A 140,944-nucleotide genomic window follows, 5' to 3' on the forward strand; every position below is an offset into this window, starting at 1 on the left:
AATGAAAAAAAATATGCCAACCAAAACTTATGAGATGCAGCAAAAGCAGCATTAAGAGGGAAATGTATAGTTGTCAATCTATACATGAAAGAAAAATACTGCAAACAGTGGATTAGTGTCCCCTGTGATTGTGGACTTGTATATTACTTCTTTTTTTTTTTTTTTTTGAGATGGAGTCTCACTCTGTTGCCAGACTGGAGTGCAATGGTGTGGTCTCAGCTCACTGCAACCTCTGCCTCTTGGGTTCAAGCAATTCTCCTGCCTCAGCCTCCTGACTATCTGAGACCACAGACTCACACCACCACACCCAGCTAATTTTTGTACTTTTTAGCAGAGACGGGGTTTCACCATGTTGGCCAGGATGGTCTTGATCTGTTGACCTCGTGACCCACCTGCCTCGGCTCCCAAGTGCTGGGATTACAGGTGTGAGCCACTGTGCCTGGCTGGACTTGTATATTACTTCTATAGTTATAAACTATAAACCATAGTTTATAGTTCTGTAAGTTTTATATAACTGAAATTTATGCTATTAGGTATTTACAAATTTATGAGCTTCCTATGGAATTGATCTTTTTATTACTTTGAAATGTGTATCTTTATGTCTTGTAATTCTACTTTAGATCTACTTTGTCTGATAGTAATATAGCCATATAATTTTTCCCTTGGTTAATATTTGCATGATCTATTTTCATCCTTTCACTTTTAGAATATGTCTGTCTACATAAAATGTTTCTTTTGTAAATAAAATATGGCTGTGTTTTATTTTTTATGTAATGGACAAATTCTGTATTATTTTATTTTTTACTCAGAATTCTTTTCTTCTTATGAGGCATAATTGACAAATAATAATTATATTAAAAAGAGAAGAAAGATCTAAAATCAACAACCTAACTGTACACCTCAAAGAACTAGAAAGAGAAGAGCAAATTAAACTCAAAGCTAGAAAAAAGGAAATAATAAAGAATCAGAGCTGAGATAAATGAAGTAGATAATAGAAAAACAAGGAAAATCAATGAAACCAAAGTTTTTCTTTGAAAACATCAACAAAAGTGACAAACTTTTAACTAGGTGGATTCAGAAAAAAAGAGAGAAGATTCAGTTTACTAAAATCAGAAATGAAATTAGAGACATTATTACCAATTTAACAGAAAGTAAAAAGTTTATAAAAGAATAGCATAAACAATTGTATACCAACAAACTGGATGACCTAGAATAGATGGGCATATTCATAGACATACACAATATACCAAAAATGACTCATAAAGCAGTAGAAAATCTGAATAGACTCCGAACTACTAAGGTCGAATCAGTAAGACCCTGGCCTTTTCTTCACCAGATGGTTTCACTGGTGAATTCTTCTTCTTCTTTTTTGAGACAGAGTCTTGCTCTGTCGCCCAGGCTGGAGTGCAGTGGCATGATCTTGGCTCACCACAACCTCCGTCTACTGGGTTCCAGTGATTCTCCTGCCTCACCCTCCTCAGTAGCTGGAGGGATTACAGGTGCGCACCACCATACCCAGCTAATTTTTGTATTTTTAGTAGAGATGGGGTTTCACTGTGTTGGCCAGGCTGGTCTCAAACTCCTGACCTCGTGACCCACCCGCCTTGGCCTCCCGAAGTGCTGGGATTACATGTGTGAGCCACCACGCCCATCTGCCATTATGAATATTGATGCAAAATGTTTAATACTAGCAAACCAAATTTAGCAGCTTATCAAAATAATTATATACTGTGACTAAGTGAGGTTTATTCTGTAAATGCAAGGACGGTTCAACATAGGAAAATCAACCAATGTAATATACTACATTAATTAATTAATAGAATGAAGTGGAAACCCCAAACGATCATCTCAGTCGATACAGAAAAAGTATTTGACAAAATCCAACACACTTTCATGATAAAGCAGTCAATAAACTAGGAATGGAAGGGAATTCCTTCAAAATAATAAAGGTTATATCTGAAAAACCCACAGCTAATATCATATACATATAATACATATACAATGGTGAATTTCTTAAAACTTTACCCCAAAGATCAGAAAGAAGATAAGGACTTCTCTTCAACACAGGAGTAGCCCTTGTAGTCACAGGAACTCGACCAAAAATAAATCCCATCTGAATTGGAAAGGAAGAAGTAAAATCATCTCTGTTCACAGAAGACAGGCTCTTACATGTGGCAAATTCTAAAGAATCCACAGTAACATGGTTACATCTCACTCCAGAATTCAGAGACATGGCAAGATACAAAATCAACACAGGAAAATCAGCGCATTATTACCCACTAGCAATGAACTTTCCAAAAGGATATTAAGAAAACAATTCTGGCTGGGCGTGGTGGCTCACGCCTGTAATCCCAGCACTTCGGGAGGCTGAGGCGGGCAGATCACCTGGGGTCGGGAGTTCGAGACCAGTTTGATCAACATGGAGAAACCCCATCCATCTCTACTAAAAATACAAAATTAGCCGGGCATGGTGGTGGGTGCCTATAATCCCAGCTACTCGAAGACTGAGGCAGGAGAATCCCTTGAACCCGGGAGGGGGAGGTTGCAATGAGCCGAGATCACATCACTGCTCTCCAGCCTGGGCAACAAGAGTGAAACTCCGTCTCAAAAAAATAAAAAATAAAAAATAAAAATTCACACAGGGCGCAGTGGCTCACACCTGTAATCCCAGCACTTTGGGAGGCCAAGGTAGGTGGATCACCTGAGGTCAGGAGTTCGAGACCAGCCTGACCAACATGGAGAAACCCTGTCTCTACAAAATTAGCCAGGCTTGGTGGCAGGTGCCTATAATCCCAGCTACTCGGGAGGTTGAGGCAGGAGAATCGCTTGAACCTGGGAGGTGGAGGTTGCGGTGAGCAGAGATTGCGCCACTGTACTCCAGCCTGAGCAACAAGAGTGAAACTCCATCTCAAAATAAAATAAAATAAAAAATAAAAATTCATGTAGTGACTTGATTATCTCTGTAAAGAAAAAAAAAAGGCAAAATTCATGTGGTTATCTCAAGGGACCCTGAATAGCCAAAACCGTCTTGAAAAAGAAGAACAAAGTTGGAGGACTTGAAACCGCCTTTGCGAAATGATGACTGAGACAGTGAAAGAGATTTAACTTAACCGACTCCATCTTGCTTCTAACCTCCAAGCTGTCCTTGTTCATTCCTCGGTGTAGGCTGAACTAACTTTGGGAGCAGCTTAGTTTATAGTTTAAACAAAGACAATAACAGCCCTTTCCTAAAGCAGACCTCCTTGCCTGGGGACTAGACTGCCTTTGTAGGGCTATCATTAGTCACAAGATTCGAAATTCTGGTTTAGGAGCCATGCAGCTGGAGGCTACACGATTCTGACCCTCCCTACATGGCTCCTAAGATCAGTGCTTGTGATATTCTGCAGACCCTGCACCTGATGGATTAGCTGGCACCACCCGGATCGATAACCTGGCTGGTCTGATCTCGTGAACCCCGACCCAGGAACTGACTCCGCAGGAAGACAGCTCTGACTCCCTGGGATTTCATCCCTGACCAGTGAGCACTCCGGTCCCTGGCTTCCCCACCCAGCAAGAGACTGATTTGAGTAATAATAAAAGTAATAACAAAACCCTGGTCTCCCACAAGCCGGGCTCTGCCTGAGTTACTCTTTCTCTGTTGCAAGTCCCCCGCCTTGTTGAATCGAATCGGCTCTGTCTAGGCAGCGGGCAAGGTGAACCCCTTGGGCGGTAACAGACTCACACTTCTTGATTTTTCACAACTTACTACAAAACTGAGGTAACAATCAGAACAGTGTGGTACTGGCATGAGGGCAGACACATAGACCGGTGACATAGAATAGAAAGCCCAGAAATAAACCCTGGCTGGACGAGAGTGCCAAGGGCACTCCATAGGGAAAGTACAGTCTTTTTAACAAACGGTGCTGGGAAAACTGGGTATCTATCTGCAAAAGAATAAAGGTGTATCCTTACCTTGCACCATATATAAAAATTACCTTTTTTTTTTTTTTTTGAGATGGAGTCTTGCTCTGTTGCCCAGTCTGGAGTGCAGTGGCGCAATCTCAGCTCACTGCAACCTCCACCTCCCGGGTTTGAGCGATTCTCCTGCCTCAGCCTCCCGAGTAGCTGGGACTACAGGTGCCTGCCACCACACCTGGCTAATTTTTGTATTTTTAGTAGAGATAGGGTTTTGCCATGTTGGCCAGGCTGGTCTCGAACTCCTGACCTCAGGTGATCCACCCAGCTTGGCCTCCCAAAGTGCTGGGATTACAGACATGAGCCACAGCATCTGGCCCAAAAATTAACTTAAATGATTAAATACCTAACCTTAAGAGCTAAAACTATAAAATTCTTAGAAGAAAAAACAGGGACTTTTTTTTTTTTTTTTTTTGAGACGGAGTCTTGCGCTGTGTCACCCAGGCTGGAGTGCAGTGGCGCAATCTCGGCTCACTGCAAGCTCCGCCTCCCAGGTTCACGCCATTCTCCTGCCTCAGCCTCCGAGTAGCTGGGACTACAGGCACCCACCACCACGCCCGGCTAGTTTTTTGTATTTTTAGTAGAGACGGGGTTTCACCATGTTAGCCAGGATGGTCTCGATCTCCTGACCTCGTGATCCACCCACCTCGGCCTCCCAAAGTGCTGGGATTACAGGCTTGAGCCACCGCGCCCGGCCCGACTTTTTTTTTTTTTATAAGCTCTCACTCTGTCACCCTGATTGGAGTGTCATTGCAGACTTGATCTCCCAGATTCAACTTATTTTTCCATCTCAGCCTCCTGAGTAGCTGGGACTGTCGGTGCAAGCCACTACGCCTGGCTAATTTTTGTGTTTTTTGTAGAGACAGGGTTTTGCCATGTTGCCCAGGCTGCTTTCCAACTCCTGGGCTCGAGCTATCCTCCTGCCTCAGTCTCCCAAAGTGTTGGGACTACAGGTTTGAGCCACCATGACCAGCCAGAAAATCTTTATAACATGATTTCTTGAATGTAACACTAAAAGCACATGAAACAACAACAAAACATGGATAAATTGGGTTTTATCAAAATGAAAAACATTGTGCATCAAAGGATATTGTCAAGAGAGTGAGAAAAAATGACCAGCAGGATGAGAGAAAAATATTTGTAAATCATATATCTGATAAAAGATTATATAAAAATATACAAAAAACAAAAAAATCTGATTTTAAAAATGGGCAAAGGGCTCAGCTCACTGCAAGTTCCACCTCTGGGTTCACGCCATTCTCCTGCCTCAGCCTCCTGGGTAGCTGGGACTACAGGCGCCGCCACCACGCCCAGCTAGTTTTTTGTAGTTTTAGTAGAGACGGGGTTTCACCATGTTAGCCAGGATGGTCTCGATCTCCTGACCTCGTGATCCGCCCGCCTCGGCCTCCCAAAGTGCTGGGATTACAGGTGTGAGCCACTGTGTCCCGCCTCTTTTCTTTTTTTTTGAGACGGAGTCTCGCTCTCTCGCCCAGACTGGAGTGCAGTGGCCTAACCTCGGCTCACTGTAAGCTCTGCCTCCCGGGTTCACACCATTCTCCTACCTCGGCCTCCCAAGTAGCTGGGACTACAGGGGTGTGCCACCACACCTGGCTCATCTGTGTGTGTGTCATTTTTTTCTTTTAAGATGGGGTTTTGCCATGTTATCTAGGCTGGTCTCAAACTCCTTGTTCAAATGATCCTCCCTTCTCAGTCTAGTGCTAGGATTACAGACATGAGTCACTGCACATGGCCTGTATTAAATTCTAAGACAGACAAAACTATAGTGAAAGAAAGCAACTGCCAGGAGCTGTGGTGTGGGGCAGGGGTCACTGACTACAGCAGCATGCAAGGGAATTTCTGGGGTAATGAAATGCATTTCAATGGTAGTGTTGTGTACATGACTATATATATTCGTCAAAATGCATTCATTTGTACACTTAAAATTACTATATTCTATTGTATGTAAATTAAACTCAATCAGACAATAAAGAATAAACTTTTGATCCTGACAAAACACCTACATACACACAAACTACCTCTGAAACAAACTGCTTTTTCAGAATTTCTAATTTAAATATTCAGAATTATGAATAATGACGATGAATTTTAACAATGCTTGTGTAATTCAATTCTGTTTGGATCACGCCTGAGAGGCATATTGGCTGCTGGACTGATGTGGACTTCCTTACCTCCTTTGCATATGAAAAAATAAGAGGTTGAGACAGAAACAAGATATGTAATTTGTGTACAATGAAACTTTCTACTGCCCAGGAAATGAGGCTTTCTATTGTCCAATGAATTGTGCCTGGCAGCACAATTCACTGCTTCACAATTGATCGTTCTTTTTACCCTCAGAGCATCCTTGAAATGATGGACTTGACCATGAGAGAAACACTGTAAATATTCCCAGATGCAAACTCACAGTACCAGCGTCACAGAACACCTGCAGCTGCAAGTAACTAAAAATCCAGCTCAATTTGACTTTAAATACAAGGGAATGTATTGACTCAGGTGGGTAGTTCAGAAGCAGGCCAGGCTTCAGGGTGAATCTGAGCACAGAAGCTCATGGATGCTACCAGGACTCAGTCTCTTCCCAATTTTCTGCTCTGCCTTCAGTGAAGTCAGAATCATTCTGAGTGTGGCAAAATCTCCAGGAACAATTTCTGAGGTTGCATTCTTCACCAAAGAGGGAGCATGAACAAGCACACTCTTGTTCCTAACAACCTAGCACAACTTGTATTTGACTCTAATTGGAACAACTCAGGCCCTTGCCCATCCCCAAGTCCATTAGGGGGACCAAGGGAGTGCTGTGTGGCACCTGGCATGAGCCTCAGTTAGGCACCCACTTTGGAACCAATAACTGTGAGATGGGGTGAGACAGTGCTGGTAAGGTTAAGTCAACCAGGACCCACCCCATGTTTCAAACCATGTGACTGAATAATTCAGGGCTCTGTTAGGAAGGAGAAAGGGGGATTCTTCTTGAATAGCACCCAACACTCAACTACAATTTAATTTGACAGGAACCTGGAGGCCCTGCCATAGAAATCTCTCACAGTTGCTTGGAATGAGAGCACTCAATTCAAAAATCCTGTGGCAGCAACCCTGTGGCCTTGAGGGCGCCACAGACTTGGTGTGGAGGGTGGGGAAGGGCTCGGTGTCTTCTGAAGATGAAGCAGAAGAATAGATGGCCCTGCCTTGGCAGAGTCGAAAATGTTTAACCCCAAGAGATGCCTACAGAGACAGCTGAGCCACACCACAGACTCCTAGAAGGGCTTGTGTTAGGGTTCCCAAGTGTCTAGGTAAGCTGAGGAGATGGTGAGGCAGACACAGAGGGTCAGTTCAAAGCACATTGGGAAGAGAGATGCCTACAGAGGCAGCTGATCCCAAGACCCCTCAGTCCACCCTGGCAGTCAAATGCTCCTCCCTGACATTGGAAAAAGAAACAATTCGTTTTCTTCAGACATTGAAACAGAACTTTTCTAAGCTTCAGGACACTGGGTAGTGCTGCTTATGCAAAGCGAGTATTTAGTGAAAGCCAGTTTACTGAGCAGGGAGATCCGCAGACTCTTTCTCCCTCTTGGCTCCCAGAATGCTGGGGTCAGCTTGCAGTCTGAGGAGATTGGCCAACTCTTTTTGGAGAGGATCTGCAGATACCAACACTTTCAGGGTTTCCTCAGGTCCAGGAGTGCCAGGCTCCTGTGCACTCTTCCTTTGGGGAAGCAAAGGAAGACTCCATCTGTGCTTTTGGCCCTGGTTTCAGATGTGGTGTCTCACACAGGAGTTCAGCTCATCTCAGAATAGTGGACCCAGTATTGTTTGTAAAGACCTACCAATAGCTCAATGTCCATGCACGGGGTGAGAGCACAGCGTCCAGAGAGAATTTCCCAGGGCCCAGAACTCGGGCTGGAGCCCACAGTGGAAAACCTCCACCCAACATCTGGGAGTGCTCTTGGGAACCAGCACTTTCCTGGGGCAGGAAGAGGTGACAAACCCGTGGCAACACCTGCCCACCACGACACCTGAGTCCACACCCGCCCACCACAACACCCGCCCACCACACCTGAGTCCACACCTGCCCACTACAACACCCGCCACAACACCCATCCACCCCAGCACCCCCCACCACAACACCGGCAGCAACACCTGCCCACCACACGTGGGGAGCCTCAGGCAATCACCACCGCAGGCCCTGGGGCCGCGCTGAGGGAAGCTGAGGCCTGAGCTCTCCATCCTGGCTCTCCGTGTGCTGATCTGAGCCCAGGAGAAGGTCATGGAGAGAAAAGGCCAGGTGTGCTCTTGGACAGTCCCTGAGACTCCCAGGAACGGGCATGCAGGGGAGGGGGCTGCAGGGCCGGGAGTGTGAGGAGGTCCCAGAGTCACACATCACGTCCAGAGGGGGTGAAGCTCCTGGGCCCGGCGCAACATTCCCCAGCCAGAGGGACCCCACTGGCCTCCTTTGAGCTGGTGCTTGGGGAGGAAAAAAAGATCAAAGGTAAGTTGTATTGATGGTTCCACCGTCATGCAGGGTTGGGGTAATGACCAAGCTGACCACCGGTTTAAGTGTTAGTTGCCTTCTGGGGATGGGAGCAGGTTAACTGAGTGCGTTTGAGGGACAGAAACAAACAGAACATTGATTTTTATAATCCACAAAGCCAAGACCACTAAATGAATGCCCAGCTGAAAACACGATGGGAATTTGAACAGCCTTCGGAAGGAACCCCCTGGTCTCTGTACTCACACCACGGTCAGGCTGTCTGCGTGTTGGTGAGGGAGCAAATATTCCTCCCAACTGGTTTTCTGCTACGTCTGAGCACTTTGAAGTTGCTGAGGTCCTTCGGTGTGGCCATGGCTCACAAAGGCCTCATCTGGTGGTGCTGGACGCAGCTGCAGCCACCTGTGCCTTTATTCCGGTTTCTGCTCAAACAGAGAGGGCGCAGCTGCAGACTGCCCCTCCCCAACTCTCTTCAGGCTGCTGCGGGAAGCTGGGGCGCTTCTGCTGGGACTGATGTGACGACCGTCCCACAGGTGCCTCCTCCGTCCACGTCCCACAGACCCGAGAGGCCTTGACTGGAGCAGGCCCTGCCCATACCTTGGTTTTGGACCTCACGCCTCCAGAGCTGTGGGGGAAGCTTCGATGGCTTTAAGCCCCTGGGTTTCTGGCAACTGACTACAGCAGGTGTGGGAAGCCAGCATCCTTCCACGCTTGGTGCAGAGGATTCAGAGACGTCCAGCTAGAATTGGCTTTTTACCAGGGTGCAATTGAATTGAGATATTGTTTAGTACAAAGTTTAATTTTAAACATTGTGATGGAGTACATCAATTTTTAAACCTGATTTTAGTAAACTCTTTGCCTAATAACAGGCCATGAAGAGTTCTTACGCTTTCTTCTAAAATGTTTATACTTTCGTAGTTTTCATTTAGGTCTATGATTACTTTCAGTTAAATATTCATAAGATGTGAGGTTTAGATCGAGGATGTTTGCACACGCCTGTCAACATGATTCATAACGGTTTGTTGGAAAGGCTCCTTCCCTCCATGAGCTCCTTCTGCATTTTTGGCGTATTTGTGTTCTGGACACTGTATTCTGTTTCAAGGATCTATACGTTTGCTACTCTGCAAATGCCGCCATCTGGATGACTGCAAATTTACAGTAAGTCTTTTTTTTTTTTTTTTTTTTTTTTTTGAGATGGAGTCTCGCTCTGTCACCCAGGCTGGAGTGCAGTGGCCGGATCTCGGCTCACTGCAAGCTCCGCCTCCCGGGTTCACGCCATTCTCCTGCCTCAGCCTCCCAAGTAGCTGGGACTACAGGCGCCCGCCACCACGCCCGGCTAGTTTTTTGTAATTTTTAGTAGAGACGGGGTTTCACCGTGTTAGCCAGGATGGTCTCGATCTCCTGACCTCGTGATCCGCCCGTCTCGGCCTCCCAAAGTGCTGGGATTACAGGCTTGAGCCACCGTGCCCGGCCTGCAGTAAGTCTTAATAAAGTAGTTTTAATTTTGTTTTCTCCAACTTTGTTCTTCTTCAGTATTAAGTTGCATATTCTCTGTCGTTTGCCTTTCCATATGAAGTTTAGAATCAACTCAGTTTAAACATTTTTGTGGGATTTTAATTGGAATTGCATTAATCTACAGGTCGATTTGGGGAGAGCTGATGTATTTACCATGTTGGGGCTTTCAATCTATGAACATGTTGTTTCTTCATTTATTTATACATACATGCAAAAACTGTCTTCATAGGCTTCTGGTAGTACATGGAGATCCTGTACATGTTTGGAAAGATTCACACCTAAATGCTTCATTGTTTGGACCTGTTATACAATGGCATTTAAAAAAAAAATTGAATCTCCAATTATGCATTGCTATTATGTAAAAATATGATTGGCTTTCTATGTAAATGTAGAAATATGGTTTGTTGATCATAAATTCTACTTTGCTAAATTCATTCATTATTTCTGGGAGTTATTTATTTAGTTTTTGTGTTTCTTGGGGTTTTCTGTGTGTAAAATCATGTCATCTACAACTAAGGACACCACTGTTTTCTCTCGAATCAATATGCATTTTATTTCTTTTTCTTGCCTTATTGTACTGACTGGGATTTTAAGTGTGATGTCCAATAGGATTGGAAAATCTGGGCATTCCTATCTTCTTCCAGATCTCGCTGAGAAAGCATGGGGCCCTCACTGTCGAGTGTGATGCCAGCTGTAGACCTTCTGCTGATGCCCTGTTCAGGTTGGAGAAGTTCTCTAATCTTTGTTGCTGAGTTTTTATCATAAATTGATATTCCTTTGTCAATTGCCTTTTGGCATCAATTGATATGATCATGTTGTTTTATTCTTTAGACTGTTAATATTATGTATTGTATTAGTTGATTTTACTTTTTTAGCTATCAAACCACCCTTGTATTCCTGGAATAAATAGCACCACTCGACTCTAGTGTGGTACTCTTTACTCTCCTGGTTTATTGTCAGATTCGATTTGGTAACATTTGAATGAGGACTGTTATGTCCATGTTCATGAAGAGTATTGATCTGTAGCTTTCTTTATTTGAATGCTCTTTGTCTGGATTTGGTATCCTGATGACTTGCTCTCATTAAATAATTTGGGAAGTCCTCCTCCTCTTCTATTTTTTGAAGACATTGTGTAGAACTAATGGCATTTCTTTGTGAAGTATTTATTAGAATTTCTTAGCAAAAAAATGGGCCTGAAGATTTCTTTGTTAGAAGGTTTGGGAATGCAAATAACCCTCTGAGGGTATTGCTTTCACATGGGTGAGTTTGTGTTTTCTGAAGAATCCATCCATTTTACCTGAGTGTTGAGCTCATGTGTGTGGAGTTGTCATATTATGCCCTGTTTATCCCTTAATGCCTGCAGCGTCTGTAACGATGACCCATCTTTCTTTTCCAATGTTGGTAAACTGTGTCTCCCTCCTCTCCTTTTTTATTCAATGGTATTGTTAGAAGTTCATCAGTTTTATTCAAATTTAGTCAAAGAATTAGGTTTGGTGTCATTCATTTCTCTATTGTATTTTAAAATAATTTTGTTGTTTTTTGATCTTACCTTTATTATTTCCCTACTCCTGCTTGGTTTTGATTCATTTTGGTTTCCTTTTTCTACCTTTTAAAAAGTGAAAACCTACATTATTGAGAATTTTCTATCTTTTTAGTATAATCTTTATTAACAGAGCAGTGTTACCATTCCTCGCTGTGGACTTTGTCTATTTCTCTTTTTGGGTTTTTTAATTTTTGTTTCAAGTATTTTAGAGTTCTGGCATTTTGTGAATTCACATTTAGGATTGTTGTTTTCTTGACCCTTTTGTCATTATTTATTTCTTCTCTTTATCCCTAGTGATTTTATTTGCTTCAAGGCCTATGTTGCCTGATACCAACATGGCTTATCCCACTGTCTTCTATGAGGGTGTGCCTGGCGTTTGCTTCATTTTTCATCTTTTGATTTTCATCCTGTCTCTGTCATTATATTTGGGGTGATTTAATTTTACACAGTGCATCACTCTCTAGGAAATAAAATGTACATCGTTAACTTTTCACACGTCACCTGGAATCCGTATTTGCTGGAATTTGTGAATCCATCTCCACGTAGGTCTCCTTCACCTGCCCCTCCAGTGACAGGAGAGTTACGAGCTAGGTCTGCACACTGCGTCTCCACGAGAAGACATTCTCATTTAAAACATGCCTTTCTCATGTTTTTCTCTGTTGTTAAGATTGGATAATTTCCGTTGATCTATATTCGAATCCGCAGACTCTTTGTTCCATTCTGATACTTCTTTACCGTCTTCTATAATCCCAGCCAGTGAGGATTTTTTCAAAAAGAACTTATTGCCCCTCCATTCTAAGATGTCCTTTTGGTTTATATTTACATCTTCTAGTTCCTTCCTGAGATTTTCTCCTTTCTCTCTTCGTTTCAAGATTGTTTGTGACTATGGGTGGAGTGATTGTATCATAGCTATTTGCATGTTTCTGTCAGCAGATCACAACGTCTCAGTCGTCTTGGCACGGGCCGGGCTGACTGGTTCCTGTGTGAGTTGAGATTTTCCTGGTTCTTCATATCCTAGTAAGGCTGAATTGCATTCTGGACACCATGAATATTATGTTTGGAGACTCTGCATCTTATTTTACTCCAGTGAAGAGCGTGGATTGTGTCTTGGTTTGTTTTAGTGAGCATTAACCCGATTAAATTCAGGCTGCAAGTTTCAACTAACATTTTGTGGTCCGGGTTTCCACAGCCAGTTCCTTTCGCAAAGCCTTCAGTGCTGTTTGCCTCTTCCCTGTGCGTGCACCACCAGGGTCTAGGCTGAGGTCTGCGTATGAGCTCAAATCCACATGTGAGCAGCTCAGGGCAGTCCAGGAGGCCACATGCCACTTATCAAGACTCTCCCTCTCTTGAATCTCCCTAAAATGTCTTTTCTCCCTGGGAACCCTCATTTTCATTCTCTCGCTAGGAAGCCGGCGATTTAGTTACCTCCTGAGCTGTGCAGTCTCACGGCTGAGCCAGGCCTGGGCCAAGTGCTGGGAAGATGAGGGAGAAAGAAGCAGTGGGGCTGGCTCCATCCTGCAGGAGCCCCATGTGGAGAGGAGGTTCCCCCGCGGGGCTGGGTCTGGCCCTCTGCCATTGTTGCCACAGCTGCTGCCACAGACCCAGGTGATTGCCGGGGACAGGGGGCAGGGGGCAGAGGGCAGAGTGTGGAGAGGGGTGGGGTATCTGCCCTTCCCCTTAGGTCCTCTCTCCATGACCCGCAGCTCAGTCTGCGTGGTCCTTCCTGGAGTGTCCTGCACATGGCCCCTGAGCGCTTGTGGACTCTGCTGCCTCCATGTGGGCAGGGGATGCAGGAGGGGCCCAGGAGGGGACGCAGGCACACCCACTGCCTGGTCATTGCTCTTCATGTTCTTTCCAGAGTCTGTGGCCGGGGGCTCCCTGGGAGAGGTGAGTGGCACATCTCCCCTCCTCAACCAGTAATGGCAGCCCCCTGAGCAGGGCCTTCCCAGCGAGGGCTCCAGAGGGCTCTGGCCGCAGACCTGCCACGGCTTGCTTCTATGTTCAGTCCTGACGTTCAGGAACTAACATCGCATAAATATTTATGCAAACTTCTGTCCACGGAGTCGTGCAGCTTCAACCACTGGGTACTTTTCGTGGAGTCCTAGTTCACACGCCCTAGTTTACTTTTCTACTATTTATACTTTTGTGGAACGTTAAAATTTGTTCTGTAACGTTTCTGTCTCCTAAAAATGTCTTTTAAAAATGAAATTTGATACATATGAAATACCGACGCTTCTTCAGTTATGTCGTAGTCTGTCCGCGTGGTCATGAGCTGGGTGGGTCAGCTTATGTGGTTCTGAGGAAAAACGTGGCTTAAGAGCTATAGCGATTTTCAGGACTTGGTTATGTAGAAGACGATTTCTGTTTCTACTTTGAATACAAATGTACATCAGTAGGAACGGGACGGGTCAGCCACCTCGTGGCACTATGTGTTAAACATTCTGAGACGTATTGTCCTGTGAAGAACTTGCAAAGGGATGGCTCGCTGACTGATGGTTCCTGACCATGTTTCGCTGCTTCAGAGACCATTCTGCTGCACTGGTCTTTCCTCGTGGGTGACAGCCAGGATTTCACCCCTGCGCAACCTACTGAAGCCCCACTCCTCTGACCTTAGAGCTGTCCACAGCCCAGGCTATGAGGCAGCTGCCGAGAGATCCCATGTACAGGTTGGAAGCACCTTTTTTCACGAAACTTACAGGACAGCTCCGGGAACTGAGGCCTACACGCCAATGGAGAAGTCAGGCTTTGTTTCACTTTCTTAAAAAAGAAGTCCAATTAGATTTATGAGTATGACCATGACCATGCAGAAATATAACTAATTTCTGAAAGTACTGCACACATGAGTGCTGGTTCTCGGATGCCAGTACGACGCCACCTGTGTGAGGCTATCAACATTAGGAAGACGAAAGACACTCCCAAAATACAGGTCAGAACAGGGGCAAGCACTGGAGGAGATCCGTGAAAGGCCACCCCCGCCCCAGAGCCTGGCAGGAAGCAGCTCGCCCAGGAGGGCCGGCCGGGTTCTGTGCCAGCTTCCCAGGGCTACTTAACAGTGTTCCAGAGACTGGGGACTTCCACAATAGAAACCTATTATTGTCTCGCGGTTCTGGAGGCCAGAAGTGAAGGGGTGGCCTGCCCCTCCACACCTGTGGGTGTTTCTCCTTAGGTGGAACGAGAGACTTGAGAAAAGAAATGAGACACACAGACAAAGTATAGAGAAAGAGAAAGTGGGCCCAGGGGACCGGTGCTCAGCTTACAGAGGACCCACACCGGCCTGGTCTCTGAGTTCCCTTAGTATTTATTGATAATTATCTTTACCATCTTAAAGATAAGGGAGTGGCAGGACAATAGGATCATTGTAGGGAGGAAATCGGCAGTAAGACATATGAACAAAAACCTCTGTGACATGAATGAGTTTAAAGGAAAATGCTGTGCCTTGAGATGCATATGCAAACATCTCCATAAACCTTTTCAGCCTATCACATGGGGAGAAACCCTGGACAATACCTAGCTTTCCTAGGCAGAGGTCCCTGCTTGTACGTGTCCCTGGGTAGTTGAAATTAAGAGAATGGTGATGACTTTTAACCAGCAAGCTGCCTTCAGGCACTTGTTTAACAAAGACACATCCTGCACAGCCCAAAATCCATTAAACCTTGAGTCACCGCAGCACATGTCTCTTGCAAGGACAAGGTTGGGGGTAGGGTCACAGATTAACAGCACCTCAAATACAGAACAAAATGGAGTCTCTTATGTCTACTTCTTTCTATATAGACACAGTAACAGGCTGATTTCTCTTTCTTTTCCCCACACAGAAGTCTCTGAGATCAAGGTGTAGCCACGTGTGGTGGTGCACGCCTCTAGTCCCAGGTGCTCAGGAGGCTGAGGCAGGAGAATCGCTTGAACCAGGGAGGCAGAGATTGCAGTGAGCCGAGATCATGCCACGCACTCCAGCCTAGGAGACAGAGTGAGACTCCGTCTCAAAAAGAAAGAAAAAGTTTCCAAGTAGTGTAAAGAAAAATGAAGCAGGCTGGACTCGGTGGCTTACGCCTGTAATCCCAACACTTTGGGAGACTGAAGTGGGAGGATTGCTTGAGCTCAGGAGTTCAAGACCAGCCTGGGCAACATGGCAAAACCCTGTCTCTAAAAAAAAAAAAAAAAAAAAATTCGCTGGGTATGGTGGCGTGCACCTGTAGTCCCAGCCACTGTGGAGGCTGAGGAGGGAGCATTGCTTGAGCCCGGGAGGTGAAGGTTGCAGTAAGCCAAGATCATGCCATTGCACTCCAGCCTGGATGACAGAGCCAGACCCTGAGAAAAAAAAAAAAAAGAAAGGAAAGAAGGGAGGCAGGGAGGGAGGGAGAGAGAAAAGAAAGAAAGAAAGAAAGAAAGAAAGAAAGAAAGAAAGAAAAGAAAAGAAAAGGAAAGGAAAGGAAAGGAAAGGAAAGGAAAGGAAAGGAAAGGAAAGGAAAGGAAAGGAAAGGAAAGGAAAGGAAAGGAAAGGAAAGGAAAGGAAGGGAAAGAAAGAAAGAAAGAAGAAAGAAAGGAAGGAAGAAAGAAAGAAAGAAAGAAAGGAAGGAAGGAAAGAAAGAAAGAGAGGGAGAGAGAGAGAAAGAAAGAAAGAGAAAGAAAGAAAGAAAAGAAAGAAAAGAAGGAAGGAAGGAAGGAAGGGAGGGAGACAGAGGAAGAAAGAAAGGAAGCAGAGATGGGGGCATGCAAGGGAGGGGGCTGGGGATGCAGTGGCGGGGCTGGGGACGCAGGGGCGGGGCTGGGGACACAAGCTTTCCTGAGCTCCCACAGTTTTCTGCCCTTCTCCTGTCTCACCGGCTGCAGACCCCTGGGGCTTGCGGTTGTTTTGCGCCACGCTAATATCTTGTTCTTCCCCACAGACAGAGGCCGATTGAGGCTTCTCTGTCCTCCACGGGGAACAGCATTGGCCTAAACCTGCAGACACCATTGCAAAGGGAAGTCAGCTCAGGCGAACCCGCTGGTGAAGAATGATTCCAGCGTGGGGACACGGAGGCCGACATTTCTTGCTGTGGGTGATTTAATGTTGGGCTTCATCTGTTCACTCCCCCAGTTGCAGCCTAGCCAGGGCGAGGGAGGGTGGACGGACTTATCCATCCCACAGGTGTTGCTCGTGGCTGGGTGACTTGCTTCTGCCATGAGATTTGCACGGACACGGCACAAGCAGAAGCCTGGAATGTGCGGGCACTGCCAGGCCTGCCCTCTAAGGCTCTTGATTTTCCCTATGAGATGTGCATGCCCCAGGGAACAGCGGCTCTGGCTGCAGGATGAGAGGCGTGTGGAGCACACATGGTTCCCATCCTCAGCCTGGAGTCAAGCCCAGACTAGATCAGCCTAAGCCCAGCCACGCCACGGGTGCAGGAGTGGAGAGCAAATGCTAACTGTCCATGACAGTGGCTTTCAAAGGGGCGTGTCGTGTGCCTCATCCCAGCAACAGTGATGGCATTTCTCTGTCAGTCAGTCGGTAAATGATTATTGACAAGCAGTGTGCTGAGAAGCTGGAGTGATTTGAGTAGATCTGGCCTCTCTTCTCATGGAGCTTCCTTTCTAGAGGGGAAGGCAGATGATGGATGAATAAATACATATGATTCTAACAGGTTGGTGCAGCAGTCATTAAAAATAATGACACACAAAAAAAAGGGAGGAGCCGCTGCCGCAGTTCGTTAATAGTAATGGCAAAAACCGCAATGACTTCTGTGCCAACCTAACACAGTAATCACCAGTGTGCAAAATGTGGCAGTGGGGGGGAGTTCCGAGTGCTGGGATAGCATCCGGCTTCCTGGAGTCAGGAGACGGGGGTTGGCAACCGAACCAAGGTTAAGTCCCAGTGAGGGGGTGGGCAGGGAGCGATATTTCAGTGGAGACTCCAAGGATGAATGGTATTTAGAGAGTAAACCCTGGCCAGGCGGTGGCTCACGCCTGTAATCCCAGCACTTTGGGAGGCCGAGGCGGGCAGATCATGAGGTCAGGAGATCGAGACCATCCTGGCTCACATGGTGAAACCCCATCTCTACTAAAAATACAAAAAAACTAGCCGGGCATGGTGGCGGCGCCTGTAGTCCCAGCTACTCGGGAGACTGAGGCAGGAGAATGGCGTGAACCCGGGAGGCGGAGCTTGCAGTGAACCGTGATCGCACCACTCACTCCAGCCTGGGCGACAGAGCCAGACTCCGTCTCAAAAAAAAAAAAAAAAAAAGAGAGTAAAGCCCGATGGTGAGAGGGGGAGTGTGTCTGGCACAGAGAAGAGCCTGTGCAAAGGCCGGTGGGGCGGGAGGACACCGTGTGTTCATCCACCCGAGGGGCGACCAGCAGGCTGGAGCTGAGCGAGTCGAGAGGAGGATGCGGAGCCCGGGAAAGGCACCCCAGGCAGAGGGCACACAGGGCAAAGGCCCAGAGTCAGGCCTGAGCCTGTGCGGTTTGAGGAACGGACAGAGGCCTGTCCGGTGGGAAGGGAAGGGCACAGGGGAGAGACCTTAGGCCACAGCAGAGGGCAGGGCAGAGGGCAGGGCTGTGCCGGGCACTGTGGGCTGTGGATGGGTGCTGGCGTGTAAGAGGGGAGACCAGAGGCCAGGGCAGAGGGCAGGGCTGTGCCGGGCACTGCGGGCTGTGGATGGGAGCTGGCATTTATGCTTGGGTGATGGGGAACATGTTAAAATATTTTAAGGAGGGGAGTAACATTTGGGATTAATGTATATTCTGGGAATCTCAACAAAGTGAATTCGTAGTTTGAATTTTCATAAGACTTCTGCACAGGCAGAGAGAAATAAGATCGCGTCTAGGGCCCTACAGCTGTGATCGTATTTTAAAAATTACTCAATTTTTAAACATGATTTCAAATGGTGTGTTTCTATCTCACATTGGACTTAAGTAGATTGCAAGGTTAATGGCAAGTAGAAAAGTTAACTCATGAACATAAAAGAGACATCGATTTGAAAACAAAACATTTATTCATTTACTTCTGCTGCAGTTTTCTTGACTGCTGAATTTCACGAGAAGGGATTGTTCAGGGAGGGTCACGGGGCTGAAGCCCTGGACAGGAGCTGGTGCTACTGCTGTTCACATCTGAGGGTGGTGGAGCTGGAGCCTTGGGGAGGAGCCAATGCTGCCTTTTAAGTCTATGAGAGTCATTGAGCTGGAGGTCCGGGGAGGCACTGGTGCTGCCACTGATGTCTTAGGTTGTGGAGCTGAAGACAGTGAAGGAGCCGGGGTGGCTGTCCCTCTGTGAGGGTCGTGGAGCTGGAGATCTGGGTGGGAGAGGAGTTCTAGTTTGAGGATCATTCAGCTGGAGACCTGGGAGGAGCTGGTGTTATTTTAATTGGAGGGTCGTGCAGCTGGAGACCTGGGGAGGAGCTGGTGTTTTTTAGTTTGAGGGTCGTTCAGCTGAAGACTCAGGGAGGAGCTGATGTTCCAGTTTGAGGGTCGTGCAACTGAAGACTCAGGGAGGAGCTGATGTTGTTCGCATTGAGGGTCTTTCAACTGGAGGCTCAGGGAGGAGCTGATGTTCTAGATTGTGGGTCATGGAGCTGGAGACTCGGAGAGGAGCTGATGTTCTAGATTGAGGTTCGTGCAGCTGAAGACCTGGGGAGGAGCTGATGTTCTAGATTGAGGGTCGTGCAGCTGGAGACCCGGGGAGGAGCTGATGTTCTAATTTGAGGTTCATGCAGCTGCAGACCAGGAGAGGAGCGGATGTTCTAGATTGAAGATTGTGCAGCAGGAGATTAGGAGAGGAGCTGATGTTCCAGTTTGAGGATCGTGCAACTGAAGACTCAGGGAGGAGCTGATGTTGTTTGCATTGAGGGTCTTTCAGCTGGAGACTCAGGGAAAAGCTGATGTTCTAGATTGAAGGTCATGGAGCTGGAGTCCCGGGGAGGAGCTGATGTTGTAGTTTCAGGGTCTTGCAGCTGCAGACCCAGAGAGGAGCTGATGTTCTAGATTGAGGTTCGTGCAGCTGAAGACCCTGGGAGGAGCTGATGTTCTAGTTTGAGGTTCGTGCAGCTGCAGACCCAGAGAGGAGCGGATGTTCTAGATTGAAGATTGTGCAGCTGGAGATTCAGGGAGGAGCTGATGTTCTAATTTGAAGGCCCTATAGCTGGAGACCAGTGGAGAAGCTGATGTTCTAGTTTGAGGATCGTGCAACTGAAGACTCAGGGAGGAGTTGATGTTGTTTGCATTGAGGGTGTTTCAACTGGAGATTCAGGGAGGAGCTGGTGTTCTAGATTGTGGGTCATGGAGCTGGAGACCTGGGGAGGAGCGGATGTTCTAGATTGAGGGTCATGCAGCTGAAGACCCGGGGAGGAGCTGATGTTCTAGTTTGAGGTTCGTGCAGCTGCAGACCCGGAGAGGAGCAGGTATTCTAGATTGAAGGTTGTGCAGGTGGAGATTAGGAGAGGAGCTGATGTTCCAGTTTGAGGGTTGTGCAACTGAAGACTTAGTGAGGAGCTGATGTTGTTTGCATTGAGGGTCTTTCAGCTAGAGACTCAGGGAAAAGCTGATGTTCTAGATTGAAGGTCATGGAGCTGGAGACCCGGGGAGGAGCTGATGTTGTAGTTTGAGGGTCTTGCAGCTGCAGACCCAGAGAGGAGCTGATGTTCTAGATTGAGGTTCGTGTAGCTGAAGACCCAGGGAGGAGCTGATGTTCTAATTTGAAGGCCCTATAGCTGGAGACCAGTGGAGAAGCTGATGTTCTAGTTTGAGGATCGTGCAACTGAAGACTCAGGGAGGAGTTGATGTTGTTCGCATTGAGGGTCTTTCAACTGGAGATTCAGGGAGGAGCTGATGTTCTAGATTGTGGGTCATGGAGCTGGAGACCTGGAGAGGAGCTGATGTTCTAGATGGAGGTTCGTGCAGCTGAAGACCCGGGGAGGAGCTGATGTTCTCGTTTGATGGCCCTACAGCTGGAAACCCGGAGAGAAGTTGATGTTCTAGATTGAGGGCCCTACAGCTGTAGACCTGGAGAGGAGGTGATGTTCTAGATTGAGGTTCATGCAGCTGAAGACTCAGGGAGGAGCTGATGTTGATCGCGTTGAGGGTCTTTCAGCTGGAGACTCAGGGAGGAGCTAATGTTCTAGATTGTAGGTCATGGAACCGGAGACCCAGAGAGGAGTTGATGTTCTAGTTTGAAAGTCTTGCAGCTGCAGACCCGGAGAGGAGCTGATGTTCTAGATTGAGGGTTGTGCAGCTGAAGATTCGGGGAGGAGCTGGTATTGTTCCCGTTGAGGGTCTTTCAGCTGGACACTCAGGGAGGAGCTGATTTTCTAGATTGAGGGTCATGGAGCTGGAGACCCAGAGAGGAGCTGATGTTTTTCTGATCAGTGGGTCATGGAGCTGGAGACACCAGGAGGAGCTGATGTTCAAGTTTGAGGCTCCTGCATCTGGAGACCTGGGGGGAGGGGCTAATGTTTTTATGATCAGAGGATCGTGGAGCTGGAGACACCGGGAGGATCTGTTTTCCTATTTTGAGGTTCGTGGAGCTGGAGACCTGGAGAGGAGCTGGTGCTGCTCTTCTTTAAGTCTGAGGGTCGTGAAGCTGGAGATCCGGGGATAAGCTGATGTTTTTCTAGTATGAGGTTTGTGGAGCTGGAGACCTAGGGGGAGCTATTGTTTTTCTAATTTGAGGGTCGTGCAGCCTACCCTCAAACATCCTCAAACTAGAACAACACTGGTCCGCCCGGATGTCCAGCTCCACAACCCTCAAGCTAGAAAAACACCAGCTTCTCCCTTGGTGTCCAGCTCTACGACCCTCAAACTAGAACAACAGTACCTCCTCCCTTGGTGTCCAGCTCTACGACCCTCAAACTAGAACAACACCAGATCCTCCCTGGGTGTCCATCTCCACGACCCTCAAAATAGATGAAAATCAGCTCCTTCCTGGGTGTCCAGCTGCACGAACCTCAAACTAGAAAAACCAAGTGAATTTTTTTGTTTGCTGCTGTTTTTCTAGTTTGAGCATCATGCAGCTGGAGACCCGAGGAGGAGCTGATGTTGCTCTAGATTGAGGGTCATGGAGCTTGGAGACCCAGAGAGGAACTGGTGTTTTTCTAGTTTGAGGGTCGTGCAACTGGAGACCTGGGAAGGAGCTGATGTTCTAATTTGAGAGCCGTGGAGCTGGAGACTTGGAGAGGAGCTGATGTTGTTCTAGTTTGACGGTTGTAGAGCTGGAGACCCAGGGGGGAGCTGATGTTTTTCTAGTTTGAGTGTCGTGCAGCTGAAGACCCGGGACAAAGCTGATGTTCTAGTTTGAGGGGCGTGCAGCTAGACACCCAGGGAGGAGCTGATATTCTCGTTTCAGGGCCCTGCAGCTGGAGACCTGGGGAGGAGGTGGTCCTGTGGTTCAAATCTGAGGGTCCCGGAGCTGGAATCTATGGGAGGAGCCAGTGCTGCCTCTGACGTCTTAGGTTGTGGCGCTGGAGACCTGCGGAGGAGCCGGAGTTGGTGTCTAGTGTGAGTTTCGTGCAGCTAGAGATCCAGGGAGGAGCTGATGGTGTTCTCGTTGAGGGTCATGGAGCTGGAAACCCAGGGAGGAGCTGGTCCTTCTGTTGTTTAAGTCTGAAGGTCATCGAGCTGGAGATCCGGGGAAGAGCTGGTGCTGCGGTTCAAGTCTGAGGGACCCGGAGCTTGAGCCCCTGGGAGGAGCCGGAGCTGCCACTGATGTCTTAGGTTGTAAAGCTGGAGACCCGCAGAGGAGCTGGTGTTTCTGCTCTAGTGTGAGGTTTGCGGAGCTGGAGATCCAGGGGTGAGTGGTGTTGGTCTAGTCTGAGGGTCATTCAGCCGGAGACCCGGGGAGGGGCTGGTGTGTTTCTTGTTGGAGGATCGTGGAGCTGGAGATTCACGGATGAGCTGGTGCTGCTGTTTTTTTAAGTCTGAGGGTCCCGGAGCTGGAGTCCCTGGGAGGTGTTTGTACTGCCACTGATGTCTTAGGTTTTGGAGCTGGAGACCTGCGGAGAAGCCGGGCTGGTGTTCTAGTTTGAGGTTCATGGAGCTGGAATCCTGGGCAGGAGCCAGTGATGCTGTTTAAGTCTGAAGTTCGTGGAGCTAAACATGGAGCCGATGTTGGGGAAGTAGAGAGAGAGAGAGAGTGTGTGTTACAGGACCCCACTTGAAACTGTACATGTAGCTGAATCCCAAGCAAGTTAAGCCTGGGAGCTTCTCAGTCCTTGTGATCAATACATTCCTTTTTATTTTACACAGTTTGGATTTGTTTTCTGTCTCACGAGACAGAAAGACCCTGATTAATACCCCCCGGAATTGAAAAGCTTAAAAAAACCTAAGTGATGTTGGTATAATAATAATAGAAGTAAAACTATGATTATCCTGACTGACAGAGACAAAATCACACACCACACAATATTTATCTTTTCAATCAGTAAAATAAAATATAAATTGAAAAATAGACCCATGCAAAGCTATAAAAAGTTATTTCTTGGAGAAGTGATGGATGACAGAGATTAATCTGAGAGTTACTATTAATGGAGAAACTTAGAACTTACCGTTTTTCCTGTGAGGTTTCGGTGCTGATACTGATGTTCTGTGAGTTCTGGCAGCTGAGTCTGTTCGCACAGCCTGGCGATGCAGCAGGTTCACAGAAGGGCCCTGTCCCAGCTGCTCCTGCTCCCCTGCTATGATGGTGCGGCCTCTGCTCTCTGACTGTGCCTTGAGGGGAGACCAGGCCCTTGATCACAAGCGTATCCATGGTGAGGTTCCGTGAATGGAACCTCATGGATGTTCCTTCCTGAGGTTCATCGGCCATCTTGCTATTTAATGCATCTTGTTTATAACTGTCTTCTAAATATTGAATAGAAATAAAGCATTTGTAAAATATGGGTGAGGTATAAAGAATATTGACACATTGGACAAAGAGGACCTCCACCAGGTTTAGGGAATAGAATCTGAAGAGACATAACTTTGGATGCTCCCTGGAGGCCCTGCCTGAGTCCCAGTCCCTTCCCTTCTCCTACAGAGGGAATCACTTCCTGCTTTCGTCTTTATTGTTCCCGTACTTTTCTTCACAGTACGTTTCTTTCACCGTGTATGCGTACATCCCTAAACACCTAAAAAATATGCAATTTAGTTTTTGAACTTTCTGTTTTCTTTTTGAGGCAGGGTCTTGCTCTGTTGCCTCGACTGTAGTTTTGAACTTTGATGTAAGGAAATTCTCCTGCATGGCTGCTCCTACACTGCGCGGCTCTGAGCATCTGCTCGATGCCTGTTTCTGTCCTCCATTCTCCCCGAGACCCACCCACACTGACGTGGTTCATTGTCATTGTGTGATCTCCCGTCTCCATTCTCTCCCTGAGACCCACCCACACTGACGTGGTTCATTTTCACTGCTGCGTGATCTCCCATCTCCATTCTCCCCCTGAGACCCACCCACACTGACGTGGTTCATTGTCATTGTGTGATCTCCCGTCTCCATTCTCCCCTGAGACCCACCCACACTGACGTGGTTCATTTTCATTGCTGCGTGCTCTCCCGTCGTCTGAGGGGAGTGTGGGAAATGTCTTCATGTCCCTGTGGGTGAGTGTTTGGCCAGGTTGGAGCCCTTAGGACTGTGTTTTGCTGGGAACATTCTTGGGCATTTCTTTTATACACACGTGCAAGTTTCTTCGGGTCAGTAGCTTTCAAGTTTTAAAATTTCATCCCAGGTAAGAAATGTAATTTTCCTCATAACCCCCAATACACACCCTTTTATATACAAGCGTAACAAAAATATATTTCATAACCATTCTTAGCAGTGCCTGGTGTTCCTGCTACTCTCCATTCTCCCCAACACTGGCATTGATTGGGTTGTGGGATTTCTGCCAGTCTGGTGGTGTCACGTGATCTCTCCCCCTGTTAGGCTGAGCCCCTCTTCGTGTTTTCATTAGCCGTTCCTCCACATCTCCTCTTCTGTGGAGGGCTGGTTCAGTTCTTTTGCCCAGTTTCTGTTTAGTTGTTTGAATTTTTGCCTTTTTCTTTTATTATTACTATTATTATGTTTTTGTGACAGTCTCACTCTGTCGCCCAGACTGGAGTGCAGTGGCGCGATCTCAGCTCACTGCAACCTCCACCTTCTGGGTTCAAGTGATTCTCCTGCCTCAGCCTCCCGAGTAGCTGGGATTACAGGTTCACGCCACAACACCCATCTAATTTTTGTATTTTTACTAGAGGTGGGGTTTCACCATGTTGGCCAGCCTGGTCTCAAACTCCTGACCTCAGAATATTTTCACTGGATATGCTATTCTAGGATGAAAGGTTTTTTTCCGTCAGCTCTTTAAATATGTCATGCCACTCTCTCCTGGCTTATAAGGTTTCCACTGAAAAGTCTGCTGCAAGATCTACTGGAGCTCCTTCTAAGTTTTGTTTCCTTTCTCTTTCTGCCTTCAGAATTATTTCTTTTTTTTTTTTTTTTTTTTAGTAGAGGTGGGGTTTCACCGTGTTAGCCAGGGTGGTCTCGATCTCCTGACCACGTGATCCGCCCGTCTCGGCCTCCCAAAGTGCTGGGATTACAGGCTTGAGCCACCGCGCCGGGCCAGAATTATTTCTTCACCCTTGACTTTTGGGAGTTTGATTATTAAATGCCTTTGAGGTCGTCTTCTTTGGGTTAAATCTACTTGGTATTATATAATCTTCTTGTATTTGAATATTGACAGGTTTGGGAGCTGTTACTATCTCTTTAAATAGATTTTCTATCCTGATCTCTCTCTTTACCTCCTCTAATGCTTAAATTTGTTCTTCTGAGGCTATTTTCTAGATCTTGTAGTTGTCCTTTATTGTTTTTATTTTATTTCTCACTTTATAGTTTTTTATTCTTTTTTCTTTTTCAAGAAAAAAGAAATTTTTCTTGCGTATTTTCAAATAACCTGCTTTCAACCTCACTAATTCTTTCTTCTGCTTGATCAGTTCTGCTGGTAAGAGATCTGATGCATTCTTCAGTATGTCAATTACATTTTTCAGGTCAAGAATTTCTGCTTGATTTTTAAAAATTATTTCAATCTCTTTGTTAAATGTATTTGATACGATTCTGAATTCCTTCTCTGTGTTGTCTTGCGTTTCATTGAGCTTCCTCAAAACAGCCATTTTGAATCTTTTCTCTGAAAGTTCACATACCTCTGTCACAGTGAGATTGGTCACTCATGTCTTCTTTCGTTCATTTTGTGTGGTCATGTTTTCATGGATGCTCTTGATGCTTGTGGATGTTGGTCTATGCCTGGGCATTAAAGAATTATTTATTGTAATCTCCACAGTCTGTGCTTGTGTGTACCCATCTTTCTTTGTTTGTTTCTTTTTTCTGAGACAGAGTCTCACTCTGCCACTCAGGCTGGAGTGCAATGGCATGATCATGGCTCACTGCAGCCTCAGCCTCCTGGGCTGAAGCAATCCCCTCACCTCAGCCTCCCAAGTAGCTGGGACTACAGGCACGTGCCACCATGTCCAACTGAGTTTTATATTTTTTGTAGACACAGGGTCTCAGTATGTTGCCCAGGCTGGTCTCGAGCTCATGGATTCAAGTGATCCTCCCTCCTTGGCTTCCCAAAGTGCTGGAATTATAGGCATGAGCCACCATGTTTGGGTCTGTTCTTCTTCTTCTTCTTCTTCTTTTTGATGGAGTTTTGCTCTTGTTGCCCAGGCTGGGGTGCAGCAGCATGATCTCAGTTTACGGCAACCTCCACCTCCTGGGTTCAAGTGATTCTCCTGCCTCAGCCTCCTGAATAGCTGGGATTACAGGCATGCACCACCACACCCAGCTAATTTTGTATTTTTAGTAGAGATGGGGTTTCTCCATGTTGGTCAGGCTGGTCTCGAACTCCCAACCTCAGGTGATCCACCCACCTTGGCTTCCCAAAGTGCTGGGATTACAGGCTTGAGCCACCGTGCCCGGCCTCCCATCCTTCTTGAGAAGGCTTTCCTGGTGTTCAAAGGGAATTGAGGGTTGTGATCTAAGTCTTTGGTCACTGCAGTCATATCTGCATTAGAGGCACCTCAAGCCCAGTAACACCATGACTCTGGCAGACTCATAGAGGCCCCACCTTGGTGGTCTCAAGAAAGATCTGGGAGAATTCCCTGCATTACCAGGTGGAGCCTCTTGTTCTTTTCCTTCACTTTCCCCCAAACAAACGGAGTCTCTCTCCATGCTGAGCTGTCTGGAGTTAGGGGAGGGCGACACAAGCACTCCCACGGCCACTAGCACTGGGACTGTGGCAAGATGAGCTGCAGACAAAACCCCTCAGACAGTGGATTAAAGAAGGAAGAGGCTTTATTTGGCCCAGAGCGTTGGCAGACTCACGTCTCAAGAACCGAGCTCCTGGAAGAAAGAGTTCCCGGCCCTTTTAAGGGCTTACAACTTGAAGGGTCCGCGTGGCAGGGTCGTGATCGATTAACACCTACAGATAGCACATGTGGTCGGAGTCGGGGGTTAATCTTTTAACTGCAGGCCTGGTCATCAGTGGCGCCGGCCGGCCTTCCCACTGACTTCAGTCCTGTTGATTTTCAGCTTTTACTTCCTCCTTCTCTTCAGAGACAGGAGACGGTAAGAGAAATGGCCTCTCTCCTCAGGACCATGCTGGGTCAGACCTGAAGCCAGCCCGGCCCTGGGTCTCCGCTACAGCCTGCGGCAACTGTGGCTTCACTCCCACTGAGGTTTGTTTAAGGCCCAGGTGCTCTTTGGTGAATGCAGCCAGGAGGTGAACGCAGCCAGGCTTGTCTCTTTCCTTTCAGGGCGGCGGGTTCCCTTCTGGCCCAGGGTGCGTCTAGAAACCAGGGTGAATCTCAAAATGCTTTCCAGGAGCTAGGGCCTAGAATTGGGAAGTTTTGGAATCTACTTGGTGCTTGATTTCACGGTGGGTGTGCTGACACCCGAGTTAAAAACAGAGTCCTTTTCACTCTTCCCTCTCCTTTCCTCAAGCATAGTCTCTCCCCATGGCCACTACCACCCCCGGCCCGTGGCAAGAACTGCTTCGCTACCACCGATATTTCTTCAAGCCCCAGGGGCTCTTTAGTCAGCAGGTGGCAAATGCGGCCAGGCTTGTGTCTTTCTCTTCAGGGTGGCAGATTCCCTTCCAGTCCAGAGCAGGTGCGGAAATGCCATCCAGGAACTAAGGCCCGGCATCTGGGACTTTAGGAGGCTGCCTGGTGCTTTATTTACTGTGGCTGAGCTGGTACCCCCATCGCAAGACAAAGTCCTCTTCACTCTTCTCTCGCTTTCCTCAAGGAGAAGGAGCCTCTCTCTGTGGCCACCGCAGCTGGAGATGTGCTGGGTCCCACTTAAAGCCAGGAAGGCTCTGAGTCTGACGCAGGGCCCGTGGCGAGCACTGCCTGGACTGCTGGTATTTATTTAAGGACCAAGGACTGTTTAGTCAGGAGGTGAAGAATGCTGCCGGGACGGGACCTTTCCTTCCAGGCCGCAGGTTTCCTTCTGGCCCGGCATGTGTCTGGAAATGTTGTCCAGGAGCTGGCGCCTAGGACAGGGAGCTTCAGGCCGCCGCTGGATGAGTTATTTTTCTGTGGCTGAGCTGGTACGAAGCGGAAAGACAGAGTCCTCTTTATCCTCCTCTCTCCGCTCATCCAGTAGAAGGAAGGAGTCTCTCCCAGCGCTGTGAGCTGCCAGCCTGGGGGTGGGTGAGGGTTGACGCAAGCACTCCCTGGGCTGCCCCCGCTGCTGTCTCACTAGGTCATGTGCACCCCAAGTCCACTGGCTCCAGGGCGTTTCCAGGAATTGCAATCCCTGTGGCCTAGGCTGCCTTTCAAGTTTATTTAGGACTCCAGAGCCCTTTAGCCGGCAGCGTGTGGTTTGCTAGAACTCAGGTTCACACCACTGGGACTGAGGATTTGGCTTTGCGAGGGCTGGTGTAAATGCCGTGCCTGTGAGTGCTGCCCTGTGTTGCTTTCCACTGTGACTGGGCAGCACCGACTACCAACGCGAAGCGCTGTCATCAGTGTGCTCTGCCTCCCCCAGCACACGGGTTCTCTCCGTGCCGTGGGATAGGAGATGGGTGATGTCAGCATTTCGAGACCGTCTTTCCTGTCCTCTCCAGCGCCTCTTTTCTTGAGATGATATGAAAACCAGATGCTGCAACTGTTCATCTGATTTTTGGTTCTTATGAAGGTGCTTTCTCACCTTGGGAGTTTTCCGTTTTGTGGTCCTGGGCGGGGGAGGCGGGGGAGGCGGGGGTGGGGGATGATTGCTGGAGGGTTCTACTTGAGCATCTCGCTCCACTTTCCTCTCACCACCTTTTCTTTTTTTTTTTGAGACGGAGTCTCGCTCTGTCGCCCAGGCTGGAGTGCAGTGGCCGGATCTCAGCTCACTGCAAGCTCCGCCTCCCGGGTTCCCGCCATTCTCCTGCCTCAGCCTCCCGAGTAGCTGGGACTACAGGCGCCGCCACCACGCCCGGCTAGTTGTTTTTTTTTTTGTATTTTTTAGTAGAGACGGGGTTTCACCGTATTAGCCAGGATGGTCTCGATCTCCTGACCTCGTGATCCGCCCGTCTCGGCCTCCCAAAGTGCTGGGATTACAGGCTTGAGCCACCGCGCCCGGCTACCACCTTTTCAACATTGTTCGGAAAGCCCTAGCCAATGCGATAAGATTAGAAAAAGAAAGAAAAGGTATAATGATCAGAAATAGGTGTAATTGGGCCGGGCGCGGCGGCTCATGCCTGTAATCCCAGCACTTTGGGAGGCCAAGGTGGGCGGATCACTTGAGATCAGGAGTTCGAAACCAGCCTGTCCAACATGGCGAAACCCCGTCTCTACTGAAATTACAAAAATTAGCCAGGTTTGGTGGTGGGCACCTGTAATCCCAGCTACTTGGGAGGCTGAGGCAGGAGAATCGCTTGAATCCGGGAGGTAGAGGTTGCAGTGAGCCAAGATTATGCCACTGCACTCCAGCCTGGGAGACAAAGGGAGACTCTGTCTCAATACATACATACATACATACATACATACATACATACATACATAAAGTAAATGCAGCAATGAAAAAGAATGAGTTCATGTCCTTTGCAGGGACGTGGATGAAGCTGGAAGCTATCATCCTCAGCAAACTAACCCAGGAACAGAAAACCATACACCACATGTTCTCACCCGTAAGTGGAAGTTGTACAATGAGAACACATGGACAGAGGGTGGGGGCTAAGGGGAGGGAGAGCATTAGGACAAATGCCTAATGCATGCAGGGCTTAAAACCTCGATGACGAGTTGATGGGTGCAGCAAACCACTCTGGCTCGTGTATACCTATGTAACAAACCTGCACGCTCTGCACATGTATCTCAGAACTTAAAGTAATTTTTTTTTATTTTTTTATTTTTTATTATTTTTTAAAGTAAATTTTTTTAAGACAGAAATAAGTACAATTATATTTATTTGCAAAGTTTATGATTGCTTCTGTATAATATCCCAAGAAATTTACAAAAAATCTTCTAGAACTAATAAATGAATTTGTCAAGGTCACGGGATACAACACTGCTATATTAAAATGATTTGTATTCTTGGTTGGGAGCCGTGGCTCATGCCTGTAATCCCAGAACTTTGGGAGACAGAGGTGGGAAGATTGCCTGAGCTCACAAGTTCAAGACCAGCCTTAACAATGTGGCAAAACCCTCTCTCTACAAAAAAATAAAAATAAAATCATTTGTATTATGTAATGGCATCAAATAATTATTAAAAAATAATTTACAATAGTGCTAAAGAACATGGAATGCTTAGGAAAAAATGTAACAAAAGATGTTAAAATTTTTAATGCTGAAAACTACAAAATGTTGCTGAGAGAAATTAAAGATTTCAATTAATATACCACATTTCTGAATTGGCAAACATATATCTGATTTATGAATTGGAAGATTCAGTATGATTGTCTTAATCTGTTTGGGCTGCTACAGCAATAGACATTAGGTGGCTTAAACAGCAAACGTTTATCTCTTGTGTTCCAGAGGCTGGTAAGTATAAGATTGAGGCAGCAGCAGATTTGGTATCTGGCGAGGGTTGGCTTCCCGGTTCACAGACAGCTGTCTTCTTATTGTGTCCTCACGTAGCAGAAGGAGTGAGGGAGCTCTCTGGGGTCTCTGTTGTAAGGGCACGAATCCCGTCTATGTGGGCTCTATCCTCATGACCTTATCATCTCCCAAAGTCCCCTCATCCAAATACCACCACATTGGGTATCAGGTTTCAACATATAAATTTGGGAGGCAGGCAAAGACATTCAATCCATAGCAATTGTTACGATGTCAGATTTTCCCACATTGATCTATAGCGTTAACACAACCCCCTAAGAAATTCAAGGCTTTTTTACATAAATTGACAATGTGATATTAAAATTTATATGGAAATATGGAGGACCCAGAGAAGCTTTCTTTTTTTTTTTTTTGAGATGGAGTCTTGCTGTGTCACCCAGACTGGAGTGCAGTGGTGTGATCCCAGCTCACTGCAAGCTCTGCCTCCCGAGTTCAAGAGATTCTCCCACCTCAGCCTCCCCAGTAGATGGGATTACAGGCACGTGCCACCACACCTGGCTAATTTTTGTATTTTTAGTAGAAACAGGGTTTTGTCATGTTGGCCAGACTGGTCTTGAACTCCTGACATCAGGTGATCCACCCACCTCAGCCTCCCAAAGTGCTGGGATTACAGGCATGAGGCACTGTGCTCGGTTGCAATTTTTTATTATTTGTTTATTTGTTTATTTTTGAGGTGGAGTCTTTCTCTGTTGCCCAGGCTGGAGTGCAGTGACACAATCTTGGCTCACGGGAACCTCTGCCTCCCGGGTTCAAGTGATTCTCCTGCCTCAGCCTCCCGAGTAGCTGGAATTACAGGCGTCTGACACCACACTCAGGTAATTTTTATGTTTAGTAGAGACGGAGTTTTCACCATGTTGGCCAGGCTGGCCTTGAACTCCTGACCTCAAGTGATCCACCCGCCTCAACCTCTCAAAAGTGTTGAGATTACAGGCGTGAGCCACCTCACCCAGCCAGAAGCAGTTTTTTTTTTTTTTTTTAAGAAAAGAACAATTCTTTCTCAGGCTTTTGGTAAAGACAAAGTGTAGTCTATATTACCAGCTTAGTATTTGATATGTCCTCTATTCGAGGACAATATATTAAATGGGTGTCTAGAGCAAGCAAATAGAATAGGTGTTTATTCTGTCCATTCCACTCATTAATCTGGGGTTGCAGTATCTGGTGCCTGGAGAAGGAGATGGAGAAGTAGGTGTAGAAGAAAAAAAAAAAAAAAAAAGGTTAGACTTCATCAAAATGAAAAACTTGCTTTTCAAAGGTACGATTTAAAAACTGAAAAGGCAAACCACAGATGGGAAGAAAATATTTGCAAATTATATATCTAATGATGTATATCCAGAATAGATGAAGATCTCTTATAACTCAACAGTGAGACAAGCAGAATGTTTAACAAGGGCAAAATATTTGAATAAAGACTTAACAAAAGATGCACAAATGAAAACTAAGCAGGTGGAAGATGTTCAACGCCATGAGTGGTCACAGGGAAGTGCAAGTGAAGGCACAGTGAGATGCCGGTACGTGCTCATTAAAAGGGCCTAAATTTAAGAGACAGACTATACTCAGTATTAGGGAGGATGTTGAGCAACTGGAATTTTACATGCTGCTGGTGGGAATATAAACTGTCGCTACTACTTTGGAATACAATTTGGTAGTTTCCTTAAAAGTTAAATAAATACCCAACATGTGACCAGCCGTTCTATCTGTAGGGTTATCCATGAGAAATGAAAGCTTGAATCCACACAAATGCCTGTGCTCAGAGGTTCATGGAAGCTTTATTTGTAATAGCTCAAAAGTGGGAACAATGAACTAATTCAGAAACAGAAAGTCACGAGGCGGGCAGATCACCTAAGGTCAGGAGTTCAAGACCAGCCTGGCCTACATGGCAAAACCCTGTCCCTACGAAAAATAAAAAAATTATCCGGGTGTGGTGGTGTGCACCTGTAATCTCAGCTACTCAGGAAGCTGAGGCGAGAGGATCGCTTGAATCTGGGAGGCGGAGGTTGCAGGGAGCTGAGATTGTACCACTGCACTCCAGCCTGGGTGACAGAGTGAGACTCAGTCAAAGAAAAGAAAGAAGGAGAGAAGAGGAAGAAGAAAGAAGAAAGGAGGAAGAGGAAGAGGAGGAGGAAGAGGAGGAGGAGGAAGAAGAGGAGGAGGAGGAAGAAGAGGAGGAGGAGGAAGAAGAGAGGAAGGGAAGCAGGGAGGAAGGGAGGGAGTCCAGTACTGCATGTTCTCACTTACAAGTGGGAGCTAAACCGTGGGTACATATGATCATACAGATGGAATGACGGACTCTGGAGACTCCAAAAGATGACAGGGTGGGAGGCAGGTGAGGGCTGGAAAACCACCTTTTGGGTAGAATGTTCGTTATTCAGGTGATGGGAGCGCTACAGCCCAGACGTCGCCACTCTGCAATGTGTGCACGTAAGAAGCCTACACTTGTACCCTCTAAATATACGTATTTTTAAACAGTGGAAACAACCCAGATAGCGATCAAAATGTATTGAATCTGTGCGATAGACTACGACTCAGCTATGAAAAGGAACTCTTGCTTCCATTTATATACAATGCTTGAAAATGCAAATTAATTGATAGTGACAGAAAATCGCTGGTTGCCTGGTGACAGGTAGCGGCCCTGGAGGATGTGAGCAGTGGTGGAAGGGAGAGACGCCCAAGATGCACAAAGAAACTTTCACAGATGATGGACATGTGACAGTGGGGATGGTGTCACAGCGTGCGCCCCTCTCGAATCCATCAGGTTATCTGGTGTCACAGTGTGCGCCCCTCTCGAATCCATCAGGTTATCTGGTGTCACAGTGTGCACCCCTCTCGAATCCATCAAGTTTTCTATTCTAAATTGTATAGTGTACACATCAATTATACCTCCATAAAACAGTAAAATTAAAAGTGTGCATATACACCATAGCATCTTGCTTTGTTTACTTAATTATAGATTTTGACTGATTCATAGCTATACAAGTAAATCCATTCTTTAAAAATACTGGAGATTAGACATTACATGGATATGCCATATATTTTTAAAAATCATTCCCCTTTTAAAGAACATCTAAGTAGGTTGAACTATTTTGCTACTGCATGTTATATTTAACAGAGTACCTCTGATTTGTGTGTATGTGTGTGTTTCTATTTATTTATCTATCTTTGTGCACAAGTAGAGGGTTTTTCCATAGGACAAATACCTAGAAATAGAGTTTCCTGACCAAACGGCTTATGTATTTAAAATTTTGTTAGGTCACTTTTAGGCTGACCTCCCAAGATGCTGGACCAACTTGTACTCCCATCGGCAGTGTATGAATACATTTCCATTTCTTTCCCCGGCTCATCAATGAATTGTGTCACCAAACAGAACAGAAGCTTGTTTTTCATTCGTGCTCCTCCCGGAGCTGGCAGGGGTTCTCGTCCACACTGTCAAGGGGGGTCTTTGATGACTGAACTTCCCACATTTTGTGACGGCAGCATCTAGAACATGCAGCACTCTCCATCATCGCGTGAGAAGAAGAGGCTGGAGAATCACCCAGAGCTCTTTATCGCCTCAGCTAAATAAGTGACACGTGTCCTGTCTCATGATTCATTGGCCAGAACTAGTCCCGTGGGCCTAACTGCAAGGGAGCTGGCAAACGTGGAGTAGCAGATGGAATATTTGGTATTTAAATGCCACTGCTTTAATACAGTGGTTAAGAGTAAAGTACTTGAAGTTATAAGGAGGTTTGTTCAAAAAATAATGACTTTGCAGACAGGCGTGGTGTCTCAAGCCTGTAATCCCAGCACTTTGGGAGGCTGAGGCAGGAGGATCACTTGAGGCCAGGAGTTCATGACCAGCCTGGCCAACATGGTGAAACCCCGTCTTTACTATAAAAACCAAAACAAATTAACCGGGTGTGGTGGCACATGCCTATAGTCCCAGCTACCCGGGAGGCTGAGTCAGGAGAATCGCTTGAACCTGGGAGGCAGAGGTTGCAGTGAGCTGAGATCGCGCCACTGCACTCCAGCCTGAGTGACAGAGTGAAATTCTTAAAAAAAAAAAAAAAAAAAGGACTTTGCCGTCATCTCCTTGTGTGTCCTTGGGCAACTTACTTAGGTTCTCATGGTTTCTTCTTTCTTTTTTTGAGACATGGTCTCACTCTGTCACCCAGGAGGAGTGCGGTGGCGTGATCACAACTCACTGCAGCCTCGACCTCCCGGGTTCAAGCAATCCTCCTACCTTAAGCCTCCTGAGAGCCAGGACTACAGGAATGCACCTCCACACCTGGCTAATTTTCTTTTTTATAGAGACGTGGTCCCACTATCTCTCCCAGGATAACTGGTCTCGAACTTCTGAACTCAAGATATCCTCCGCCTTGGCCTCCCAAAGTGTTAGGATTACAGGCATGAACCACTACACCCAGCCAGTTTCTTCTTTTATAAAATAAACAATTTAAGCTTCCTAGAAACAGCTCCTATAAGCCAGGCATGGCGGCTCACACCTGTCATCCCAGCACTTTGGGAGGCTGAGGCAGGCGGATCACTTGAGACTGGGAGTTCGAGACCAACCTGGCCAACATGGTGAAACCCCGTCTCTACTAAAAAAAAATACAAAAATTAGCCGGGTGTGGTGGTGCACCTGTAGTCTCAGCTACTAAGGAGGCTGAAACGGGAGAATTGCTTGAACCTGGGGGAGGTTGCAGTGAGCCAAGATCGCACCACCGCACTCCAGCCTGGGTGACAGAGCGAGACTCCATCTCAAAACATTTTTTAAAAAAGCAGCAGCTACAATATCTGACTTGCTCACTCCTGGATTTCCAGCCAGCCCAATACTTGGCGCGTAGAAGTCAGTCAGTATGTATTGAATGAGAAGTATCTACTTCAAAAAACTGTTATTTCAAGGATTAATTGAAATAATGCAGGTAAAAAGCATTATTATAATGCCTGATCTATATAACATTTTCAAATTGTAACTATTGTTTTTACTTGCTGTTCCTCCAATGTGTAGGATTCTCCTGTATCTTTGATTTTGTTTATGTACCTTCCTGCACCTGGAGGGAAGGAAATTGACAGTTATTCATCGTTTTATACTATGGCCAATACTAGGGCTGCCCACTTTTACTTTGCTGCATTAAAAAAAAAATTAAAGTATATTTTACATACAACAAAATGAACAGTTTTTTTTTTTTTTTTTTAAGTTCTGGGATACATGCGCAGAACACGCAGGTTTGTTACATTGGCAAACGTGTGCCATGGTGGTTTGCTGCACCCGTCAACCCGTCTCCCAGGTGTTAAACTCCGCGTGCCTTGGCTATTTGTCCCGATGCTCTCCCTCCCTTCGCCCCTTCCCCCCACAACAGATCTTAAAAGTAAACTTTATGAATTTTGAAAAATGTAACAGTAACTATCACTCAAATCAAGGTATTAGAGCTTGATCACAGTGTTTTCTGTTCTGTGGTTTTCTGTGGGGTTCTTGAATTCCTTGATGCTGAGTTGTGTCCTGGGTGACAGATGTGACCCCTCTGCCTGTGTGGCAAGCGCTTCCAGGTGTGCAGGAAGCGTTTTGCATACACTTGGTGAAAGGAGGACTTGTTAAGTGTCTGGGTACATAATTAACTTGCAGAATGCTTCCAGGTAAGGTGCAGGGCTGAAAGCTGAGCTCCCTTCCCAGCCCGCGAAACGCACCGGGATGAGGAGGTGGGTGGCGCCCAGCAGAGGAGCAGCATCAGAACCAACCGCACCAGCAGGTCCAACTCGATGCCCGAAGCTTTCCAGCGCGGCCTTCAAGGAAAGGAACAGAACATTCTGGAGATGAATGCAGTGGAGCAGAGGTTGTGTCCCTACCCCCACGAAAGTCAAAATGCTGAGAGTTCCTGTGGGAGAAGGGCAACTTCTTCTCCCTCTAGGAAACCAACGAGGAGCAGGAACAGGGAACAACAGAGCTGAATGTCAGCAATGCCGTCTATCACCGCACACAGGAGGCTTAGAGGCCCGAGGGTATCACCCCATCACTTACCAGGTGGCGTAAACTCTGGGAAAAACCCTTCACCAGTGAGGACCAGGCCCGAGGATGGCATCAGACTCTCAGTGCCAATTCAATGGCCTCAGGCTGCAGGAAAAGCGTCTATAAAGTAGGAAGCACAGCCGCCGTTAATAGCTCTGAGGAAAAACACCACTCTCAGGTGATCTCAGAGAAGCTGAGAATCTTGCCAGGTTCGGTGGTGCACGCCTGTAACCCCAGCTACGTGGGAGGCTGAGAAGGAGGGTGCCCGGGAGCGCTGGGCAGCTGTGCCCTACGTTGATTGGGTGTCTGCACTAAGTTCGGCACCAATACGGTGACCTCTCAGGACGGGGGGACCACCAGGTTGCCTAAAGTGGGTGAAATGGCCCAGGTCAGAAACGGAGCAGGTCAAAACTCCCTGTAGTGGGATCGCATCTGTGAGTAGCCACTGCACTCCAGCCTGGGCAACATAGTGAGACTCCGTTTCTAAAAAAAAAAAAAAAAAAATCATAATAAATTTAATCAATGTAAGAAAAAGAAGGTAAGAATCTCCCACAAACTCATAAACGCTGATGGTGAGAGTGAAAACTGATATATGCATTTGGAAAAAGAGTTTGGCATTGCAGACGATATCTGAAAATGCACAGCATGCCTATGACCTAAACTGGAAGAGAGGTCCGTCCATGTTCTCACAAGGAGACGTGCATACAAGATGTTCATCACAGAATTGTTTGTAATAGCAAAAAATTGGAAATGCTCAAAATGTCCATGAATGAGGATTGAGAAAATTTTATATTCATGCAATCCTGTGTATCTGGAGATTAAAATGAACTATATGTTTCAGCAAGGATAGATCTCAACATGCCAAATTAAAAATTCATTTGCACGATAGAACATTTAAAAAGAGTGTCATATATTCATAGTTATATATAACTGGATTTTAAATGAGAAGGACTCAGTGTGCAGGCAGAAAGCAGCGTTATTTTTTATTTTTTGAGACAGGGTCTCACTCTGTTACCCAGGCTGGAGTGCAGTGGCACAATCTTGGCTCTCTGCAGCCTCCACCTCCTGGGCTCAAGCGATTCTCCTGCCTCAGCCTCCCGAGTAGCTGGGATTACATATGCACCACCACGCCTGGCTAATTTTTGTATTTTTGGTAGAGATGGGGTTTCACCATGTTGGCCAGGCTGGTCTCAAACTCCTGAGGTCAAGTGATCCATCCTCCTCGCCCTCCCAAAGTGCTGGGTTTACAGGACAGGCCAGAGCCACCGCGCCCGGCCAGCATTATTTTTTTTTCACACCAGTGTGCTTTATTTTCTATGATAAATTTCCCTCTTTGACCTTAATGTATCTTGGATAGATCCCATAGCTTTTGTTGGCACTCACAATTATCAACAAAAAACTCTGTGGTCTTACTTTGTAGGTTTTTTTTTTTTTTTTCTTTTTTTGAGAAGGAGTCTTGTTCTGTCACCCGGGCTGGAGTGCAGTGGCCGGATCTCAGCTCATTGCAAGCTCCGCCTCCCGGGTTCACGCCATTCTCCTGCCTCAGCCTCCCGAATAGCTGGGACTACAGGCGCCCGCCACCTCGCCCGGCTAGTTTTTTTTTTTGTATTTTTTTAGTAGAGACGGGGTTTCACCGTGTTAGCCAGGATGGTCTCGATCTCCTGACCTCGTGATCCGCCTGCCTCGGCCTCCCAGAGTGCTGGGATTACAGGCTTAAGCCACCGTGCCCAGCCTACTTTGTAGGTTTTAAAATCCAGTGCAATAACAAAACTTCAATCTTGTTCCCACGGTGTCACTGGTCTTTTTAAACTTTTTTTTAAAGCTTTCGATTGGTTTTTAAATACCAATTGCATGAGGGTCTGGGAAACCAGGGGCTAAAGCAGGTTGCACTGTTTTCTCCCCCTGAACTTTTTGTTTGTTTGTTTGTTTTTGAGATGGAGTTTTCCTCTTATCGCCCAGGCTGGAGTGCAGTGGTGCGATCTTGGCTCACTGCAACCTCTGCCTCCTGGGTTCATGTGATTCTCCTACCTCAGCCTCCTGAGTAGCTGGGACTACAGGCGCCCGCCACCTCGCCTGGCTAGTTTTTTGTATTTTTTAGTAGAGATGGGGTTTCACTGTGTTAGCCAGGTTGGTCTCGAACTCCTGACCTCGTGATCCACCCGCCTTGGCCTCCCAAAGTGCTGGGATTAAAGGCGTGAGCCATCACGCCTGGCCTGAACTTTGTTTTTTAAACTTTTTTTTTTTTTTTAACTGTCTTTCTTTTTTAACTAAACGTCGTTGGTTTCTTTGTTATTTTCCCATCTTACTCCTTTACTCACTTCGCTGCCCCTGGCTCCATCCGAGATGTGGAAGAGGAGAGGAAAGGTGTGGCTTACCTAGTGCGGTTGTTGCATGGCTGTGTCGGTTCTCCCTGGGGGCAGCAGATGTCCAAATGCCAATGTCCTGTTAAGGAGGGCGTTTGCACGGTCTTCAGAAATCCTTTCTGGTGGAGATCTTTGACTACGGTGCCCTGGTGCAGTCAATGTCCCTCTTAAGTCCTCGGATCTGTCAGCCCTCCTGCCTCTGGGCCTCTGGGACAAGCCACCATTCAAGACAGCCAAGTCTGACTCCCTTTGCTCCTGCCCTCCTGTGGCCATTTCCTTGCTCTGCCATTCTGCTTCATGTATGAGCTGGGTACCAGTCCCTGCATCCCCCCAAATCTAGGGACCATGGGTTAAATTAGAAAACTATGTCTTTCTGGCCAGGCGCGGTGGCTCACGCCTGTAATCCCAGCACTTTGGGAGTCCGAGGCGGGTGGATCACCTGAGGTCAGGAGTTCAAGACCAGCCTGGCCAACATAGTGAAACCCCCGTCTCTACTAAAAATACAAAAAATTAGCTGGGCGTGGTGGTGCGTGCCTGTAATCCCAGCTAAAGGCAGGAGAATGGTGTGAACCTGGGAGGTGGAGCTTGCAATGAGCCGAGATTGCACCATTGCACTCCAGCCTGGGCGACAGAGCGAGACTCCATCTCAAAAACAAAACAAAACAAAAAACATTAAGTAAACATCATTCAGAGTAAACATCATGAGAGAGCCAGGGGAGTAGGGAAGCAGAGCTGGAATTGAGAGTTTGGGTTCTGTTGCTACCTTCTAAGATGGAACAAAAGTCTGGGTGTCCACTCAACATCAGTGCTCAGGCAGGCAGCCGCAGACGCAGGGAGCTCGGTACCTGGGGGCCTCATTAGCTCAGCTGTGGGAGGGGAGTTGGGGAGTGGCAGCGGGTGGAAATGATCTTACTCAGCTGGAGAGGCTAGCCAAAAAAGGAGCAGGTATGGGCTTGCCTGGAAGGCTATTTTAGCAGAAGGAAAACGAATAGTCAGCTAAAGACTGTGCAGTGTCTGCACCGCAAATGGGGAGATTTGAGCAAAGGAGAGGGCAGAAGAAAGGTGCAAGAGTGACACAGTACCTCACCATTTAAAGGCAAGCCTTGACCACAACATTTTCCTACACTTAGTATGGTGGGTTCCAGGGGAAGCCAGATTTCAGGGATTTAAAGAAGGAGTAGGTGAAGAATCAAAGGGGCCCATCCTTCATATGATTAGTCTCGACTCCTCCACTAGAAGTTTGTTTGTTTATTTATTTATTTATTTTTTAGACAGGGTCTTGCTCTGCTGCCCAGGGCCAGAGTACAGTGGTGTGATGATACCTCATTGCAGCCTTGAACTGCTGGCCTCAAGCAATCCTCTCACCTCAGCCTCCTGAGTAGCTGAGATGACAGGTGCACACCACCACAACTGTCTAATTTTTAAATTGTTTGTATGTAGAGAGCCTTGCCATGCTGCCCAGGCTGGTCTCGAACTCCTGGCCTCAAGCAGTCCTCCCAACTGGGCCTCCCAAAGTACTGGGATTATAGGTGTAAACCACAGTGCCTAGCCTCTTTTTTAAAAATTATTTTTTTTGGCCAGGCGCAGTGGCTCATGCCTGTAATCCCTTTGGGGATTACACTCCGGGAGGCCGAGGCGGGAGGATCACTTGAGCTTAGAAGTTGGAGACCAGCCTGGCCAACATGATGAAACCCAGTCTCTACTAAAACACAACAATTAGCCAGGCATGGTGGGTACCTGTAAGTCCAGCTACTGGGGAGGCTGAGGCAGGAGAATCACTTGAACCTGAGAGTCAGAGGTGGCAGTGAGCCGAGATCACACCACTGCACTCCAGTGTGGGTGACAGAACAAGACACTGTCTCAAAAACATTTTAATTTTTCTTAGAGACAGAGTGTCCCTCTGTCACTCAGGCTGCAGCGCGGAGCACAGCTCACTGCAGCCTTGAACTCCTACGTCAACTGATCCTGCTGCTTCTGCCTCCTGAGTGCTGGGACTCCAGGTGTGAGCCACCGTGCCGCGCTAGAAATTCCTTGATGGTGTATGGGGCCACATCTGGAATGACTGTGCCTGACACCAACAGATGACCAGGAACTGAGCTCACGGGTCCGTTACCAACCACGACTCTGGGTGCCACCAGGGGGCACCAGAGCCCAGGGCTCCACGAGGCTCTGTTTCGGAAAAGCCCATGATGACCTCAGCGTTTGTCATCTCTTGGCTCGTCTGGCTCTTGCTGTGGTTGGGCAGAGGGGGCAGGTGTGTGGGAGCGGCTGGCAGTGCCTCCTCTCAGTGGCCTAGTAAGGCTTTGAAAACTGAATTGCTCGGGGGCACGTGAGCACAGCCCCCTTGGCCGCTCCAGGGACCCCCGACTTGGGCAATAGGGTGAAGGCACAGTCTGTTCTCAGTGCCGGGAGGATGTGGCCGGGGTTAGCAGATACGCACCACGCCTGAGAATCCTTCAGAAATCCCTCTCTTCACCTCCGCCAGGAGGCAAGTGATCCCCTCCTGACTCAGAAATGGTGGTCCTTTGTCAAGTGCGACCGTCCTGATCCCAGCCCTCCCTTCCCTGGGCCTTAGCCCGGCCTCCTTCGAGGCAGTGAGGGTGTGCTTGGGAACAGACTGGCTCCTCCTCCCTGCCAGCGGTTGCCTTCAGCCAAGCACCTCCCACATCTGGTAGCAGGTTGGAATCTCTTAGGGAGCCTTTAAAAACTAAGATGCTGGCCAGGCATGGTGGCTCACGCCTGTACTCCCAGCATTTTGGGAAGCCAGGGTGGGTGGGTCATCTGAGGTCAGGAGTTCGAGACCAGCCTGACCAACATGGTGAAACTCTGTCGCTATTCAAAATACAAAAATTAGCCAGGTATGATGTGATGGCGGGCGCCTATAATCTCAGCTACTCGGGAGGCTGAGACAGGAGAACTGCTTGAACCCGGGAGACAGAGGTTGCAGTGAGCCAAGATCACACCACTGCACTCCAGCCTGGGTGACAGAGTGAGACTGTCTCAAAAACAAACAAACAAACAAAAGAACTAAGATGCTAAGGCTGGGCGGGGTGGCTCATGCCTGTAATCCCAGCACTTTGAGAAGGCTGAGGCGGGAGAACAGCTTGAGCCCAGGAGTTTGAGACCAGCCCAGGCAATGTCTTGAGATCCTGTCTCTACAAAAAAAACAAAAACAAAACAATAAAATGAAGATGCCAACCGCCATCCAAGTGGTCCTAGGGTGGTGCCTGGGCACCAGCATTTTGTTTTGTTTTGTTTTGCTTTGAGACAGTTCCAGAAGCCCTGAGCGAGTTGGTATATCGTTCTTCACCCATGCTCACCTCCCTGGCCTGAATCACAGCGTGTCTGACTTGTTCCAGTTGTAGCTGTGGGTCTCAATGTTTTGACTGTGACCTGCAGAAAGAAATGGACTTTACAACGATGAAACAAGAACACCACAGAAACAATGCCTTCACTACCTGGGGTGCACTCTGCACTCTCATTCATTCAGCAGATAGTTTTGGCACCTGCTTTTTGCCAGGCCTCGTTCTAGCTGTGTGTGTCTAGAAGAAAGCTGCTGTTGTTGGGAGGTTTCTATTCTAGGAGGAGGGCAAGGGGGTCAGAAAGTTAAAAGTAAGCCATGTATATAAAGGGCATGCTAAAAGTTATTTATTAAAATCTCTTTAAAAATTACATTTTGAGGGTGGGGTTCTGGGGTGCTGGTTATGTTCTGTTTCTTGATCTGGGTGCTGGGTGTATTACCTGCAAGAATGCAAGCTTTCTGCACTTCTCTGGAGGTATGTTGTATGTCAATAAAAAGTTCAAAAATTACATTCTGATATATATTTTTTCTTTTTTTTTTTGAGAGACAGAGTCTTGCTCTGTCACCCAGTCTGGAGTGCAATGGCATGATCCCAGCTCACTGCAACCTCCGCCTTCCAGGTTCAGGTGATTGTCCTGCCTCAGCCTCCCAAGTAGCTGCGATTACAGGTGTGCACCACCACGCCCAGCTAATTTTGTATTTTTAGTAGAGACGGGGTTTCACCATGTTGGTCAGGCTAGTCTCGAACTTCTGACCTCAGGTGATCTGCCGGCCTCGGCCTCCCAAAGTGCTGGGATTACAGGTGTGAGCCACCACATCCGGCCAAACATTCTCATATTTTTTATTCTATTATTATCCTCTTTCATGAAAAAAAAAAAGTCATTCAAAATCCACCATATTCAGTTTACCTCCCACTAAAAGTTTGCAACCGTAGTTTTTAAAACTGCTTTATTTAAAAACAAGCTGTGTGCAGTGGCTCATGCCTGTAATCCTAGCACTTTGGGAGGCTGAGATGAGTGGATTGCTTGAGGCCAGGAGTTCAAAACCAGCCTGGCCAACATGACGAAACCCCATTTCTACTAAAAATACAAAAAATTAGCTGGGCGTGGTGGCGGGCGCCTGTAATCCCAACTACTAGGGAGGCTGAGGCAGGAGAATCGCTTGAACCCGGGAGGCAGAGGTTGCAGTGAGCCGAGATTACACCACTGCACTCCAGCCTGGGCAACAAGCCTGAAACTCCATCTCAAAAAAAAATAAAAACAAACAAACTAGAAGCCCAATCCCTCAGCAGCAGCCACCCACTCTTGGCTTAGCAGCTGCCGGCAGGTGTGAGCCAGGCTGCCCGCTCCCCAGCAATGGCTTTCCTTGCCCTCTTGCTTACCCCACAGTGCAAAACCGCCCATGGTGGAGATTCTTAAGGGCACCACCCAAAGCCTCCCTTTGGCAGCCTGGCCCACCTCCGCTCCCAGCTAGACCTGACAAGCCCTTCTTGCCGAGTCATTCTGCTGTGGGCAGCTCTCCTGCAGTCCCAGATGTAGGAGGAGACTGGCTCAGGCACGTTAATTAGAGGGTTGGGGTTATCCCTGTGGCCACCTCCCAAATCTCCTGAGACTTATGTTTTTAGTCTGGGGCTCATTCCTCATGTCAGCTCCCTAGTGCCAGAGCAGTCTCCCTCGGTGTCTCTCTGGCCACCACGGTCAGCGTCACGGACACATCCCAGCATAGCCCCAGTGCTCAGCCCCATGGCGGGGACCGTCCAGGAGTTGGTGAGGAACAGGGTGGGAGGGAGGAAGGGAGCAGGAGACCTCACTCTTTCCTCTGAACCTAAAGCTCCAGATAACCCTACACTAGAGGTCATAGGGGACGTGACTCTGGCTTCTTGAGGGAAACTGGAGAGATGAGGGGCTGGGGAAATGGGGGGCTGGGCTGCCCTAGGAGCAGGACCAACCACGGTGGAGGCGCTTTGACCCCTAGCTTTGTTTGATTTGGAGCTTGATTTACTGGAGGGGAAGTTTGCTCTAAATCAGTTGTTTGCATCTATTGACCAATAAAATCTAGTTAGTCCTGATGCTTCCTGAAGCAGGGCTCCTGGATTTGGCGTTGCTATTTTGTGCCTCAGATTTTTTTTTTTTTTTTTTTTTTTCAAGAACTGGCTCTGTTGCCCAGGCAGGAGTGCAGTGGTGTGATCTTTATTCACTGCAACCTCCATCTCCCAGGTTCAAGTGATCCTCCCACCTCAGCCTCCCGAGTAGCTGGGATTACAGGTGCGTGCCACCATGCTCTGCTAATTTTTGTATTTTTTTGTAGAGACAGGGTTTTGCCATGTTGCCCAGGCTGGTCTTGAACTCATGAGCTCAAATGATTTGCCCTCCTCAGCCTCCAAAGTGCTGGGATTACAGGCGTGAGCCACCGCACTCGGCCTGTGACCTGGACTTTAGAGTCGGAAAATTGGATTTGAATCCTGGCTTCACCACTACCAGCTGTATGGTGCTGAACAAGTCACTTGGCCATGTAGAACCTCAGTTCTACCACGTGTAAAATGGGGACATTATGTTTCTTCTTGGATTGTTGTGGGGTTGGATGAGAAGAAGTGCAGAGTGCAGGGCCTTGCACAGTTGGGCTCCGTGAGCCTTAGCAATGGCCATGACTGAGGCAGTGTGAGGGAGACTGGGAAAAAACCTCCTCAGGTTCCTTCTCCCAAATCTATTGTCTGCCGCACTTTCTTTCCTGAAGCCAGGCAACAGGGGGGTGGTCCTGGCCCAGCCTCAGGGCTCCCTGGGGCAGGGCTGCCATTACTTGCAGTGTCAGATAATTCAGTAGAAAGTTGCCCGGCCCACCTCGCAGGCAAGGCACCGCCACCCAAATCCACCCAGACGGGGTCTCGCGTAGGTTTCCGGAAGCCACCTCTTTCTCATTGCCCTACTGCCCTCTGGCCATGGCCCTGGGGCCCACTGCTGGACAGTGTGAGTGCAGAAAGAGCCAGCCCGACAGTTCCCAACGTCTGAGCTTGCCATCTACAGCGAATTGTTTTGTTATTACACCCGTCTTCTAGATGAGGGACAGTAACAAGGGCTGAGTGGCCCTGAGCCCTGGGGTTCCAAGCGCCCGCTGCCCAGGGCCGCCTCCGTTTGGGCTGGGACCCGGGCCTGCAGGCTGCCCCGCCGCTGGGAATCAGAGCTCTGGGTTTTCTCCTTCTGGGGTGGGGGGTGGGGTGGGGCAGGGAGGAGACCGCTCAAGTGCAGGAATGATGAAGGTCCCCTTGCCTGGGGCTATTTCTGCCCAAGTCCTCATCAGGAATTGTCAGGCCTGAGACAAACCCTCCCTCCTTCAGGAGTCCTCCGTTGGCCCCGGGGAAAGAGGTGATGGTCCGGTGTCTGGGCCTTTCGGTTGCTACGGTGATATTAGGGCTAGAATCCCAGCCTCACTGGAGTGACCCCAGAAACCTTCCAGCGCAACCTCCTCTCTTCGGAGCTGAAACCACCGAGACCGGGTGGAAGCGACTTTCACACTCGCACAGTGCAACGGCAGCTACTCGGAATGAGGGACGTTCCGGCGCTCCTCCGCTGCGCCCCTCCACTCGGCGGGACTTCCTCACCCCACTTCCCTCCGCACCGCAGGAAGGCGCAGGCCGGGCCCGGGGGTGCGGGGAAAGCGGGGTGGGGCCCGCAGGCTGGGGGCGGAGCCGGGGGCGGAGCGACGAGGCCGGGCCCTTTAAGGGGCGGGCCGACCCCCAACCCCACCCCGGGGCGGCGCAGGCGCAGGCGGGCTCGGGGCGCGCGGCAGGAGGGACGGCGGGCGGGCGGGCGCTCACCTGCGGGGGCCGGCGCGGGGCGGGCGCCCGGGGGGCCGACGTTGACGCCCGGAGGCGAGGGCGGGGAGGCGGGCGCGGGACTCGGGGGCGGCCCGGGGCGGGCGGGGCGGGCGGTGTGAGCGGGCGCCGAGGGCAGCACCATCTGGAGGGGCGGGAGCGCGCGGCCTCTGGGGGGCAAGCGAGTGCGCTGGGCCGAGCCGGTCGAGGGCCCCCGGCGGGGCGAGCAGGAGGAGCGCGGCGGGCTGAGCCCCGCGCTGCCGGAGCAGCAGCCGCAGCGCGTCGGGGTTCTCAGCTGGGGCCCGCAGCAGCTCCGCGGGCTGAAGCTCGGCGTGGAGGAGCGGGGCGGGGTGGGCCCGGCCGTGCAGGAGGAGGGCGGGGTGGGCCCGGGGCTGCAGGAGCGCGGCGGCCGCGGCCACGAGCCCAGCCGGGGGGTGGTGTGGGGGCCGCCGGACGGCGCGGACTGGGGGCGCCCTCCGCGGTGGACGGGCTCGGCGGGCTGGCCTGTGGCGCAGGAGGAGGGGCTGGGGCCCCGCGGGCAGCACCAGGAGAAGGGCGGAGGCAGCCCCGCAGTGCAGGAGCGCGGCGAGGCCCGGGCCGGGGTGCAGGAGCGCGGAGAGGGGAGCCCGCGGAGGCTGCTGCAGCAGCCCGAGCCGGCGCCCGAGGCCGGGGAAGGCCCCCGCGAGCGCGGGGAGGGGCCGGAAAGTTCCGGCGAACTGGGGGAGCGGCAGTGGGAGAGCGTGGGGCGGGAGGCGGTGGTCCTGGGGGCGGCCCCGGAGCGCCGAAGCCGCCCGGAGCTGGTGGGGAGGGCCCGGCCGGTGGGGCCTCGGGGGCCTCCGGGGGAGGGGCGCCTGGGGGTGCAGGAGGCGAATTGGCTGCCCGGAGTGCAGGAGGGACAGGTGGTGCGGGCTGTCCAGGAAACCTACCTAGACGGAAAGGAGCCCCAGGAGGGGGAGGGACCCGGCGAGGGGCTCAGGACCCGGAGGCGCCGGCGGAGGAGGAGGTGGTGACTGGCACACCGCCGCCCGGGCCCCACGGTGCCTCCGGAGCTGAAGGGAACGCAGGATGTAGGGGCGTGGGGAGTCGGGCACAGAAGAGTGCGGGGAACCGGGGAGCTCTGCGAGCCACTGCCTGAGGGTAGGCGCGGCCCGCGGGAACGTCTTCTGCTCGCTCAGCCTGGGCATCGCTGAAGCTGTGTCTGCGGGGAGGCAGCGGAAGGCGGCAGGTAAGGAAGCCCAGTTCTCTTAGCTGGAGTTGGTGTGCTTGGAAGCGAGAAGCTGCAGGTCACTGGCGAGAGGGTAGTCTCCACACTGCCCTCGTTCTCTCGGCCTTTCATCCCTGGGGGGAGGAAGCAGTGCACTTTTCAGCTGCGAGGCAGGACCTCTCCCCCGCAGTACTGTGTATGGTAGTTGGAGTGATGGGGCATCTTCTTAGAGTCTAGGCAGCTCGCGGGACGTCTGGGTGGCTGCCAGGTCTGTGCAGAGGGAAGAGAGGGGTAGCCCCAGGGAGGAGCTACAGGACGGTCACCCCTCCACCTGCCCCTCGGTGGCAGTAGGGTGCATCCATGGTATTTGCTCTGCTTGGTGCAGTCAGCACAGGTTGCCTCAAGTCCTCAAAACACGTCCCACAGAAGGGAAGAGAGCAGCGTGGGATTAACAGAACCTTATCTTGTAACCCTGTTGGTCACGTGAGCTGAGATGTGAGTGTGACAGCTAGTGGCTTGGACACGGCACGAGCCTGACCCGCTCCTGCCACGCCGTCCTGTCACAGCTGATTTACCCTGAGGGCCCAGAGCCAAGGATGATTAGTGGGCAGAAGGTGGGAAAGCAACTCTCTGGGTGGGACTTCATGACCCCAGCGTGAGCAGGGCGGGAGAGGAGGGTGCATCTGCACCAGAGGACTCTGGGCTGCCTCTGTGGCCCCACCGTGGGGAGGTTTGCAGATGGGCCGCCGTGGTATCGTGGGCTCTGCACCTGTCAGGGCAGGAGCTCCCAGCCCAGTCTAGAGGTAGGGCTTGTAGGGGCCAAGGGTGGGGGCTGTATTTGGCTTCTTGTTGACTGCATCATGGCCTGAGTGCCAGACCTACTCATTCCGTGTGGTGCTCCCAGGGCGGCCTGGAGGGCTGCTTGTGGGCCTTACTCTCCTAGAGCTGTTCACCTCTTACCTGGCACTGTCAGGTTCTTGCTTCCCCTGCCCCTGGGTGGGGATGGGTGCAGGGTTGCTGCCTGCCCAGGGCCTTAGCTAGGACCCCTCTCTGCCCCAGCCCGAGGTGTGGCTCTGAGTCAGATGGTCCCAGGCCCCTGTCCCGAACCAGACTGGCTGCTCTCCTATGGGGGCAGAGGGAGTGGTGCTGGAGGTAGCTGCTGGAGGAGCCGGTTAGCCTACTCCTCATACTCAAACTCGCCTGTCAGCTTCATCCCATGCCTGTCGCGCTGCGGCCCGAACACTCATGCACCGGAAGTTCAGCTGCTGTGCCCACGGTGCCCGACGCTTCTGGAATGGCCAGAGTGGCTCTCAGTGTCTGGCTTCAGTGGAGGGAACTGTCTGTTTTAAACGCGTACACACAACACACATCTTCACCTGCTTATTTCAGGTCGACGTTTTTGAACTTGTGGTAGATGAATGGGAGAAAGGCCTTGGCATCACACAGATTGCTTTTGATCTGGTTATATCGCTTACAAGCTGTGCGACTTCCTTGGGCAGCATAGTGTCTTTAGGTTTCAGTTTCCTGGTGTGTGCGGTGGGCCAGGGCTTCCCCTGCAGTGTCCTGAGTGAAGAAACCTCAGGCCCTTTGGAGCCTGGTGCCCACCTCCCAGGAGCCCTGCAGACGTTGGGGAGGAAGGGTCAGACTCTTCCCTCTGGCCCCTGAGCCCGAGATTAGCCCCCACCTTGTGCTTTGTCTAGAAGATGCAGTGTTTCTTTTTGTTTGTTTTAAGTAACAGCTTTATTGAGATATAATGACATATGGTAAACTGAGCATATTTAAAACATACAATTTAATAAGTTGTAGCCTATGTATACACCCGTGAAAGCACCCCCACCGTCAAGATAGTGAACATCCCCCTTATTCCCCAGTCCCCAAAAGTTTGCTTGTGGAATCCCTCCATCCCCCCTCTGCTGCTATCTCCTACCCCAGGTAAGAGGCTGGTCTACTTTCTGTCACTGTATCTGAGTTTGCAGCATTTACTGTAAACGGAATCCCGTCTTTCATTCAACAGAAGTGTTTTGCAGTTGGTTCACATGGTTGCACATATCAACAGTTCATTGCACACGTGTGCCAGTCTGTTTACCCGTTGACCTGTTGATGGGTTTTCAGAGAAAGCTGCTCTGAACTCTTTTGTTAGTCTTTGTATGGATGTATGCTTTTATTTATCTTAGGTAAATCCCTAGGACTGGAATGGCTGGGTCATGTGGTAGGTATACATTTAACCTTTAAGAAACTGCCAGACTGTTTTCCAAAGTGGTTGTACATTTTATATACTCACCCACTGTGTCTGAGAGTTCTGGTTTGTCCACATCTTTGATATGCCCACACCGTCATATGGTCAGTGTCTAATTTCAGACGTTCTCATGTCTGGTGGTATCTCATTATGATTTTCTTTTTTTTTTTTTTTTTTTTTTGAGACGGAGTCTCGCTCTGTCGCCCAGGCTGGAGTGCAGTGGCCAGAGATCTCAGCTCACTACAAGCTCCGCCTCCCGGGTTTACGCCATTCTCCTGCCTCAGCCTCCCGAGTAGCTGAGACTACAGGCGCCCGCCACCTCGCCCGGCTGGTTTTTTTTGTACTTTTTAGTAGAGACGGAGTTTCACCAGGTTAGCCAGGATGGTCTCGATCTCCTGACCTCGTGATCCGCCCGTCTCGGCCTCCCAAAGTGCTGGGATTACAGGCTTGAGCCACCGCGCCCGGCCTCATTATGATTTTCATTTGTGTTTCCTAATGACTCATGTTGTTAAGCATCTTCTGATGTGCTCATTTGCCATATGTATGTCTTTGGTGATGTGTCTGTTCAGATTGTTTGCCCGTTTTTAATTGTGTGGGTTTTTTCATGTTGAGTTCTGAAGAGTTCTTGATATATTCTGGATATAAGCCTTTTATCAGGTATGTGATTTGCAAATCTTTTCTTCCAGCTTGTGGCTTGTATTTTGATTCTCTTAACAATGTCTTCTAAAAATATTATCATGATCAGTGATGCAAAATGGTGTGTTTTGAAAGAGAAGTTTTAAATTTTGATTAATTTACTAATTTATTACTTTGTGGATTGCATTTTTGGTGTCATGTCCAAGAAATCTTTGTCTGACCCAGAGTCACAACAGTTTTCCCCTGTGTTTTCTTACAGCCATTTTATAGTTTCGGGTTTTACAGTGAAATCTAGGATTCATTTGGGGCTAATTTTTGTATGTGGTACAAGGTGTGAATTAATGTCCAGTTTTTTGCATGTAGAGATCTAACTGATCTAGTAGCACCATTTGTTAAGAAGATGTGTCTCTCCACTGAATTGCCTTTGAATCTTTGTCAAAAATCAATTGTTGGCCGGGCGCGGTGGCTCAGGCCTGTAATCCCAGTGCTTTGGGAGGCCGAGGCGGGCGGATCACGAGGTCAGGAGTTCAAGGCCAATCTGGTGAACATAGTGGAACCCCATCTCTACTAAAAAATACAAAAAATTAGCCTGGCGTGGTGGCGGGCACCTGTAATCAATCCCAGCTCTTTGGGAGGCTGAGGCGGGAGAATTGCTTGAACCCGGGAGGCGGAAGTTACAGTGAGCTGAGATCGCGCCACTGCACTCCAGCCTGGGCAACAGTGTGAGACTCCGTCTCAAAAAGAAAAATAAAAAAATCAATTGTTTATGTGAGTCTAATTCTGGATTCTGTTTTGTTCCATTGATCAATTGTCTGTCTTTATCCCAGTATTGCACTGTCTTGATTACTGTGGGTTTATAAACAATAGTAAGTCTTGAAATCAGGGTAAGATCTCAAACTTGGTTTTGTCTTTTCAGAATTGCTTTAGCTATTCTGAGTTCTTTGTACTTCCATATACATTTTAGAATTAGTTTGTCAATTTCTACAAAAAAGCCTGCTGGAATTTTGATTGGGATTATGATCAGTTTGGGAAGAACTGATAGGTTAGCAGTATGGAGCCTTCTGACCGGTGAACAGTGTATATCTCTGTATTTATCTAGGTTTTCTTTACTGTCTCTCAGCAGTGCTTTGTAGTTTTTGGTATATCAGTCTTTTCCATCTTTTATTGAACATATCCTTAAATAGTACCTATTTTTATACTATTGTCAATGATACTGGTTTTTCTTTTTTTTCTTTTTTTTTTTTTTTTTGAGACGGAGTCTCGCTCTGTCGCCCGGGCTGGAGTGCAGTGGCCGGATCTCAGCTCACTGCAAGCTCCGCCTCCCGGGTTTACGCCATTCTCCTGCCTCAGCCTCCCGAGTAGCTGGGATCACAGGCGCCCGCCACCTCGCCCAGCTAGTTTTTTGTATATTTTAGTAGAGACGGGGTTTCACCGCGTTAGCCAGGATGGTCTCGATCTCCTGACCTCGTGATCCGCCCGTCTCGGCCTCCCAAAGTGCTGGGATTACAGGCTTGAGCCACCGCGCCCGGCCGATACTGGTTTTTCTTGGTAGTATTTTTTTTTATTTTTAAAAACTCTTAGTTTTGGTAAAGTATACATACTACCATTTTAACCATCTGAAATGGCGGTAAATACATCGTACTGTTGCACAGCCGTCCCCAGCCTCCATCTCTAGGACTTTTTTCATCTTGTGAAACTGAAACTGTACCTATTAAATGGTAACTTCCCATTCCCTTTTCTCTCAGCCCCTGAGAACCACCGTTCTGCCTTCTGGCTCTGAGAATTTGGCTCCTCTAGGTGCCTCATAGAAGGAGAATTTTACAGTGTTTGTTCTTTTGTGACTGGCTTATTTCACTTCGGCGTAGCCTATTCAAGATTCATTTATATGGCAGCATATGTCAGAATTTTCTTCTTTTTAAAGACTAAATCATATTCTGTTGTATGAATATACCCCTTTTTGTTTATCCATTCACTTGGATTGCTTTCACTGTTTTTTTTTTTTTTAAAACAGGGTCTCACTCTGTCTCCCAGGCCCGAGAGCAGTAGTGTGATCATGGCTAACTGCAGCCTCAACTTCCTGGACTCAGGTGATCCTCCCACCTCAGCCTCCTGGGTAGCTGGGACTACGGTGTGTACCACCATGCCTGGCTAATTTTTTTTTTTTTTTTTTCTGGGGGGGAATTTTCTGTAGAGATGGGATTTTGCCATGTTGCCCAGGCTGGTCTCCAACTCCTGGCCCAAGCGGCTTTCACCTTTTGGCTCTTGTCAGTAATGCTATTATAAGATGGTACCGTTGTTTAAACTTCACTTTCCAGTTGTTTGTTGCTAGTATATGTAAATACCATTGATTTTTGTATTTTGAGCTTGAATCCTGCTGTCTTGCTAAATTGACTTGTTAGTTCTAGTAAGCTTTTTTGTAACTTCCGTTGGAGTTTCTACATAGAGCACCATGTCATCTGCTAATGAACAGTTTTACTTCTTCCTTTCTGATCTTTATGCCTGTTATTTCTTTTTCTTACCTAATGGCACTGGCTGGATCCTCTGGTGTAATGTTGTTGTTGTTGTTTTGAGATGGAGTTTTGTGCTTGTTGCCCAGGCTGGAGTGCAGTGGCACGATCTCAGCTCATTGCAACCTACGCCTCCTGGGTTCAAGCGATTCTCCTGCCTCAGACTCCTGAGTAGCTGGGATTACAGGCGCCCGCCATCACACCCGGCTAATTTTTGTATCTTTGGTAGAGATGGGGTTTCACCATGTTGGCCAGGCTGGTCTCGAACTCCTGACCTCAGGTGACCTGCCCGCTTCCGCCTCCCAAAGTGCTGGGATTATGGGGGTGGGCCACCAAGCCCAGCCTCATCTAGTATAATGTTGAATAGCAGAATATATACCTTGTTTCTGATCTTCTAGGGAATGCATTTAGTCTCTCGCCATTAAGAGTGGTGCTAGCTGGCCAGGCGCGGCGGCTCACGCCTGTAATCCCAATACTTTCAGAGGCTGAGGTGTGCAGATCATGAGGTCAAGAGATCGAGACCATCCTGGCTAACATGGTGAAACCCCGTTTCCACTAAAAATACAAAAAATTAGCCGGGCGTGGTCGTGGGTGCCTGTAGTCCCAGCTACTCGGGAGGCTGAGGCAGGAGAATTCCTTGAACCTGGGAGGCGGAGGTTGTAGTGAGCCGAGATTGCGCCACTGCATTCTGACTCTGTCTCAAAAAAAAAAAAAAGTGATGTTAGCTGGCCAGGCGCGGTGGCTCACGCCTATAATCCCAGCACTTTGGGAGGCCAAGGTGGGCAGATCACCTGAGGTCACGAGTTCAAGACAAGCCTGGGCAACGTGGTGAAACCCTGTCTCTATGCAAAATACAAAAATTAGCTGGGTCCGTGGTGGTGCATGCCTGTAATCCCAGCTACTTGGGAGGCCAAGGCAGAAGAATCGCTTGAACTCAGGAGGTGGAGGTTGCAGTGAGCCTAGATTGTACCATTGTACTCCACTCTGGGTGACAGAGCGAAACTGTCTCACAAAACAAAACAAAACAAGTGGTATTAGCTATAGATTTTTTATATCTGATCTTTACCAGGTTGCAAAAGCTCCCTTTAATTCCTACTTTGCCGAGAGGTGCTTTTTTTTTTTTTTGAGATAGAATCTGGCTGTCGCCCAGGCTGGAGTGCAGTGGCGCAGTCTCTGCTTGCTGCAACTTCTGCCTCCCGGGTTCAAGCAATTCTCCTGCCTCAGCCTCCCGAGTAGCTGGGATTACAGGCACCTGCCACCACGCCCAGCTAACTTTTGTATTTTTAGTGGAGATGGGGTTTCACCATGTTGGCCAGGCTGGTCATGAACTCCTGACCTCAAGTGATTCGCCCACCTCAGCCTCCCACAGTGCTGGGATTACAGGCTTGAGCCATCGTGCCTGGTCCTTACTAACTCCTTATTAACTCTTAAATAGCTTTTCAGTAATCCCCTGTATTTTAGCATTGCCCTTCTGACACTCACCGCTTCTTCCAGAGGCTTCTGGGGCTGCCTGTTCCTGGGCTTTTGAGGATTCAGTGGGATCAGTTAAGTGTCTCTCACACTGGGATTTGTGATTTTCTTGGTCAGCTCTCAACTGCCACTAGCCTGTCTGCTTTCCAGCTTCCCAAGTTTTGTGGTGGTTTTTCCCTCTACCATTCTCCCCGCTCCCTAGGGGCCGGTGACGTTCAAAACATTCTTTTTTAATTGTAGGTCTGGTGAGGTTTCAGGAAGGACTGACACTGTGTAGAATCTACTGTTTTTTCCCTGGAACCCTGTCCCTTCTTTAGCCTTCCTCCCAGAATCCATGCATTCACTCAGCGTTAGCGAATGACGTGGTATCTACTCAGCGAGTCTGATGTGGGTTATAAGACGTCTGCCGTGACCTCTGTGGGCCCACATCCTTGGACCAAGCAGTACAGTCCTGAATGGGCTGAATTCTAGCTTTACCTTTTACTCTCTGGGTGCTCCTGGCCGCCTCTCCAGAGCTTGTTCCCGCCTTCGTAAAATGGGGATGATCTGGGGTTGTAAGGCGGGTTTTCCGTCAGCCAGTGAAGAATCTGTCTTAGTGGAGCTGGTGCAGGGTGTCTTCCTGAGGACCCAGGCTCTGACTTCTGCTCCCTCATATTCCCCCAGAAACTGGCATCAGGTGGGCATGTGGGGTGCATGGCGGTGTCTAAGGAAGGCTCGAGGGGAGAGGTTTTCCCTGGTCCCTCTCCTCAGCGGCTGTACCTCCTGGGAGCCGCAGCTGGAGGTAACAACGCTGGACTCTTGTTTCTCTCTGTCTCCTGTATACTGTGTCTGCCAGTGAGGCAGGGCCTCTTCTCTGGTCCCCTGACCTTGGCAGGGCTCTTCCCCGACCCCATGGCCAGAAGAGAGTCACATTCCCCTAACATTTGCCCTCCCCCGGCTGCTGAGCCTCCATTCCCGATGACAGCTTCCTAGTGCCTTGGACCAGGCAAGCCCCTTTCCCTTTGAGGGTCCCAGGCTCTTCAAGGGTCAAATGGTGAGCAGGATCCAGTGGGATTTAAGGTGTAGGATGTGAAGCCCCAGACATTTCTCTCGCTCCCAGGCTTTCCTGGGCCCTCCGGCCTGCCCTAGATGACATGTTCCGGCTCCTGGGTCTTGGTGTAGACGTGGTCCTGAGGGGGTGAGCAGTGCATCTTGTAGCCTGAATGTTCAGTTCCCAGCTCTGGCATCCACTCTCCACTCCTTCTTTCCACACTTCACCTCCGGGGCCAACAATAGGCCCCTTCAGCTCTGGGCTCTTGCTTAGGGCTTGGGGGTGGGGTGAGGCCTGAGCTGGCAGCAGGCAGGATGACTAGCAGGGCAGCCTCTGCCCAGCCCTGGAAGAGATCTCTCTGGGAGTGGCTAGCTGCTGGTAGCTAGACTGCATCCTTCCCTCTGGGCCTTTGTGCCATGACGGTGCATGGGCAGGACAAACAACGAGAGGCAGCTCTCTGCAGCACTCAGTGTCCCAGCCTTGGCACCTGGGCATGCGTGGCGTGCATGGGAGTGAGACCCAGACAGCTGCAGCGATGTGTCCTCCGCCGCACACTGCTGCTGCTGTCTGTGTTGGGGAGTGACGGTGCAGGAGCACGTTAGGGCCCTCAGTGTACTGTCTCTCTGTATGTCGGCGTTGACACTCCGGTCTGCAGCTGGCGGGGCGTGAAACAGTTTCACTTTTAAGACCTGGGACAGATGGGTGATCTTGTCTCCACATGTCAGTCCCACCAAGTCCGGCAGCCTCAGGTTCAGTGTGGACTGGGTCACATTGTTTAGTCAGATCCTCTCCCCTCCTCTCTCAAGTGACACTCCCTTTTGCACTGGAGTTGGAGGGGACGAGGCATAGCAGGGCCCTGTCTGGTGTGCTGCCTCTGCTTCGGCGCTCTGCCCTCCCACCCTGTCACTTGCCTGTTCCCCTCCTCTCTCTCGGTGAGCTGGGATCCTGACAGACCCAGGCCCCCTTCCCATCACCCTGTGTGGCAGCCTGCGCCCCGGCACCCGCTCCGCAGTCCGGTGAGAAGGCACCTTCCTTAAGACCAGTGTCAGGCCCTCCCTCTGCCTGAGGGGCTGCCTGAGTTGTCTCTGGTTCTGAGATGGCTTTGGGAGACTGAGTCGCTGGGTGCGTCTGGGGTCGCAGTGGCTGTGACGGCATTGACAGCCCCTCTTCCCAGGAAGGTGCTGGCTTCTCTGGATTAGAAATCATGGGGGGAGGCAAAGCCAGGGCTGGGAGAGGGCAGCCAGGCTTGTTGCTGGCACCACTGGAAAGCAGCCTGGCAGCAGCTCATGGGGAAGCAGCGGCCCCCTTTCTCCGGTGTTCTCACACAGACACACCCAGGGCTCCTGCCAGGTTCTCCCTTCAGGGCGACAGATGTGGAAAGATGGTTCCCTTACGATGTACAAACCACAGCAGAGGTATACAAAGGGCTTCTTCAGCACAATTGTGTGCTGATACAAAGAGTTATGGGAATAGTGACCCTTTAAGGATAGGAACATGATGGATAATTTAAACTTTTTAAAATTCTTGGCCAGGCATGGTGGCTCACGCGTATAATCTCAGCACTGTGGGAGGCCGAGGTGGGTGGATCATGAGGTCAGTTGATCGAGACCATCCTGGCCAACATGATGAAACCCTGTCTCTACTAAAAACACAAAAATTAGCTGGGCGTGGTGGTGTGTGCCTGTAATCCCAGCTACTCGGGAGGCTGAGGCAGGAGAATCACTTGAACCCAGGAGGTGGAGGTTGCAGTGAGCCGAGATCGTGCCCCTGCACTCAGCCTGGGCAACAGAGCAAGAGTCTTTCTCAAAAAAAAAGAAAAAAAATCCTTGTGCCTATTTTTCACATATATTATGGTGTAGTTTTACTACTCATGTTTCAAGCATCCCTCCAACAAAACAGCAGAGATAACCATTTGGGGCTACAAAATGGGAATTTACAGAGGAGATGGCATTGGCTTGGGTCTCGAGGAGTTTGTGGGAGTTTGTCATGTAGACAAAGAATAGAAGTGTCACAGACAAAAAATAGCTCAGACATTAAAATTGTTTTTGTTATTTATTTATTTATTGAGATGGAGTCTCTCTGTCGCCCAGACTGGAATGCAGTGGCACAATCTTGGCTCACTGCAGCCTCCGCCTCCTGGGTTCAAGCGATTCTCCTGCCTCAGCCTCCCGAGTAGCTGGGATTACAGGTGTACGCCACCATGGTCAGCTAATTTTTATATTTTTTGGTAGAGACAGGGTTTCACCATGTTGGTCAGGCTGGTCTCGAACTCCTGACCTCAGGTGATCCGCCGGCCTCGGCCTCCCAAAGTGCTGGGATTCCAGGCGTGAGCCACCGGGCCCAGCCGGAGACATTGAAATCAAAGGGCATCCGGACATGGTTCCTGGTGCCTGTCATCCCAGATACTCAGGAGGCTGAGGTGGGAGGGTCACTTGAGCCAAGGAGTTCAAAGTTAAAATGAGCCGTGGTCACACCACTGCACTCCAGCCTGGGCAACAACAGAGCAAGACCCAGTCTCTTAAAAACAAAAAACAGGAAGAACCCCAGAGTATGTCTAGGGAAGGGCAAACACTTGGCTTGGCTGGGACATAGAGACATTTGAAGGGAATGCTGAGAGAGAGAGGTGGGGAAATTGGCGAGGAGTGGAGCCCAGAGGGCCTGTGTGCCAGCAGGGGACTGGGCTCTTGAGGACTTAGCGAAGGGCCTGCGTGCCAGCCGGGGAAGGACGGCAGGTCTGTGCTCAGACCACAGTAACAGTAGGCAGCCAGGTGCTGTGCTGGGGGTGCTACTCATTATGTCCTTGACTCTTCATGACAGTTGTATGAAGGAGATTCCGTTTATGCCCACTTTACAGATGCGGAAACTGGAAACTGAGGCTTACAGGTTATTTGCTCAAAAGTTGCCCAACTAGAACAGGATGGAGTCAGGGTTTCAGCCCCCGTCTGCCTGACTCCTGATCTCATTGTTACTGTTGGGAGGAATTCTGAGGCAACCTGACTGGTGTGCCTGGTGGAGAAGGTAGCGGAAGGAGGAGGAGTCTTGGTTGGGGGTCCGTGGTGGGGTGTGCTTTCTACCTTGGGTGGCTGCTGTTGGCTTGTGATGTTTTCAGCAGGATACAGGAGCGTATCAGCAGAGTTGAAGGGGTGATGCTGAGCCCAGTTTGGATATGCAGTGTGTGGTACCTGTGCAGCCTCCTGGCGGAGCTGTCCTGTAAGTGTCTGGAAATGTGGGTCTGGAGCCACAGGAATTCAGGAATGGAGGCAGCACATGGTGGTAACAGGAGCCCCTGGAGGCGGACGTGACCCCAGGAAGCAGAGCATCAGTGGAGAATATAAGGAAACATGAGTTCAAAAGTCTTAGGAAATCCCAGCAGTTAAGAAGCAGGGGGTGGGGCGGGAAGGCGCAGTGGCTCGTGCCTGTAATCCCAGCACTTTGAGAGACCAAGGCTGGCAGAATGCTTGAGCCCAGGAGTTTGAGACCAACCTGGGCAACATGATGAAACCTCATCTCTACAAAAACTACAGAAATTAGCTGGGTGTCATAGTGCACGCCTGTAATCCCAGCTACTCAGGAGATGGAGGGCAGGAGGATTGCTTGAGCCTGGGAGGCAGAGGTTGCAGTGAACCAAGATGACACCACTGCACTCCAGTCTGGGGGCAGAGTGAGACCCCATCTCAAACAACCAACCAAAAAACACGTGGGGGAGAAGAGGCTGCAGGGCCGGACCATGGGCCCAGCACCGCCAGCAGACACAGCCTTGCCTGCCCTCAGGACCTCAGCTGCCAGGCTCCCCGGGGAGGGAGTGGGCCCCCGTGTTCTGGAGATGGAGAGAGTATGGACAGTCACGGTGTGTGTCTGAATCACTCCCTTTTCTTCCCTGGGCCCTGGCCAGCCTCCTCCCCAGACCAGTGTGATGTCAGGCCCAGCTGACCTGAAGGTGCGGGGTTGCCTGGTGCAGCTCCCTCTGGGATGAGGTTCCGAGGGCACCCAGCCTGGCCTTGGGCCAGAAGCTTGGGCTCTGCGCACAGAGGGGTGAGTTAAGGCTGACTAAACTTGGTGGGGCTGACATGTGGAAGCAAGATAATCCTCTGGCCACGGAGGAGCTGTAAGCCCCCTCTCCTCTTCAGCGTTCTTTTTCCTTCAGGGCCTGGAGAAGAGGGAGGTGGAGGTGGGAGAGGGCCAGCTGGGAGGTACGGTTGGCCTATATTCCTGAGAATACGGTAGATTGTTTTGGAAAAATCCTCTTGGCCGGAAATTGCCTGTCATGTCTGCGCCGTGGTGTGGATTTGTCACTTCGCATGCAGTTGGGGAGGCTGGAGAGGGGAATGGACAGCGGAACTGGGCTGGGTTCCAGCCTCTTGTTTCCTTTAGCTCTGCAGAGTGGAGATGTAAAGGGACAAGTGAAGAGCAGGGGGGTGTACACAGCGGGCGGTGGGGGGGCGGGGGAGGGATTCTCGACATCCTAGAAGTAGTCTGGATCCTGTGGATGTCTTACAATAGGATGGTACTAGGACGCAAGAGATGTCAGGGGGAGGTGAGGCAGGGAGAAAGCGGGAAAGGGCAGTGGTTTGGATCAGATCCTTTATCCAGCCAGGGCAAGAAGGGAGGGGCCTGGTATTTTCTGCCTTGCCTTCTACAACCTCCCGGCTTTGGGGTCTTGCTGCTACTTCCAAGACTAGTGTGTGCCTGTAGCTGCAGCAAGATGCCGAGGAGCTTCTGTACAGCATAGAACCAGGCGTCCGGGGCCTCGCCGGCAGAGTCATCCACCTACCCTGCTGTGCTCGGGCTGGGGAAGGGACTGTGTGAGGAGACGGGGCCCTGGGGGAGCCTCACCTAGTGCCCTCCCAGGGTCTGGCCCAGCCTTGACGCTGCGTGGGGAGGAGAGGTCGCAGCATCTGTCTGTCCTCTGCCCCAACCCAGGGAGGTGCCCTGAGCTCAGCGCTAAATACCCGGTACTGACGAGTCAGTGGCTGCTTCAGATGCCACCGGAATGAGAAGTGATGCCTTGGGCCCCAGGGGAGAGGAAGAGCTTCTGCCCTGGGACTTCCTGTGCCGGCGATGGCCTCGCGCCAGGGCTGGGCGCGGCACCCCCGCGTGGGCCCGTGTTGGGGCGGCTTTTCAGCGGGAGTCCGGGCCCTCGTGTCACTGCTCTGAAGTCAGGGAGGCAGCGCGGTCCTCGGCCGGCCCAGCGCACAGCGCTGCGGGAGGGGCGCGTGGCGGGAGGGGCGCGTGGCGGGAGGGGCGCGTGGCGGGAGGGGCGCGCGCCGGCTCGGCCGCGGGGGGCGGGGCGTGGCCTGCGCGGAGGCGGTGCCGGGAGGCGCGGAGCGGGCGGAGCGCAGGGCCGAGCCGCGGGGCAGGTGGGCGCCGGGCAGGCTGGGGGCGGGTGGGCTGCAGGCCCCGGCATGTCTAGGGGGAGGGTCTCAGGTGGAGTCGGACGGAGGCCTCTGCCGTGGGCTTCTGAGATGGCCCCTTGTGAATACCGGGGCCTCGTGAATCCCCAAGGCCGCAGTCGGTGGCTCCGGGGCCCTGGAGGCGGCCGAGGGCGGAGTGGAGCCGGTTCCGCGGCCGGGAAGGCAGAGCCCCAGCTCGGTGGGGTCAGCCCGGGGCTGGCACAGCTGGTCCACGCAGAGGGCGGGGCAGCGCCGCGGAGAGGAGGGACAGAGCTGGGACGGGCTGCGGCAGGAGGGGCGACCACCCGGTGGCGGATGAGGCGGTGGGGGGCGGGGGCCACAGGCTGGAGCCTCCCCCGGGCTGAGACGCAGCAGCGGCCCTGCGCTCCTTCTGGAGGATGCTCGAAGCCCGGCCCCCCAGGACGCAGGGCAGTGACGCTGCGGGGCCGCTGCGGGGCGGGGGCTGCGGGCACCGCTGCTCTCCCTGACCGCAGCCACCGGGGTTTGGGCTCCATGGGGGAGAGAGCTGCTTACCAGCGCCTGGCTGGGGGCGAGGAGGGACCGCAGGTAATGGGAAGGCCAGAGGGCAGCCAGATACCTGGGCGCAGACCCCTCGGTCTGCTGTGAGCCGGGCCCAGCCCTGCCCTCTGCGGCAGCCTCAGGAGTGGGGGTGTCCGCTCCCGGGCCAGGGGACACAGGGCGGAGTGTTTGTGCGGGTGTGGCGGGGGCGACAGTGATGCTGGCATCTGTCTCCGTGTGCATGGGTCCCCTGGGACCCAAAAAGCTGCCCGTTGGGCTTTCTTCTATGCCCCAAGGGAGTCCGGGAAGCACTGCTAGGATTGGGGTTCAGTCCTTTAGGAGAACGGAGTCTGTGTGTCCTGGACATTCCCATTTACCAGCCTTTTGAATATGAATATCAAGCCAGATGTGCTTGTTTGCTTCCGAAAACACGGTCACTGTATTGATGGACGAGGCAGCTTCCCTTCCCCTTGGAGAGAAGGCACTTCCTCCCGCGGCCGGCGGAGGGCAGCAGCTGGCAGGAGAAAGGGGGACTCGGCAGGAGCGTTGGGGCTTCAGGTCGGGCATTTTCCTGGGCAAGGAGAAAGGGGGCCAGGCCGGGCGCGGTGGCTCACGCCTGTCATCTCAGCACTTTGCGAGGCCGAGGCGGGCAGATCACCTGAGGCCAGGACACTGAGGTCAGGAGTTCGAGACCAGCCTGGCCAACAAGGCGAAAAAAAAAAAAAATTAACTGGACGTGGTGGCAGGTGCCTGTAATCCCAGCTACTGGGGAGGCTGAGGCAGGTCAATCACTTGAACCCAGGATGGCGCCACTGCACTCCAGCCTGGGCGACAGAGCAAGACTCTCAAAAAGGGGGAGGGGGGACGGTCAAAGTATGACCCCACATACTTTGCTTCTTCCTGCATCTGGATTACTGGTCCAGTTATAGGTCTTGTTCTTACGGGGCATCCAAGGAAGGGAGGGTCAGGCATGGCGTTCTGGTGACTTTGAGACACATATTTCTGGGGACAGCTAGAGTGTTTAATCCAGCCATTCTGATCCAGCAGACTCATTTTGAAGTAGAGGGAATAACCCTGCTTAAATTCTTCCCCAGTCCCTGGGTCTCCTTCCAGAGGTGTGTTGGGTGCCAGGGTAGGCTGTAGGCTTCTCTGAGGCAAGGGCATAGTCAGCCAAGGTTTGGGAAAAAGTCAGCTCCAGTGTATCATAGGCCTGACCTTGTCCATCTGACCTCAGCCCCCACTCAGTGCACACCTGCCATCTCCACAAGCTTTGTGGGGTGGATGGCAGGGGGATGAGGAAGAGGGACTGAAGCTGGGGGTGTCCTCCTCCCCGCCTCCTGGAGTTAGACCAGGAAATGGCTGTCCCTTTCGGCATCATTAGGGAGGCCAAGCGCTGGGAGAGGCCCTGGGAAGGGAGCCTGGGACGCTGATCCCCAAAGCCCTGTTCCTCAGCTGCCCACCCCTCCAGCCAGCTGGGGCTCCTTGAGCTGGTGGCCAGCTGGACAGGGACAAGAGAGCAGTGTGCAAGAAACAGGGCTCCCTAGGCATGGCTCAGCAGGGAGGGGGTTCCTGCAGCTGTCAGGTGTGTCTGGGGGCCGTGGCGAGGGGGGTGTAAGAGCAGCTGGCACCCTTCGAGGAGGGCCAGGGAGAGCATTTGTCAGTTCTGGAAACACGGGGGCCCCACGGGGGCTTGATGGAGCGTCTCTAGGCCCCTTACTCTGAGGCTGTGTCCGGGGTGTTATACAGGAGACATCCTACAGCTTTGGGGTGGGGGCATCCCATCAGGAGTCTCAGGGCATGTTTGTTTGTTTTGAGGGGGTTCGGGAGCTTGGCCACCTGGTCTGGGTAGGAGGCACCCTGGGTGTTTGGGCAGCAGACAAGGCAACCCTGGGGGAGGGGGTGGGGATCCTCACCCCACCCTACCCTTGCTCTTGGCCGGGCTGCCCCACTCTGGCAGGCTGCCGGCCTCCTATTTCCGTCGGGCACCAGGGTAACAGGGCCACATTAGGGTCTGAGCCAGGAGACGCCCAGCCAAGGCTGGGACTGGGGAGTGGGGGAGGGTCTCTGAAGAGTCATCTGCAGGGCCCAGCAGAGCCTCTGGGGCCCAAGCCTCCCACTCAGGCTGTGCTAGTCCCCACGTCCCCACACAAGCCCGTGTGGGGGTCTACAACCCTGCTTTGTACATGCTGTTTGAGTCACATAGCCCCAACCCCCCCAAAGTCCCAGGAGTTGTCTGCGACTGTGAGGGCTGGGGTAGAAGCCAGAGACAGGAGCCTTGTGTATGGGGAGGCAGGGGGGCCAGCGCGGGTGGCTGGGAGGAAGAGTCCCCCCCATTCCTGCTGCCCTCTTGGCAGTGATTCAGAAAGGTCCTTTTTCAGCCAGTGTCAGAGCTGCTCAGCTGGGGAGGGAGGGAGGGAGGGAGGGAGGCAGGAGGGAGGGCAGGCAGGCAGTCGGGTGGGGAAGCCGGGGAGTAGGGCTGGACTGTTACCACTGCCCTGGAGAGAAGACAGAAACAGGACAGAGGATCCCGGCTGCAGCCGGCGTGAGGAAGGCTCCTCCGCTCCCTGCCAGACTGGCCAGCTGTGGAAACCCAGCCGGGCTTGTAGCAGAGCACAGGGGCCCAGCCCGTTCTTCCGCATTTCCCACCCCCGGTGTGGGATCTGGGGGGCTCCTGGGCGGAGTGCGAAGCTCATAGCCGAGGCCCCTGCTCACCCGCTTCCTGGGCCGGATCCCCAGTGACTGTTCAGGGGGTCCTGCTCCGTGGAGATGCCGGCAGCACGTCGGTTCCCTGGCCTGGAGCTCTCCTTCCCTCTCCTGGCCAGACTGCGGCGACGGCTGTACACAGTGAGTGGGGTGCGGGGGTTGGACTGCTGGGGACTGTTGGGCTCCTCAGCACCAGCAATTGACTGAGAGGCAGACAGCAGGACTGGGAGCGGCTGAGGGACCCCGCCAGTGAGGGCTCGACAGGGGGTCCGGGCCAGGTGGCCTCCCCTGTGGCTGCTGCGTTCATTCCTGTTGGCCTGTGTGTTTGCACGCCAGCCACGGAGTAATGACGGACACCGGTGTGCAGACTCCGCGAGGTGCTGGGGGCCAGGCCTGTGCAGAATTGGAGAGTGTTTGAACTCCAGATGAGCTGCAGCCATGCCCTGTGCTGTGCGAAGAACCGTGGGCTGGAGGGGGACTTAGAGGGGAGGCGGACCCCTGCAGAGTCACCCTGGACTGAGACCCTGACTGCTTCCCTCACTGGGATCCCGGAGTTCCTTCCCATCCTCCCACACGCATCCCCGGTGCAGAGCAGCGCTGTTGCTGGTCAGGGAGCACGGAGGGGAGTGCACAGCTGAGCAGAGGTGTGTCAGCTGGTGTTTCAGGGAGAGGGAACAGGCCGGGCTGTGCTTTCTGAAGAGCTTCAGGGGAGGGGCCTCTGGGTCTCCTCCAGCCCTGACCACCCAGGGCATGGCTTTGAGCTGTTTTCAGGAGCCTGGAGGAGGGGCCTGGATCCTTGGGAGTTGGTGGTGGGAGGAAGAAGAGGGGGCCTGGAGACTGCCTGCCCTGCGGGAGACTGGGATCCCCCATCCTGAGGCTGAGCCCTGAAGGGGATGGGGTCACTTTGCTCCAGGGACAGGGCAGCAGTGGCTGGGTCGTGGTCGGGTGGAGGGGAGATGCTGCCTCGGCCAGTGCCTCCCAGCGCACCTCTGGACTGGCTTCTGGAAAGCACCGGCACCTGGTCCTCTTAAACCCCACGTCCCTTTTTTGTAAACAGATTATTTTGTTGAGGATAAATTAATTAATACAGCTTAATACTTAGAACTGTTCCTCGTATATAGTAAGTGCGGTTGAAGTGTTAGATATTAATTTAGTTTAGTTTAGTTTGAGATGGAGTTTTGCTCTTGTTGTCCAGGCTGGAGTGCAATGGCACAATCTTGGCTCACCACAGCCCCTGCCTCCCAGGTTCAAGTGATTCTCCTGCCTCGACCTCCCGAGTAGCTGGGATTACAGGCACACGCCACCACACCTGGCTAGTTTTGTGTTTTTAGTAGAAACCGGGTTTCTCCATGTTGGTCAGGCTGGTTTTGAACTCGGGTGATCCACCCGCCTCAGCCTCTCTAAGTGGGGATTACAAGTGTGAGCCACCGCGCTCAGCCTAGATGTTACTTTTATTGTTACTCGTCTTAAACAAAATTAATAGAAATATGTAACCTGTTATGTTAACCTGTTAACCTGTGTACAGTGAAACAATACAGCGGGAACTGTAGTATAAAGAGACATAAGAAGAAGCTAATTATAACATTTTATGTATCTTAATACATTAGTAAGCTAGACAATGTAATGAGGAGTCAGCTCCTGAGACCTCAGGCAGAAACACCGTGAAGGCAGCATCTGCAAGTGCTGACCGAGAGACGAGTTTTGAAATAATGAGAGAGGGTTGCCTTCACTGACATTTTTGCAAATAGTGGACTTCCGCTATGTTCTGAATAAAGCAAAGTCCATTTTCCCTTAAGTTTACGCAGTAGTTTCATTCCAGGAAAATTTGTTTTATATTAAACCCGTAAGGCCAGGAGCGGTGGCTCACACCGGTAATCCCACCACTTTGGGAGGCCAAGGCAGGTGGATCACTTGAAGTCAGGAGTTCGAGACCAGCCTGGCCAACATGAAGGAACCCTGTCTCTACTAAAAAGACACAAATTAGCCGGGTGTGGTGGCAGGTGTCTGTAATCCCAGCTTCTCGGGAGGCTGAGGCGAGAGAATTGCCTGAACCCCGGAGGCAGAGTTCGCAGTGAGCCAAGATGGCATCGTTGTATTCCAGCCTGAGTGACAGAGTGAGGTCCTGTCTCAAAAAAAAAAAAAAACTATAAAAGTACTTTCTTGTTTATATATAAAGTGGGATCAGATTCTAGGTTTGCATGATCATAAACACCTTCATGAATTGAGTTGTGTGGGATTTGGGACAGTGCGAGAATGTCCTATTGAGTTGTGTGGGATTTGGGACAGTGCGAGAATGTCCTATGCGTTGCAGGCTAGCTCACGTTCCTGTCCCCCAACCACCCCCAAATGTCGTGACAATCAAAAATGTCCCGTGGGGGTCTGTGCAGCCCTCATGAGAACCATTCCAGTAAAGGGTTACGGCTTTAAGTTTGGAAACCACCCGGCCGGCCCAGCTGCCTGGCCCAGTCGCCGTGAAGGAAGCGCCAGGACTTGAACTGAGCGTTTCTCATTCCCCTTTGTTACTCTTTGTACTTCCCTGAGCTGCCTGAGAGTCGGAACTAGCACTGTGTTGGCAGGGCCACTGGGAACTGTGGGGGCAGGAGGCTCACGCTGGGCCCAGGCTGTGTGTGCCTGCTTCGAGTGCTGCTCACTGTGATGGGAGCTGGGGGGGAGGCCACCGCTGAGTTGGGGAGGGGGATGGCTTGGTCCCCAGCCGGGCAGCTGGCCTTTTTTCTCTTGCCTGTTTGCCTCTTTGGGGATTGAACATGGGTCAGGGGCTAGCCTGGCCACGCCCTCAGCTCTGAACAGCCTTCCTCAGACGGGTGGGTTTGCTGTGCGGTGGATCGCTTGCTTAGCTTTGAAGTTTCCACCAGCTTCTTTATCTGGGCCCAGGAGAGTGTAGGTCAGAGGTCACTCACCTGCCCATCGGCTGATTGTGGCCTGCAGTGTGCTTTGGCCAGCACGCTGTGTGTGCGTGTGCGTGCATTTCAGATTTGAACTGTTCAGCATTGTTAAAACGTCAGGAGAAAGACGAATATTAAGTGAAATCAGGGAACAGAATGGTATGGTTAATGCGTGGATATCTGTGTAGGGACGACAGAGTCTGAAGGGTCCGCAGAAGATGTCACTGGCAGCTCCTGGGGAGCTGGTGGCTGTGCAGTTGTGGGGGGAATGAGATTCGTGGCTCTGTGCGTCTTCTGAATATTTTACCATGTGCAGATATTACCTTTTCCAAACAAACTTTAATGGCGAGATTTCACATGTAACTTCAGATTTCTTTTATTTCTTGAAAAAATGGAAAGCTTTGACAACACTGGGTCACAGTCTCTTGTGACAACCATTGGTGGGATCTGAGCTCCCTGTTGACAGGGGTGTCCGCAAGCCTGCCCCAGGCCCCATCCCTCCCTCTTATCTTCTGCTTGCCGTGGCCCTGTGGGCACTTGGGTGGTGGCCCATGGAGTGGTCTTTGGATTGTTAGGAGAGGCTGGGTGGTCAGGCATTGGGAGGAGCTTAGCTCAGAGCTCATCTGGCCCTGAGAGTTTTCTCCGTCACATCTGAGGAGCCCATAGGTGGGTCTCAGGGCACACTGCACCCTGCAGATACTTTTATCACACGTTAGGAGTAAGAACACCTCGATCTTCCCAGAGAGACCATTGTTCGTTTTTACAAGGTTTTCAAGGGCTTTTGACCCCTGGAGACTTAGAGCGGGTGAGGAACGTGAGCACAGACAGATCAGCCACGGATCACAGATTTCGGGAGCAAGACCCTGACTCCTGACTGCAGGGCCGGGGCTGTATCTCTGCCGCCCTCACTGTGCCCTGTGGCTGGCAGGAATGGGGCATGTGGGTCCAGGCGGTTCTCAGTAGCTCCTGTTGGGAGTTAGAAGGTGGTGTGAGCCCTTCCAGGCGGCAGTGTAGTGGGATGAAGGTGAGCCCAGGTCACTCGGGCAGGCCCCCTGTTGTCCCCCGCCACAACCCTTGTCCCTGAGCCACTCTTCCCTCCCCACAGAGGCTGGGAGGCGGCAGCATGCAGCCGGAGGAGGGCACAGGCTGGCTGCTGGAGCTGCTGTCCGAGGTGCAGCTGCAACAGTACTTCCTGCGGCTCCGAGATGACCTCAATGTCACCCGCCTGTCCCACTTTGAGTACGTCAAGAATGAGGACCTGGAGAAGATTGGCATGGGCCGGCCTGGTAGGTGGGATGTTGACTTGACTTGTCTTACCCCTGACTGTTTACGTCCTCTATCCTCAGGACCACTGAGTGCATGGGTGGCAGCTGAGAACTCTGTCCCAGAGCCTGAGGCAGCGCAGGCTGAGAACTCTTTCCCAGAGCCTGAGGTGAAGCAGGCTGAGGACTGTGTCTGTCCCAGGGCCCTGAGGCGGCGCAGGCTGAGAACTCTGTCCCAGAGCCTGAGGTGGCGCAGGCTGAGAACTCTGTCTGTCCCAGAGCCTGAGGCAGCGCAGGCTGAGAACTCTGTCTGTCCCAGAGCCCTGAGGTGAAGCAGGCTGAGGACTGTGTCTGTCCCAGAGCCCTGAGGTGGCGCAGGCTGAGGACTCTGTCTGTCCCAGAGCCCTGAGGCGGCGCGGGCTGAGGACTGTGTCTGTTCCAGGGCCCTGAGGCGGCGCAGGAGGGACATCAGTAGGTGCTGATGTGTGATGAGAACAGTTGGCAGTTGTAAAGGTGAATTGGAGTTTGAGGAGAGTGAGGCCTTCCCGAAAGCCAGCTACACAGGAGTCACTCCATGCCCCGTTCTGTTTGTTCTTACATAGAGAGTATGTCCTTGATCACCTCTCCTTCATAAGCATCAAATTGAGTCTGTTCCCATCATTCTGAATACGGGGTAGAGGGGGGTCCACGTCCAGAGATCTGTAGGGAGAACGCTAACTCTCAGATGGTTTGCTGATTCCCACTAGCGTGCTCTTTCTCACTGTCTCTCACGCACATGCATACACGCACGTGCACATACACACGCACACACATGCGCACACACTTACATGCACGCATGTGCACGCACACATGCACACGTACGCACATGCACACGCATGCACATGCACACATGCACACACACAAGCATGCACACATGCGCAGACGCACACACGCAGATGCACGCACACACATGCACACATGCGCACTCGCGCACACGGACACGTAGATGCATGCACGCACATGCGTGCACACGCACATATATGCATGCACACTCGCACACATGCACATGCACAAGGATGCACACACGTACATACACATGCACGCACACACATGCACATGCAGAGACGCACACATGTGCACAAACAGGTTTGCTCTGATTTGAGCTCAACCCTTATCTTCGTATTTTTCCTAAAAGTGGGGCTTGTGGCATCTAGAAGTCGTGATGTCCTTCATAGAACGTTAGAAACGTATTAGGGCATTCAAGGTAAAATAGCTTAATAGGTAGTCATGTGCTGAGTTGGACATTGACTTATGCTACTTTTGGCCTGGATAGTTGGTGTCTGATGCCAGTAGCATAACAAAATTTTATGGAGGGAAAAAAACCTCAACATTGAGAAAATTCTGTTCATTACCTTGATTTTTTCCTGAGAACTGGGAGAAGCCCACCACTTCAAGTTTTTGGTTAAACACCTTCACCCAGTTTGAGAGCCAGGGCCGGGAAGTGGAGTGCAGAGACCGTCTGGTCAGTTGAAGCTCCCGGTTAGTTGGGGTTGATTTCATTGGTTTCGTTGTGCTGAGTGGTGTCCAGTGGCAGACTCACCCGCGAGGGGACCATAGGCAGCAGCCTCTCTCGGGTTTGAGCTGCCTTCACAGCACTGGGTTCCCCACCCTCCCTGCAGGCCAGCGGCGGCTGTGGGAGGCTGTGAAGAGGAGGAAGGCCTTGTGCAAACGCAAGTCGTGGATGAGTAAGGTGGGTGAGGAGGTGGGAGGGTGGCAGCCTCGAATGCCCCCTACCGCTTCCAGTCCTGGGAACCTTCCCCAACTCCCCAGCAGGTCGAATCTCGCCATTCCGCCGGCACTTTGTACAGAACCCCTGCATCCAGGGTCTTATCGGGCAGGGCACTTGTAGAGCTGCCGGGCTAAGTGTCTGTCTCCGCCAGATATGGACACACAGGCAGCCTGTGTGTGGTGAGGCCTTCACAGCCCCTCTCAGCGCCTGGAACAGGAGCTCACTGACAAGTGTGTGCCTTAACTTAGCCCTGCTGTGTCTGAGCGTTGGGGCCAGTGTCCAGCGTGGGGCGGTGGACCTGTCTGGACCCAGAACATCTTCACTTGGCTTCCCTCCTCCCCGACCCTCTGTAATCTCTGTGTTTCTCTGGTCATCTGTCCCTGCTGACAGCTTCCTTCCCCACAGCCTGTCCCCACCTCTCCCCACACCTTGTCCTAATTTGGGTCTGTGGTGTAGTGAGTCCCTGGTCTGACTCAGTGGAACTCTGCCCATTGTCTGGAAGACAATGAGAGAGGAAGTGAGCCAGCCGTGGCCTTTCCTCCCCACTTCTGGCCTCAGGGCTGGGGTGGGGGGTGGGCAGGGCCGAACAGCTGGAGTGGGATTGGGCAGCAGAGATTTTCCTGGCTGCAATCCGGCAAAGGGGCTGTCTCTTGGGACCCTGTGGCTTTTTCTGGGAACACTGTCCTGGTCCTTTGCCCAGGTTTTAGGGAAGGATGAGTAGTGTCAGGCTGGTGGAGGTCGGAGAAGAGAGCAGCGTGGTTTGCCGAGATTTAGGGGTGCTGAGATTTAGGGGTCTTGGATCTGCCACTGGCTCTTGATAGGTCCCTGGGCAGTCAGTGGCCTCCCGACTGTCGTCTTTCGTCGTGTCTTCAGTGAAATGATGCCGGGCCCACTGCCCAGCTCATATCCCAGGGCTGTGGGAGGCACCAGAGATAATGACTGTGAAGGGTCTTGTAACCTGAACATTGCTTGCAAACATAAGGAATTCTAGTTACTGTGAGGAAGCAACAGAGGCCAGAAGAGGCCCTCAGATTTGAGGCACCCTAGCCTGAATGGATAAGACTCTACCAGCTTTGGGGATGTGAGACCCAAACTGGCAAGAATCTGCAGCCTGGAGCCTAGGCTGTGGGTGCCTCAGTGGAGGCTGCCAAGTCAGACCGATGTGGCCAGCTTTGACCCTCGTGGCCTCCTTTCTTCTGTCCCTTGACCTTTGGCTCCCTCCCTGTCCAGTCTGGCCTCAGAGTCTCCTCCACTCTTCCTTCTGTCTCAGCCCTCAGCTCTAGTCGCCCCTCCAGAAACCCAGCTGTCTTCCCAGGCCCCTCCCCAGTAAGGACTAGCTTCATCTGAACCACACACACACTCACGGTTCAACCTCAGACTAAAATTATCCTCTCCCCTGGGCAGGATGAAGGGCAGCCGACTCCCTAGTGAGGGTGGAGACAGACAGCACCAAATGGTCAGGCCAGAGAAGGGGCCAGGGCTAAAAATGGACAAGGAGGTGTTTGTGGAGGCCCCTGTGGCTCCTGCACCATCTACATGAGTTAGGGCTGGAGTCTGCTGGGCGGCGGGTGCAGGAAGGGAGGGTGGGGCAGGACTAGGAGGAGACTCAGACCTTGGGTGGGCAGTGCTGGGAGGGCTTTGGACTCTCCCTGTCCGCACAGCTGGGTGTGGGGCCACTGCAGCCACAGGCTGATGCCTGTTGGTCTTTTTCTGGCACCCACCTTGAGGCCAGCGTCAGGCTTTGAGTTCTGTATTTGGGGTGTGCCTGGACGGAGTGCAGCCCTCCAGCCAGGCTGCCCCACTGGCAGTTTGGCAAAGCCAGGACTTATCTGGAAGCCGAGCCAGGGGATCTCCAGGTGGACCCAGCAGGGTGGGACTGAGTGACTGACCCTGGGTGTTGGATTCCATCTGGCCCCCGGCTGCCCTCAAACAGGTGTTCAGTGGAAAGCGACTGGAGGCTGAGTTCCCCCCTCATCACTCTCAGAGCACCTTCCGGAAGACCTCGCCTGCCCCTGGGGGCCCAGCAGGGGAGGGGCCCCTGCAGAGCCTCACCTGCCTCATTGGGGAGAAGGACCTGCGCCTCCTGGAGAAGCTGGGCGATGGCTCCTTTGGCGTGGTGCGCAGGGGCGAGTGGGACGCGCCCTCAGGGAAGACGGTGAGCTCTGTGTCCTGCCGGCCAGCAGAGGCGTGGGACCCAAGGCTGGGAGTGGCTCTTCTGCCCCCAACTGGGATGTGAATGGGACTGGGGACGCGTCACAACAGGATTTTTGGGGTTTTATTTATTTTTTTGAGACGGAGTCTCTTTCTGTTGCCCAGGCTGGAGTGTAATGGGCACGATCTCGGCTCCCTGCAACCTCTGCCTTTTGGGTTCAAGCGATCCTCTTGCCTCAGCCTCCTGAGTAGCTGGGATTACAGGTGTGCGCCACCACGCCCCAGCTAGTTTTTGTCTTTTTAGTAGAGATAGGGTTTCACCATGTTGGCCAGGATGGTCTTGAACTTCTGACCTCAGGTGATCTGCCCACCTTAGCCTCCCGAAGTGCTAGGATTACAGGTGTGAGCCACCACGCCCAGCCCATGCTCAGGTTTAGCTAAGCACATTTATTATTTCAACTATAAAAGTAATTTACTTATTATAAAAGTTTGGAAACTGCTTGAAAAACAAGAAAAAAAAATCGCCTATAATCCCACCACTAAGAGGAAGCAGAGTTGGCATTTCTGCCTCTTCCTCCTACTTTAGGTATTGTGTCGGATTTAGTTAAGATACAAATTCTGGATACAGCTTTTAAAATCTTGTTCTTCCTGGCATTGCATTTAACATTTTTCCCTCAGGGATAACATGTGTGCACCACAGCATACAGTTCTGGTGTGACTGTTTCCTGTGCAGAAGCCATGTTCTTACTGCCCAGGTCACGTCCGGTGCATTCCCGGCACCTCAGAGGGCTCCTCATGCCCTGTCCACTCAGTGCGCCTGCGCCCTTCTCCCGGGGAAGCCGCTGTCCACTCAGTGCGCCTGCGCCCTTCTCCGGGGAAGCCGCTGTGCCGACTTCTAGCTCCACATATATGTTTTTGGCATTACATTTAAAGCATTTTCCTTCTACAGCAAAAGAACTTTTAATATTCCATTTTATGACCAGCCTGAGCAACATGGAGAAACCCTGTCTCTACTAAAAATACAAAATTGGCCAGGCATGGTGGTGCCTGCCTGTAATCCCAGCTACGTAGGAGGCTGAGGCAGGAGAATCACTTGAACTCGGGAGGTGGAGGTTGCAGTGAGCTGAGATCGTGTCACTGCACTCCAGCTTGCATCTCAAAAAAAAATCCATTTTATAACATTTGAATATTCTCTCATCATACTGGTTATCTCTTACTTTTTGGTTGGTATTTAAGCCCAGCATTCCCCCAGGAAGGGGAGGCATGGCCGACGATGGCTCCTGAGGGCCAGCCCTCTGCCCTTCTGCAGCCAGGCCTCCTGTAGAGCATGTAAGCCCAGGCACTGGTGGCGTGCTTACCCACCCAGATGAGCAGCTCGGAGGCGGGGATCGTTGAGCCGAGTTGGAGGGTGGAGCAGGTTGGCTCCGTGTGTCCGGGACCTGGCAGGTCCTGAGTCCTTGCACATCCCGCTGTGGACAGGTGAGTGTGGCTGTGAAGTGCCTGAAGCCCGACGTCCTGAGCCAGCCAGAAGCCATGGATGACTTCATCCGGGAGGTCAACGCCATGCACTCGCTCGACCACCGAAACCTCATCCGCCTGTATGGGGTGGTGCTCACGCCGCCCATGAAGATGGTGAGTGCTGTGGGCAGGAGTGGGTGGCCAGGGAGAGGGCTGTGGTCCCAGACGTGTGGTGCAGTTACTCTCTCCGTCCTGAGGTCAGAGGCGCCCTAGATCCTACTTTGGTCCCCCCACCTGATGGAGTAAAGGGGTTCACAAGGGCCCAGCCTGGTCCGGGCTGTGTCTGCTGCAGTCGGGTCCGGGTCTGCCTCTGGATTTGCTGGTGCTCAGTGTCAGAGAGTTACTCCCATGGGAGGGGCTGGCTATTGAGTTTAATTTGGGGAATTTATGTTTTATTTATTTGTTTATTTTGAGACAGAGTCTCGCTTTGTCGCCCAGGCTGGAGTGCACTGGCACGATCTCGGCTCACTGCAGCCTCCGCCTCCTGGGTTCAAGCGATTTTCCTGCCTCAGCCTCCCGAGTAGCTGGGAGTACAGCTGTGCGCTACTACGCCCAGCTAATTTTTGTATTTTTAGTAGAGAAGGGCGTTTCACCATGTTGGCCAGGCTGGTCTCAAACTCCTGACCTCAAATGATCCACCCGCCTCAGCCTCCCAAACTGCTGGGATTACAGGCGTGAGCCACCAGGCCTGGCCAAGTTTTGGAATTTCTAGCCATTGCCTCTTTGAGCTCCTTCTCTCTGGGTATCAGTTTCCTACATTGGCTCGAGGGAGAGGCCTGAGAAACTGCAGGACTCCTAGAGGTCCCCAGACAGCAGGCCAGGAAGGAGTGTGCAGCCTGGTTCGGGAAAGCCTTCAGGAAGGGGGCCGGGGGCCCAGTGTGGGCTGCTGAGAAGGGGCGGGGTCCTCCAGCTCATTCCTCCTGCCTCCTCCGTGGCCTCAGGTGACAGAGCTGGCACCTCTGGGATCGTTGTTGGACCGGCTACGTAAGCACCAGGGCCACTTCCTCCTGGGGACTCTGAGTCGCTACGCTGTGCAGGTGGCTGAGGGCATGGGCTACCTGGAGTCCAAGCGCTTTATTCACCGTGACCTGGCTGCCCGCAATCTACTGTTGGCTACTCGCGACCTGGTCAAGATCGGGGACTTTGGGCTGATGCGAGCACTACCTCAGAATGACGACCATTACGTCATGCAGGAACATCGCAAGGTGCCCTTCGCCTGGTGAGGGGCAGGTGCTGCCAGCTCACAGAGTCCCTGCAGACCCCGGCCTCAAAGTTCTGGGGCTTTCTTGACCCACCACAGCCCCTGGTTTTGCTTGGGCCTGTCCTTGTCTGTTCTAAGCCTGGGGTGCCCTCCTTTGCACCCATTCACTCACCATCCATCTAGGAATTCTTGAGGGCCCGCATGCCAGGATCTGGGTGCTGGAAAGCACAGGGATAGATGCTGTGTCCTCACCAAGGGGCATTGCCGGGTGGGGTGTTACAGGGATAGGTGCCGTGGCCTCACCAAGGGGCATTGCTGGGTGGGGTGTTAACAGGGATAAATGCCGTGGCCTCACCCAAGGGGCATTGCTCGGTAGGGTGTTCAAAGGCTTCCTGAAATGTCAGGGGAAGTTTGCCAGGGACAGACTCGTTGGTAAGCATGTTGTAGGTAGAGCTAGCGGTAGATAGGCCCAGGCCACAGCAGGCCCTGTAGATGGGCCAGGGCTGCTCACCTGTGCCCTGGGGGTGGTACTTGCCCTGGCCCCTCTGTGGGCTTATCCTCTGCTGAGACCATTGTGGTCCTCTGGTGCGAGAAGCACCCAAAGGACTGTGATCTGCCTGCTTTGAGGTGGGAAGGGTTATCCCAGTTCGGCTTGCCCGAGCGGTGACTGTGGGCAACCCTGATGATCCGGAACGCATGGTCATCTTAAGGAGCAGCTGGCTTTACCCCTAGGGTGAGCATAGGTCTTAGATTATGCCTGTCGTCCTGCAGTAATTTATAGCAGCCTCTTTTGTATTCAGGCATCCTGGTTTGCGTGGTAATGTATTAATACAGTTGCCTTTAAACAACACGATGAAGGGGGCGGGTTATTGTTCTCTTTTCACCGATGAGGATAATGAGCCTTAGAGATCTCGAGAGACTTTCCTGGCCCCATCCCCTTTGAGGGGCAGGGCTCGCTCTGGTTCCCTGTCTAGGTGCCACCCTCCTCTCTGCACCTCAGCCCATGCCGGGATGTCCGTGTCTAACCTCACCACAGTGGCGCTTCCCCCTCACCCGGGGGCTGCCCAGATCAAATGTATTTGGGTGAAGCCAGTATGACTGTTTCTACCCATTTTGGTTCTTCCCCAGGCCCTATCTGAATTTCCCACCCACTCCTTCCTGCCGAAGGACCCAAATCCCAGGATCCCGCCCCAGATCTGGGAATTGTCATCCTCCCACCACAGTCCGAAAACAGCCAGTGATCTTCTCTGCCTGCCCCATCCTAGAGCCTCTGACCTCCTTCATTTCCCTGCTTCTCTGGCTGGGAAACTTCCCCTCCTCTTCCCACGCCAGGCTGCAGTGAGGAAGAGACCTGGGCTTAGATGATTTTCCCCAAGTCTGTGCACCGTGTAGTCAAGGAGTCCTGCCCCTTCACACGGCGCCCCCAAGACCCACTGTTGAACGTGGCACGGGGTCACAACAAGTGTTCGCTGAATGAGTGTTTTAAGTCCCCAGGGCGGACGCAAGTAGGGTGTTTGAGAGGCTTCTCTTTGACCCCTGCCTCTGCCAGGTGTGCCCCGGAGAGCCTGAAGACACGCACCTTCTCCCATGCCAGCGACACCTGGATGTTTGGGGTGACGCTGTGGGAAATGTTCACCTATGGCCAGGAGCCCTGGATCGGCCTCAATGGCAGTCAGGTGGGGGCTGGGAGATGGGCCCCCATAGGGCTGGTGGGGTGAATTCCATTCCCAGCTTGCAGCCTGGCCCTGCTGGAACTGCCTCTCACCCACGGACTCCCTCCTCCACGCCCCGTATCTGTATGGCGTCAGGGAGAGCCCAGCAAAGAGACGGGGAGGGAAAAGCTGGGGCCTGCCCTCCTCTTCTAGCCCTTGCCACATCCACTCGCTCCGAGGCCCCAGACCTGGGAAGAAGGGTCTAGGGCTCTGGAGAGGGCCCCTCCCGGGCAGGCAGATCCCTTCTGTGGAGGCCAGGCACGGCAGCAGCTGCTGCAGCTGTGGATAGGCCGGAGGGAAGGCGGGAAGTGAAGGGCTGGGTGCTCTGTTTGTCTTCAAACTCTGCACCTCCTCACCTTCAGATCCTGCATAAGATCGACAAGGAGGGGGAGCGGCTGCCCCGGCCTGAGGACTGCCCCCAGGACATCTACAACGTCATGGTCCAGTGCTGGGCTCACAAGCCGGAGGACAGACCTACATTTGTGGCCCTGCGGGACTTCCTGCTGGAGGTGAGGGACAGGTCAGCCCAGGAGAGCTGGGGTGTCCAAGCGGAGGGGCTACCCAGGCGTCAGTCCCAGAGCTGGCAATGACCTTTCTCTTCCCCCAGGCCCAGCCCACGGACATGCGGGCCCTTCAGGACTTTGAGGAGCCAGACAAACTGCACATCCAGATGAATGACGTCATCACCGTCATCGAGGGAAGGTAGGGAGTGCAGGGCTGGGCCCGCCCTGGGATCGCTTGAAGGGCACAGGTCAGAGGGGCCTGTGGACAGATCTCTTTGGCCTCCAAGATTCCCTTGGCCACACACAGGCTGGTGGTTGGGCCTGAACCCTGCAGTGTGAGGGGAGGACAGGCCTGCCTCCGTCTCCCTAGTGCCTTTCTTTGCGCAGCTTCTCTCCACCACCCTTTCCCACTGGGCTCCAGCCCTGGCTCTGTGGTTGGGCCAGGCTGCCTTTATGGAGGGGTAGGGAGTGGCCTGGCCTGGCCTGGGTCGCAGCAGAGCTCTGGACTCCCGTGCTTCCTCCTCTGCTCCTCCCTGGCACAGGGCCTCAGCCTTCCACCTGGGTGCCTTTCAGTAGCTGAAGCAGCCCAGCCTGCTCTCTTGCCAGCTTTCCATCCTTCCTGCTGAGCCCACTACACGCTCCCAGGCCTGCCTCCAGCCTCTGGGCTTCTCTTCCCATCTCCCCTTGGGGAGACCCTCTCTGTACCTAACCCTCCTGCCACAGCCTCTGCAGAGCCCCTGTCTTCCACCCGAGCCCCGCAGTTCTAGGGCCTGCCCTGAGGCCCCACCCACTGCTGACCCTGCCTTCTGCTAGCTGATCCCCAGGGCGTCTGAGGAACTGGTGGGGGCAGGGCAGGTGTGAGGTGCCTTTGAGGCAGCGGGGAGTATTGAGGACCAGGAAGAAGCGTGAAGTGGAGGAAATTCCCTGTGCTCTCAGCTCCTGTGACTCAGGCCAGGCAAGGAGGGGGTGGGGCTGCTTCCCAGGAAGCCTCTTCCACCTACACTGCAGGTTTTAGGGGTCTGCAGCCTTCGGCGCAATCCTGTGCCTCTTGGGGGCATAGGGAGGAGACCTGGGGGGGCTGCGTGGAGTGTGACCTGCACCACTGTGGCCCCGACACCCCGAGCCTTCCCAGGCCTGGCTCCTTCACCTTTGGGCCCAGGGTCCGGGAATAGGAATGACATACTGAGACTGCAGGGCCTGTGGTTGGGGGTGTTATTCTGGGGAAGAAAGCAGAAGGTTCTAGAAAGAGAGGCTTGGCGACAGGAGGCACACAGTCTGCAGGTTTGGAGTGGAGGGGTCAGGGATGGGATTGCAAGCGTGGCGCTCCGGGGAGCATTCTGGAAATAGGAAGATTAAGTGTGGGGGTCCCCTGGAGGTACCTGGCAGGGCCTCCAGCCCAAAGTTCAGCCCCACGTCCATGTCTACCTCCACGAGCCGGAGAACCGTTGGCCTGGCCCCTCTTGTGCTGCCGCCGGAGCCCCAGATCTTTACCGCCCGCTTCCCTTGCTCTCAGCAGGAGCCTGTGTGCCTGCCAGTGTCCCCAGGGGTGACTCGGAGTGGCCTGTGTTTGGGGCGTGTGTCTCTGGATCTGGTGCTTTAGGTCACTGACGGGGCAAGGCGGGCAGTGGGAGGGGCCGGGAGCGGCTGCTCCCGGGACGATTGTGGGTGCGCCCTGCCCTGCCCTTCCGTTGAAGGCTCCTGTTAGCCCCAGCTGCTGGTTCCCTGTGGCTGCTGCTGGGGGCTCCTTCCCCAGGGCCACCAGCCCTGGCTTGGACCACAGCACCTGCCCTCCGTGCCTGAAGCTGCTCAGGAGGTGGGAGGTGAGGGGCAGGAGGCCACGGCAGCCGGTGAGGCTTGGGAGTGGGCCTGGGTGTCAGTGGTGGCAGAGCTTGACTCTGCCTCTTGTTTTCTCAGTCCCGGAATATCTCCATGTTTGTGTGGCTGCCTCCGTCTCCATGTCTCCGGGCAGATGCTCTGTCTGTCTTTGGGCCTGGCTTTGCACATGTGGGTCTCTGTGTTTGGGCCTCCCTCCTAGCCTGGCCTTCTCTTCGCAGTGACTTCCCGCTTGCTGTGTCCAGCGTTTGTTTCCTGGTGTGGAGTCGGGGAGGCCACCTGCCCCAGCTCTGAGTCTAGTCTCAGTCCTTCTCAGGGTACTAGGCTGTGGGCAGAGGGAAGACACCTAGGTGTTTCGTGCTCTGTCTAGATTTGGAGACACAGTTGATGACTGGTCTTTCCTGGGGGCTCATTTGGAGGAAGGGATGGCTGGCAGCACTTCTGTTCCGCATACAGAGCGGCTGTTGGAATCCGTTGTGGGTCCTTGGCCTGGTCTGGCCCTGGAGCCTCGGCTTCCTGTTGGGGGTGGGAGCCAGGCATCCTGGTTATCCCTCCAGGCCTGGACGCCTGGGACCCCCAGAGAGAAGAGCGGGCGGGCGTTGTGAACAGAATGTCCGGCATTGGTTGAGCCATTTCTGGACTACCTCTGGCCAGGACGGGAACACGGTGCTGAGATTTCCAGAGCTGGGGTAGCCTTAGGCAGTTCTCAGCGCCCGGCCTCTGTTTTCCATCTTGTCTACACCAGAGACGCTGACCAGAGGCCCAGGGGCAGCAGGAGGTAGAAGGTTCACGCTGGAGGTGTTGGGCCCTTTGCCTGCTTCCCCGGGAAGTCCGCACCTGCCCCTGCTTCAGTCACGCCTGGTGGCAGCCCTGGCCCTCCCATGGCCCAGGGACTCTGGCCTGTTGGTGGCGGGAGAGAGAGGGCGCGGGCAGGGTGGGCCTGGAGGGAAGGGCTGGCCTCAGTCCCCTCTGGGCTGCTGGTGCTTCGGCCACAATGAGCCTCACACGGGTGTGTGTGGGCTGTGAGAAGCGACACTGGTCCTCTTGGGGGAGAAGCTTCCTGGGAATGTGCTTGGGTGTGACCCTGAGGGGTGTTTCTTGCACACATTCTCTGCCCTCTTACTCTCCTTCCCCCAGGAGCAAGCGTGTTTTCTGGAGTGGTCAGGACTCCCAGCAGCCGTGGGGGCTCTTGCCTCGGCCACGCCTGCGCTAAGGGAGGTGGGCTTGGTGTCTCCTTTCCCTCGCACAAGTGGGTCCCAGAGGAGGCGTGTGTGCCAGGAGCTGGGCAGTGCTGGTGGAAGGGAAAGGCCAGAGGGAGTGGCCTCCTGCCTTGGGCACCAGTCTTGCTGCTCTGAGCGAGGTCTCCGCCTCAGCTGCATTCTCACCTGGTGAAGGGGCGCCCCTGAAGAGGTGGAGACCAGAGTCCAGCAGTTCAGCGTCTGGCCCGGGGCCGCCACCAGGGAGCCCGTGGGTGTAGCAGGAGAGCCGCAGCTGGGCTGGTGCCGGGGTTCCTCCCCTGCGGGCGGCCGCGGGAGGCTGCGTGTGCCTGTGCTGGGGAGCCGTGGCGCTGCTCCTTCCAGTAGCCCTATTTTTCGGATGGGACTTGTCCCTTCCCGGGTGTTGTCCTCTCTCCTTCCTTCCCACCCTGCAGGCAGGGTGGGAATCACAGGGTGGCTGTGTGCGGTGGGGCCGGGCCAGTGGCCCTGTGTATGGGAGGCTGGGCAGGGGGAGCCTCCTGCCTCCCCGCGCCCCCCCGCCCTGTCTGCACCTCCCCGCGCCTCCCCACGCACCCCCAGGCCCCCAACCTCCCTGCGCCTCCCCCACCGTGCCTCCAGGCGCCCCCCTCCACGCGCCGCCCCCCGCACCTCCACGTGCCTCCCCGCTTCCCCCCGGGCCCCCAACCTCCCTGAGCCTCCCCATTGCGCCTCCACTCGCCCCCCTCCACGCACCCGCCCCCCGCGCCTCCCCGCGCCCCCCTAGACCCTCAACCTCCCTGTGCCTCCACCACGCGCCGCCCCCCGCGCCTCCACGTGCCTCTCCGCACCCGCCCCCCCGGCCCCCAACCTCCCTGCGCCTCCCCACCTCGCGCCTCCATATGCCTTCCCGTACCCCCCCAGACCCCCAACCTCCCTGCGCCCCCACCACGCGCCGCCCCCCGAGCCCTCTGCCTCCCTGCGCCCCCTCCCGTGCCTCCATGTACTCCCCGCCTCCACGTGCCCCCCCTGCGCCTCCACGCGCCCCCCCAGGCTCCCAACCTCCCTATGCCTCCCCCCAACTCCTCCACGCGCACCCCCTCCCGCCCCTCCATGCACCCCCCTCCCGCCCCTCCATGTACCCCCAGCCTCCACGAGCTTCCCTGGGCCCCCGCCTCCCCTCACCTCCTACCCCCCCGCGGACTGTGGTGCTCTTAGGTTTGACTTTGGTCTCTGGGATGGGCTGTTCCCGGAGTTGAGCCGTTCCAGCCAGGCCTGGTCACCTCACAAGGCTGTGGGTCTGGGTGCCCACGCGTCGCTGCCTTCTCCGTCCTCTCTCCCGGGCCTGTGTTTCAGAGGAGCCCTTCCTCAGGCTTTGGCCCTGGGACAGGTGACGCGGGGGTTGGTGGGGAGGGTGTGCAGTGTGGTGCCACACGTGTCCACCCCAGCAGCACGGGACTGTCACCGCCTCCGCCTGCGCAGACTCTGCCCAGCGCATCACTTATGAGCAAGTCCAGCACGGAGGCGGGAGCCTCACAGCCTGTCACAGCCTTCGGGTGTCAGGAGTGTCTCGTGGAAGCCCTGTGCTTCCTGGCGTGCCTTCCCTACCCCAGCCCCGGCCCCAGCCCCTGCCCCGGCTTAGGCTGTAGCAGCAGAGGTTTCGTGTCTGAGGTCAGAGGGGACTGAAGTCAGAGGGGACTGAGGTCAGAGGGGGACTGAGGTCATGGGAGACTGAGGTCAGAGGGGACTGAGGTCGAGGGGGACTGAGGTCGGGGGGGACTGAGGTCAGTGGGGGACTGAGGTCAGGGGGAGGCTGAGGTCAGGGGGGGACTGAGGTCGGGGGGGACTGAGGTCAGGGGGGACTGAGGTCAGAGGGGGACTGAGGTCAGAGGGGGACTGAGGTCAGAGGGCACTGGTAGCCCCCCTGTCTGGTCACTGTGTGAGTACTGAGTTCCCTTTTGGACTTCTTGTTTTAAGACACAAGTAGAGCCCCTCCTGAGGAGACGGGGAGGCTCCTGCAGGCCTGCCAGGAGGTGATAGAAACTGCCGGAAGCATGTGAAGTGGTGGGGAGAAGGCCTTGAGTTGCCCGGAGTGCTTCTAGACTCTCACGGGTCTGCATGCAGGAGGCAGGTTGTAGTTGGAGGCCTGGCCCCCAGCCTAGTGCAAGGCCTTCGGTGTCCCGACACCCCCACACCTCTCAGAACTCCTGGAACCCAGCCGAGGAGTGAAAGCCAGTGGCCAGAAGAGGACTGGGGCCCGGCCTTGCCAGGGGACTGACTAGGGAGCGAGGAGGAGCTGTGGTTGGGGCACTGGTCCCGCAGACCTGGAAGCTGGGTTTGGGTCCCGGGATCTTTCTGGTAACCGTAGACAGGTCATGTTGCCTGCTGCAGCAGCGTGCCTCCTTATTTGCCAACCGTGGGGAAAGTGCCTGCTGCAGCAGCCTCCAGCGTGCCTCCTTATTTGCAAACTGTAGGGAAAGCTGCCTGACCCACCTAGAGAGTTGAGGGTAAGGCCGTGTGCAAACAGCCCTGTGCAGGGCATGGTGGGTCACAGGGGCTGTGGGGGAGGAGGGCCGGTGGCAGACAGTCTGGTCCTGAGGCCTGAGCCCCATTGTCGTTCTGCCACAGTGGCCAGGGTGTGAGGAGAGTCCCGGTGCCGGGGCCGCCCACCACGCCTCGAGTTCACTGTGCCATCTCTGTCGGGCAGGGCCGAGAACTACTGGTGGCGTGGCCAGAACACGCGGACGCTGTGTGTGGGACCCTTCCCTCGCAACGTGGTGACCTCCGTGGCCGGCCTGTCAGCCCAGGACATCAGCCAGCCCCTGCAGAACAGCTTCATCCACACGGGGCATGGCGACAGTGACCCTCGCCACTGCTGGGGCTTCCCAGACAGGATCGACGAGTGAGTACCGGGCGGGGATGGGTGCCCCGCTCGGGACTCCAGGGCCCTCAGCACGGCACGCATAGGCTGAACCTGTTCTTCACCTTTCGCTTGGGCTTCAGCCCGCAACCCGCGACCCTCCCCTCCTCACCCCGGCCTTACTCTCGGGAAGCTGTGGAACCCTAGAAAGCCCAGCCTGATGGGGATTCTCCCGGGGAACGTGCTTTCCCTGCCGTTTTCAAGCTTCAGGGGCCGATCTCCTAACTCCGAGACTGACTTCATCTGTGAAATGGGTCCACCCCCCGATGAGGGGAGGGCTGTAAATGCACTCTGAATTAGAACGTGCTGCTCAGAGGCAGGGGTCCTGAGAGAAGCTTTCCTGCCCATCACAGATGAAAGTAGGGTCAGGAGCTTCTGAGGATGGACTCCTGTTTGGTGGAAAGGTCTCCGGAGCCACAGCTGTAACCCCTCTTGGGACCCGGGTCTTAGGAAAATGGACTTGGGAGGAACCCGGTGGAAGCTGCTGAGGGGCAGAGCTTTTCCCATGACCCCCCTGTGACCCCCTGTGACCCCTGCACGCGAGCAGTGGTTTTCCTTCTCCTGCCGGTGGTGCCAGAGTCCTGGAGACGTGAGCCCACTGGCTCGGGCCCTGGGGATGTGTGCAGGTGCACATGGGAGTGAGCCTGCTTCCCAGAACCACAGCAGGACTGGGGACCTTGGGGACTGCAGAGGGAACGTTAGGTGGCAGGTCCGCCTCCCCACCGCACGGTACAGAGCTCACTCCATACCCGGGAGGGGCGCTGCCTCCTGTGTAAGAGGATAAGGCCACTGAGGGGCATCTGGGAAGGACGCACAGAATTGGCCACTTCGGGATGCTACACCCCAGGGAGGCCCTGGAAGCTGCTTCCGCCAGGCCTCCAAGCTTCTCTGCTGGCCACAGGGGGATTCCAGGTCCCTGGCCTCTGCAGCCCTTCTCCTGCTGACTTCTGATACTCTGGTCTGTCCTGAGAGGCATGGAAAGCAGGGGCCTCCGGCCACCGGACCCCACACACCAGAACACCAGGCTCACAGGGCTCAGCCCATGCGTTTTGCCTAAAAAACCCAGCAAGGGCCTGAGGCTTGGGGTGAAAGGTTGCAGACACCTCCGGGAGAGGGTGGTGCCCTCTGCCCCACTCCTGGCACGCCGTGGCCAGCCCAGCCCCATTCCTCCGGGCTTTAATCAGCCCCAGTGACTAAGTCTTAGATACTGACAGTTGGTGCAGGGACGGAGGGTGGATCCGCAGCAGGACAGGTGGCCCAGCCTCTCCCGCACCTCCTGGCCACCCTGGCCGGGCACCATAGCTGGATGCCTTGTTCTCAGGCCCCCCATCGTGGCCTGCAGGACAGAAGTGTGTGCCCTCCTGCGGCTGCCTGGTGTGGGCTAGGGGCCTGGGGGTTGTGGAGGACCACCTCTGCCCTCGTAGGGTGCAGCTGGAGCCCCTGAAGTCCTAGGCTTTCCATCCTGGGGTCAGATGTCCTTTTTCTGTCCTCTCTCCAGGACACCCTGGTGTGTCTCCTCTGGTTCCATCTGAGATGAGTGGTCAGGATCTGTGGACTGGGAGGCGGGAGGCCTCGCTCTAGACCTAAGACTACACCCGGTTTCCTCCAGGAGGAAGGGGTTCCGATAAGATTCTGCCGTCCCTCCACATGCTTCCCCTGCTCTCCTGACCTGGCTCTCTCCCCCACAGACTGTATCTGGGAAACCCCATGGACCCCCCCGACCTGCTGAGCGTGGAGCTGAGCACCTCCCGGCCCCCCCAGCATCTAGGAGGGGTGAAAAGTAAGATCCCCTCTGCTCCTTGGTGTCCCTGATTCATTGGCTGCTCAGGAAGGAGCACTGTGTTCACAGGCCACCCTGAGCCTGCTCCTCTGGCTCTGGGGACAGTGGGGTCAGGGCAGCAGGCGGGACAGCTGTGTCCCTGGCTCTGGCTGGGTGTGGGGTGGAAGACAGGCAGCTGTTTCCGCCGAGGTGGGCCTCCTCAGGCTGGGTCTGCAGCAGCCCCGTCCGCCCCGGCGTCCCTCCTCCCTCCTTCCACGGCCGAGCTCAGATCCTGGCTTTCCTCACTTCCCCCTAATCCTGCTCTCCTGTCCCAAGCCAAAACCCCGCCATGCTCCGGCTCTGCCTGGAGCCTCTTCCATCTCCTGGTCCTCTGCCTGTCATACCAGACTGCCATGTTCCTCATCCTGCCGCCCGCGGCCTCCCGTGTGCTGGGGGCTTGTACATTCACTCGCCCCCATTCACTTCTCTCCCTTCCTCTCTCTCCACACTCTGCCCTCTCGTCCGGCCGTCTTCCTCCCTCGTCCTCTGTCCTGTTCTGTCCCTCTCCCCCTGTCCGCATGGCCTTTCTTGCAGGGGAGCCTCCACCTCGCCCACCTCAGCCTGCCTTCTTCACTCAGAGTAAGTGGGGCTGCTCCCGATGCCTCGGCCCCCGCCCCCGCCCCCTCTCTCTCACTCCTCTCCTGGAAGGTACAGAGCCCGGGCAGCTGGGTGGGCAGGGAGGCTGGTGTGTGCTGTGAGCTTCCGCGGTTGGCCTGGCCTAGCATGCCTGCCTCCTCCGGCCTGCCCCCCAGAGTCTGGGCTTCTGGAGCACGAGTGTGGCGCTGGCTTCCGCCGCAGCCTCACTCCCTCTCAGACCTGCCTGGGCTTCTGGAGCACGAGTGAGGCTGTGGCTTTCACTTCCTCTCAGACCTGCCTGGGCTTCTGGAGCACGAGTGTGGCGCTGGCTTCCGCCTCGGCCTCACTGCCTCTCAGACCTGCGGGCACTGTCTGGGCTTCGTGGCGGTTGGTCAGGAGCGCTGTCCTCTCCAAGGATAGTTCCTATGGCCCTGATGGCAGGAGGCGGCTCCGTGCCTGCACTAATGGTGTGCCGTGGTGGGGGCGGGGGTGAGGGCTTACTAACGCGCTGGGGCCCGGGAGCAGAGCTGCCAGGGTCTTGTGCTGATGGAGGGAGCGATGGGCAGGAGCCAGTGTTGTTTGCTCCAGCTCAGGTGGAGGGAGGCGGGGCTCATGGGCCCACACGGGGCTGCCTGCTGGGCAGAGCAGGTTCCGCCCTCCTGATCGAGGGGTCGGAGGTGCACTGAGAACCTGGCAGCCAATGGCTGACCTCAGACCTCGGGGGGAATTGGGAGTGGAGGGTCGCTGGGGGACACTCGGCTTTCTTTCCCATGTGCCACCTCCCCTGTGCTCCTGACCCGGCCTGACTGCCTTCCTGTCGGGGTCTCCCTTTCCTCACAGAACCAGCCTATGACCCTGTGAGCGAGGACCAGGACCCCCTGTCCAGCGACTTCAAAAGGCTGGGCCTGCGGAAGCCAGGCCTGCCCCGAGGGCTGTGGCTGGCGAAGCCCTCAGCGCGGGTGCCGGGCACCAAGGCCGGCCGAGGCAGCGGGGCCGAGGTCACGCTCATTGACTTTGGTGAGGAGCCCGTGGTCCCGGCCCTGCGGCCCTGTGCGCCCTCCCTAACGCAGCTGGCCATGGACGCCTGCTCCCTGCTGGACGAGACCCCACCTCAGAGCCCCACACGGGCACTGCCCCGGCCCCTGCACCCCACGCCTGTGGTGGACTGGGATGCCCGCCCGCTGCCCCCTCCGCCCGCCTATGACGATGTGGCCCAGGATGAGGATGACTTTGAGGTCTGCTCCATCAACAGCACCCTGGTGGGCATGGGGGTCCCTGCTGGGCCCAGCCAGGGCGAGACCAACTACGCCTTTGTGCCTGAGCAGGGGCGGCCGCCCCCTCCCCTGGAGGACAACCTGTTCCTCCCGCCCCAGGGTGGGGGCAAGCCGCCCAGCTCTGCACAGACCGCAGAGATCTTCCAGGCGCTACAGCAGGAGTGCATGAGGCAACTGCAGGTTCCGGCCGGCTCCCTGACCCCCTCTCCCAGCCCAGGGGGTGACGACAAGCCCCAGGTGCCCCCCCGGGTACCCATCCCCCCTCGGCCCACGCGCCCACACGTCCAGCTGTCTCCAGCCCCCTCGGGCGAGGAGGAGACGGGTCGGTGGCCTGGACCTGCCTCCCCTCCCCGGGTACCTCCGCGGGAGCCCCTGTCCCCTCAAGGCTCGAGGACACCCAGCCCCCTGGTACCACCTGGTAGCTCCCCACTGCCACCCCGACTCTCAAGCTCACCTGGGAAGACCATGCCCACCACCCAGAGCTTTGCCTCAGACCCCAAGTACGCCACCCCCCAGGTGATCCAGGCGCCTGGCTCGCGGGCTGGTCCCTGCATCCTGCCCATTGTCCGGGATGGCAAGAAGGTCAGCAGCACCCACTATTATTTGCTGCCTGAGCGGCCATCCTACCTGGAGCGCTACCAGCGCTTCCTGCGTGAGGCCCAGAGCCCCGAGGAGCCGGCCCCCCTGCCTGTGCCCCTGCTGCTGCCCCCACCCAGCACCCCGGCCCCCGCCGCCCCCACGGCCACCGTGCGGCCGATGCCCCAGGCTGCCTCGGACCCCAAGGCTAACTTCTCCACCAACAACAGCAACCCAGGGGCCCGACCACCAGCTCCGAGGGCCACTGCTCGGCTGCCACAGAGGGGCGGCTGCCCTGGGGACGGGCCAGAGGCGGGCCGGCCAGCAGATAAGATCCAGATGGTGAGCCCCCAGCCTGGCTGTGGGTGAGGCGGGGCAGGTCCCAAGGGGCCTGGAGCAGTGGGTCCTCGTGGTGCTGACGGGGGTGGGGGTGTGCCCAGCTGCAGGCCATGGTGCATGGGGTGACCACAGAGGAGTGCCAGGCGGCCCTGCAGAGCCACGGCTGGAGCGTGCAGAGGGCTGCCCAGTATCTGAAGGTACCGCCACCTCTTGCTCGCTCTGGCTTTTAGGGACCCTGAAGCCTGGTTCTGCTGCCCCCAGCCCCCCGCCCCCTGGCTCCAACTCTCCTCTTCCCCACCCTAGTTGGTGCCCTGGGTCCGCGTGTCCATGGTACCACCCTTACCCCCAGGTGGAGCAGCTCTTCGGGCTGGGTCTGCGGCCCAGAGGGGAGTGCCACAAAGTGCTGGAGATGTTCGGCTGGAACCTGGAGCAGGCCGGCTGCCACCTTCTGGGCTCCTGGGGCCCTGCCCACCACAAGTGAGTGAGCCCCACAGTCTGCCCCGCTCCGTGCCCCAAGAGGGTTGTCCTGGAGCCTGCCACGCTGGGAGGAAGCCCAGCACCTCGCAGGCCACTCCCGGCCAGGGAGACACGGCTCTCCAGCTGCGGGAGGGAGGCGCGCACGGGGCTCAGGAAATCGTTTCTCCTAAATGTGTGTGTTTGGACATTTTAGCCACTTGGTTTTCAAACGAGTACAAGAGGGAATTGGAGCCTCTCCAGTTGAAGAGACCTTGCTTCCCTAGCACCTGCAGCGACCCTGAGCGGTTCCAGGGAACGGTGCTTTAGGGCCCCGTGATTTACACACCTCTGTCTCACCTCTGTGTTTCTGTATTTCTGTTTAAAGTAACATTTAAAATTTCAATGTTGGCCGGGCACCGTGGCTCATGCCTGTAATCCCCAGCACTGTGGGAGGCCAAGGAGGGAGGATCACCTGAGGTCAGGATTTCGAGACCAGCCTGGCCAACATGGTGAGACCCCCGTCTCTACTAAAAATACAAAATTTAGCTGGGTGTGGTGGCGGGCACCTGTAATCCCAGCTACTCGGGAGGCTGAGGCAGGAGAATGGCTTGAACCTCGGAGGCGGAGGTTGCTGTGAGCTGAGATGGCACTACTGCACTCCAGCCTAGGCGACAGAGCGAGACTCTTGTTTCCAAAAAAAAAAAAAAAAATTTTTTTTCACTAAAAAGAAAATGTATTGTCTTTCCTGTAAAAGGTGTATATTATAGTGTAACAAAATATAGACATTTAAAATATATACATATATAAATATACTTTATACATTATGTAAATATGTATATGAGAGTGCTGCCAAGGCAAAAAGCAGTGAACTGAGGTCAGATGGGTGGAGCCAGCATCATGGCAGGAGGTGGGGCCAGGCCCTGGAGACGGCAGCTCAGTCAGGGCCTGCTGCCCTTGTCCCAGCCATGTGGCCTGTGCGTGACGCTGAGTTTCTCCATATGTAAAATGTGTAGATAATAGTGCCCACCCTAGGTTGGGCGCGGTGGCTCACGCCTGTAATCCCAGCACTTTCGGAGGCCGAGGCAGGCAGATTCACGAGGTCAGGAGATTGAGACCATCCTGGCTAACATGGTGAAATCCCATCTCTACTAAAAATACAAAAAACTAGCCGGGCGTGGTGGCGGGCGCCTGTAGTCCCAGCTACTCGGGGAGGCTGAGGCAGGAGAATGGCGTAAACCCAGGAACCAGAGCTTGCAGTGAGCCGAGATCGCGCCACAGCACTTCAGCCTGGGCGACAGAGCAAGACTCCGTCTCAAAAAAATAAAATAAAAAAATGGTGCCCACCCTGTGGACGGGACTGGCGCGATGGATGGGGGGCGTGTCTGTCACATCACGCACAGCATGCCTGGCACGAGGACACAGGCACCCCGGGTCCCCCGTCTGTCTCATACTGTCTGATTTACACCCGGGACGCAGGCACCCCGGGTCCCCGTCTGTCCCATACTGTCTGATTTACACCCGGGACGCAGGCACCCCGGGTCCCCCGTCTGTCTCATACTGTCTCGGGTGGTTCTTACTAATTTGCATCCACTCAGGCTTGGGTTTTTTCGCACCGGTCGTCCGCAGATTCTCTGATACGCAGGAGTGCTGGTTCATTTACTCATCGTTATTAACGTACAGAGAAAGGACATCCAGGATGATAAATGTCACAGTTCTTGCCGGGCACCAGGAGGCAGCGACTCCTGCGGCCCCCGGTACCCGCCCCGCTGACCTCTCTGTAACCTGTGTAACTGCTGGTGGTTTCCCATTCTGCAGGCGCTGAGACGTGTCCGGAGAGCCAGAGGACCTGGCTGAAGGAATCGCCTGGGCCTGTCCATCCACCAGGGGTGGGGAGATGCTCCCATCCAGGCCTGGAGGACCTGCTGCTCCCTGTTGCTCCTGGGGACGGAGCAAGGCCAAGGCTGCGGGAGGCTGGGAGCCCCGCCCTGCCCATCCCTCCCGCACCAGCGCTGTCCCTGCAGACTTTGGTTCGGTGCCCCAGCCAAGATGAGGAAGGGGCCTGGTGAAGACAGGCCTGGGGGCTGCCCCAGCAGGCTCTGGGTATGACCTGCCTCTGGCCCGGGTCCTGGGTGGGGCCTGTGGCTGGAGTAGTGCCCCCAGGCCCTGCCCTGGGTGACCAGACGGGGAGGAAACCTGACTGGACCTGGGCAGGCAGGATGTGTTGGCCACAGAGAGAGGCGAACCAGCACCCGGTAGGACCTCCTGGGACTGGGCCTTCTTCCAGGGGGCCCCTGGCAGGCAGTTGGGGTGTCGGGCAGAATGTGACGTGTGGCCTCACCATGGACTTGAATGGGACTTGGCTGGCCTCAGGATCTTGTGCCTGGAAATAGTCTGAGGTGGCTCAGGAGGCAGAGAAAGGGCGCCAGACCATTCTCTGGCGGGGACCAGGGCCCAAGGCCCCAGGGCTGGAAGGAGACCAAGGGGCAGCCGCCCTGGAGGGACATCAGTGCTTCCTCTTCCACCCAACTTCCCGTGCGGTTCCACGTTTTCCCACCAGCCTGTTGGTAAAGTTGCTGCCCCAGCATTCGGTACCTGCCCCAGCATTCGGTACCTGCTTCTTCCGGAGAAATAAAGTTAGTTTCTATTTTATGTTACTTACTTGCACCTGCCTGTTCCTTTGCCTGTTGGTCAGCAAGCTCCAGCCCCAAGTGAGGCTCCCCGGGCCACCAGCATCAGCTCCGGGCGGCTGGCCTCGTGGCGCCACCTGGAGGCAGCGGGAGGGCGTGCAGCCCCGGACACCGGGAGGCGTCTCCCCTTACACAGCCGGCAGCCGGGCCAGAGTCCCCACCGGTCTGGTCAGTGACTTTCACAGGGCCTGGATCTCTGTAAGGCTCAGGGCCTGGATCTCTGTGAGGCTCAGGGCCTGGATCCTTGTGAGGCACAGGGCCTGGATCCCTGTGAGGCTCGGTGCCTGGATCTCTGTGAGGCTCAGGGCCTGATCTCTGTGAGGCACAGGGCCTGGATCCCTGTGAGGCACAGGGCCTGGATCCCTGTGAGGCTCAGGGCCTGGATCTCTGTGAGGCTCAGGGCCTGGATCTCTGTGAGGCTCAGGGCCTGGATCTCTGTGAGGCTCAGGGCCTGGATCCCTGTGAGGCTCGGTGCCTGGATCTCTGTGAGGCTCGGTGCCTGGATCTCTGTGAGGCACAGGGCCTGGATCCCTGTGAGGCTCGGTGCCTGGATCCCTGTGAGGCACAGGGCCTGGATCCCTGTGAGGCACAGGGCCTGGATCCCTGTGAGGCTCAGGGCCTGGATCCCTGTGAGGCTCGGTGCCTGGATCCCTGTGAGGCTCGGTGCCTGGATCCCTGTGAGGCTCGGTGCCTGGATCCCTGTGAGGCTCGGTGCCTGGATCCCTGTGAGGCTCGGTGCCTGGATCCCTGTGAGGCTCAGGGCCTGGATCCCTGTGAGGCTTGGTGCCTGGATCTCTGTGAGGCACAGGGCCTGGATCTCTGTGAGGCACAGGGCCTGGATCTCTGTGAGGCTCGGTGCCTGGATCTCTGTGAGGCTCGGGGCCTGGACTTCATTTGCCGTATGGAGTTCTGTAAGGCGGGATATATGCTGCAGGAGAGAGCACAGCAACTCAGTTACACGGAGCCAAGCCAGAAATGTTAGGAACAAGGAGCCCTTCAGTATGTTAGGCATTTTAATTTTGTTTTTCTGAATAACTCGTATATTCACACGGTTCAAAATTGAAAAGGCGCTGAAGAGTGTACAGTGAAATGACCCACCCCAGCCGTCCACTTGCCCAGCCCAGAGACGCCTGTGTCACCAGTTTCTTGTGTAGTGCTTGTTGTTTTTGTTTTTTTACTTAACAGTATTTTGAAGAATTCCATAGCAATATTGAACGTGCTTCCCCATTCTTTTTTTTTTTTTTTTTGAAACAGAGTTTTGCTCTTGTTGCCCAGGCTGGAGTGCGGTGGCGCGATCTCTGCTCACAGCAACCTCTGCCTCCCAGGTTCAAGCGATTCTCCTGCCTCAGTCTCTGAGTAGCTGGAACTACAGGCGCCCGCCACCACTCCCGGCCAATTTTTGTATTTTTAGTAGAGACGGGGTTTCTCCATGTTGGCCAGGCTGGTCTTAAACTCCTGACCTCAGGTGATCTGCCCACCTCAGCCTCCCAAAGGGCTGGGATGACAGGCGTGAGTCACTGCGCCCAGCTGGGCTTCCCATTCTTTCCGGTTGCTTGGCTGTACGGGTGTACCACAACCTACTTACCTGGGCTCCTTCTGATGAAGGGCAATTTTAGTCGTATCCGGTCCTTTGCAGTTATACCCATTGCCTCAGTAGATGGTGTACGTGGGCACATCAGTCTGAAAGATGAGTTCGCAGCAGTGGGGCTCCCGGGTCAGAGTGTGTGCCGTGGTGGTGGGTGCTGCTGAACCTGCCCCCAGTGGAGGGGCGTCCTCAGTTGTCCACCACCTGTGCAGGAGAGCGTTCCGTGTGTGAAGGAGTTTTCTGATCTTTGCCAGACTGTTAGAAAATAGTGTTTCTATAGTTTTAATATGCATTTCTCTTATGAATAAACTCAAAAATAAGTTGAGCCATTTGTGTTTCCTTTTAATGAGTTGCCTATTAATATCCTTGGCCCATTACAGAATGTCAGATTATTCGTCAGTTTCTTTCTGCTTTCCAGGAAATCACTAGGTCAATTAAGGAAACTAGCTCTTTGAGCTTCACATAGGATCATGTGACCTTGATAGGAAAAGAGGTAAATCATAGGAAAGTAGGCTGATGACTCGGGTTTATTTAAAACGAACAGGCCATTCAGGATGAGTCTGGGCCACGTGTGTGTCTGTGGCTATAGGCTGGCCTTCGGGGGTAGGCCCTGAGGCTCAGAAGCTCTGAAGCCTGGCAGATTTGCATATGCCGTTTGCAAAGGCAGGAATTCTATTTTAACTGTGATTTAAAATACCTAGTCAAATAGATATAAAAAGGAACAAGTTCTTTTTTTTTTTTTTGAGACCAAGTCTTGCTCTGTTGCTCAGGCTGGAGTGCAGTGGTGCGATCTCAGCTCACTGCAACCTCTGCCTCCCGGGTTCAAGCGATTCTCCTGCCTCAGCCTTCCGAGTAGCTGGGACTACAGGCATGCGCCATCGCACCCGATTAATTTTTGGATTTTTAGTAGAGACGGGGGTTTCACCATATTGGTCTTGAACTCCTGACCTCATGATCTGCCTGCCTCGGCCTTGATCCCAAAGTGCTGGGATTACAGGCGTGAGCCACCGCACCCAGCCAGAACAAGTTCGTATCAAGTGAGCTTTGAGCATTGCTGTTAGACCTGGATTTCATTCCCAGCTCTGTTTCATCTTAGAAACGTTATTTAACTTTTCTGAGTCTGTAAACTGATGGAGTAATTCCTGCTTTCTAGAAGGGTTGTGAGGACTGACTGAGGTTGTGAAGGTAAAACATTTTGCTTAGTGTGTGGGCCATAGTCAGTACCCACTACAGAGTAGTTATTATAAATGTTATTTCCCCGTGTTCCTGCCTGTTTCTATTAATCAGTAGCTTACGTTGTGCACTGACCACACTCTGCACATAGAATTGTGTTTTACATTTCTCATTTTCCCTATTTTTTTGGAAACAGTTTATTCTTTTGCTCACAATTATCCTATTTAGAGATCATAGGTGTTTTTACTTCATTTTTAAAAAGACATCAATTTTTTTGTAAGCAATCCAGACGTGTGTATGCTTTACAAGCATTTAAAAATCTGTTTCAGAGCCAGCACATAAAGATTTTTGCAGGGGGCAGAGGATGTCAAAGCAGCTGGAGTTTTCTCAGGGGAGCAGGGAACCCCATGTACTTTTCCTGCCAGACACACAGTTCCCTAAACCCTGGGGTTTCCTGCTGTGTTTTTCTTGCTTCTAATTGGCCTGCCAGCTTTTCCGGCATCTCCTGGGTTTACCGAAAAGATCTTCAGTTGGGATGTTGAAACGCTGACCCAGGTGTGTTTGCCAACAGGGAAGAATCAACTCAGTGGGGAGGTGTTGGGTGCTTTTTGTGTGTGGAGCCCTGGTGAGGAAAAGAGTTTGTGCCCCAGAGGGGTTCTCAGTCTTTAGGGGACTGTGACATCATCACGGCAAGACAAGTGCTCTGTAATTACTGTACCCCAGGTGCCTTGGGAGCAGAGGAAGTGGCTCCCCACGAGGTCACGTTGTGCTGACGTGATGGGTAAGAACGGTGCGTGTGTGAGGGGACAAACGCACTGCACCTGAGGCGGCGGACGCGAGCCGGCTTGTCCCAAGCACTGAAGTTGGCAAAGCCAGAGTGCATCCTTGTGTTGTTTTGGGGGTGGGTTGGAGGTGGCTCTCGTGATCCAGGCACGTGAGGCAGGCCTGGATCATGAGGCTGCTAGTGTGGAATGCTGAGTTCTTTTCGACTTTGTAGACAAAGGAAGACAGCAGGAACAGCCAGAGGGGCGGTGGGGTTGCATCTGCGTGTTTAAGCAGGATGGGTTTGCTTGAAAGTGGCTGGCGGCTCCACTGTGGCCACAAGAGGAGGAAAGATCTAGCGCGTGTCTCTCGCTGCACACTGCGGACGGCAAGGTGTCCCTAATTCGAAGCAGGTTAATCTGTACAGAAACTAAATTTGGAGATTGGAGGAACCTCCAACTCCTGGAATCTGTGTCGAGAGGAAGGGTTCCTGAAGGCCAGCCCAGGGCCACTGCCGGTCTAGAGTTAAGTGTTCAGCCCCCTGAGGTGAAGTGATAAGAACTACAGGACTGAGCTTTCTTTAAAATGAAACAGATTCCGTTTCAAGGATGGTCTTTATTCGGATGTTTGTGTCTTCCTGAGTTCTTGGTGTTGAAATGGCTGTTCTTGCGTGGTGGTGGTGGCGGCGGTGGTGGTAGACGGTAACTGTGTCCCCGTGTCCTTGGGGAGCAGTGCTCTGTCCCGACGCCCCCCAGCAATGACGGCTGTTTGAGGGACCCCGAAGTCAGCCTTGGGGACCCGGGGCCAGCGTGCGTTCGTGGTGGGCAGCACCACCTATTGGCACAACGTGGCGTTGCAGGCCCTCTGGCTAAATTTACGAGCATGGGAGGGATGAGACTGTGCAGTCATCAACGGCCTCATAATCAATTAAGTCCAAATCTGCTGGCCCAAGCCCACGGGTGCTTAAAGGGAAGCTCCAGGTCGCTCACCGTCCGGAGCCACATGGGGACCAGCGAGGATCTAAGGTCGGGAAAGGAGACTGGTGGGGGTCTCTGAAAAAGGCCACGCCTGCACCTGGGCCAGAAGCCTGCGGCTCTGGGCTGGCTGGAGGAAGCTGAGGGCTGGCAGAGTGGGCAGCCACTCTCCTGCAGAAGTCCTGGCATCACAGCACTCCATCTGGGAAGCCTCAGCTCCTGTATTTAAAAACATGTTTTTATGATTGTCAGACATGCTCTTCGTTGAATGGGACAATTCAGAAAAGAGCAGTGAGAAAATTAAACACCCAGAAAGTCGCTTAAAATTTTGATATATTCCACTTTTTTTCTGTGCGCATATATGTTATGTGTATTACGGTTTTGTAAAATAAGATCATCCAGCATGCAGGGTTTTCGTAAGCTTTATTTTTATCTTTATTTTATGTGGTTTTGTTTTGTTTGAATCAAGGTCTCCCTCTGTCACCCAGGATGAGTGCCTGGCATGACCATGGTTCAGGGCGGCCTGGAATTCCTGGACTCAAGCGATCTTCCCACTTAAGCCTCCCCAGCAGCTGGGGTGACCGGCATGCCCAGCACACCTGGCTAATTTTTTTTATTTTTTTATTTTTAGTAGAGACAAGGTCTCACTATGTTGCCCAGGCTGGTCTCGAATTTCTGGACTCAAGCGATCCTCCTACCTCAGGCTCCCAAAGTGCTGGGATTATAGGCGTGAGCCACTGTGCCTGGCCAGTTTTCTGTAACTTCAAATTCATCTTCTCAAAGAATATTTAAACCCTGCCTCGTTTTTATTCTGTGGATAAACTCTAGTTAATACATTTTGTTAACATTTTTTATCTTGTAACTGTTCATTTGTTTAGAAACAAGCTGTCCCTCTGTCTTCCAGGCTGGAGTGCAATGGCACCAGCTCGGCTCACCGTACCTTGACCCCTCCAGGCTCAAAGGACCCTCCTGCCTCAGCCTCCCGAGCAGTGAGGATGACAGGCACACGCCACTGTAGCCGGATAAGTTAGTTCTTTGTTTTCCTTTTTTCTGTAGAGATGAGGTCTCACTATGTTGCCCAACTCCTGGGATCAAGTGATCCGCCCACCTCGGCCTCCCCAAAGTGTTGAGATTACGGGCATGAGCCACCGCACCCAGCTGTAACAAATTGTTTTAATAAATAGGGCTAAAAGGGTTTCCAGAAATATTTGTCTCTTTTATTAAAATAAAGTATATGTTTTGAATTTTTTCATGAAAGAAAATGTACTCTCTCTCTCTCTCTCTCTCTATATATATATATATATATATATATATATATATTTTTTTTTTTTGAGACAGTTTCCCTCTGTCACCCAGGCTGGCATGCAGTGGCCTGATCTTGGCTCCCTGCAACCTCCGCCTCCCAGGTTCAAGCGATTCTCCTGCCTCAGCCTCCCAAGTAGCTGGAATTACAGGCACCTGCCAGCACACCCAGCTGACTTTTTTGTATTTTAGAGACAGGGTTTCACCGTGTTTACCAGGCTCGTCCTGAACTCCTGACCTCATGTGATCCGTCCACCTCGGCCTCCCAGTGTGCTGGGATTATAGGCGTGAGCCACCGTGCCTGACCATATATGTTTTTAAAGAAAGGACTTATGTTCTGGACATATATTTTAAAATATGTAAAATTTTTATATGTATGTTTATAGAATATATATATATATATAGTGAGATGGAGTCTCACTCTGTCACTCAGGCTGGAGTGCAGTAGTGCGATCTCGGCCCACCAGAATCTCTGCTTCCCGGGTTCAAGCGATCCTCCTGCCTCAGCCTTCGAGTAGCTGGGATTACAGGCACCCGCCACCACGCCCAGCTCATTTTTGTATTTTTAGTAGAGACGGGGTTTTACCATGTTGGTCAGGCTGGTCTCATGAATTCCAGACCTCAGGTGACCTGTCCACCTAGGCCTCCCAAAGTTCTAGGATTACAGGCATGAGCCACCATGCCCACAGGATTTTTATTTTATTTTATTATTTTATTTCATTGTTATTTATTTTCTTTTTAGAGATAGGCCTCACTATGTTGCCCAGGTTGGTCCTGAACTCTTGAGCTCAAGCAATCCTCCCGCCGCGGCCTCCCAGAGTGCTGGGATTCCAGGCTTGAGCCACTGCGCCTGGCCATAGTGCAGTAATTGTTTTAATGGAAGACATACTGTCTGTGATGGCAAATCACTGGGTCGCTAGTCCCATGTCCTCCCCTGCCAGCATCACAGAGGGCCCTGGAGCAGTGAGCATCCCTGTACCGTGGCGGGCTCTGGAAGGACTCAGCCTGCAGGGAGCACCCCTACTCCCTTCCCTTCTTGGCCTGCCAGCCGCCCAGCTCGCTCACCTGCTCTCCCTTGGAACCTTGGGGCTGATCATGGCCTTGGGAGTGAGGAGAACTGATCAGAGGAAAAGCCGTGTCAGGCCTAGCCTGGGTTGGAGGTGGCGGTGCCACAGGCTTGAGCTTCTTTCATGGGCCCGGGCAGCACTGTGTTTGGGAGAGGGGCTCGGCTGCCGGAAGTCCTGGGGTTACGAGCACTCTGTCTTGTCTGATAACCACAGCCTAGTCCGCAGGCAGGAAAGCTAACAGCTTCCTCTAAGGTGCATTTATTTTCCTTTGTCTCAGTTACATCCTTCCCATTTGGAATATCCTAATTCCTTTCTCTACCAGAAGTTTTGTTGTTGTTTTTGAGACAGGGTCTCGCTTGGTCCCCCAGGCTGGAGCGCAGTGGCACAATCTGGGCTCAGTGCAACCTCCGCCTCCCGGGCTCAGGTGACTCTTCCACCTCAGCCTCCCAAGTAGCTGGGATCACAGGCACGCGCCACCACGCCCGGCTAGTTTTTTGTAGAGATGGGGTTTCACCATGTTGCTCAGTCTGGTCTGGAACGCCTTCCTGGGCTCAAGCAATCCACCTGCCTCAGCCTCCCAAAGTGCTAGGATAAAAGGCATGAACCACCGCACCCACGCATTTTTTTTTTTTTAATTAAAACAATTTTTTTTTTCTGGAAGCTTCTGAGGTTGAAAAAGGAAAAAAGAAAAATAAAATTTTGCCCCCTCATAGAAGTTTTAAAATTTCAGATAATATCATATGTCTGTTATTCATCCATTCATCAACACACATTTCGTGCTTTCTGTTGTGTACCTGGCACTACTGGGAGCCAGAGGTACACTGATGAGCAAAGTAGGAATAGGTTGCCAGGTAGGGAGGGGCCTAACATCACAAAAGCTGTTTCCAACTATCAGCCCCGTGCCAGAATAAAAGAATGGCTTTTCCCCCCAGATAAAGTGTTTACCTTCTTTGCCAAAAGAACATTCTCGTTGTGGAGCTTCTGGATAACCTCCCTCTCAGAGCGTTTCCTGGGCACCTCCACCAAGATGATGCCCGAAGTGTCCTACAAAAGAGAGAACAACAGAACCTTCAGCTCATGCTGGCTCTTGAATCCCTGTTGAACAGCGTGGGGCTTCTCTCCTGTTGTGTGGATGTTTTTAATGTGCTCACTTTATTATAGATTTGTAAATACTGAGTACATGTGCCAAAATACTCCGTCACTCCCCTTTGGTTGGTTATAGAGATAGTTCTCATTTTTCTTCTGTTATTCTTATTGCCAAAAAAAGCGAATTGTGCTAAGTCTATTACTATCGAATCATCCCCTCTCAGTGCTTAGCATTTGCTCTGGTTCGTTCCTTGAAAAAATCACAGTTGGCCATTATGCTATTTTTTCTTTTTTTTGGATACAGAACCTCACTCTTTGCCCAGACTGGAGTGCAGTGGTGCAATCTTGGCCCACTGCAGCCTCTGCCTCCCGGGTTCAAGCGATTCTCCTGCCTCAGCCTCCTAAGTATGCTGGGATTACAGGTACCCGCCACCATGCCAGGCTAATTTTTGTATTTTTACTAGAGACAGGGTTTCACTATGTTGGCCAGGCTGGTCTTAAACTCCTGACCTCAAGTGATCCACCCGCCTCGGCCTCCCAAAGTGCTGGGATTCCAGGCGTGAGCCACCGCGCCTGGCCCATTCTAGCCTTTTAATCTCTCAGTGGCATCAGTTTCCTCATCTTGATGGGTTTGAGAAATTGTGAGGAATTCGATGTGTCAAAACTTCCAGCTGCGAGACCTTATTTCCTGTTCACTTTTGCTTCTTCCCTGCAGACCAAGTTGGAGGTGCGTCCTCCGTCTGCCAGACCTCCTCTCGTGCCTCTTGCTGTATGCAGAGCGTTGTGAGACAGTAAGAGAGAAACCAGCAGTCCCTTCCCGGTGGGAGCTTGCACTGGATGGGAGGGGCTCATGGAGGAGGCAGTTGAGGAAATGCATTATGGTGGCGGAGTGGGGATGGGGGTGGGAGGAGGCAGGCTCAGCCAGACTGTGAGCCAGGCAGGACTGGGCAGATTTGGACATGGGTGGCCTCAGTGGCAGCAGCATCAAGGGTTCTGGGACCAAAGCCATTTAGTTTGGTGCTAGTCTCAGTGCCCTCCACCCACGTCCTCCAAACCTGAGGAGGCCTCGGGGCTGCCTGTGGAGGTCCATGGCCTGTGGCCCATTCTCATCTTGTGCCTCTCAGGTGAATTTTCTATTTGGGTTGTCATATGTTTCAGTTCTAAAATTTTCATGTTTCTCTTTAATATTTCATGTATCTGCCAAGATGATGTGTTTTTTTGTTCACTTTGGTAGTGTTTGTTCTTACTTCTTGGAGCATGGTTATAACAGCTGCTTAACGTCTGTGGTATTCCAACACCTGCCTCGTCGTGGGATTGGCCTCAGTTGCTTGTCTGTCTCCTTGTGAGATGTGAGTTCTGTGGTTCTTCGTATGTTGAGTAGTTTTGGATTGTATCTTAGACCTTTGGAAGATGATGTTATGAGATTCTGGGTCTTGTTTAAAGCCCGCAGAGAATGTGATTTTTGTTTGTCGACGGGTTGGTTTTAGCAGGTAGTTGACTTAGACTGAGACCCCAAGTTCTGCCTCCTGTGAGGGCCGGCTGCAATGCCAGTTCAGTTTTCAAGTCTTTGTATTTTGTGGTTGGGATCCGTCCCACATGTGCACCAACCAGTGACCAGTCTGGGACCGCGGTGGTAATCTGCCCATGGTTCAGTTCTCAGGGCCTTCAGTACGCAATTTATGGTCCATGCCTGTGCCGTCAAGGGATGGGCCCAGGAGCTCGGATCCAGCTTTATGGGATTCCTGCCCTGAACCACCTCCTTCTTTTCAGTCTCTGTGACACTTTCTGGCTTTCGGTCACCCCCGCCCCCGACCTTTCCCCCACCCTTTCTGGCTCTCTGGCTTGAAGGCCTGGGCTTTAGCTTCCCTGCTCCACCACACACTTCCTGAGGCTGCAGCTGCCTCTGGGGCCAAACAAAGAGAAGATGGAAAGAGAAAAAAAAGCCAGTGGGAATTTCCTCCATACTTTTAGAAGCACAAATCCTCTGGTCAGAGAGAGTTCTAGGTGCTTGTCCAACTGTTGTGGTTGTGGTGGGTTTGCGTAAACTAGATACCCATTGACTGATGCCAACTATGGGATGCCTTGTGGGTCATCCAGAGGGCAGATGTGGGCCTAAAACTGAAAAGTGTGATCACAGCCTGTAACCCCTTGCCACCTGCTAGAATGTAACCTCCAAAGAGGACAGGCCTTCATTGCTTTGTTCATGGATGTATCTCCAAGTGCCTAAAACAGTGCCTGGCACATGGTAGGCAATAGGTATTTGCTGAGCTTGGTGAACTATAATTTCTGGTAATAGGAGCTTCTGCCATTTACCCTGTGCAGAGGCTCTAAACCTACGAAACTCAGTGTTCCCTTTCTAGGACAAATATTTTGCAACACCTTTACTATGCTGAAATGAAATTCCGAAGATAATATAATCTGTCCACACACCACGTTTAAACATCAGCGTACGGTCTGTCACAGATTTGGGGTGTGCCACCCACACCCCTCATCCAGGACCAAGACCCTTCCTCCAGCTGCAGGAGTGTCGGCTGCTCACAGCTGAGGCCCGAGAGAGCCACATGTTTGTCCCTGGGGGGAGGGGAGCACACATCCAGTGACTGGTCGAGTCTCCACTCCAGCATCCATTTGGGACATCTCTGAAGGCCACCCCAGGCCTGAGCCCTGAGGGACCAGCTGCATCCTCTGCTGTGACTATATCACAGCTGAACTTCTCCCTCTGCCCAATCCTGCATTACCTGCCCCTCACAGGCGTTTTTGAGAGCACACCCTACTTCACTACGGGCACACAAATCCCCCTCTCAGAGCGTTTCCTGGGCACCTCCACCCAAGATGATGCCCTAAGTGTTGTACAAAAGAGAGATAAGAGGCCAGGCGCCGTCCTGACGCCTGTCATCCCAGCACTTTGAGAGGCCAAGACGGGCACATCACTTGAGGTCAGGAGTTCGAGACCAGCCTGGCCGACATGGTGAAACCACATCTCTACTAAAAATACAAAAATTAGCTCAGTGTGATGGCGGCTGCCTGTAGTCCCAGCTACTCGGGAGGCTGAGGCAGGAGAATTGCTTGAACCCAGGAGGCGGAGGTTGCAGTGAGCCGAGATGGTGCCACTGCACTCCAGCCTGGGTGACAGAGCGAGACTAAAAAAAAAGATAAGAGAATCGTAGTTTATAATAAATGTGTTCTCTGCACACACACGTAGGTGTGACTACACTAGGACCTCATAGCATGAGTTTCTCAGGTCCCCCCTCAGACCAGCTGGACAGGAGTCTGCACTTTGACAAGTTCCACAGGCATTTGTGTGCACACTGGCGCGTGAGAAGCGTTTCACTAAGATGTTACACGGGTCAGGTGCTTGTGCCTAAGTGGCTGCTGTTACACATGCGGGCTGACGCACAGGTCACGGCCACTCAGATACCGCGAGTGGCAGGTGCCGCCAGTGATCAGTTTCCCACGCTGGTGAACAACTGGTGGCAAAGTGCCAAACAAAACACTATGAAACTTTCTCAGCTTACACAGTAGTTGTGTCCCCGGAAAATTCAGTTTGTCTTAAAATTGTGCGAAAAACTATTTTGTCAGGTAGGATCTGTGACATTTCCTCATTGCGCATCACTGCCCCACGCACTGCAGGAGGCCCTGCGGCCCTGCCCTTCAGGCCAGTAGCCCCAGTAGCCGCTGGCTCTGTGACAACGGAAAACGCCCCCAGAGCTTCCCACACTGTCCACTAGGGGTCATCACTGTCCTCGCTGAGAGCGGCTGGTCTACCAGAGAGAACCTTGTGCTTAGATCTTATGTGGTATTACACGAATCCTCCTGACAAGCATAAGAATCTTTATATTCTCTCTTTAGCTAAGAAAACCAAGTTCAGAGAAGTTCAGCGGTTTCTCCAGGGTCACACAGCTAGTAAGCAGGGTAGCAAGCAAGATCTGGGCCCAGGTCTTCCTGTCACCAAAGCCCACGTTTGCCACGACGTGTGCTTTGCAGGTGTTTGTAGGTGATCAAGAGCTGCATGGTTACTAGGCTGTGGCCGGGTTTATTTATTTACTTTTATTTTTATTTTTGAGACAGAATCTCGCACTGTTGCCTAGGCTGGAGTGCAATGGTGCAATCTCAGCTCACTGCAACCTCTGTCTCCCAGGTTCAAGCGATTCTCCTGCCTCAGCCTCCTGAGTAGCTAGGATAACAGGCGCCTGCCACCATGGCCAGCTAATTTTTTGTGTTTTTTTAATAGAGTAGTTTCACTGTGTTGCCAGGCTGGTCTCGAACTCCTAACCTCGTGATCCGCCCACTTGGCCTCCCAAAGTGCTGGGATTACAGGCATGAGCCACAGTGACTGGCCAGTTTTTAAATTTGTTTTGAGATGGAGTCTTGCTCTGTTGCCCAGGCTGAGTGCAATGGCGCGATCTCAGCTCCACTGCAACCTCCGCCTCCCAAGTTCAAGCGATTCTCCTGCCTCAGCCTCCCCAGTAGCTGGAATTACAGGTGCGTGCCACCACGCCTGGTTACTTTTTGTATTTTCAGTAGAGACGGGGTTTCACCGTGCTGGCCAGGCGGCTCTCGAACTCCTGACCTCAGGTGATCCGCCTGCCTTGGCCTCCCAAAGTGCTGGGATTACAGGCGTGAGTCACCGCGCCCGGCGGCGGCCCACTAGTTTTAAAAAGCTCTCCACGGAGTTGTCCTGAGCACCCAGGACTGAGAGGCCCTGAGCCTGACTTGGAACGGACTTGAGCTTGAGCGAGGCTTTGCAGCGGCCGGGCTCGGCAGGTGTAAGCGGAGCGGACCGGGGCTCGCCGGGCTCGGCAGGTGTAAGCGGAGCGGACCGGGTCTCCCCGGGCTCGGCAGGTGTAAGCGGAGCGGACCGGGTCTGGCCGGGCTCGGCAGGTGTAAGCGGAGCGGAGCGGGTCTGGCCGGGCTGGGCAGGTGTAAGCGGAGCGGACCGGGTCTGGCCGGGCTCGGCAGGTGTAAGCGGAGCGGAGCGGGTCTCCCCGGGCTCGGCAGGTGTAAGCGGAGCGGAGCGGGTCTGGCCGGGCTCGGCAGGTGTAAGCGGAGCGGACCGGGTCTCGCCGGGCTGGGCAGGTGTAAGCGGAGCGGACCGGGGCTCACCGGGCTCGGCAGGTGTAAGCGGAGCGGACCGGGTCTGGCCGGGCTCGGCAGGTGTAAGCGGAGCGGAGCGGGTCTGGCCGGGGTCGGCAGGTGTAAGCGGAGCGGAGCGGGTCTCCCCGGGCTGGGCAGGTGTAAGCGGAGCGGAGCGGGTCTGGCCGGGCTCGGCAGGTGTAAGCGGAGCGGACCGGGTCTGGCCGGGCTGGGCAGGTGTAAGCGGAGCGGAGCGGGTCTCCCCGGGCTGGGCAGGTGTAAGCGGAGCGGACCGGGTCTCCCCGGGCTGGGCAGGTGTAAGCGGAGCGGACCGCGGCTGCGCTGGGCGGGGGAGCGCGTCCTCCGCGGCCGGGGTGGGGCCTCCCTGTCTGCGCGCGCCCCCTGCCGGCGGCACCGGCTTCAGCGCTTCGGTCCCGGCCGGAGCTGAGCGTGGCTGGAGGAATCCACAGCCCCGTGTGCGTCCGGGTCCTCCGGAAAGATGGGGATTAAACTCCCCAGGGTTCTATCAGGGCAGGTGACTGTGTGAGGGAAATAAGGAGGGAGCCAGAGGAGCTGGGAGCGCCTTCAGACGGCCATGCAAGTCTGAACCTGCATGAAGGAATGAGGGGGGAGGGGGGAGGGGAGCGCCCCAGACCCGCCGTGTGCCTTCCTGCCCCTGCCGGAGCCAGCCGCTGCCTGGGGCTGCCCCGGGAGGCCCCGCCTCAGCGCACCGCACGCTCAGTTCTTCCCCGGGCTGCAGCTGGGCCTCAGAGTGATGGGAGGTCCCTTCCTCCCCGTGGCCACCTCACCAGTGTCGTGGCTGGGAGCGTGGGCTTTAGTCAAGACCACCTGGGCAAACCCCACTGCTGCCTGGGTGCAGGAACGCGAACAGCTTTCTCACCCTTCTCAAGCCTTGGTTTTCTCTTCTGTATCATAGACATCAAAAGCATCTGCCACAAAGAGTGGTCACAATGATAAGGGCTTAGCATGTGGTAGAGACGTGACAATCCTTAGCTGTTGTTACTAGTGTTAGAGGCGTGTGAACCAGAGCAACTGCATCTTGAATGGGAGCTGGGTAACAGGCCAAAACCTACTGGGCTGCATTCCCAGATAGTTAGGCATTCTACATCGCAGGATGAGACAGGAGGTTGGCACAAGATACAGGTCATAAAGACCTTGCTGATAAAACAGGTTGCAGTAAAGAAACTGGTTCTATCCCACCAAAACCAAGATGGCCACGAGAGTGACCTCTGGGCGTCCTCACTGCTACACGCCCACCAGCACCATGACAGTTTCCAAATGCCATGGCAACCTATATGGTCTAGTAAGGGGAGGCATGGATAATCCACCGCTTGTTTAGCATATCATCAAGAGATAAACATAAAAATGGGCAAAGCAGCCCTCACTGCTGCATCTATGGAATAGCTATTCTTTTATTCCTCTACTTTCTTAATAAACTTGCTTTTAGGACGGGCATAGTGGCTCATGCCTGTAATCTCAGCACTTTGGCAGGCTGAGGCGGGCAGATCATGAGGTCAAGAGCTCGAGACCAGCCTGGCCAACATGGTGAAACCCCGTCTCTACTAAAAATACAAATATTAGCTGGGTGTGGTGGCGGCACCTGTAATCCCAACTACTCAGGAGGCTGAGACAGGAGAATGGCTTGAACCTGGGAGGGGGAGGTTGCAGTGAGCTGAGATTGTGCCACTGCACTCCAGCCTGGGTGACAGAGCGACTCTGCCTCAAAATAAAAACACATAAACAAACAAAAAAATAAACTTGCTTTCACTTTACGGACTCAATCTGAATTCTTTCTTGCGCAAGATCCAAGAACCCTCTTTTGGGGTCTAGATCGAAGCCCCTTCCTTGTAACATTAGGACTCTTGAACCAGTCCCATGTTATCTGAAAGAGTGTAGAGATACAGTCTATCCCTGATGAAAATCTTTCTTGTAAATCCATCACATATTTACATGTTCAGAGCTGCCTCCCCCAGGATGGGGACACTGGGGATTCTTTCTGCTCTACCCCAGCCCTTCCCTCCCTCCTCCACATCCACGGGGTCCTGGAGGACCTTCCATCCACCCAGGACCTTGGCTTTGTCCAATTTTCCTCTTCCTGGAGCAGGCGAGAAGACTTTAGGAGCCATGGAGGAGGGGAAAGGGTGAAAGAAAATGGCCCTTGGAAAGGCACAGCCACAAAACCAGCACACCTTTCTTTTGCCATCGTTGGTGGCCTCACGACTCTGGTGCACTCTTATTCTGAGAGCATCTCTATTTCCCCTCCATTTTCATAAAGATACCCCCACCCCCAGGAAGGTGTGGGGGCCAACTCGGTGGCCTGTAGCATTGTCCATGGATGAGCAGGAGAAACACCGGGGAGGGTGTGGCCTGGTCTGGCTTGGAGGTGGGGGAGGCGCTGTACAGGGCTGCTCCTGGGAGCAGGAGCCTGCAGAGGAGGCTCCTGCAAGGGTTTTGTGGTGGTCGGCATGGGGTGAACCGAAGGTGGGGCATCTGGGGCGGGGGTGATCAGGGAGGAGGCCCCTCCTTGGTCCCAGGGAGCAAGACCCAGGCCTGAAGCTAGGCACCAAGCAGGAAGTGCCTGGGTTTGCGACAGGCTGGAAGGGAGAAACAGGGCAGTGCTGGCCAGCCCAGCACAGCAGGGACTGCTCTCCTCCAGGTGTGTGGGCAGATCAGGCGCGTCCCCAGTGGGGCCCCGCACCTAGCGCCAGTCCCAGCTAGACCCGTCAGCGGCCTGTGCCTTCTTTTCCCCCCAGGACAGGCTTGGCCGTGGTCATCCCAGAGTGGCCCAGAGGCTGCCAAACCCTGGGGCAAGTCCTTGCTCTGCAGCCCGGACTTCGCCCTGTCCTCCTGGTGACCCCATCGTCTCTGCTGACCCATGTTCCGCAAGCCGAGTGACTAATGCGCGGAAACCTTACTGGGGAGAGCAGAGACCAGGCCACACTCCGAAATGGAAACCAAGCCCAAAGGGGTATGGCTGACAACCTGGGCAACCTCTTTCACTGCCCATAGGTGCCAAGAGAGGAGCGAGGCCCAGGGCAGGGGATGAAGAGGGCAAGGGTTGGAAGTGGGCAGGCAGAGGCAGTGGACACCAGACGGATGGGGAAAGATTTCCCACTAGACAGGAAGCTCCATGAGGACAGAAAGCAGGTTTATCTCCTGTACCCACAGCCTGGCAAGTAGCAGGCACACCAGAAGCACTCATGGGCCACCGCGCCCGGCCCCCTTGTCTGATATTGGTGATCTTGGTGGGGACAATTATACTCGTCCAGTGGGAAGATGTTTTGATCTAAAACTGCTTAAGGATTTTTGTGCCACTCTCCATCATTAGATTCTGCAGTTTAGTTGCAGCCTAGCCTGGGAGGTCTAGTCCCACAGCCTCACTGGCGAGGCAGAGTCACCCACTGGCTATTTTTCCAGCCTCAGCAGACATCTCTATAACCAGTGTCACATCTTTGCTAATTTTACTGAAAGATGCAACAAAATCCCTGCAAACAAACTGTGATGTGAGCTGCCTTCAGCTTCTAATACGAGTCCTCCTTCGAAAACACACACCAGCCCCCGGCATGGGACTTTGCTGGTCACTTCATATTCCACTGGAGGCCACCACCAAGGTTTGCAGGAAGCCTGTGGGTCTTGAAGAGCTCAACTGAAAAGTTAGTCAGCTCCAGAGACCTACCGCCTCAGAGGAGTGATCACTTTTCTCATTTCTTGAGGAGTGGTTGGTAACACGGGCAAAGTCAGTCCCATAGCTGGCTAGGGAAGGGAAGACAATTTTTGTCCTAGTTACATTTGCCAAAGCAAAACAAAATAACAAAGCAAAACTGTTCTCCACTGTCCACAGCTTCTGTAATCGATCTGCACGGCCAGACCTCCTGGGTCCCCTACCCTGGGCCCTGCTCCCTCACAGGCCAGGGTGCCTACAGGAGGGCCTTCATTCTAGATTGAGATCCAGTGCTCTCCTCTGGCCCAGGATTACTGCTATTTCCATTTCTTTTTTTTTTGGGGGGGGGGGGGAAACATTTTTATTCTTATTTAACCATGCTGCATATATACATACAATATCAATATGTACAACTTGAGCAAATACAATTTATACATAAAATACAATGAAAGCATGGCTTTTGAAATTGATGCAACTGACTTACTACTCACTTTGTGATTTTGGCCAGTAGACAGTGTTGTAGTAATACTACTGAAGTTACTAATTATTTAAATTAGTTAGATTACAGCATAAGTTTAAGGGCACTAGAAAATCTATGTTTTTCCACCCTGGGCAACATGGTAAAAACCCATCTCTACAAAAAATACAAAAATTGGCCTGATGTGGTGGTGTGTGTCTGTAGTCCCAGCTGCTTGGGGGACTGAGGCAGGAGGATTGCTTGAACCTCAGGAGGTTGAAGCTGCAGTGAGCAGGGATCGCACCACTGCACTCCAGCCTGGATGACAAAGTGAGAAAAAGAAAGAAAGAAAGACAGAAAGAGAGAAAGAGAGAGAGAAAGAGGGAGGGAAGGAGGGAGGGAGGAAGGAAGGAAGGAAGGAGAGAGAAGAAAGAAAGAGGAAAGAAGGAAGAAAGAGAAAGAAAGAAGAAAGAAAGAAAGAACCTATGTTTTCTTCCATTCTTCTAGGTTTTTTGTTTTTGTTTTTGTTGAGATGGAGTTTCGCTCTTGTTGCCCAGGCTGGAGTGCAATGGCGCGATCTCGGCTCACTGCAGCCTCTGCCTCCCGGGTTCAAGTGATTCTCCTGTCTCAGCCTCCCAAGTAGCTGGGATTACAGGCATGAACCACCATGCGTGGCTAATTTTGTAATTGTAATACAGACGGGGTTTCATCATGTTGGTCAGGCTGGTCTTGAACTCCCGACCTCAGGTGATCCACCCACCTTGGCCTCGCAAAGTGCTGGGATGACAGGCATGAGCCACTGCGCCAGGCCTCTCCTAGTATTTTTAAGAACAAAGAATAATTTTGAAAAAGCCAAATGTGTACGTTAGGAAATTGAGCAGACACTGGCTTACTTAAACGTAAACTCTACCCATTCCTTAATTCACAGCCCTGTAGGAAAGAGAACTTTCCTTGAGATTAGAGTGAAGGGGAAAGATATTAAAAACAGACTAAAAAGAAACAGAAGCAAAGCAAAAAAAAAAAAAAAAAAAAAAAAAAGCCCAAACCAGAATCATGGTTTTCAGAATATATTACAGATGAAGTAGCACCACCCACTACCACGAAGTCACCTTAAATTATTGCTGCAAAAAAATTCCCCTTTCTCCAGAAAGTAAATGAAATAGCATATGGAATGAATTCCATTCATGGGGCAAGTATGTGACGCAACCTCCTCGCCTTACTACATTTCTACTTTACAATAATCTAAACACAAACAGAGAATACGATTATATTTTAACACCCTAACTATTGGTATATGTAATATAAGGATTCTTAAAGAACATACTATAAACCAGTAACTCTACCAAGGCTCATTTTAATAAGTAAATATTACCTTTTAAATTAAAGGGAAAAGAGAATACCCATTCAGAAACCTGTTCCTGTACGTGCGCCCCTCATTCAAAAATCTGTTCCTGTACGTGTACCCCCATTCAGAAACCTGTTCCTATATGTGTGCCCCTCATTCAAAAACCTGTTCCTGTACGTGCGCCCCTCATTCAGAAACCTGTTCCTATTCGTGTGCCCCTCATTCAAAAACCTGTTTCTATATGTGCGCCCCTCATTCAAAAACCTGGGCCTATACGTGCGCCCCTCATTCAAAAACCTGTTCTTGTACGTGCGCCCCTCATTCAAAAACCTGTTCCTATTCGTGTGCCCCTCATTCAAAAACCTGTTCCTGTACGTGCGCTCCCCATTCAAAAACCTGTTCCTATTCGTGCACCCCTCATTCAAAAACCTGCTTCTATATGTGCGCCCCTCATTTTAAATCCTGTTCCTATATGTGCACCCCTTAAATTTGCTTCAAATAATGAGCAAGTGTGTTCCTCTCTACCCTTTCACCACATCAGCACTGAAGTTATGAAATATTTCATTCGTTGACGAAGACAGTCATTGTGAGGAAACCACAGAACTGCTATGACTGGAACTGAAGACGTAGCTCAAACACCAGCGTCCCATATTTTCTTATGGCTATTCAGGCCTGGCTTGACTATCAAAATTTGGTATTTCAAAAGGTGGACATTTAATGTCCATCTGGCATCACTGATTTTAACATAATGCTTTAAAAATATACTGCTATAGTGACCCTGCTTTAAGAACTTCTTCATTCTTCTTCATTGACTTCTTATGCTTCTTATAGATTGACTATTTTTTTTTTTTTTTTTGAAACAGAGTCTCGCTCTGTCGCCCAGGCTGGAGTGCAGTGGCACAATCTTGGTTCACTGCAATCTCCACCTCCCAGGTTCACGCCATTCTCCTGCCTCAGCCTCCCAAGTAGCTGGGATGACAGGCACTCGCCACTACGCCCAGCTGGTTTTTTGTATTTTTTTTTTTTTTGAGACGGAGTCTCGCTCTGTCGCCCAGGCTGGAGTGCAGTGGCCGGATCTCAGTTCACTGCAAGCTCTGCCTCCCGGGTTCCCGCCATTCTCCTGCCTCAGCCTCCCAAGTAGCTGGGACTACAGGTGCCCGCCACCTCGCCCGGCTAGTTTTTTGTATTTTTAGTAGAGACGGGGTTTCACCGTGTTAACAAGGATGGTCTCGATCTCCTGACCTCGTGATCCGCCCGTCTCGGCCTCCCAAAGTGCTGGGATTACAGGCTTGCGCCACCGCGCCCGGCCGTTTTTTGTATTTTTTTTTAGTAGAGATGGGGTTTCACCATGCTGGCCAGGCTGGTCTCAAACTCCTGACCTTGTGATTTGCTGCCTCGGACTCCCAAAGTGCTGGGATTACAAGCGTGAGCCACTACACCCGGCCTAGATTGACTTTTTATTTTGACTTTTTATAGATTTATTTTTGTTATTGTGGTAGGATGGGATAGAAAAAATACGTAACATACTGGCTTAAATTTCCACAATGTGCCCTGCGAACATGGCACAGTGAGTGGTGTTGAGCCTGCAGGCTGTGCCCGCGAGGCCCTGGCAGCTGTAGGCAGGCGCCGTCTGGACGCTGCACACAGGACCCGCTCTGCTCTCCATGTGTAAATTCACAGAGAAACATGAATGGCTAAAGACAGAACATGGTGTCGGAACAGGGGATCAGCAGTTTTGCACAGGCAGCATTGAGAGACGTGGTTTACTGTCGTCTGCCTGAAGCTGGGGCAACACTGAACACACAGGATGAGTTTGGTGCTTTGGAAAGTGTGAAGGCTGCTGATGGACTCTCTTATCTTTTACCAGGAGAAGTAACTAAAATTAATGAAGCTCTTGCAGAAAAGCCAGGACTTGTCAACAACTCGTGTTCTGAAGACGGTTGGCTGATCAAGATGGCACCGACTAACCCTTCAGAACTAGATGAACTTAGGAGTGAAGAAGCGCATGAGAAATACGTACAATCGATTGAGGGGTGAAAACTAAATAAACGAGTATGAAATAACACAACCCAGCAGGGTTGTCTTAAATTAGTGGTGGATAGAGGACTTAGAATAGCAACTTTTAGCATTACCGACGGGAAAAAGAAACTATTCTTAACACTGCCAGTGAAGGAGAATGCCTTCAACTTTCTAATGATTATAGAGAAACATAATACACGTCTTTCTCACAATACCCTATGATTTTTACACTAGGCTCTAGTATTCAGAATTCATGGTATTATCCATGGTAAAAACTGGTTATAAAAATTACATAATTCAAAGATAACCTTGTTATTCTTAAGCCTTATGTTACATTGTAACTCGCATACATCCATACCTGGATTGGGCTGAAATACCCAATGATTGTTCCGTTGGAAACAGCTGGGAGTGAAGATGTTTTCGTGGCTTGTACAGGGTCAGATGAAGAACAACACTATCTTAATTTTGCAATATGCTGCATTTGCTGCTGCTACTTTTATACAGTGAAGCAACAGTTTTGCAGCAAAATAATACAATACTTCTTCGTTAAAAAATTTTCCATAATGTTTTAAAGCTTAATTCAAAAGTTATCCCTTTCCTATTAACTGAATTGTTAAAGGCTAGAAACATGAACTTTGTTTTGTTTTGTTTTTAGTTTAAGTTCTGGGATACATGTGCAGAACATGCAGTTTGTTACATAGGTATCCATGTGCCAGGGTGGTTCGCTGCACCCATCAACCTGTCATGTAGGTTTTAAGCCCCACATGCATTAGGTGTTTGTCCTAATGCTCTCCCTCCCCTTCCCCCCCACCCACCGACAGGCCCCGGTGTGTGATGTGCCCCTCCCCGTGTCCATGTGTTCTCATTGTTCAACTCTCACTTATGAGTGAGAACATGTGGTGTTTGGTTTTCTGTTCCTGTGTTAGAGAAACATGAATTTTTAAAAAGAAACATTGATTTTTTTTTCTACTGGCAAATTAAGATTTCCGTAGAGTAATTACTAACAGAGTTAAATGTGCATCATCCAAAACATTTTACAATTACCAAAATATTCTGCTGGTACAAAGCTTTTACAAGACACATGTTCACCTCAAGTCCGCGCAGTACCTAACAATGCCCCCACAGAGTTAAGTTACAAGCTTCTATGTCACACACCACAAAGAAAATATTGCCAGTGAAATGCAATTCTAATTACCTAGAAAATGCTCACTATACACAGAACTTCACTTATGGAATGCACTTTAAATTTATGGATACCTTTTTACCACCACCTCACCAGTGTTCCATCTTCACTCGCCCCCTCTACACACAGCTCTTTGTAATTTAAACTAGAATTTAACCAAATGTATTGAAATAATATTAATTTAATAGATACTGGCCAGGTGCCGTGGCTCATACCTGTAATCCCAGCACTTTAGGAGGCCGAGGAGGGTGGATCACTTGAGCTCAGGGCTTTGAGACCAGCCTGGGCAACATGGTGAAACTCTATCTCTACCAAAAATACAAAAATTAACCAGGTGTGGTGGCGCACGTCTGTGGTCCCAGCTACTCGAGAGGCTGAGGTGGGAGGGTTGCTGGAGCCTGGGAAGTCGAGGCTGCAATAAGCCGTGGTCGTACCACTGCATTCCAGCCTAGGTGACAGAGCGAGACGGGGTGTCAAAAATAACTGACTAAATAAATAAATTAAATAAACAAATACTAACTTATGAAGTCTCAAAACATTTACAGCCAATGTGTTTCAGGGCTGATTACATAATTAAAAAACCCACAAAACATACAGTAAGTGATTTAGGAGTAACACAACTTTCAAAAAAGTGTAAAATTTTGTAAGCGGCCAACAAGAGGACAGACAATTCCGTCTATTACAACTTACTTTACTATGAAATGAAATGGGGTTTCCCCGTGTTGTCCAGGCTGGTCTCGAACTCCTGAGTTCAGGCGATCCGCCCACCTCAGCCTCCTAAAGTGCTGGGATCACAGGCGTGAGCCACCGTGTCTGGCCTGATCTGCTACTTTCTATGTGCAAAATAGGACACAGTTTTCGTTTTCTATTTTGAAGCTCTAGTTATCTGAATACACAGTAGCTGGGTAAATAGCTAATAGACACACATCTAAACTGATGTATAGCACAGATGCAACTCTGTAGTCTGAACTGCCGCCCAACTTCCCCGTACGGGGCAATGGAAGAGTCGTATTCGGACAATTTGAACAATCACCAGTAGTACCATTTTAATATGTCATATTAGTATATAGAGACTAAAAGCTGTTAGGCAAATTATTATTTCCAGTCTTACTCCGTGACTTACAGCTTCCGTGAATTAAAATGATAGAGAAGTCTTCACTGTTGCAATTAAAGATTTGGTCCAGGCATGAGAATATCACTGATTTTTCTTGTGACTTTAAGTCTGTAACACGAACGTAAAGAGTCAACTATAGTTTCAGTCTCCGCAGAACGCGTTCTCCTCCCAGTCCTCAGCCTTGCTTTCCCGTTTGAATCTCGCGACCTTTCCCGGTTTCATCAAAGCCAGATGCAGACGCCCCTAAGCCTGGGCGAGATACACGGGAGAAAGGCCCACTTCAAAGGGATCTTTCTCCTTTTAATCAGGTACTGGATTTGCCTCCTCGTGTTATTTCCTGTGTGGGCGACACGTTTTAGCTGCCACTCTCCTGTGTCTTTATTCCGAGGGACACAGTTTTCTATCATTTCCTGATAATCCCAAGGTATGATGTTATCAATAACAGGCATCCGAAGTCGAAGCTCCCGGCTGAGCTGCCAAGTGTTCTTCAGGAGGCCTTCAGTTTCTTCCTGGTGCTCTCGCTGGACATCAGCCATTTCTGTTTGCAGCCATCAGAATAGTCCAAATTTTCTTTTTTTTTTTTTTTTTTTTTTTTTTTTGAGGTGGATTCTTGCCCTGTCGCCAGGCTGGAGTGCAGTGGTGTGTTCTCGGCTCGCTGCAAGCTCTGACTCCCTGGTTCAAGCAGTTCTGCCTCAGCCTCCGGAGTAGCTGGGACTACAGGCGCGCACCATCATGCTCAGCTAATTTTGTTATTTTTGGTAGAGACAGGGTTTCACCATGTTGGCCAGGATGATCTCTGTCTCCTGACCTTGTGATCCGCCCGCCTCGGCCTCCCAAAGTGCCGGGATGACAGGCGTGAGCCACTGCCCCTGGCCCACACTTTCTTTAACGTCTTGGTCTTTCCCTCTGGTTCCTCTTGCAAACTGGTGTATTTTTCTTCCATTTCCAGGCGTTCTTACCTTTTCTCCTCAAGTTCTCCGCAAAGTCGCTCTGCTCTCTTCCTCCTTTCTTCCAGTTCCGTGTTAGATTCTTTGAGAAGTTTCTCTTGTTCCTCGGCTTTGGCCCACAAACCAACACCACCAACAATTACCGTCTTCTCCAGGGCAGAGAATGTTCTGGCAAAGATGCCTGTTTCTGTCATTTCGCTGCGGCCTTGTTTCTTCTTCCACGTCAAGCTTTGTTTCCAGCGCTTTCTCTCTGCATCCGCTCCGCGGCGTTTCAGCCTTCTCTGGGGAGACTTTATTTCTCCCCTTTCTTTTTTTTCCTTTTCTCTTCATCTTCTCCAACCTCACCCTCTTCATTGTCATCCCCCTCTGACCCCCTGACATCAGAGCCTGATGTTTCTTACCCTTCTCTGAGCTGCTTTTTCAGGTCTACTATTTCTTTCTGAAATTGATGAAGCAAAGCATCCTTCAGATCTTCATTAATTCTAGCTTTATTTTTAATGTATATTTTTTCTGAGACACAGTCTTGCTGGGTTGCCCAGGCTGGAGTGCAGTGGCACGATCTCAGCTCACTCCAACGTCAGCCTCCTGGGTTCTAAGCAAACCTCCTGCCTCAGCCTCCCGAGTAGCTGGGATTACGGGCGTGCGCCACCACTACTGGCTAATTTTGTATTTTTAGCAGAGACAGGGTTTTGCCATGTTGGCCAGGATGGTCTCCAGCTCCTGACCTCATATGATCCACTCACCTCGGCCTCCCAGAGCGCTGGGATTACAGGCGTGAGCCACGGTGCCTGGCCCCATGGAATGATTTTTAAACTACTGAACTATAAAATGATTCTTAAAAATTTATTGATCAGCATCGTGACTGCCTCCCGTGCCAAGCAGACCACCCTGCTCAGGTGCCGCCCAGTGACGCTGGGTGCGTGGAAAGGCTTGCCAGAGACTCCGTGCACAGGCACACGCTTGGTTTTTCTGCCTGTTTCCCACCAGCTGGTTTTTTTTTTTTTTTTTGGTTGTTGTTGTTGTTTTGCCTTTTTTTTTTTTTGAGACAGGGTCTGGCTCTGTTCCCCAGGCTGGAGTGCAGAGCCGCGATCTTGGCTCATTGTAACCTTGAACTCCTGGGCTCAAGTAGTCTTCCCCAGGTCAGCCTCCAAACCCACTACGTTTTTGGTTGGTTGGTTGTTTTTTTGAGACAGAGTCTCGCTCTGTCGTCCAGGCTGGAGTGCTGTGGCCGGATCTCAGCTCACTGCAAACTCCGCCTCCCGGGTTCCCGCCATTCTCCTGCCTCAGCCTCCCGAGTAGCTGGGACTACAGGCGCCGCCACCTCGCCCGGCTAAGTTTTTGTATTTTTAGTAGAGACGGGGTTTCACCGTGTTAGCCAGGATGTTCTCGATCTCTTGACCTCGTGATCTGCCTGCCTCGGCCTCCCAAAGTGCTGGGATTACAGGCGTGAGCCACCGTGCCCGGCCTGTTTTTTTAACATTTTAAAAGGAGAGGATACAGAAAAACAACAGGTGCACACGCACACATGCACACACATGGACACTCACAAACACGCACACATGCACATGAACACAGGCACATGCACACACGCCAACATGCACGTGCACACACATGCATGCACACGCAAACACACATGCACACACGCAGGCATGCACACGTACATACGCACAAATGCACATGAACATGCACACATGGACTCACACACGCGCGCACACACACATACGTGCACCCGCACATGCATGGACACACACACACGCTGACACACACGTGTACATGCTCACACATGCATGCACACGCACACACGCAGGCACACACACGCAGGCACGCACTTGCATACATGTGCACACGCACACATGCACATGAACACGCACAGACATGCACACATACACACACACACATGCACACAGACGTGCACACACACAGATGTGCACACACACAGACGTGCACACGCACGTACATGCACCCACACCCACACCCACGCACATGGATGCACACGCACACACATGCACACATGCACACACACGTGCACCCACACATGCGCACTCATGCACACATCCACATACGCACACACGTACACACATACACACATGCACACAGGAAAAATCACTATTTAACTCTCTAGACAATTCACTATGAGAATACACACACACACACACACACAGGAAAAATAGCTAACTCTCAAAAGTGGTTAAAAAATACATTAAAATACATGGATTTTTTTTTTGAGACAGAGTCTTGCTCTTGCCACCAAGGCTGGCATGCGATGGCTCGATCTCAGCTCCCTGCAACCTCTGCCTCCAGGTTCAAGCTATTCTCCTGCCTCAGTCTCCTGAGTAGCTGGGATTACAGGCGCCCACCACCACACTCGGCTAATATTTTTAGTAGAGATGGGGTTTCACCATGTTGGCCAAGTTGGTCTTGAACTCCTGACCTCAAGTGATCTGCCCACCTCGGCCTCCCAAAGTGCTGAGATTACAGGCTTGAGCCACTGTGCCTGGCCCCATGGAATGATTTTTAAACTACTGAACTGTAAAATGATTTTTAAAAATACTTCCCAGTGCTTGCAAAGAATTGGTGAAAGTGGTACTTTCATACATTTCGAGGTGCAGTTTTTTTTGTTTTGTTTTGTTTTTGTTTTTTTTTGAGATAGGGTCTCACTCTGTCACCCAGGCTGGAGTGCAGTGGTGTCATCATGGCTCACAGCAACCTCCACCTCCTGGGCTCAAGCCTCCTGAGTAGCTGGGACTACAGACACCTGCCACGATGTCCGACTAATTTTTTTGTAGAGACGGGCTTTCACCATGTTGCCCCAGGCTGGTCTCGAACACCTGGGCTCAAGCAATCTGCCCACCTCTGCCTCCCAAAGGGTAGGATTACAGGTGTGAGTCACTGCGCCCAGTTGAGGTGCAAAATTTTTGAAAAGAAATTTGGTAATGTGTGTTAAGAGCCACCAGGGATTTCTGTACATTGATGCAGTAATACTACTTCTGGGAATCTATCCTAAGGAAATACTAAAAGAGAGGGAAAAGTTGTAGGCATAGTTTCCATGGCAACTATTTATAATAGTGAAGCAAGCAAACCAAACAAAAACAATATATCTAAATATTCAACAATAAGGGAACAGTTGGCGGGGTGCGGTGGCTCATGCTTATAATCCCAGCACTTTGAGAGGCTGAGGTGGGCAGATCCCTTGATGTTGGGGGTTCGAGACCAGCCTAACCAACATGGAGAAACCCCGTCTCTACCAAAAAGGTACAAAATTAGCTGGGTGTGGTGGCACGTGCCTGCAATCCCAGCTACTCAGGAGGCTGAGGCAGGAGAATCGCTGGAACCCGGGAGCTGGAGGTCACAGTGATCCGAGGTTGCGCCACTGCACTCCAGCCTGAGCAACAAGAGTGAAACTCTGTCTCAAAAATAATAGTAATAATAATAATGGAAAAATTTGTTAAATTATGGTATAACTACTTGATGAAGCTCTTCCCTTAAAATTATAGACACATAGTAATATTAAACATGCTTAATGCAGTAAATAAAACAACAGACTACAAAATTGTATCTACAGTGTGGTCTCAGCTATGTTAAAGTATATATGTAGATGAGAAAATTAGGAGCAAAAAGTTATTGTTTACCTGTGGAGGAGGGTTATACATGATTTTCTAATATACGTGATTTTATTTTATAATTTATTTATTTATTTCTGTATTTTTTGAGAGGGAGTCGTGCTCTGTTGCCCAGGCTGGAGTGCAGTGGTGCGATCTCAGTTCACTACAACCTCTGCCTCCCAGGTACAAGCAATTCTCCTGCCTCAGCCTCCGGAGTAGCTGGGATTACAGGCACAAGCCACCATGTCCGGCTAATTTTTGTATTTTTTGGTAGAGACGGGGTTTCGCCATGTTGGCCAGGCTGGTTTCGAACTCCTGACCTCAAGTGATCCACCTGCCTCAGCCTCCCAAAGTGCTCAGATTATGGGCGTGAGCCACTGCACCTAGCCCTAATATATGTAATTTAATTATAAATTAAATTAAAGATATAAAAATATATAACTTAAATTAAATATATAAATATATAAATTCAATTATAAATTAAATATAAAAATATATAAATTCAATTATAAATTAAATATAATTAATATATGTGATTTTCTAATGTCAGATTTTAAAAAACATTTGTATATTGCTTTTTTTTTTTTTTTTTAAGTAAGAAAGGGAAGAATGGAGAAAGAGCGCGAGCGTCCATCTCCCGGCTGCAGGTATTTTGGACACTCCCCAGCCCTGCCCCACGCCGGCTGGCGCTCAGCCTCGGTCCTGCAATCCTGCATACAAAGGGTGGGCTCTGGGCACCAGCTCCTCCCCAGGAGGAGAGGAGCAGGCAGGGGAAGCAGCTCCTGACAGGGAGGGCCGATGAGGGCAGAGGAGGGGACAGTGTGTCCTGGTCCTTCCGTCCACCGCTGGGTTCCTCCTCCACCTATTCCGGTCCTTCCACCCTTCAGCATCCACTCACATCTGAGGATCTGATTGATTGGCCAGTGTCGCTCCTGCTCGTACCCTCCAGATGGGAACCCAACAAGGCACGGAGCCAGGGTTAGGCCCAGAAACCTGCCTAGAACTTCAGCATCCTGCCAGCCAGCTGTAGTGACCAACAACCCACCCAGGGCTGGCCGGGGCCACCTGGAGGCCCAGGTCTCTCCCGCTGAAGGGTGAGGGGGAGGAGGGAGACTCCTGGATGTTTGCTTCATCTCCGTCTGCCAGAGACCCCTCTCCTTTCTTGGCCTGGCTAATTTCTACCGTCTCGAAAGACTCCACGGAGGGAGTGGAAGACCCCACGGAGACCCCACGGAGGGGCCACCTCCTGCGTGAAGGCTTCCTCAATACCTGCCTCCCTCCCAGGCTGGCTCCGGCTGGGGACACCGGGAGGACACAGACAGGCTGCGGCTTGGCAAACATGAGCTGATGGAAAAGGAAATGACTTGTTTGTGACTTCCTTGGTCTCACTTCTCCCTGGGCCCCGAATCCTCTGCACCACCCAGGCTGTCTTTCAAAGAACAGCTCCTCTTTCTCTGCATCTGTTGAAATCAAGAGATAAAAATAAAGAACAGCTTCCTCAGCCCACTCACGGAGTGTGGGGAGGGGACGCAGTGTGCCGCTGCATGAAATACTCAGCGTTTGTGGTTTGAAGCCACTCGGTTTTGGAGTCATTTGTGAGGCAGCAGCAGATGACTGATAGCCCCTCCTCCTTTCACGGGTGTTCTCTCAATACATCTTTTCATTCACTTCTAATCCTGTCATGCCTTCAGCTTGTCAGACTGAAAAAACAGAGGTGTAAACATAGTCGTCAAAACAACCAGTTCTTACTGAACACCTACCTGTGGGACACGCTTCTAATCACGTCCCATTTTAGTTAATCCTGCAACCATCCTGCAAGAGACTCCTATGGTTCCCATCTTACAGACGGGGAAACACGCACAGATGGTAACTCATTTGAATGTGGAGAGAGAAGTTAGAATAGCAGAAACAGATGTGGTCACTGCCAGGGTTCTTGTTCTGGCTCTGCCGTGTGGCTTTGGACAAGCCATTTCACACCTCCAGATCTCAGTTTATTTTTATTTATTTATTATTTTTAGTTATTATTATTATTTTTTGAGACACAGTCTTACTCTATCACCCAGGCTGGAGTGCAACGGCGATCTCAGCTCACTGCAACCTCCATCTCCTGGATTCGAGTGATTGTCTTGCCTCAGCCTCCCCAGTAGCTGGGATTACAGGCACTTGCCACCACGCCTGGCTAATTTTTGTATGTTTAGTAGAGACAGGGTTTCACCATGTTGGCCAGGCTGGTCTGGAACTCCTGATCGCAGGCAATCCGCCCGCCTCAGCTTCCCAAAGTGCTGGAATTACAGGCATGAGCCAGTGTGCCTGGCCCAGACCTGAGTTTCTTATGTTTCTAAAGCAGCATACGTAACTACACACTACATCACTGGACCCTGAGGTCCCTTTTATGATGGTAACAAGGATAACAATAAGGTATCACTAGGATTCCGAGAGTCAGACTAGTAAAACCAACATAGACCAATAGACCAGATCACACACACAGATCCATACATACGTGTGTGTATGTGTACATACAACACACATGCCAACTGGAGTCATTCTTTCCATGGGGCCCAGAAATAAGAATGGATCAAGCCTATTCCGCCTCCCTCATCAAATACAAAGTTCTCCCGTGACCCCGAGAATCCTTCGCTAAGGGTGACGCTCTCGTACCACCTCCGGCTCCCATGTCCTGCCTGTGGCTTCTTGGGCTCCACATCCCACAAGGCATTTCTGCTTCGTCCTCTGTCCCTGCGTCAATCCCGGTGTGGGACGTGGTGTTTCTCTTTGGTTTCTGCCCCCGTGCCCCATCTCCGCGAGGCACCTGCCTGCTGGAGAGCCCTGACGGCGATCTTCAGGCCGCTGGCCATGCTGCGTGGCCAGCTGCTGCCTGTCGCCACGAGGTGGGCAGTCTCTCCCCCAACCCCCACCCCTGCTGCCTCCCGCCACAGCCTCCCCCAGCTGCTGCTGCCTAGATTACTGATAAAATACAGGACCTTCAACCACACTGAATTTCACATAAATGACAAATCTTCTTTAGAATAAGCGTTCCCAAATCTTGTATGTGATTATAATACTTAAAAAAATCATCTACTGTTTAGATGAAAGTAACATTTAACTGGATATTCTCTATTTTTACTGGCTGGATCTGGCTTCGTCTTCCTTTCCAAGGCTGTCCTCACCCCTCCCTTCCAGATCAGCCCTGACCCTGCAGATTTGGGCCACTCTATAAGCTGGAGCAGTTCTGGTCTCCCCGGACCTCACCCCAAAACTCAGCCCAGATCCACGCCTCTATGTCTAAATCCCTTGGGGACATCTGATCCTTTATTAGTTCAGGGCACCCACAGTTTATGTTTTTGTGTTTAATCCCTGTAACCTGTTCCTTTTGTCCCTGTGTTGCTGGTATGGTGTTTCTGTTGCACAGAAAGGCCTCCCGGGCTGACCTCAGGGTGTAGCAGACCCTCAGTGCCTAGGCAGCATCAGTGACGTGGATCGAGAAAGAATGTACCTGAGAAGCCAAAGGAGGGATGAGAAGCAGGGGCCTGGGAGGCTGTTCCCAGGAAGAAAGCCTGGTGGGAGGGCAGGGGCCTTGGACACAGGGACCCAGTTCCCCACCTCAGAGAGGCCTGGAACCCATTCCTGGCAGGAGCCCGGCCTTGCCCGTTGGCTGGTATTAGGGAGGGTGAGGGAAACCAGTTTCGTGGCCAGATCAGTTTAGAAAACTTCCTGTAAAATGGTGTTTGTTTCAGAGCTTTGACCAGGCCGATGCACATGTGAATTTCCACAAGTGGGTGAGCGAGCAGCCTTCTGCAAGCTGCATCATCCACAGTCTTTTATTTTCCTTTTTTTGGAAAAGCTGTTCATGCAAGAAGTTCGGCTTTGGGAAACGCAGCCTCACACCCCCCTCTCCCCTAATCCTGTTTCTAGGCTCCTGTTTAAAGCTTTCCAGTTTGAGTCTTCAGATATCCAGAAGCTGTGAAGGGGCAGCCCGGTCACCAGACACAAGCCTTGCAAAGGGACAGCCTCCGTGGAAGATGGACAGACCCACACGGGGGAGAACAAATCAATGGTCAAATGAAGCATCTGGCCAGCTGGGGAGTCCGGCTTTCCATTTTAATTAATAAACCGGCCTTCCGGTTTGTACGTCGGTTGTCCTCCTGCGGGTCTGGCTGGCAGGCCTTGGTTTCTGAGGGGCTGGCTGCGTCTGGGGCCGGGTGGAGACCTCACTCCTGGGCTGCCAGGATGGGCCAAAGTGACCTTCGATGGAGCATCTCCCAACTCTAGAATTACAGGGATTTATGAAATGTGGATCTTTCCTGAATGTTAAATTTGCTGAGGGCCAAAGCGGTCAATCATCTCAGCAATGGGCAGGGGCCAGAGGTGCACGAGGGAGGGAGGAGAGAAGTGAGGAGGAGACGCAGAGCGGTGGATCGGGGCACGGGAGATCAGGTCCAGGCCGGCGGGACAGGGGCCTGACGCGGGAGGGCGGCAGCAGGGATGTGTGGGGAGCAGGAGGTGGGAGGAAGCAGGCTGCCATGCAGGCTGACCCCAGGAGTACCAGCTGGGAGGAGAGGCGTGTCCCCGTCCAGAAGCGCTGAAAGATGGCCGAGGCTCTGCTGCTGCCCTGGGGGAGGCCATCCCTGGGAGAGCCCCTGTTCTGAGCTCTGGCTCCGGGGGGGAAGGGCCAGATGCCAGTGAGGGCCCTGCTGGGGTTCTGGGTGGTGGCAGGAAAGCTCTGGGAACCCGGGACTCAGAGCCTCCTGGGCCTTATCTTCCTGTTTGGATGTTACTTTCAATGGCCCCTGCTCTGGTCCTGCTGGCCTGTCCTGGGTGTGAAAGGAGAGGGGGGCTCCTTGTGGGCCCGTGGAGAAGGACGAGACCCCTTTCTAGAGGACCTCCTCGGCCTCCACTTTTGCCAGGACACCATGGCGGTCGATTCTGTTTCCTCCGCCTGGCGCACCTGAGCTCACAGTTGCTCATTCTTCTCCTAGTAGACAGGAGCTGGGCCAGGCCTGCCACTCCCTGCACCCCCCACCCCCCACATCTCCGGCCCTGTCCCCGAATGCCGTCAGGGCCTGTTCCCCACCCAGTTCTCAGAGCAGCCCAGATTGAAACTGTATTTGAAACATCCCCTTACTTCCTTGTTCCTCTTGGCACCCGATCACCTCAGTCCCGGCCCCAAAACGTTCATTGTACCAGCGTCCTCTGGAATCAGAGACCCACCCAGGCAGACTCAGAGTCCCACAGTGTCAGAGCCGAACGGGGTAGTGACCGACTCGCTCAACCTCATTTCACAGATGAGGAAACTGAGTCGCAGGGTGCGGAGGAGCCAGCAAAGGCCACACAGCAGTGAGACCGTCCCCATTTGGGGATCTCCGTGACCTCCCCGAACCAAAAAGCACCCACAGTAGAAGTCTCCTCCGTCCAAATCCAAAGGCCTCCAAGTGGCCGACGACAGCAGGCGCTACTGCTGCCCCGTGACCTCTCTGTGTGCAAGGACCACCCGGCTGTGGCTGCCCAGTGGCGAGTCCAGCTCGGCCTCCTCCCGGGGCCCCAGCACCCCCAGCACATTTTCTGACTTTACATAGGCCATCGGGTAAATGCCGTCACCTGCACGAGCCTCAGTGTGTCCGTCTGGGAAACGGGAAGCACCTCCCAGCAGGCTCTTCTCCCAGTGGTACTGCAAAGCCAAAATGAGATTCGGATGCAGACGCGCGCCGGGAGGGAGCCTGCGAGGCCTCTGCTAAGGCGATGGGGAAAGGAAACCCACAATACGCACAGCGGGCTCCCCTCAGGCCACCGGCTCTGGGGCCGCCTCGTTCCATGTGGGCTCTGGCTTTGCTGACACCATTCCCTTGTCTGGAGGCTCTTCCTCTGACCCTCAGTGGACCCGTTTGACAGACAGTCTGATGTGCCTTCTTCCTTTAAGGAAGACATGGTGTCCTGGTTTTGGAATCAGACCAAACTGGGTCCAAATCTTGTCTGCTGAATGGTTTTGGTGTCAACAGCTTCTCCTTTCTTAGAAAAAGTCCCAGATTCAGCCAGGTGCGGGGGCTCACATCTGTAATCCCAGCACTTTGGGAGGTCGAGGCAGGTGGATCATGGGGTCAGGAGTTCAAGATCAGCCAGGCCAACATGGCAAAACCCTGTCTCTACTAAAAACACAAAAAATTAGCTGGGTGTGGTGATGGGCGCCTGTAATCCCAGCTACTCGGAAGGCTGAGACAGAGACTTGCTTGAACCTGGGAGGTGGAGGTTGCAGTGAGCTGAGATCACGCCACTGCACTCCAGCCTGGGCCACAGAGCGAGACTCTATCTCAAAAAAAAAAAAAAAAAAAAAAAAAAGTCCCAGATCCTTCAGATGGCCAATAACACCCTTGAATTGTCCTCATTCGGCCACCCGCCTCGGTACCACTCGGGGAAACGGGTCCCAGCGCAGACTCACAGGCTGGGGCTCCAGGGAGGGCACGGCCGGCCCCAGAGCCTGCACTGAAAGTAGCTTCCTCAGGAGATTCTGATGCTCACAGAGCTTGGAAACTCGAAAAATCTGCCTCCTGCCCCGCTGTGTAAGCCCACCTCACTCATCCCGCTCCTGCTGCCCCAGTCCCCCTGGACCCTCCTGCCCTGCTGCGTAAGCCCACCTCACTCATCCCGCTCCCTCTGATCCAATCCCACTGGACTTCTTTCAGATCCTTGGATGGGCAACGTGTCTCTCTACCTCAGGCCTTAGCACATGCCATCCCTCGGCCCACAGCAGTCGTACCAGCCTCTGCCTGGTTAAACTCACTCTCCTCCACTTGCCCCTGGTCAGGTGTCCCTCTGCCAGCCTCTCACTGCCAGCTAAAGTCGGTGCCCTGCTGTATGTCCCTAGAGCGTCTCTGCTTTCCCTTCGTAATACTTATCGCAATTATAATTATTTGCCTGCCTTTCTGTTTATTATCTGCTTCCAGACCAGGCTGATGAGAGCAGAGACACCAGCCTTCCTGCCCACAACCTTTACCTCTGCTTCTAGCTCCACCCCTGCACAGACGGGCACTTAATAGACATTCTTTATTCTTTCAACAAAATGAATCTTTCAGTTTCATTTTCTCTTCTGTGAAACAGGATGTTCACATCTGCTTTTTAAAGATTCAGGCCGGGCATGGTGGCTCAAGCCTGTAATCCCAGCACTGTGGGAGGCCGAGGTGGGCAGATCACGAGGTCAGGAGATCGAGACCATCCTGGCTAACACGGTGAAACCCCGTCTCTACTGAAAACACAAAAATTCGCTGGGCGCAGTGGCGGGCGCCTGTAGTCCCAGCTACTCGGGAGGCTGAGGCAGGAGAACGGTGTGAACTCGGGAGGTGGAGGTTGTGGTGAGCCGAGATCGCGCCACTGCAGTCCAGCCTGGGCGACAGAGTGAGACTGTCTCAAATATAAATAAATAAATAAATAAAGTTTCAGTGAGTAGAGATTTTATATATAAATATATATTTTATATATTTATGAATATATATTTTATTTCATTCATTTTATTTACCTGCATGAGAAACACCTTTACCTGCACAGGAGAAACACCAGCTCACCTGACCCAGCCAGTTTGCGAGGACCTTTCGGGGGACAATGGCCTCCTGAGCCTTGTGGCCATGCCCACCCCCTCCCTCTTCCAGAATTATTCCCTCAGCCAGAATCAGGCATTGTCACTCCGTCATGTCTATGATCGGGCCCCCCACCCAGAACAACCCTAGACTCTCCTTCTAAAGAGTTTGTTTCTCTTCCCACGTCCACATTCGGGGGGCAGGGGCAGGGGACGCTCACATTTGCTGAGAACCTGCGATGTGCTAAGCTCGCAGGAATCACGTCTACTCTCCCGGCTGTGCAGACGTGGAGCCTGGGGCTCAGCTAGGAAGTGGCTTCGCCCGCAGTGACTGCAAAGCTCCTGCTCTTTCCCTGGCACCTGCTCTACCTCCTACAGCTCAGCAGCGGCCCCTCTCTCACCCCGCTCCTCCAGCGGGAAACCAGGAGGGCCGGGCTAGATGCTGCCCGAAGGCTCGAACCCTGGGCCTCGCCAGGTCCCGGCAGCTTATGCTGTCCCTGGCACCTTGGGGCCAAAGCCGGCTGCGGGCCCTGGAAGCTGAGCTTTCATTTCAGCGAAATGTCCATGCAGGCTTATCAGTCATCACCCTCTCACCCCCTCCTCCAGCTCCAGGAAGTGTGAGCGGGGACTGGGGCCGAGGACTGAGAACACTCCAGGCGCACCTGAGGCACAGTGTCAGGGGTGGGGCTTGGTGAGAAGTTCCTTTTTCCTCTAAAGGGAGAGTCTGGCATGTGTGGGCTAGAGAGAAGGTGTCTGGGTCTGGCTCCTCCTCACCTGGAGGGCATGCGGGGGTCGCAGGTGGGTGAAAAGCAGGCGGACGCCCCTGTCTGTGGAATGCTTGAGGTTGAGGTGGGGCACATTTATTTTTAGATACACTGTCCTGTCTCTCCCCTCTCCCACCCTTACCCTCTTCTCTGGTTACAGAAGGAAATGAGGGAAGGTGATACCTTCCAGTCAATAGCGGATCCACCTTTGAGAGAGCAGGGCTGAAATCACAGAGGCAGGTGTGGCCAGCACCGCCTGGGCCCTGCTCTTCTGCCCTCCTGGGCGGGGGGGCGGTGGTCTCAACATGGGCTTGATGAGCTACAGCTGGGGGCTCCTGACCTCGTGACCCAGGAAGTTAGAGCGAGGGATAGCGAAGCTGATTGCTCAGTCACACAGCCTGGCTCCTGACTCAGTGGTGACAAGAGCCGAGATCTGGGGGATTTCCAGAGCCAGCCCAGGGTGACATGGGCACACCTGCTGGTCTTCCCAAATAGGTCATTATTCGGCAAGAATAATCTATTGTAATGACCCATGAACCTGCCCTGCCCCAAATTTTCTTCAGGGAGGTTGTACTGGGGTGTCCCCCAAAATTCATGTCATTCAGAATGTGACCTTATTTGGAATTAGGGTCTTTGCAGAGATTATTAGTTAAGTTGAACTGAGGTCATGCCCCGTTGAGGCAGAGCCTAATCCAGTGACTGGTGTCCTTATGAGAAGAGAAAACAGACACACGCACAGGGGAGAAGATGGCTTCGCGACACGATGGCGGCAGAGGCTGCAGAGACACGGCTGCCAGCCCGGGAATGCGGAGCATGGCCAGCCACCCCTGGAAACCAGGAGACAGGCCAGGACGGCTCTACCCCGGAACCTCGGGACGGAGTGTGGTTCTGCCCATGCCTTGATTTTGGACTTCTCGGTTCCAAACTGTGAAAGAAGAAATTCCGGTTTGTTTGAAGCCGCCAAGTTTGTGGACACTAAGACGGAGGCCTTCCTGGGTGGCCCTCACTGAGGCTTGCCTGTTGCCCAGCACACACCCATGCCCGGGACCACAGACCCTGTTGCTAAATGCTCCTCCCTCCATTTCTAGATTCCACTAGCTCGTGACCCTGTGAGGGCATGGGCCCGGCACACAGGGCCCCGTGGTAATGTGGCCGTCACATCGCCAGACTGCCCCTCTGCCTGCATGCTGCCTCCCCGGGCTCACCAGCCTCCTCTTCTGTCCCCTGGCCGGCTTCAGCTGGTGACTCCCCTCGCCAGGGAGCAAGGGGAACAAGGAGCAAGTCTCACTTTCCAGCCTGATGGGCTAATCTCACTCCCTTTTTTCTCTTTCCAAATTTTGTCTGGATCACTTTCTGTAGGATAGTCACGGTTTCTAGTATCAAAATGAGAGGCCTGACAACTGGTCCTGTTTCATGGCTGGGAGCTCACCCAGGAACGAGCTGGGATAGGGAGGGGGCCTCCACCTTTTCCCCACCCACCTGCAGAGTCCTTAATCCACCTGTCATTTTTAGGCCTCCTGAGTAGTTATTCTATTTATTTTATTTTATTTTTTTGAGATGGAGTTTCGCTCTTGTTGCTCAGGCTGGAGTGCAGTAGCGTGATCTCAGCTCACTGCAGCCTCTGCCTCCCGGGTTCAAGTGATTCTCCTGCCTCAGCCTCCTGAGTAGCTGGGATTACAGGCGCCCACCACCAACATTTCTACTAAGTTTGTATTTTTAGTAGAGACAGGGTTTCTCCATGTTGGTCAGGCTGGTCATGAACTCCCGACCTCAGGTGATCCTCCCGCCTCGGCCTCCCAAAGTGCTGGGATTACAGGCGTGAGCCACCACGCCCGGCTCCATTGTTGGCTTTGCCTCCACCATGAGACCATCAACATTAAAAGAGATAATTGGCCACAGGTATCCAAAAAAGTGCCCGACGTCCTGGACAGAGCGAGCTCATGTTCTTGGGCTTCTGACTGTAGGAGAAGGAGGGTCAGAGCCGCTGATCAGAACACACCAGCTCTGCTTTCAGGTTCAGGAAATGACCCTAAACACAGAAGGCACGCTGGGCACAAAGCCTCTTCTCCGGGCATTACCCGTAACAGGGACGACCGTGAATAACCCAGTGTCCAAGTTAGTTCAGTTATGGTGGCAGCCAATGCAGTATCACATGGCCTTCGGAAATGTGTGAATGAGGTTTTGTAATAATGGGGGAGACGTTTAGGTTTCAAGTTAGGTGGGGGCCGGGCATGGTGGCTCACGCCTGTAATCCCAGCATTTTGGGAGGCCAAGGTGGGTGGATCACAAGGTCAGGAGTTTGAGACCAGCCTGACCAACATGGTGAAACCCCGTCTCTACTAAAATACAAAAAATTAGCTGGGCGCGGTGGCGGCGCCTGTAGTCCCAGCTACTCGGGAGGCTGAGGCAGGAGAATGGTGTGAACCCGGGAGGTGGAGCTTGCAGTGAGCCGAGATCGCGCCACCGCACTCCAGCCTGGGCCACAGAGCCAGACTCCGTCTCAAAATAAATAATAAATAAATAAATAAATAAATAAATAAATAAATAAATAAAGTTAGGTGGTAACGAGGAGGCCAAACTGTATATAGGATACGACCGATTTAAACTATGGCTCTGAGCTGTGTTTGAGGAAAAAGCCAGAGCTCTCTCAGTGCGTTAGTGGCTTGTTCTAGGGTGGCGAGACATCGATGATGTTTTTCTTCTCTCTACTTTCAAGTGTTTTCATGTCTCTGTGGAGAGTGTGCATTACTTTATCATGGAAAAAGCCCAGTAAACTTTATTTTAAAAGATGGCTTTTGGCCTGGGTTGGGCTTTCTGTCAGAATCCCGCGTCGAAGAGCTTTGTGGGCCCACCCTGTCTGGGAAGATGGCCCACCCCCATTCTGTCCCCATGGTGACCACATGTACGTGTCGCTGCGGCAGAGGCTCAGCCTGGGATCAGCGGTCTCACCGGGAGCCAGGAGTGTGCAAAGGCAACCAAACGGACGTGGACGCTCGGCAGCAAGACAGAGAAGGCGCCGGAAACCCGGGCTCCGGGACGCACCTGCCGCTCTCCGGCTGTGCCAACGAGGGCCTCCCTTCCCCCTGGGCCCACACCTCCCCCACAGTAGAATGAGGACTTTGGACGACACGGTCACCAGGGTCTCTTCCAGTTTTAAAATCATGTTAAGATCCTCTTATTCTTTCAAGCTTTACAAAGGGAAACCCCACCAAAGGACACAGGTGGCAAATTCGGGGACCTGGATGCTGGCTCACCGACTTCCTGTTCTCGCTGACTTCCTGGCCTGGGCGTTCTTCTCCTTAAGGCTGGGTGGATGGAATGGGTTGAGATCCCTGGGCCTCCAGGCCCTCCTGTGCCCCGGGGGGCCCTGCTTCACGGGGACGCCCTCAAGAAGATGTTGCGTGTGTAGGCATCGTGTCCCACTCCACCACAGAGGTAAAATGAGACGGGACATGAGCTAATTGGCGTGAGAATGCTTGGCACTTTTAGAGAAAGGAGAAACTCAAACCCAAGAGAATGACACTGACTTTTTTTGTGTGGCCCTAGTACCAGGGCCCCTGCTTTCGTCATGGCCTCGGATAGGGACCACACACAGCAGGTGCCGGGGCCCCCAGCCCACCCGCCTCCCTGCTGAAACGTGGAATACAGAGCTGCGGAGAAGGACAGGTTTTGGAGTCATGCTGACCTGGGTCTGAATCCCAGCTCGGAGGGCCAGCTTCCACATCTGTACACGGGCATCCTGTTTTAAGTGAGTGTCTCAGGTCGGGTCTTCCTGGAAGCAAATGCTGAGCTGGTGGAAGGAATGTAGAGGGAGGCTATAGGGGAGTGGCACCTGCGTAAGGCGAAGGAGGCCGGGCCAGGCAGGAGGATGTGGCACCTGCGTAAGGCGAAGGAGGCCGGGCCGGGCAGAAAGATGTGGCACCTGTGTAGGGAGAAGGAGGCGGGCCGGGCGGGAGGACGTGGCACCTGCGTAAGGAGAAGGAGGCCGGGCCGGGCGGGAGGACGTGGCACCTGCGTAAGGAGAAGGAGGCCGGGCCGGGCGGGAGGATGTGGCACCTGCGTAAGGAGAATGAGGCGGGAGGATGTGGCACCTGTGTGAGGAGAAGGAGGCCGGGCCGGGCGGGAGAACGTAGCACAGCTGACACAGCCACAAAGCTCCTGCTCATGGGATGCTCTGAGGGGCAGATCGCCTGTTGGAGGAGTCTTGTGGGGTGGAAATGTTGAGGTCACTGCGATGCCACTTTGCTTAGTCATCGGCCATAGGGTCATCTGGAGAAGAGCATGAGCTCAGCATAAAAGCCAAGGCCCACCCTGCAGGGGCCAGCAGCTGGGGGATGTCCACTAACCACTGTCCTTGCAGCTGGACAGCGAGGCCCCTCTGAAAGGCCGTCTCCACCTGCCACCGGGAAATGGCCCGGAGCGGAGGATGTCGTGGGTGCTCAGCCCAGGTGATGTCCTTCTTTTGCTTTGGAACCAGGCAGAATGGAGCTCAGATTCCAGCTCTGTGACTTAGTGTGTGGTCCGGAAAGCTGTGATTGTGGAGTTAGCACTCTCCAGTTTCACCAGATGGCCCGACCTGGCCCGTGACTCGGGGATGATGGGCACACGTGCTCCTCTCCTGGAGTCTCAGCTCCGAGAGGTGGGGCAGCGCGTTGCACTTCATGGGACCATGGGGACAGGCTCAGGGCCTGGCACTCTAGTGACCGGCTTCACGCTGGGTCACTGCCTAGAGAATCCACACGCCTTTTTAGTCCAGACTGAGTAGGCACATCAGACTTGAACATCCAGCTTCCTGCTCCAGCTCAGCCTGGTTGTCCTAAGTTTAGCAAGATTGAACTTTATTCACAGCACGAGGCATAAATGATATAAAGGCAAGCAATTTTAGGGGACCCAAAAAACTAGGGACTCCTACTTAGGGAGCTTAGAAGGGGAATCTCTCTTGGAGATCTTGACTTTGCTGCCTCAAACCCACCTGTCTATTCAAGGCCAGTCTGGGAGAATCTCATGATCTTATCCTTGCTCCAATTTACTCACACCTCACATCCACACTAAGCTCTTCCTGCCCCCCAGGAAATATTAACTTACCCCTGACTTCAGACTCCTGCCCCTGTGCACACCCAGCAGCATGCAGGCCTAGGAGGTTTTTTGACCACAAGGAACTAGAGAAGCCACTCATTTTGTCCCCTCTCATTCACCCCATTCTGTCCCCATCAGATGCCTTGGGAGGGGAGAAGGAAGGACAAATGGGTATCCCATGATTCAACCCAGATGAAGAGACAGTCATTTATCACAGAGACCTAGACGCATCCTAACTCTGGAAAATGGGCACGTTGAGGGGAGCTGGAAAGCAGAAGGGAAACGGGCGTGGGTAGGGAAGAGGTGAACAGGAGTGTGCATGCCCAGTTCTCCAGGATCTCATGTTCCTAATCAGAATCCTATAAAACTCAAAGGGGATGCAGGAAAGACCTGGGCCTGGAAATTCACTTCCAGACTCCTTCTGTATCCTAGCTTTCCTCATTTGTGTCTCCCTCCAGGGATGATGCCTGGATGGAAGGAGGAGCCATGTTCCTTCACAGGTGTCCTAACAACAGGCATCCTAACAACAGGCGTCCTAACAACAGACGTCCTAAACAACAGGCATCCTAACAACAGGTGTCCTAAACAACAGGCATCCTAAACAATAGGTGTCCTAACAATAGGTGTCCTAACAACAGGCGTCCTAAACAACAGGCATCCTAACAACAGGCGTCCTAAACAATAGGTGTCCTAGCAACAGGCGTCCTAACAACAGGTGTCCTAACAACAGGCGTCCTAACAACAGGTGTCCTAACAACAGGCGTCCTAACAACAGGTGTCCTAACAACAGGCGTCCTAAACAACAGGCATCCTAACAACAGGTGTCCTAAACAACAGGCGTCCTAAACAATAGGTGTCCTAACAACAGGCATTCTAACACTCCCACAGCCCCTCAGCATCTACAGGCTCACTCCCACCCTACAACCTTTCAGATAGGTGTCATTATCCTTATTTTACAGATGAACGAGGAAAACAGCTCGAAAGGGCTGTGACTTTGTGACGACTCGGTGGCAGAGCTGGGATCGAGCCCGGGTTTGTAACACCCTCCTGGAGTCCTGGCCATCACAGCAGCCTCCAGAGAGAAGGCCTCTGGCCTTCCTGGCATTGGAAAGTGGTCAGCTACCTGTGTGCGGTCAGCAAGATGCCCAACTCTTAGTTTGGTCTCACCTAGATGCTTCTTTCTCCTCTAGAGATGGAAAACTGTGGTCCTGAAAGCATCACCAAACACAACCTTGGAAAGGTAATGGGGGAACCCACAAGCAAGAGCTGACATAGAAAAATGACCACGGCAGGGCGCGGTGGCTCACGCCTGTACTCCCAGCACTTTGGAAGGCCGAGGCGGGCGGATCATCTGAGGTCAGGAGTTCGAGACCAGCCTGGCCAACATGGTGAAACCTCGTCCCTACTAAAAATACAAAAAAAAATTAGCCGGGCATGGTGGTGGGCACCTGTAAATCCCAGCTACTCGGGAGGCTGAGGCGGTGGAATTGCTTGAACCTGGGAGGCGGAGCTTGCAGTGAGCCGAGATGGTGCCACTGCACTCCAACCTGGGTGACAGAGTGAGACTCCGTCTCAAAAAAAAAAAAGCAAAATGATCACAAAGGCCAAGCTGGGCCTTGGTGTCTGCGAATTCCCTCCAGTAGTGCCCTCCTGCTGCCCTGCCCAGTAGTGCCCTCCTGCTGCCCTGCCCAGGCGCTCACAGGATGCTCCACATCCCTCCTTACCTTTTTGACTTTCTTACCTCCAGGAAAGAACAGGATCAGCTCATCCAGAGCTGGAGGGACTGTTAGGGGACCACACCACTTGCCCACGGTATCCTGGGCGTGCAGGCTTTGGCCTTGGGCCATGAACCGACTTTCAGCTTCTAGAAGCAAGTGATCACAGGGCCTCCATGACCCTCAGAGACGGCACCACGGCGTCCGCTGCCTAATCCTTGCTGGACAAGGCTGGCTCTGCTCGGGAATGCAGAAACCCGATTCCTCGTCCTGGGCCCCACGGTGTCTGAGTGTCGGAAGTCCCTGCTCTGGGACCAGTCACTCCACAGACACCCCACATTCAGGATTCAAGTCTTGAGGAACCAGAAGCAGAGATGCACACTGTGGCAAAGAGGGGAGCGGAGGTATCCCCGTTTGCCTTTGCGGAGAGCTACACCAACTGCCCTCTTCACCTTTACAACCTTGTTTGGGGTCCCTGTCCCTCTTCACTTGTGCCTGTGAGTTCCAAGAGGTGGAACTGGGGTGAGCGGAGCCCCCGGGTCTCCAGGAGCAGCTCCACCTCCTCATAGGTTACAGCTGCATTGCTCCTCCTACCCAGGTTCCACCTTCAACCCACTGCCCATGCCAGCTCCCTTGGGCCAGTCTCCCACACTGTCCCAGGCTCCCTGCACCGTAGCTCTGGCTCCCTGCCCTGGAAAGAAGAAGTCCACTATTTGGTGAGGGTCTGCCACACATCTGGGGTCTGCCACGCATCTGGGGTCTGCCACGCGCCTGCCCTGAGGGTCTGCCATGCGTCTGGGGTCTGCCACGCATCTGGGGTCTGCCACGCGCCTGCCCTGAGGGTCTGCCACGCATCTGGGGTCTGCCACGCGCCTGCCCTGAGGGTCTGCCACGCGTCTGGGGTCTGCCACGAGCCTGCCCTGAGGGTCTACCACGCGTCTGGGGTCTGCCATGCGTCTGCACTGAGCAGATATTCTAAGCACAACACCCCTTTCCAAAAGATGGTGTACATTTCTGTTCCCGCCCCTCACCCACATGGTTCCCCCGCTTCCTATTTCTCTGGGGTCTGCTTAAATCTCACTCTCTTTCCCCCGTTCATACACCCCCAAGGTCACTCCCTCTGCGGCCCTTTCCTCCCCATTCTTCCCAGCAGCCCAAAGTTCTGGTGGGACAGGGGCCGCCCCTGGGGAGGGAGGAGAGGGCCCAGGAACCCAGCCAGGAGGGCGGCCCACCCATTTCCTGTGTGACCTGTTCCCGTCCCCCGTGTCTCCTCCCGTGTCTCCTCCTGTCCCTCCTGCCACTCAGCTCAGGCTGGTGAGGAGCAGAGCAATGGGTGCACCGGTATTTTCTTTCCTGGTGGGGGAGTGGGGTGGGGCTGAGGAGAGAAAAGCCTGATTGGTGTGGGGCCCCGCCCTCTTTTGTCCTCTTCCCAGGTTCTCTGGCCCCTTCAGAGAAACGCACTTGGTTCGGGCCAGCCGCTGGAGGGGACAGTCTGCTTCTCATACTGCAACTCCTGGGCGTGGAGCTTCCCCAGGGAGCCAGAGGAACTTTTGCGGCAGCCATGAAGGGGACACGCTGGAGGAGGGTCCCCTGGGTGTCCCTGAGCTGCCTGTGTCTCTGCCTCCTTCCACATGTGGTCCCAGGTAAGTGATGGAGAGAGCAGGTGAGGCTGGCTGTGGGGAGCACAGGGGGGAACTGGGAGCTGTCAGTGGAAAGAGAGGTCTGGGGAGAGAAAGAGAGAGAACAGGGGAAAGGGAGACAGAGAAGAGGAAGAGAAGACAGAGAAAAAGAGGGAGAGAGAAAGGAGAAAGAGATGAATGGACAGCATGGGGGGAGGGTGGAGAGAGACCCAGAGAGGGAAAGAAGAGGAAGGGAAGAGGGGGAGAGAAAGAAGACAGGGCCAGACGGTGGCTCATGCCTGTCATCCCAGCACTTTGGGAAGGCCGAGGCGGGCGATTACCTGAGGTCAGGAGTTTGAGACCAGCCTGGCCAACATGGAGAAACCCTGTCTCTACAAAATATACAAAAATTAGCCGGGCGTGATGGCACATGCCTGTAATTCCAGCTACTCAGGAGGCTGAGGTAGGAGAATCGCTTGAACCCGGGAGGTGAAGGTTGCAGTGAGCTGAGATCGCGCCATTGCACGCCAGCCTGGGAGAGAGAGTGAGACTCTGTCTCAAAATTAATTAAATAAATAAATAAATAAATAAATAAGAAGAGGGGAAAAGTGGGGAAGAGGAGGTGTGAATTGGCAGATACGGGACAAGATCTGGGGGGAAAGACAGGGAGAATGCTCGAAAGAGAGAGAAAAGAGGACAGAGAACCAGAGGGCAGCCCGGCGATGTCTGGAAGGATCTATGGAGGGAGCCAGGGCTTACTCGCGGAGAGAAAGGCAGGCAGAGCCAGAGCAAGAGGAACAGAGTCGAGGAGAAAGATGCACAGCCCTGTGTACAGAGCCGGGGTGGAGGAGACGCCAGGAAAGCTGGGTGATGAAGACGGAAGAAAACTCAAATAAAGCCGCAGGGTGAGAGGACGAGACAGGTGAGAGACAGACAAACTGACACACCCTGGGAATGGAGAGAGGAGACGATCGGGAGACAGCAGCAACCGAGGGAAGTGACAAGGAGGAGAGGCAGGCCGGCTGGAGGGCGGTGTGGAGGAGGCGGCAGGGCGGCGAGGGCCAGGAGGTGCTGGCCGTGGGCTTCTTGCCTCTGAGCTTGGGTTTAAAAGCTTTCACTTGGATCACGGCCTTGCCTGGGGCTCGTAGCCTGGCACTGGCCTTGGCCTCCTCCATGTACAGAGCCGGCAGGGGAGGGATGCGAGGCCTGTGGGAGACGTTCCCTCCGGGGACCCCAGTCCTCTTCCCCACACCTTCCAGGCTGCCCCTCTGGCTTCGGGACCAAGTTTCATTCTGTATTTCTGGGTGTCTGAGTCTTCGGGGGAGCGTCTGGGGTCCAGGAGAGGGTGAGGGGTCCGGAGTTGAAGCCAGAGTTTGAGTCTCAGCTCCTGCCCTGCCTCAGCAGGCCGGAAACATCCACCGAAGGAAAGTGGTTCTTGGGCACATTTTCGAGGCGCCTCTTGGGAGTGGGTCAGAAGGGGAATGCCCTGTAAAGGCTGCAAGGGAAACCGGGCTGGTGAAGTGGAACATTGCATCTCAAAATGTTTCAGGACTTGGCTCAGGACAAGCACCCCCACCCCACCCCGGCCACACACCCTCGCTCGAGTGCTCATCCCACTGTGAGGACATGGAGGCCAGAAGCAGCCGCCACACGGCCTCGCCCTGCAGATGGTTGAAGGGGTCTCCATGGGAATCACGACTCCCAGAGCGAGGCTGGGGGTTGGGGTGCCAGGGAGGCAGCTCGCATTTAGGAGCCCCAGTGCCAAGTCTTTGCCATGAACCGTTATGGTCCCCGTGACCAGGCCCCGCCCCGTGTCTCCCCAGGGCCCCGGTCCCCTGTGTAAAGAGCCGTGGTGAATGGCTTGACCTCCTGACGCCTAAGTTCTTGAGTTTCAAAATCTGTGATTTAAAGCTGACCACAAATGGCTAGGTACCAGCTGGGCACTCAGCTCCATGTGGAGCCAGGAAGCGGGGTCTGTAGAGAGGAGTCCAGAGGGGCAGGACCCGGGGTGGGCGTGGAAAAGCACGGGCATGACCCCGAGAGGGAGTGGAGGACGGCTGGTGTGCAAAGGCATCTCCATGGCGACCCGAAGAAGCTAGGCATGCCCTGGAGCGCTGGGTCCTTTGCGTCGTTAAGGGGACCAAGAGGAGCTGGGCCAGGAGAGGAGGTGGCAGTGGCCGGGAGATGGCACCCACACATCTGACCGGGCAATACCAGGGCCTTGGCAGGAAAAGCAGTCACCAACGGTGGGCAGGCGGCCCCCATCCCACAGGGCAGCTGCTGGGGCACTGGCAGCCAGCCAGCCCCATTCCTTTCGGCTCCCTGAGGGGCTTACAGATGACCTGCCTATGTTTGAGTCTAGGGTCTGTTTGCACACTTGCTGGCAGGACCCTCACCCAGGCTGGGTCACACTGAAGCCCCAGGCCAGAGGAAAAACCCAGGGTTTCCACAAAGGACCCGCCACAATGAGGGTTTCCTTAAGGAACAGCCCTGGCTCTCAAGGGTTAAAGGATAAGGCACAGCAGACAGAGGTGGGCTAGACGAGGACAAATGGAAATTTGGTGTCTACTGGTGGCCCCAGGCAGGAATGACTCAGAAGGAAGCCTGGCTGTCCTGGTTCCATGCCCCAGGAAAAGGCCACTGGGTTGAAATAGGCCTTGGTCTCCAAGGGTCACTATCAGTGACCCCGGGGAGGTGACAGGCTGGACCAAGCACAGGACAGGCAGGGAGGAGACGCCGGCCGCAGCGCACCCCGAGGGGAAGGATCTCTGTGGGCCCCTCCTCGGAGAACCCGCAGTCTGTCTGTCGGTCTGGGAGAGGCCACCTGAACTTGCCACCAAGGACCCCAAAACTCTCCATAGACCCCTCTGCCCTCTGGAAACCCCACTGTGCTCCAGGACACGCAGAGGGAGAGGATCCCAGGACGGGAGGTCCTGCCAAGAAAATCAGCCAAACTGTGGCCAACGACCAGCAAGGGGCACAGCAGAGAGCAGGAGCTGGAACCCAGAGGCCCAGCGCCAGCGACGCCCTTGGCAGCCCGGGGAACACAGGCAACGCCCCTTTGGCTCTGGAGTCTCAGGGTCTTCGTCGGCAAACTGAGCCCAAGGGGAAGGGGCTGCTACGTAGGGTTGTCATGAGGATGAAACGAGACAGCATCTGGTGTAAAGTAGAAAAGTCATAAAGGGCCGGGCGCGGTGGCTCACACCTGTAATCCCAGTACTTTTGGAGACCCAGGTTGGTGGGTCACCTGAGGTCAGGAGTTCAAGACCAGCCTGGCCAACCCCGTCTCCACTAAAAATACAACATTTTGCCAGGCATGGTGGCGGGCGCCTGTAATTCCAGCTCCTCGGGAGGCTGAGGCAGGAGAATCGCTTGAACCCGGGAGGCACAGGTTGCAGTGAGCCGAGATCACACCACGGCACTCTAGCTTGGGTGACAGAGTGAGACTCCATCAGAAAAAAAAAAAAAGAAAAAAGAGAAAAGCCATAAAGACACGTTTGAGAGAGAGGCCTGGGAAGAAGGGGAGGGAGGGTGACGGAACCCGGAATGGCATGGGCACTGGTGTCGGCCCAGGGTGACATCCTTTCATGTAAGGATCCTTGTGCCTCTAAAAAGCCACCCTGTGCTTCCTGTGGGTTTGCAAGGGCTGACGTGGTGTATTCAGAACGTGGCTTATTGCACGAAGGGACCCCGAGTGCCAGTCGTGGCCCCAGAGCAGGGCTCGCTCCAGCAGACGGCTCTGCCTCACCGCCCCCTGCCTGTGAGTCCCGCCACGCCCTTGGTTTCTGGGCTCAGCTGTGGAGACCAAGGCTGGCCTGGCAACGCTTAACATGCAAGTGGTTTGTGTCTTCATTGCCAAGAGAGGACACGAAGCGGCTGGACTCCTGTGTGCTCAGTGCGTGGTTTTGTTCCTGAGTCTGTCCTCTGGTGTCACGGTGCCGTTAAATGCTCAAAATGTGCATATCATGTAGTTCCCAGAGCTTCTCTGAAGGCCTGGACAGGGACCTTTTAGACTCTCTCTCCCCCTAGTTTCAACCTTTTACCTTAAATATACATATTTCTACTAGGCTGAGTTCATGCCCCAGCGTGTTCTGAGAAATTGAGTCAAAATAACTGAATCTGTTGGCACTTCATAGACGGTTTTTTGTTGTTGTTGGTTTTATGGATTTGTTTGTTTTTTGAGACAGAGTCTCGCTCTGTCACCCAGGCTGGAGTGAAGTGGTGTGATCTCAGCTCACTGCAGCCTCTGCCTCCCGGGTTTAAGAGATTCTCCTGCCTCAGACTCCTGAGTAGCTGGGATTACAGGTGCCCACCACCACAGCAGCTAATTTTTGTATTTTCAGTAGAGATGGGGTTTCACCATGTTGGCCAGGCTGGTCTCGAACTCCTGACCTCAGGTGATCTACCCGCCTTGGCTCCCAAAGTGCTGGGATTACAGGTGTGAGCCACTGCGCCCGGCCCTACTTCATAGAGGTTGAAATGCCTTTTCGCCCTTCTCCTTGAGACTCTGAAGAGGCCTCAGGAACTGGGCATTGGTGTTGCACATGAGGCCCTGCAGTGGCACGCCTGCTGGGAGGACAGGAGGAAGGGCACTGGCTGTGTTGCTGGCAGCTCCACTCCCCACGTGTGCGTGTTTAGGAACCGCAGCAACATGGACTGTCTGTGGATACCGCCCCCACCCAGGTTGCAGTTTGGGTTCCAAAAGTCCAGTTGCCAGTGGATTTTGGGGGAATTTGGAATAAGAAAGAGCCTAGCCTTTGGAGTTGTTCATTCACTTGCAGAATTTCTACTTATGCCAACTGCTCTGCACAGGAAGATGAATCGTCACGGTTCCTGCTTTTCAAAGCTCTCTAAGTTAAGTGACTTGTTTAAGGTCATAGAACCTGTAAGTGAGGCAGCTGGGACTAGATCCCAGGTCTCCTGCCTCACTGCAGCACAGAGCCTTTCAGCATCTCCAAACCAGCCCAGCCCACCAATGGAGGGAAGAACAGAAGCATTCACACACGCTGCTGAGACAGCCATTCATTCATTCATTCATTCATTCATTCATTCATCCATCTATTCGTTCGTTCGTTCGTTCGTTTGTTCGTTCATTCATTCATTCATTCATTAAACAACCGTTTAGGAAACGCCTGCCTTAAGTTCCTGACATTGTTCTAGGACACAGCACTGGATGCACACAGTGAAGAATGAAACAGACGTGGCCCAGTCTCTTGGCACTAAAATCTTAGTGCAGACAGACATCAAATAATTACAGAAATGTTCCCAGCTGCACATGTGGTAAATGCAGGGTGGGAAAGTTGAGGGTGCTGAGAGCTGCATTTTGAATGGCCAGAGAGTACGGGAACTGCATCTGACTGACAAGTCAGGAAGGCCCCTGTGAGGAACTGCTGTCGGGGGAGCTGAGGCCTGAGGCTGAGGACAGCTGGGTGGGAAAGTGCCAGGCCTGAGCAGGCAGAGGCGGAGCTCATGGAGAGGCAGGAAAGAGCTTGGCCCCTGGGAAGGCTTGGAAGAGAAGGCAGGTGTTAGATCACACAGGACTTTGCAAGCTGTGGAATAGATTATGAATTTTATGTTATTTTATTTATTTATGTTTTTGAGACAGTCTCACTGTGTCACCCAGGGGAGTGCAGTGACGTGATCTCGGCTCACCGCAACCTCCACCTCCAGGGTTCAAGAGATTCTTGTGCCTCGGCCTCCCGAGTAGGTGGGATTACAGGCACACGCCACCATGCTCTGCTGATTTTTGTATTTTTAGTAGAAATGGGGTTTCACCATGTTGGCCAGGCTGGTCTCGAACTCCTGACCTCAAGTGATCTGCCCACCTTGGCTTCCCAAAGTGTTGGGATTCCCGGTGTGAGCCACTGCGCCTGACCCAGATTATGGATTTTGAGTAACTAACATGACAGACAAGGCTGGGCATGGTGGCTCATGCCTGTCACCCCAGCGTGGTCACAACGCTGGTCACAGTTGATTCTGGGGCTGATACACAGATAGCATTAGCTCCCCACCAAGGGCGGTGGGGCCGGCGGTTCAGCGTCTGCACGCCTTCCAGGCCGCCTGCCGCCTGTGTGCGGGCGAATGTTCTCCTCAAGGCCATCCTTACCATTGGGCACTTCCCTTGCGCTTACACTGAGGCAGCCTGGCAGGGGCCCCACCGGGCAGGAAGTAATGCCAGGAAAGTGAAACACTGTGGGCGATATGGCTTATGGGTTCCTCACCTCCGGTTCCAGGAAAAAACCAAGGCAAACAGACCAGATGCTAGGAACAAGCCTCAAGCCACAGCACTTAGAAAGCCACAGGCTTTGTTGTTTCTTCAGGGAGTGGCTTCACCCGTCTTGGAATCTGTCTTCCGCCATCGTCACTCATGCTGCTGCCAGTCCTTCTCCCGAGCCAACAGCACACCTGTCACCTCGGCACACCTGTGGAGTCACCAGAGGGACCACCTGGGGAAAACCATGCTACTGCCACTCAGCCTTCACGTTCCTGGAGCC

The 140,944-nt window shown here is 52.7% G+C and overlaps 2 protein-coding genes and 1 non-coding gene across 6 annotated transcripts; 2 read left to right on the forward strand and 1 right to left on the reverse strand.

Annotated features, from left to right (window-relative positions):
* Positions 1-17,998: 17,998 nt before the first annotated feature.
* Positions 17,999-23,271, reverse strand: LOC112619442. The gene is given in 7 exon segments (XM_025377397.1): positions 17,999-18,052; positions 18,910-18,972; positions 19,440-19,523; positions 19,765-19,854; positions 20,394-20,474; positions 23,012-23,071; positions 23,170-23,271. Coding segments are annotated over 7 exon segments (534 nt in total).
* An 8,224-nt stretch (positions 23,272-31,495) lies between these two features.
* LOC112619990 lies at positions 31,496-31,682 on the forward strand. The gene has a single exon (XR_003118456.1). It is a non-coding gene; the product is annotated as a U2 spliceosomal RNA (small nuclear RNA).
* Positions 31,683-46,408: 14,726 nt separating this feature from the next.
* On the forward strand, positions 46,409-90,311 carry TNK2 (tyrosine kinase non receptor 2). Of its 4 annotated transcripts, XM_025376916.1 has the most exons (16): positions 60,796-60,998; positions 67,662-67,842; positions 69,477-69,547; positions 71,520-71,741; positions 73,217-73,369; positions 74,197-74,474; positions 76,006-76,132; positions 76,531-76,677; positions 76,776-76,870; positions 82,405-82,599; positions 84,306-84,397; positions 84,971-85,015; positions 85,853-87,204; positions 87,303-87,398; positions 87,551-87,678; positions 89,473-90,311. In XM_025376916.1, the coding sequence occupies exons 1-16, from the start codon at positions 60,945-60,947 to the stop codon at positions 89,477-89,479; spliced, it is 3,243 nt and encodes a 1,080-aa protein (XP_025232701.1). In that variant the 5' UTR covers positions 60,796-60,944; the 3' UTR covers positions 89,480-90,311. The 4 variants fall into 4 exon arrangements, with proteins under 4 accessions (XP_025232705.1, XP_025232701.1, XP_025232702.1 ...); XM_025376920.1 differs by lacking the exons at positions 60,796-60,998; positions 84,971-85,015 and adding an exon at positions 46,409-47,183 and having other exon boundaries at positions 87,309-87,398; XM_025376917.1 differs by lacking the exon at positions 87,303-87,398.
* Positions 90,312-140,944: the final 50,633 nt, after the last annotated feature.

This window comes from Theropithecus gelada, chromosome 2 (genome assembly GCF_003255815.1).
Source record: "Theropithecus gelada isolate Dixy chromosome 2, Tgel_1.0, whole genome shotgun sequence".
Taxonomy (NCBI): Eukaryota; Metazoa; Chordata; class Mammalia; order Primates; family Cercopithecidae; genus Theropithecus; species Theropithecus gelada.

What these genes read in the sequence shown, in the direction of transcription:
- TNK2 (XM_025376916.1), top strand. Translation starts at nt 60,945, where the DNA reads ATGGGGGAGAGAGCTGCTTACCAGCGCCTGGCTGGGGGCGAGGAGGGA. An exon ending in ACGCGCCCTCAGGGAAGACG is followed by an intron (nt 71,742 to 73,216) that starts GTGAGCTCTGTG and finishes CGCTGTGGACAG; the next exon opens with GTGAGTGTGGCTGTGAAGTG. An exon ending in GCATCTAGGAGGGGTGAAAA is followed by an intron (nt 84,398 to 84,970) that starts GTAAGATCCCCT and finishes CCTTTCTTGCAG; the next exon opens with GGGAGCCTCCACCTCGCCCA.